The 136,540-nt window shown below is 36.6% G+C and overlaps 2 protein-coding genes and 1 pseudogene across 5 annotated transcripts; 1 reads left to right on the plus strand and 2 right to left on the minus strand.

Annotated features, from left to right (window-relative positions):
• Window positions 1-3,216: 3,216 nt before the first annotated feature.
• Window positions 3,217-81,528, minus strand: Nck1 (NCK adaptor protein 1). 4 transcript variants are annotated; one of them, XM_076867418.2, is made up of 5 exons: window positions 81,388-81,528; window positions 32,125-32,251; window positions 19,719-19,962; window positions 5,884-6,596; window positions 3,217-3,860 (listed from the first exon to the last, which is right to left on the minus strand). In XM_076867418.2, the coding sequence occupies exons 3-5, from the start codon at window positions 19,942-19,944 to the stop codon at window positions 3,666-3,668; spliced, it is 1,134 nt and encodes a 377-aa protein (XP_076723533.1). In that variant the 5' UTR covers window positions 19,945-19,962; window positions 32,125-32,251; window positions 81,388-81,528; the 3' UTR covers window positions 3,217-3,665. The 4 variants fall into 4 exon arrangements, with proteins under 4 accessions (XP_076723533.1, XP_076723531.1, XP_076723532.1 ...); XM_076867416.1 differs by lacking the exon at window positions 32,125-32,251; XM_076867417.1 differs by lacking the exons at window positions 32,125-32,251; window positions 81,388-81,528 and adding an exon at window positions 81,059-81,362.
• A 3,544-nt stretch (window positions 81,529-85,072) lies between these two features.
• Slc35g2 (solute carrier family 35 member G2) lies at window positions 85,073-86,311 on the minus strand. Its single transcript, XM_076868780.1, has one exon. It carries the CDS (start codon window positions 86,309-86,311, stop codon window positions 85,073-85,075), a length of 1,239 nt encoding a protein of 412 aa, XP_076724895.1.
• A 10,400-nt stretch (window positions 86,312-96,711) lies between these two features.
• On the plus strand, window positions 96,712-103,360 carry LOC143407944 (phosphatidylinositol N-acetylglucosaminyltransferase subunit P pseudogene; annotated as a pseudogene).
• Window positions 103,361-136,540: the final 33,180 nt, after the last annotated feature.

Raw genomic sequence — 136,540 nt, forward strand, 5'->3', positions numbered from 1 at the left:
CTTCAAGAAACAGAAAAAATGAAGAGTAACAGTAACTGAATTTGGAAATTGAACTAGATAGGTAGGGACAGGGGCTTTATTATTTGAATTTTTTTCACCATTCACATTAGTAAAAAAAAAAAGAATAAGGGGGGGGTCTGGAGTTATGGCTCAATGGTAGAGCACTTGCCTAATGTGTGAGGCACTGCGTTTGATTCTCAGCACCACATAAAAATAAAGGTCCAACAACACATAAAATATGTTAAAAAATAATAAGGGGACCACCTGTACTGGGTTTCAGCTGATTGCTATTAGGGGAATTGAATTACAGTACTGCCAGCTTCTCATTTTAAAGAAGAAAATGTTGAATTTTATGCCGAAACCCTCCACTTAAAAAAAAGTGCTATTTTCTTTTTTTTCCTTAGAGATGGGATTTTAGTATGTTGCCCATGGTTGCCTCACAGGATCTCTTGCCTCAGCCTCCCAAGTAGCTGAGGCTACAGGTTTGCACCACTCTCCCAGGCTTCATTCTTTTTTATATATACCTTTATTGTTATGTGCTAAGTGAGGATCAAAACTAATGCTCCACACATGCAAGGAAAGCACTGTAGCACTGAGCTAGACCCGCAGCCCCTCATTAATTCTTTCAAGCACTGTATGGTCAACTAGTACTCCTATAAGGCCACTATGTTTGGTTAAAACCTGAACAAGGCACTCTGTCAAGACAAGGGGGTAAAATTCTGAATTTCTTTATAGGAAGGGGCTTTTTCTCCTGCTGGGAGAAAAGGGTGCCTCTTCCTACTTTTCACAAAGGAACTACATAGACAGTGGCAATCTTGCTTCTTTGTTACCTTTGGATAACATGACAGAGCATTACAGCTAGAAATAATTCATATGACATTTATCTATAAGGATGACCTTATTCTAACAACCCAGGTCGTTCAACTGCTAGGCCTTTTTATCCTTCTGGTAATGGCAATAGATTTGCATTCACCCTTCCTGAGAAACAGTCTTTAATACCACTAGGTACATGTGTGAACATATATATCCAGCTGACTCCTAAGGACCTACAAACAAATAAGGGTTACAGCAGCAATAGCCATTCTTCTTATTACTAAGCTCCTTCCTCGATTTTGGAGAAGTTATTTGTAGAAGTGGGTTGACAGGGCTACATGTGTTAGGTACATTTAAATTTGATAACTAATCACCTCCTATATGATAGAAAACTTCACTACTTTTCCTAGGACATTCCTCCTAGTCTAAAAGTAGCGCAGAGCAGTATTTTCTGATACCACCAGTCTGGGGATGAGGAAACTTGGTTCCTAACACAAATCCTATTATTACCTAGCTATGAAGCTGTTTTGTAAGGTTGTTCCAATTCCTAAAAAAATTGCTTCAAGTAAAATTTACTCTTATAAAAAGTCATTGTCGTAAGATTAACAATGAAGTTCAAAGTACTTCCCAGTAAAACTTCTATCCCATAATGAGCACACAATAGCTATTACTGGCATGTTACCTGGGAACTCTACATGGCATGGGAACATGTACCTTGCTTCCAGGGCTAAACCACTTCTAGCTACTTCCTCAAAATCATGCTCTATTAATATCAGTTAAGTGGGGGATTTGCTATAAATAGTTGATATTTGTTCATACAAATTGCTCCTTTTAAAATTAAGCATTCATCTTCATTTTTCATAATGAAGAGTTGGTAGAATAAGAGAAAGCATCATTAAATGTTAAAAAGGATGTTTACTACCTAGTCATTCTACTCTCTTAAATTGTTTTCCTCAATTTATATTCATGTGATTTTTACAGCCAAAAAAGCATAACTTTTATTTCCGTTAAACTTATCTAATAATTAATTTAATAAAGCACTGAGAAAGATAATAAAATATGAACTAAAAGATTTTAAGAACAGATATACACCATTGTCTTAATTATATTTGCTGACTTCTGTTGCTTAGTGGGAAAAGCCAGGGCTGCCACCCAGTGGCAACATCAGTCTTTAAATGATTTTAAGATTTAATTTTTTTAAAAATATACATTTCACAACTTAAATTTTACTATCAATAACTCTGATGTATTATCTGTTTAAAATAGCAGAAAATGGAAATATTCATATACTTAGGTAATATAGGAGAAATTTTTGAAAATATGACTTTTTAATGTTTCCCAGTTATGTGCTTTTAATAAGTATTTTGAATTAAAAAAATGATGGTTACTTTGCTTAGTAAATTTTCAGCATAATGGTCACCACAAAATACAATGGTTGTTTCCCGTGGCCTACAGCAGTGGATTCAATACTTTACAGAAGGGCTGGGGTTGTGGCTCAGTGATAGTGCCCTTGCCTAGCATGCACGAGTCACTGGGTTCGATTCTCAGCACCACATACAAATATATAAAATAAAGGTTCGTCAACAACTAAAAAATATTAAAAAACAAAAACAAAAAAACTTTACAGAAGCCTGTCATCCATTCACCTAAACTACAACTTGTTAAACAAAAATAAGACTTTAAAAATAATGTAATTTTACCTAACCATAAGCACATTCCATTCCCCCCCCCTCAGGTTTATATCAAATTTAGTGTCTCAGTCAATAAAACCCAAAGCTGAAAAGAGGAGGTGCTGGGAGCAGCTTAGTAGTATAGCACTTGCCAACATGTATAGAAGGCCCTGGATTTGATTCCAAGCATGGAATTGGGGTGAGATGGGGTGGACATTGAAAGAAGGAAATAAAAATAGGAAATACTGTCTCTTACAATGTATGTTTGAAGAGGAAGAAAACCAAAATGCCCTACATATCTTATTGTCTCCTATTTCCCCAAAACTTGTTCATAATTTATTTCACACAGGCATCAATATAACATGTTCTAATACAAGATGCTTTGGTAAAGTAACACTAGGAAAAAGAAAGTAACACAGAGCAGCCATTTATATTTTTAAAAGCTCAGTATCTCAGAGACTGCTTTGTTCTCGAGTAACAAGAAAAAAAAAAACAAAGAAAATTCTTAAGAATCGAGTGATTTTTTTGTTTCAACAGTTGTAATTAAAAATTATGTTAAGATGTTTCTAACCCATGCCCCATCTGTTTCATAGTACAGTGAAGATAATGAATGAACTTTTAAAAATAACAGCATACACAACATACTTGGTATTTACAATGGCTTATGACAAATACATACCTGAAAATAATTTCTAATTTTCCATTTATTATTGCTATTTAGTCACAGAAAAGATTAACACTCTCCAAGAAATTTATTTGAGCATATGCCATATATAGATATAATTTTATATGAAGAGAAACCATGGCAGAACTAATGGGGTGCCTTTACAAGGAAATCAGTAATGGGAATAAAGAAATTCTTCCATATAAAGACTTCTGATCTGTATTACTCCTTTTTTTTCCTCCAAAATATAAAACCTTAATATTAGAAGCAAAGAGAAAAACAGCAAAGAAGGAAACAGTAAAATAGAAGACCAAGGATAAGAACTGTTCTATGCAGATGCATTGCATACGTAGTATATAATGTATGGGCTGAGTTATAATAAAAATACTTATGTATTATAGTCAATTCTGAGAGTTAGAAACAGCAATTTCCAATCAAGCATGATTGGACTGACACTTCCTCAGTCTTCAATTACATGATGAATTAAAGCTGTAGAGCAGTCATTTTGATCAGCAATATCATGATAAATGCTTGACAAGATATAATTTTTCTCCTTGTTCACTTGTAAAAATTGGTGCCTTTTTGTAATGTTCTACAAGTTCTTCCATGGTGCTGAATTTACGCTGCCCAATGCAGTAGACAGTCTCTTTTAGTTGGACTTTAAAATGCTTGTTTTTCCCCTGTGCTTTTAGTGATACTGAGAAATCATTTGGCTAAAAGAGAAAAAACAAATAATAGTCAACATTTTGAAAGCCATATATTTGCATTTTCATATTAAACTAATAAACTGCTAAACTCCAAGTGCTTAATAAGTACAAGGCACTATGCAAAATTTTACATTATTTCTTTTACCTCTTAAAACAAACTCTTTTTACAGATGAGAAAAATGAGGCAGAAAAGCCAACTTGCCCAATATCACCCATTTAGGTAACAAAAAAGGACACAAAACCATGCAATCAAGAGTTTCTGAACATCTTGGTGTCCACAGCATAACAACTACAGTAAATCTTTTAGTTTAATATCTGAGGCACAATATCTGTCTTCTCTCCAGGCAGTCTACTGAAGAAATACAGGAGAAAAATCTCATACATCCACCCCATCTCCTTTCGATTTGTAGCTAATAGTAGGTGACGAAGAGGTAATACTCTGAAGTCTCAAAAATAAAAGAAACAAAGTGAGAATCAGTCTAAAGTCTAATGGAAGGTCACAAACTCAAAAGCCTACAAGGGCCAAAAAAGTAATGTAAACAGGTGTCAAAAGTGGATGGACAGAGAGAATGACAGTGTACAGGCCAATCTAAAGCAGACACTTGTCATCTGTGATTGTTGTCCTGTAGAACAATATTCAATGTTGGCAGGTCTCAACATCTTAAAAGAAAATTTTGAAGTCTGGATTCTTATACAAAATATACCTATTCAAGACCTCTACCTTAAAAATTATATTGCTCAAAATAATGGTATATTTTGCCTTATATCTAGCTCTACCCATAATAAAATACATAGTATTCGATACTCAAGTTCATTCTTTTTTAATTAGTGGGTTTTTTGTTGTTAGGTTTAAATACAAAAGCAAACACCAACCAACCAAACAATCTTCTGAAAAATCTATAAACATTGGAAGCCTCTTTTCATTCCCAAAGTTTCAAACAGTGGGCCAGACCAGACATCTGGCCACTACTCTTACTATCAACCACCTGATCTTCTGAAGGGTTAGGTACAAGCCCCATCTCCCGGAACTTCCCCTAAGGAAGTTCAAATAATTTTCTTTTCTCTTTCAACCTTTTGTATAAATATACCTTCATTTTTGTATAAATTATGCTCACCAAAGTCAATACTAATCATGACTTGCTAAGTGGAAGAATAGTGCTATCAATTACCAAAGGAAAAGAGGTAATTTTTAAGGAAAATTAGTGTCATCAAATTTTAATATGTAAGACAATACCAAAAGAGACCAAATAACTATATTCTTCCTCAATTTTTATGGTTTTATAGTTTTATCATTTTACTAGTACTGTAATATAATTTACTTTTTATTGCAAATGTATTTCTAACAGTGTTAAAATAGAATTTTTTTGCTTTTGTTTTACTGTACTAGAAATTGAACCCAGTACCTCAAACATGGTAAGAAACTGCTTTACCAATCTTTTAACTTTGAAACAGGCCTTCCTTCCTAAGTTGCTCAGGCTGGCCTCAAACTTTTGATCCTCCTGCCTCAGTCTCTCCCCAAGCCATTGAGATTATAGGTGTGTGCCGCCTCATCCAGTACTAAAATAGATTTATAAAGTATATAATAAAAGTGTATTTTAATTTTCAAATAACCAATATGAAGAAACTTAAATATCAATTTTTTAAACTTAGGGAATTTCTATGTTTTAAAGACTACAGTGATTATTTTCTAATACATTGCATCTGATAGCAATTTAAGAAATATTTTCCTGGTATTATCTACTGCATTATTCTACTTTAAATGAAGATGTCAAATGTTTAATTTTCTTCCTTTTTCTGTTTAATGCAACAGAACACATTCCAGGAACACCAAATCAACACAACTGAACAGGCCAAATAAATTCAGTATAATATCACTGCTACAGCTATGTTTTATTCAAGATACATATAGTTAGAAAAAACAGCAACTTTACCTTCAGAACATTTATGCTTAGGTTCCAGCATACAAATTCTATTTATTTATTTTAATACCCACAGCTCTGTTTCCATTTACCTTTGAAAATCAACTTACCGAAGATTCACTATCACGAATGAGGAAATCCCCTTCATGCCCTCTTTCATTTAATGCCATTTCTGCTTGATGCCTGGTGACTTTGCCATAATACCAAGGATTGCCAGCAAACTTTCCAGTGAGTGAAGGCCTAATGTAATCACACTGTGGAGGTGATGGCTCCAAACCTGAGGTTAATGGATTATTCTGCATAATGGTAACATAGTTTTTTGGTACCAGACCAACCATTCCATTGATCTTCCTGCATTTCCACCATTCTGGGTCATTTTCTGGTTTTTCAATAACATCCATTACATCACCTTTCTCAAAATTAAGTTCTTCATCATTGGATGAGCTGAATGGGTAAAGAGCCTGTACCACATGCAACACTTGCCCACTATTTAAGTTATTGACAACTGCTGCTAATTTCTCTGACAGAGAACCCACATGGTCACCCAAGGGACTGTCACCTTCTTCAGTTACATAGTTTGAAGGGAACCATCCAATTTGTCCATTGTAGCTACCCCGCCACCACCCATCACTGCATTTCTCCATGACGATCACCTTCGTCCCTTTTATCAATGATAATTCATCCTCTCTCTCAGCCATGTAGTTAAATTTCACATAGGCAGGCATATTGAGGTCATAGAGACGTTCCCCTGGGTCAACAAAGCTATCATCAGCAGGAGATGCAGAATCTGGAACACTAGGTTTTCTTTTCACTTTTCCAATGCCTGTTTAAAAAAAGAGAAGGTAATAAGAATGTAAGTGACTAGCAAAAACACCAATTTATTCATTATTTAAAAAGAATCCTAAATTCTATGTAGTTTTTTTTTTTTTTTTTGTTTTGTTTTTTAGTTTTAAGCCTTTACATGCAGATAACAAATGTCTGTGTAGTATAAACATCTTTTTGGAAATGAGATAAAAATTCTCCTTTCCTGGCACCAAAACAGGCTGGCAGACCAATGGTACGGAATAGAAGACACAGAGACAAATCCACAAAATTACAACTACCTTATATTAGACAAAGGTGCTAAAAGCATGCAATGAAGAAAGGATAGCATCTTCAACAAATGGTGCTGGGAGAACTGGAAATCCATATGCAACAAAATGATTGAATCCCTTTCTCTCACCATGCCCAAAAATCAACTCAAAATGGATCAAGGAGCTAGGAATCAAACCAAAGACTCTGCGTCTAATAGAAGATAGTTGGCCCTAAACTTCATCACGTGGGGGCAGGCCCCAAATTTCTTAATAAGACATCTATAGCACAAGAATCAACGAATGGGATGAATTCAACTAAAAAGTTTTTTCTCAGCAAAAGAAATAGTATGTGAGGTGAACAGGGAGCCTACATCCTGGGAACAAATCTTTACCCCTCAAACATCAGATAGAGCTTTAATCTCTAGAGTATACAAAGAACTCAAAAAGTTAAACAACAAAAAACCCAATCAACAAATGGGCCAAGGACCTGAACAGACACTTCTCAGAAGACGATATACAATCAATCAACAAATACATGAAAAAAATGCTCACCAACTCTAGCAATCAGAGAAATGCAAATTAAAACTACTCTAAGATACCATCTTACTCCAATAAGAATGGCAGCCATTATGAAGTCAAACAATAACAAGTGCTGGCGAGGTAGCTGGAAAAAAGGTACACTCATACATTGCTGGTGGGACTGCAAATTGATGCAGCCAATTTGGAAAGCAGTATGGAGATTCCTTGGAAAGCTGGGAATGGAACCACCATTTGATCCAGCTATTTCCCTTCTCGGATATACCCAAAGACCTAAAAAGAGCATACTACAGGGACACAGCCACATCAATGTTTATAGCAGCACAATTCACAATAGCTAGACTGTGGAACCAACCTAGATGCCCTTCAATAGATGAATGGGTAAAAAAAAAAATGTGGCATTTATACACAATGGAATATTACTCAGCACTAAAAAACAACAAGATCATGGCATTTGCAGGGAAATGGATGGCATTAGAGCAGATTATGCTAGGTGAAGTTAGCCAATCCCTAAAAAACAAATGCCGAATATCTTCTCTGATATAAGGGGGGTGACTCAAAATGGGATAGGGAGAAAGAGCATGAGAAGAAGACTACCACTAAATAGGGAAGAGAGGTGGGAGGGAAAAGGAGGGAAAAGGAGGGAAAAGGAGGGAGAAGGGGAATTGCAAGGAAGATGGAAGGAGACCCTCATCATTATACAGAATACATGTATGATGTTGTGAGGAGAAAAAAAAAAAAAAGTGTGTCACATTAGATTGGGTAGAGAGAAGTGATGGGAGGGGAGGGGAGGGGAAGGGAGGATAGGAAGAGCGGCAGAATAAAATAGACATTATTATTGCTGTATATATACAGGTGACTGTATGACCAATGTGATTCTGCAACCTGTACAATCAGAAAAATGAGAAATTATACCCCATTTGATTCAAATGTATGAATTGTCAAGATCATCGTACTGTCATGTGTAGCTAATAATAAATAAAAATTGTGATGCAAAAAAAAAAAGAGAGCTCATGTATAATGACATAATTTGGTGTGAACATACTTTATATACGGAGTTACGAAAAATAGTGCTGTGAATGGATAATTACGAATGTAATGCACTCCACTATTATCATGTAATAAATAAATAAATAAATAGATTCTCCTTTCCTAATCACAGATTTAATCTCAGCTATGTGACGGTTTACCTTTTCATCTTGGTTCCTGTCAAAGACCTGGAAGTAACTACATAATTATAAAGTTGTCATACATTAATAGACTTCCTCTTAAATGTTAATATACATTACTTTTTCTCACAGCTATAATCTAAGCATAAAAAAAGGCTTCACCAAACTCATACTAATCTCATTAACCTGGATTTTATAATTAGCTGTATAGACACAAAAGAAAAACTTAAATTAGAACTTAATATGCAATATAAAATTGTAGTGACGTCTGAGTGGGTAATCTTCTCATTTGCTTTTTTAGTTCCCAGAACCAGCAAACTGTATCTCATATTTATTTTAAAATGATGTATTATTTACTTTTTTGTCTCCCTCCACCCATTCACATGTAACCTCCACAAGGGCAGGGAATTTTGGTTACAGACATAATTCCAGGGACCTTATTAAATGCTCAAAACTAGCAGATATTTATTTATTTTTGAGAGAGAGAGAGAATTTATTTATTTATTTTTAAGTTTTCGGCAGACACAACATCTTTGTTTGTATGTGGTGCTGAGGATCGAACCCGGGCCGCATGCATGCCAGGCGAGCGCGCTACCGCTTGAGCCATATCCCCAGCCCAAAACAAGTAGATATTTAAACTCCTAAAATTCCTTCCTACTGTCTCTACCCTCACTCATTTTCTTCAGCCAACTCCCTAAACGTTGGTCCTTTTGAGTTCAAAATACAACCATTCCTCTTTTGAAATTCTTTGGCATCCTTGTTTCCGTCTTATTAAATTTTGTTAAGTCTACAAACAGAATCTTCTACTCCAAAATAAAGTCACTTCTGCTCACAAACTCTTGAGAATCTGATTCTTTATATCTGCCAGTGCTATCAAAATTACCCAATTAAAACATTATGAAAATTGTGCCACCACCTTACTGCCAAATCTGAATCTTTTAGAGTCCCCAGTCTTCTCAGTATCTTCATGCAGCAACCAAGATCATAGACCTCTCTCTCCAGTATGTTTTCTTTCTCTGAACTTTCCTCTGAGTATCCTGTTCTCTCTTCTGACTACTTACATATTCTTTTTTTTATTTTTAAAGGAAAAGCATTATTTTTTTCTTAACCTTTATTTTTTTAATTTATTTTTATATGGTGCTGAGGAGCAAACCCAGTGCCTCACACGTGCTGGCCAAATGCTCTACCACTGAGCTACAACCCCAGCCCCTACTTAAATATTCTTGTATAGCCTGTGTGGGATCCTCTAAACCTTGCTATTATGATGTACTTGTGTGTTTTCCTTTATATGAAAGTGAAATTCTTGAGGACAGAAAACTAAATCTTATTCCCTTGTATCTCCAATGCTTGGTAGTACCCACGTTAGTAGTAGGAACAAAGTGAATGTTTACTGAATAAGTAGGTGAATGATTGTTCCTGGGTTAAAAGTATTTTCCAAAATGACATGCCTGGCTTCCCCTCTATTTCAAGGAAATTATATACTTTCATTTTAACTTCTATGTAGAAGATGCTCAGATCTATTTGCAGCTCTAAGCTCTTTCTGGAATTCAAGCACCAGAATTCCAATTGTCATTAGATAGCTACAGATTATATTAGCATCTCAAACCCAGTACTGTGTCCACATAAAAATAATCTCTTTTATACTCATAAATCAGTTTTCTCTCCTCTAGTTTTCTGACTTTTGGTTAACAGTTTCATCATTCTTAAAAATTTCTACATCAGAAGTAATTATCACAGTAGGGAACTCCAGGGCTCCCACTAAATACTATCAGAATTAACTTTTGCAAAACCCTGAAACTTATTTAAAAAATGTATAAAAACTAGGGCAAGGATTAGTGAAGAAAGCTAATGCTGTGTGCTGTGGGTCATATTAAAATGCCTGCCTACCATTCCCCACACTCCAAGTCAGTATAAGGCTGTAAGGGCACCAACCTGCACTCCCAATGCCTGAGGGAGTGACACAAATTTTTAAACAATTGTAATTGTGGGTTTCAACTTGTCTGGCAGTTCCCGGAAGAACTGGCACAATGGTTTGCCTTGGGTTTGCCTTACTGGAGCATTCCCAGGGTTAGGGTGTCTTCCTGGGTGGCTTTTAACTAAATCATTGCATTGATTCAGCAGCCTGCAGCAAGGAACAACAATTGAAACAAGGAATAGACAGATCACAGAAAGCCTGAAAAGGAAGATGATGGGAAAAAATATACATAGAATAATAAGGGATTTTTTAAAGCTCTTGTAAATACTAGATGTTATGGTTTGGATGTGAGGTGTCCCCCAAAAGCTCACATGTGAGACAATGTAAGAAAGTTCAGAGAAGAAATAATTGGGTTATGACAGCCTTAACCCAATCATTGAATTAATCACTTGATGACTGAAGGAAGGTGAGGCGTGGCTAGGGGGAGGTGGGGCACTGGGGGTGTGGCTTAGAGGAGGTGGGGGCACTGGGGGTGTAGCTTTGGGTGCAGTTATATCTGGCAAGTGGAGATCTCTCTCTGCTTTCTGATGGAACTACTTCCCTTCACCACACTCTTCTACCATGATGTTCAGTCCCACCTTGAGCCCTGAGGAATGGAGCCAGCTGACTATTGTCTGAGACCTCTGAAACAATGAGCCCCCAGAATATTAAGAAAATTCCATGTATAATGGCATTTAGAATAAAATAAAATAGAAATAAATTTAGCCTAAGAAGTATAAATTTACACAATTATAAAATACTGCTGAAAGAAATCAAAGAAAACTAAATAAATAGACATCCTGATGCTAAATTTCAGATTTGGCAAGGGACTTTAAGTAGCCAAAACAATCTTGAAAATGGAAAAGGTGGAAGACTCATCAGTTTTGTGCTCAACTTACAACAAAGCCAAAATAATCAAAATAGTGTTGTGTTAAGATAAAGGCAGACAGATGAACAAAACCAAATTTTGAAATTCCTGAAACTCATCAGCTATGGACGAGTAGTTTTTGTCAAGGGCACTAAGACCATTTGATAAGGAGAAAGAATAATCTTTTCAATGAATAGTCCTGGGGAAAATCCATATACAAAAGAATGACACTGGACTCCACATCATATATAAAAATAAACTCAAAATGGACCAATGACCCAAATTTTTTATAGCTAAAACTATAAACTCTTAGAATAACATACATGAGTACATCTTTATGATTTTGGATTTAGCAATGGATTCTTAAGTTATTGACACCAAAAGCACAAGGAACTCTCCCTCTCAAAAGAAAGAAAAATTATTTTCTTCATTGAAAATTAAAAACATTTATGCACAAGGATACTTTCAAGAAAATGAAGCCAGATGTTGTGGGGCATGCCTTTAATCCCAGTTACTCAGAAGGCTGAGGCAGGAGGATGGCAAGTTTGATGCCAGCCTTAGCAACTTAGCAAGACCCTGTCTCAAAAAATAAAAGGTCTGGGTGGGCAGGCCATTGATAGAGTGCACCTGAGTTCAATCCCTAGTATTGCAAAAAACACAACCTACAAAAATAGGTTGTATATTATAATTCTGATTAACAGTCTAGAGCATAAAAAGAGCTCTTAGAAGCCAAAGATAAAAACAATTAGAAAAGGATACACAAATAAATATTTTTCCAAAGAAAATATACAAATAGTCAACAAGCACAAAAAAGTTGCTGAACAGCATCAATCATTAGAAAAATGCAAATCAAAGCCATGCAATAACTTCATACCCACTAGGATGGCTATAAACAAACAGATAAGAAAGAGAAGTGTTGGAAAGGATATAGAGAGACTGGAACCCTCTCACAGTGCTGGGTAGATGTAAAATGATATTACAGGAGACAATTTCACAGTTCCTCAAAAAGTTAAACAATTACCATATATTCCAGCAATTCCTTCCCCAGGAATATACCATCAAAGAACTGAAAATAGATATGCAAACAAATACTTACATATGAATATTCACAGCATCATTAATCATAATAACCAAAACATGAGAACAACCTGAATTTTTAAAGAGTACAATTCAGTGATATTGAAGAACTTTAACAATATTATATTGTCCAACAGATAAGTAGAAAAACAAAATGTGACATCGATCCATAAAATGGAATATTATTCAGCAATAAAAGGGATGAAGTAGTGACACATGGATTAACATGGATTAACGTTGAAAGTATTATGTTAAATGAAAGGCACGAGATCATATATTGTATGGTTCCATTTGTATAAAATATCTGGAACAGGTAAATTCAGAGAGACAGAAGGCAGATTAGTGGTTCCCAGGGGCTAAAAGAGAGAAGGGAAGTGGAGAGTGACCGTTTAACAGGTACAGGGTTTCCTTCTTCAATGTTGTTTTGGAATTCGAAATGAAAGGTTGTTGATGTTTGTACTCGATATCAATGAATTGCATATTTTAAAATGGTTAATTTTATGTTACATGAATTTTACCTCTTCTCTTTTTAACCCTTGTACTCTAATACTAAGTTACATCCCCATTGCCCACCCCTACCAAAATTTTTTAGGTGTCTTAAAGCAAATCCTTAAGAGTTTTCTTATCATATCTCCTTAGTACCAACACTGTTTCCATTACTGTCATTCTAGTTCAGGCCTATTATGTAGTACATGACCTTCAATACCCTTTAAATGACAGAAATTTCCTTCCTAATCTCTCCCTAATTCAACCCATCATGCATCCACATCAACCAGTCTAATCATTCTATAAATACAGTTACAATCACACTAATACCACTGCTCAAAAGTCAACAGTAGGGCTACAGATGTAGCTCAGTGGCAGAGTCCTTGCCTAGCAAGTGTGAGGCCCTGGGTTCTATCCCCAGCACTCTAAGTAAATAAGAGAAATACTCTGCCTAGAGTCTACTGCCCTCTCTGTAGAGTGTTCTCAACCTTCCTTTCCAGTTCTATGGTACACACTATTTTCAAAAAGCATAAATGTTGAATCAGCCTTTGAGTTTTAATTCCAGCTCTACTACTTAATTAATTATGGGATCCTGAGCATGTCATTCCACTTTTTCTGAGCTTAGAAATATAGAAAATGCCACTTATCACATAAGTGTTGAGAGTTGAATAAAATAACACTCAATAACTGTATAGTAAATACAGCAAATGTTAAATAAAAGCATATTTCTAATAATGCTCTTCACTAAATCTTAATGAAAATGGGCTGGCTTTAAATTCCCTAAAATGTTTCCACTCTTCATGACTTAGTTTACCCTGTTTGCTAGTTTCTTTCCTAAAACCTCATTAAACTCCAGTTTCCCAACTCATAGTCATTCAAAAGCATCATATCAAATAATAACTTATTAATATTCTTGCTCCGTGTTTCTCAATATCCTTCATTTTCCATGCCTACTCCCAATGACATGTGTTAAGCTCTCCTTTTCAAATATCCTAGCATCCTGTATTTCTGAGGCACCTGCATTAGAGACATTGGTCTTTTAAGTCCATCTACTAGAGCAAAAGCTTTCCAGGAAGAGTGTTGTATGCCTGGTTGATCTTTTGCGTTTCTTATACCATCAGTGTCTGCACACAGCAGACACTCATACTACATGTTTGTTAAATGGAATATGGGTATACAAATATTTTTCTGAAAATGAAGACTAGTATAGAAATGATTTTTAATTCTGAGAGAGATAATGTCTAAAATGAATTATATATGATTAAGAAAGGAATGAAGAATTTTTGGACAAATCCAACAACTACAATGTTAAGTGAGAAAACATCAGGAAGAGCCTATTTTACTCTTAGAGGCCAGAAATATTTCAAAGAAGAACATAAACTTAGAATATTTGTTTTCTATACAGCACAAAACCCTTTGTGATGTCTTCAACCTCAGACCCATTTCTCCCTGACAAAGACACTACAACTAATGTGCCACAGGAAGCTATCAACCTCCTCAGGGTTACTTAAAACCCATGCTCTTTGAAGGGTCTGGGGCTTGTACTTGATGTTTTTCTGCCTAAAACACTGCCCATCCTCATTCTTCAAGAAGTAGTCTAGATTATCTACTCACTGAAGATTTCTCTCTCCCCCTGCAAAACAGTTCACATATTATTCCTTTGTGCCATTACTATTCTTTGTATTTTAACTGGAAGACCCCCTATCTACTATTATTTGCTTCCTTGAGGTCAAACATTTAATCACCTTTCTATCCTCTATCCTCTGTGTCTGATACATATTAAATGTTCTTTAAATGTTTATCATGTGAATAACTGAACAAATGCAAGCATACTGGTAAGCAATTTTTGAGAAGGGTCTGTGTATCAGTCTTTGTTTCCATTGCTAGAAAATGATGCAGCTTCCAATCTCTCATCATCAAAGTATTTCACAAAGCTGTATAAACAAAATGTGTTAGCATCTCTCAGCTTCTCAATTATGTTATAATCAGCAACAATTAGATCTTTTCACAACAGGTCTTCCTTCAATCAATATATTCTCTTTTCTAAATCCTTCCCTGTCTTGTTTGTTCAGGCTACTGTAACAAAAATATACCATAAATTGGGTAACTTATAAACAAGTGAGATTTACTTCTCACAGTTCTAGAAGCCAAAAGTCCAAATTCAAGGCACTGACAAACTATATCTAGTGAGAGCCTGTTCCTCATGGATCGTACGTACCTTCCTTTAAATGGCAGAAGGAGCAAACAAGGTCCATTGGGCCTCTTTGATAAGGTCATTAATACCATTCATGGCAACTATGCCCTGATGACCTTGTCACCACCATTTAACACTATTACATTGATGATATAAATTTCTGAATATACAGCCTGGATATTTTCAGCTTTGCTTTTTGAAAAAAATATTGTTAGTACAGCCTCCAATCTTTTCCTCACTATTACCTACTAGTCTTACTTCTCTATTTCTATAGCAATGTTTCTTAACCATAACAATGCATTATAAGTTCCTCAAAAGTTTGTAAGAACCTGGATAAGCACTGTGAACGCTTCACCTTATGTAATAGCCATTCCTATTCTGAGGCAAATCTTTGTACCAATAACTCTTCCCCATGTACCTGGTTTCTAAATCCTTGATATACTGGATGCCAGTATTTGGTAGTATCACAGTTTCTCAATAGCATTGTTAAAGTGTATCTATCCAAGTGGATAAACTACATCATGCTTTAATTAGCTAGCACACATAAAAGGGAACCATTGCATCCCTTCACCTGAGTATCTCTATCATGGACTATGATGAAATTTTAGCACTTAACATTACCACAACAGCTCTTACTAAGTCTTTACTCATGTAAACTGCTACCAGGCTAGGGCCTCACCAATCTTAGTTTCTTGTAATACTTACTGTTCCAGCATCAGGTCTTTCTTGCTTGAAGCATGTCATTTTTTTCTACATCTAAGTCTCTGAGTAAATGTTCAACAGAATGGGTCCACAGAAAGTATCACTTATGCTTTTTCAAATTCCTCAGTAAACTATTGCATGTTCTTATTTTGCTACTTCTTTAAGAACAATTTCACCCTCATGGATTTCCCCTGATTCCTATGATACACATAAGACCACTTAAATTGTTTACCAAAACTGTAAGACTTTTAGAGTTAGAAGGGACTTTCCAGGATCATCTAGTCTTGCCTAACTCTATTTACAAAGAACAGGAAATCAGAAAAGTTTAGTTACATACCCTAGGCTAGTAAGTAGTTTATCTGGGGACAGAACTAAGGAATTCTAAATACAAGTATGTGATACTCTTTCCATTACAGGCTTTCTGGTATTTTTACTTATTATCTAAATGAAATAAACTATTGTTTATTATTATTTGTTTTATCTAAAACAATGTTCAATTTTTGTTTTAACGAGTATTCTGGTTACCACCCAAAGAGAGAGCACATATCCTGTTTCCTTTACTTACTTAAGTCCGTTCAGGGAATAGGTGAATGGATAACCTATCTCTACTCTGAAAAGCTGGCAAAATAAGCAGAAATTTTAAAGTGCCACAGGGATTGAGGAAAGGAATATTTTGGCTACAAATCTTAGATTCTGGCCCTGGGACTATAAATACATTTAAGAGTAACAATTAACTTCCTAAGACTCAGACACGAGAATAATTTTATCATTTTATTAATAAGATATAAATACTAAATCACTGTATCACAATAATTTTTATACCATTTCTGATTGATTTATGGTCAACATTACTTATGACCACACCTACATATAGAATCCATTGTATTGGTAATAAATAACAACTATCATCTACCTCCCTATCAGAAAATAAGCTGTGTAAGAGTTAATGTTAGTTTTTCACTCTATGATTTTTGCCTGCTTTGGGTAGACGTGCATAAATGTTTTCATAAATAAGTCCTCTGAAAAGAAAACTAGTCCCAAACCTGGAAATGTACAGATCTAAAAAAAAATGTAATAATTCTCCAAAAAGTAAATAGAAACTATGAGACATTCCACAAAAATACCTCATGTCCTAGCCACCAAAGCTAACAAAAGAAATAAATGAATCCTCATATTAAAATTATAACATTCTTTTTCAACAAAGTGCTTACTCCTCTTTGTTTTGCCCTTTTCCCTGGAATCTCTCGTCAGGTTACCCTTTGTTTCCTTAGATTCCTTGTGCATAAGAGACTTCTACAATAATAACTCCTCTGTTCATTTTTTAGAAATACCAAGCAAATAGTCAAGGAGATCAAATAAGTTCACTCCTTAGAATCATAAAAAGATTATCAGCAGACATACAGACTAGACTTTTTAAGTTAGTACTAGTATTTTACTAATGCTTTTACTAAATATTACTTTACACAGTTTCTACAAAATCTAGAAGTAGCAAAACACTATCATGTTAATTAATTCAAAGGATGAGGATACAGGAATTTGTTCACTCAATTGCTTTTTCTAATGTTTTTAGTATGTTTACAATTGATTTATTTCACTTCAAATGTCTGTGCTAAGTTGAAAATTACTGAATTAGAATTAACTGCATCAAATCTAAAACATTGGATGTCCTTTTCCTATTTGTTAAATTTTCAGACCAAAACGTTTTAAAATTATTTTATTTAGCAAGTCAAAACTAATTCTTGATATAGTACCATCATTTAGCTTACATTACATAAACAACACTAAGTACTAACTTATATAAACCCAAGTTCTTTCCATAGTCTCCCTTAAATTCACAAAAGTGAAAAATCTAAATCAAAAACAACAAAATTACAGATTAAAAAAAAAAGAATAACTTACTGAAAAAATCTTTAAAGGCGTTTAACCAATCCATCTGAATAAAAATTCTGTGTTCTCTTTTATAAGTTTGTTAACACAGCTCAGGATAATTCTCAGTCAGCTTCCTGGTCTGTTCTGCAACACTGAAACTTCCCACACCCAATCCATGTGACCTGGCTGACACCCAAGCAATAGAAAGTTTTTCTGAGGCTTCTCTCTTTCCAAAATCCTCCCCCAACCCCAAAGTAGAAAAGAAGCTATAAAGCAAGTAAATCATCATGGCAAAAAATGTGAGCTTATTATTTACAATTATTTTGGAAGAAGAAACATTATAGCACACATATATTTTTTTAATAATTAAAAATATATTCACACGTTTATCCTTTTGTTTCCTCCTTTTTCTTAACTCCCAAACATTTTAACTAACTAGTTACACTAGTATCTATACTAGTATAATCACTGTGAAACAAGTTAATTATAAGGGACATTTAAGTTACCAAAAAGGGGTGCAGGGCTGCGGTTTAGCTAAGTGGTAGGGCACTTGTCTAGCATGCATGAGGTCATGGGGTTTGATCATCCCTAGTACCCACCCCACAAAAAAAAAAAGCCAAAAGGGGTGCAGAAACTCTTGAAAAAAAGGAGAAGGCAGACAGATGCAAAACAAGATTCATATCCTTATACAGGCTAACTACAGATCACTAATGTAAAGCCATGTTTCTGAACACCCTGGAATATAGGTAGCAATAACTATAATATTATAATAAAGTTAACAACAATTTCTTAAAATAGAGATAAGTCTTTGGCTCAGAGACTGACATTATACTTAATGGAATTCTAACTTTCAATTGTACTATATTTTAGCTTTTGCTGTACAATAGTTAAAAACATTAAACATTTGTCTTATATTGCTGATAGTTAAAAGACCTAGAATAACAATACTGTTGAATAAGAAATAAAAACTAATATAAAGCAGTGAGTCAAAATAATTTTACATATTTGGGGACTGGGGTTGTGGCTCAGAGATAGAGCACTCGCTTACCATGCGTGAGGCACTGGGTTCAATCCTCCAGTACCACATAAAAATAAAATAAAGATACTGTGTCCATCTAACTAAAAATAAATATTTAAAAATTAATAATAATAATATTGTGTATTTGTCAATCATGCTACAATGATCCCAAACTATCTTTTACAAGGAGGAATTTTTCTTTTCTTCTAGAACAGTTAAGCAACAGCATTTCTGCACGAATAACAAAATTAATTTCTATCCCTCCCAATTCCTTCCTGTCAGCTAAGAAGAATTTAATTAAGAACATTAAAAAAAAAAAAAAAGCCAGTCTTCAACCGTACATATTTCCTTCCTATCAGCTTAGCCAAGTCCAGCATGAAGTAGCTACTGCTGCCTCTGAGCCTCACCAAAAGCCAGTAAAATCAACAAACTTAGAGGAAGAATAGAGGGGGTAAAAAGGGAATCAAAATAGGAAGGATATCAGCCTTTTAGATGCTAATGTACAGTAATGATCCACAAATGTTTTAAAATAAAATGTTTTGTCTTTTAAAGTGAAGTTCAAAATGTCAAGTCATTAGATATTACAATTTAGTAAAGTACCATTTAAAATAAATTGCCTTGATTCCCAAGAAGACTATACTGTGTTGTACTTACTTTTCCCTGCCTCAATTAGAGGCAGAATTTGCCTCTAAGTCTAAACTCCAACAGGATACTCTGAATCAAGGAGCTATAAGGTCAGAGTTAATTCTGTTCTTTAGTACCACTTGACCTCTGAACTTGGACCTGGATTTATAGAAACTACTAACTTTTATGACTGTCACAAGTCTCCTAGCTTGAACACCTGCTATAAAACCAAACTTATCTAATGATTAACTGAAATTCCAGTCCTGGCCTTTTCAAGTCAATTTTTCCCACTAGTGTCAATTTTGTACAGTGAACCAAGTTCCAGAATCCATTTAAAAGGAATTTGTTTTTCTTTCAATACAAAAGCAACTTACCTAAAGTATCCTTTAGGTTTTTTACAATAGATGCTTTCCGAGCACTGTTTTTTCTTTCCACATAATTAGAAGGCACAAAACCTGTTTTATTCATGGAATTTCGAACTCTCCACCAGGATTTAGAATCATCCAGAAGCCATAATCTCTCATTCTTCTTGATGTCCAACTCTTGTTCTTGCTGGGCCACATAATCAAATTTGGCTACTACTACCACTTCTTCTGCCATCTTTTAGCAGCTTTAGCACTGTAAACAGAAAATATTTTTATATGAAATTCAAATAGTGGTAGTCTACATGCTTTTTCAAAAAAGACATCAAGATTACTGAAATCAAGGATATTGAAAGGCTAAAAGTAAAACTACAGAAAAAAATACAACAGGTAAATAATAATTTTAAAAAACTTGTGGTGTTATATTAACAGTGATGTTAAATTAAGGCAAAAACCATTACTAGCAATGAAGTTCACCAAACAAATGACAAAAAGTTCTATTCATATAAATAAGATCAAAACTTTTATATACCAAATAGCAGAAACCTGAGCAGTGTTTTTCTTTCCACATAGTTTGAAGGCACAAAACCAAAATAAATACACTGAAAGAACCATAAGGAGAAACTGACAAATCTATAATTACAGAGGGTAATTTTTAATATTTACCTCAGTAATGAAACAATCTAAGAGACAAAAACATTAAGGAACTGATATCACAATAGTAAGTTTGATCTAATAGACATATACTTCTAAACAGAAGAACAGAAATGGAACATACCACAAAAATAGATCAAATGCCAGGCCATAAAGCATGTTTCACCAGGCACAGTGGCACACGCCTATAATCCCAGCAGCTCGGGAGGCTGAGGCAGCAGAATTGAGAGTTCAAAACTAGCCTCAGCAAATGAGAGATACTAAGCAACTCAATGAGACCCTGACTCTAAATAAAATACAAAATAGGGCTGGGGATGTGGCTCATTGGTCAGGTGCCCCTGAATTCAATCCCTGGTACCTCCAAAAAAAAAAAAAAAAGTCTCAAAAATTCTCATGTAAATGGTATCCCCTTCATCCATATTCTCTGGCGACCATAAAAAAAAAAAAAAAAAAAAAGACAACTTTTTAAGAAACATGTTTGGAAACGACTAAAAACGCATGAATTTAAAAGGGAATCATACAGGGTTTGGAAAGTACTTAGAAGTAAATGATAATGAAGACTATAGTCCTACTTTGTTGATTCAGCAAAAGGACTATATAGAGGGAGATTTTAAAATAGTAAAAGAAGAAGAGCTAAACATAGGGCTGAGGAGTATAGAGTGTAGTTCAATGGTAAGAGCCTACATTTAGTATGCTTGAGGCCTTAGGTTCGATCCTCACCACCAAAAAAGAAAAAAGGAGCTAAAAATTTAAATTAATGAACTGAGCACTTATCTTAAGCAGTTGGAAAAATAAAATCTAAAGAAAAATAGGAAGGAAATAATACAAATAAGAGCAGAATTGCAGAATTTAATGAAACAGATAATAAAGATATACTAGAAAGTCCCAATAAATTGAAAATGTAGTTCTTTATCAAAACTAATATTTGAAAACATTTCTGAGGCAAAACTGATCAATTAAAAAAAGTACACCCAAATACCAGGAATAAAAAAGGAATCACAATTATAGATGCTGAAAACATTCAAAAGATCCAGCACTACTATAAGCAATTCAAATCTGAAATCAAGTGAAACACAAATTTATAGAAAAATAAAAAGAAATAATACTAAATCAGTCATTAAGCAATCTTCCCACAATGCAAATGCTAGGTGATTTTTTAACATTTACCTCAGTAATAAAACAATCTAAGAGACAAAAACATTAAGGAACTGATATCACAATAGTAAGTTTGATCTAATAGACATATACTTCTAAAATAAAAACAGATATGGAACATACCATAGGGAAGTTCTAGGAACAAATCTTTCCAATTTATATAAACTATTTAAGAACAAAGAAAAATAATTACAAGTCAATTTCACTCCTGAAACCAGATCAGATCTTTGCTTTCTTCAGAGATTTATTTGTGGGGGCGGGGGGGGGGGTGGAGGGGGGGAGCGGTAGTGCTTAAATTGAACCTAGGGTCTACACTTGCTAGGCAAGCAATCTACCACCAACCTGCATCCCCAGCTTGAGAGATCTTACATAAACAGCTACCAATTACCTAGCAAGCAAATAAATTCAGCTTTTTATTTGGATATTGACCAGTAATCTCTTTTCAACAACCTTTGAAGCAAGTTTTTTTTTTAATATCCTTAGAAAAATGCATTTTGATCCAGAATTAAAATGGCAAACAAAGATTCAAAATGAGTCACACATTGTTTACTCTTAAGCATGTAAAAAACTAATGCATAAAAAGAAAAAAATATGATTTGATACTGAAGAAACAATGATGGGGGCTGGAGTTGTCACTCAATGGTAGAGTGGTTACCTAGCATATGTGAGGCTGAGTTCAAGCCCCAGCACCATATAATATTTGGAGGGATTATACAAAAATTTTAAAAAAGAGGTATTATCTCTACAACTAAATAAACAAATAAAAAGAAACTATGATGAGCAGAGAAATCAGGAAAAAAATTATTTGTATTACTGCAACTTGATTTTGAAGTAATTTCAAACTGAAGATTTTCAACCAAGTAATTTTCAATTACCGGTACACTAAGGGAAAAAGTTACAACAATAAGCAATAGGCTATCTGAGAAAATGAAAAGCTAGAAGCAGAGATTTTTTTTTTTTTTTTTCAAAAATACCTGGCAGCAACTCTGTGCCCCATCACCACCCATTTAATCCATTGGCTTAATGAAATTCAATTCTAGGTCCCAAGAGAATCTATTTTGAAACCTGACAAACTGATATGAAAATTTATCAAGAAAAGTAAACATGTAAAACTGGCCACAAATGTTCTGGAAAAAATAAGAACTGGTATGCTAACATTACAGGTTATGTACCCAGCATTTCACAATGTCTCTTTTCCAAAATACCCTTCTACCAGCACCTCTTCTGTCATTAGCTTAGTCATGCAAGTTGAGAGGTTGATTCTACTTATAAAAGTAACTCTATAAACTAATCCAAGCCCCACCTGAATATTAGAATCACTTCCTGAACTTATCACAGGACACCTACTGGGAAGTAGAGCCGGAGTTGCTAAAATAGGCACTGAAAGCTGCCCCCTGAACCTCCAGTTACTTGAGCTAATAAATTTCTTTACTAAGATAACTTTAATTGGATTTTCTGTTATCCTCAGTAAAGGCAGTTACCCTATCAGATATCAAAATGTGCTTTAAAAAGAAAAATGGAAGTCCCAAAAAAACAAAAGCCAAATGTTGTCTTTGATATGAGAATGCAGAAGCATAATGGCAACTGAGTGGGGGAGGGGGGAAGCATGGGAGGATCTGAGGAACTTAGATAGGGCAAAGGGGAGGGAGGGGAAAGGAGGGGGCAAAGGGGTAAGAATGATGGTGGAATGAGTTAGACATCATTACCCTAAGACATGAATGGCGTGAAAATATTATGTGTACAAATCAGTGTCTTGAAAAATTGTGCTCTCTGTGTAATATGAAATGAATTGCATTCTTCCATCATGTATAATAAATCAGAATAAATTTTTAAAAATAAAATATTTTTTAAAATGAAGTAACTTAAAATAAGATGATACTAGTACAGAAACAAATAGACCAACAGAATATTCATTGAGGTCTACAAAATACACACACAGGTGGCTTTAGAAGCCCTCTTCTCTAATATACAAGTTTTGAGTTCTTATTTAGGCTTTTTAAAAGTACAGTACTTCAAAGTAGGTGATGTATAATCTGAATATAGAAAAAGACATCGGTGTATAATCCCTCCAAATATTTAAATGTCTCTCCTAGACCAAATTCAAAGCAAGTAACTTTTTACAGTGATTTCCTCTGGTAAGTTGTTTCAAATCAATCAATCTAGTTTTCACAAAAACAATTCTCTAATTTTAAAACAATTTTTTTGTTGTTTATATCATACATAAAGTTTTGACAAGAAGCACCTTTGAAGAAACTTTACATTTGAATCCCGGTGAGCAGATTCAATTTAATTGGGGAGAATCAAAATATGCCAATGTTATCAACTTATTATGCTTCACAATAGAAATGGATAGAGTTAATCAGGCAAGTCAGTTAAGAAATTTCTACTCTGTACATGCAAACATGAGAATTTTATATATGATAGGTGGCAATTCACCGAGAAAATTAAGTTATTCGCTAACTGATACTAAGACAACTGGTTATCTATTTGGGAAGAACTTTCCTACCTCATAAAACAAACACAAACACACACACACACACACACACACACACACACACACACACGACAGAGGACTTTCACTTCCGGGAAATGAAATTGTGACACAGTGGTAAACTCCCTAGGTTATATTTTTACCCGACTTGAGATGAAGGTCAGTAAAATAGACACATAAATTGGCATATACAAAATAATAGCAACCTGTGCTCTCCAAATAATGGGTCAAAAAAGAGATATCCTGGCAAGACAGAAATCTTTTAGACAATAATTGCTCTGACTCCAGACAAACAAAACAGAGAAAATGTGGCCCCCACCCACACCAGCAAAGTCCACGTAGGAAACCTAGACTTCCAACTTTTCAGAGGCTGTAATGAAAAACTTCAACCTCCTTTTTGCCTACCAGACAAAATCAGCAGATATCAAAGACTTCAATATATTCAACCAAAGGATCTATTTAATGTTTATAGAATCCTCTACCCCAAAATAGCACTTTATCAAGTGTCCAACAAATAAATACCAAGAGAAACCATAGCTTGGGCCATAAAATAAAACCCCACAAAATTTAGATGAATTGAAATCACACAGTGTGTTCTCCAAGCACAATGGAATCAAACTAGAAATCAGTATTACAAAGTGCTACGGGTTGGACCCTAGTATCCCCAGGATTCATGGGCTGGCGACTTAGTCCCTAATGTGACAGTGTTGGGGTGATGAAACCTTTTAGGACGCAGGGCCTTATGGTGGGTGATTAGATCATTAGTGGTACTGCCCTTGGAAGATACTAATGTAATTCTCACTGGAATGTGATTAGCTCAAGCAAAGATGGGTTGTTATAAGAGGAGTGAGACTGGCCCCTGAATCCCTCTGGCTTCATGTCTTGCTATGTGGTCTCTCCCTCTTGCAGACACCTGTTATGGTGTCATTTGCCACAAGGTGACACAGTCAACAGGACCAGAGTACAAACTGACAGGACCATCAATCTCGAAATTTTAGCTTCCTAAACGATAAGCTAAACCAATCTCTTTATATAAAAGTACCAACCCTCAGGTATTTGTTTTAGTAACAACAACAACAACAACAAACAGACTAATATACAAAGATAACTAATACACAAAGATAATCACTTGGAAGTAAAAAACAAACTTCTAAAATATTCATGGGTCAAAAAGAAATTCTTCAGGGAAGTCAAATATTAAACAGAAATTAATGAAAACAAAAATACAATCTAGAGACATTTGTAGGACACAGCTAAAATGGAGCTAGGAGGGAATTTTGTGGCACTAAAGGCAAACACAAAGAAGAACATCCTCAAATCAGTAATCTCACCTGTTTATACCTCAAGAACCTAGAAAAACATGAGAAAAATAAATTTAAAGCAAACAAAAGGAAGAAAATGATTAAGAGCAGAAATCAATAAAATCAAAACAAAAAAATTCAAAAACCAATGAAACAAACTGGTTCTTTAAAAAGATCAATAAATTGACAAACTTATCAAGAAATTAAAAAAGCAAATAACTACCTAAAAATCAAATAGGTGATATCACTATGGACCCCAGGATAATAAGGATGCATAATAAAATACTACAAACAACTTTACACAAATTTGACAACTTAAGAAAATGACAAATTCCTCAAAAACACAAATTACCATTACACATCCAATATGAATTAATTATTGAAATAGTTCTATAACTGTTAAGAAAATTAATTTTAAAACTCCTCCCCCAAAGAAATTCCCAGGTCCAGATAGTTTTACCAAAGAATGCTACCAAATATTTAAAGAATTATCACAAATTCTACATAGTCTCTTCTAAAAAATGAGGAAGACACTTTCTAGTTCATCTTGAAGGTTAGTATTACCCAGATGTCTAAAGTAAATAAAGACAGTATAAATAAGAAAACCACCAATCAATATCCTTCAGGAATCTAGATTCAAAAATCCTTGATAAAATATTAGCAAAGGGAATTCAGCAGTACATAGAGAGATTTGACATTCCATGACCAAGTTGGTTTTTTTTCAGGTTTAATATTTTAAAATTGATAAATTTACAACATTAACAAGATAATATAGAAAAACATCATATGAGCACATTAACTGGTACCAAAATACTGACAAAATTCAACACCCACTCATGATAAAAGCTCTCAGAAAAATATGGGGCTGGGGATGTGGCTCAAGTGGTAGCGTGCTCGCCTAGCATTCGTGAGGCACCGGGTTCAATTCTCAGCACCACATAAAAATAAAGATATTGTGGTTCCACCTAAAACTAAGATAAAATAAAATTTAAAAATAAGATAATTTTCTTGATTTGATAAATGGCATGTACAAAAAAGGGTACAGCAAATATCATACTTAACAAATACTTTTTCCTAATAATATCAGAAAAAAAGGTAAAAATGTCCACTCCCATCACTCTTACTCAAAAAAGAGATTTTTGAAGTTTTAGTTGGTTCAGTAAGGCAAGTAAAGGAAATAAAGGGCACCTAGATCAGAAAGGAAGAGATAAAACTATGCTTATTTGCAGACGATATGACTGATAACACAGAAGCGTCTAAGAAATCTAATTTTTAGAAACCCACATTCAACTCCTAATACTGTTCAAAATTATTAAATGGAGGCAACTAAGACAGAGGTAGCTCTAAAGCCCTGGGAAACTATGCAAGTAAAAAGAAATCTAACAAGAATTAAAAAAAAAAATGAAACTTAAGCTCAGCCAACCACAGGTAGCCAACTGGGCTGGGCTATCCAACCTTTAAATTCCCACTGGGATGGTCCAAATAAGGCTAACTACAAAAACCTTAAACAAATTTTTAAAATTTCTTTGGAGTCAGGTCTCACTAAGTTGCCAAATTTGGCCTCAACCTCCTTCGCACAAGAGATCCTCCTGCCTTAACCTTCAGAGTAGCTGGAACTAAAAGCATATGCCATCGTGCCTGGCTAACCTATCTGTTCACCTGTTTTAATTATGGTATTAGAGATTTAACCCAGGACACTCTACAACTGAATTACACCCCCATCTTTTTTTTGTTTTTATTTTTAGACAGGATATTGCTAAATTGCAGAGGCTGACATCAACCTTTCAATCCTTCTGCCTCAGACTACAGAGTTACTGGGATTCTAGGGATTTACTGGGATTACAGGTGTGAACACCATGCCTAGCTTAACCCAATAATTTAATGTGTGATTTCAGCAAGGTCACAGGACACAAGAGCAACCTGCAAAAATCAAATGAAGTTCTATGTACTAACAATAAACATCAAAATTAAAATACTATTTAAATCACTCACAATTTTTTAAAAAGGTAAATTAATGAAAATTTGTATGTTGGAAATATAGAATGATAATGAAGACATCAAAGAAGAGCTAAAAAGAGCTAAATAAAAGTGTTTATAGACTGGAAGACTAAACATATAAACACACACACCCCTTACGCAGTTTAATGAACTTCTTAACAAAATCCCTGCAAAAATTCTGTATAAACAGATAATATTCTATATTCTATAATATTAATTCTGTTAATATTCTATAAATTAAATGGAAAGGCAAAATATTTAGAATAGCTAAAATAATTTTTTAAAGAAAAATTAAAGTGAGAATTGAGATCCCAAGTAGCTACAGTAATCAAGATTATGTTATATAGGCAAAAAGGATGAATGTGCAGATCAATAGAACAGAGAACCCAGAAGTAAAACCACAAACAATAAGCCTAACTAAATTTTGACAAAGGTTCACAAGTAATTCAATGGAGAAACACTGGTTGCTAAAGCAATTAAGCAACAGGACAAAAGATAAAAAGTAAACTACCTGGACCTAATCTTAGATCTTATACAAACACTAACTCAAAATGGATCATAAGCCAAGCTTGTGGCTTATGTCTATAATTCCAGCTACTTCAGAGACTGAGGCAGGAAGACTGCACATGAGATGCCAGCCTGGATAACTTAGTGAAGTCCTGTATCAAAAATAAAATTTTAAAAAGAGGGCAAGGACAGATAGAATGTAGCTCAGTGGCAGAGTGCTTGGCTATATGAGGCAAGGCCCTGATATTTCAATCCCCAGTTGGTGGGCGGGGAGGATCACAGTCTTAAATGTAAAACTATGAAAATTTTAGAAAACGATGAGGGAAAATCTTCAAGATTTAGAGCTAAACAAAGACTTTCACCCAAAGCAATACTCATAAAAGGAAAAACTCAACCACAGAGAAAAAATTTTTTAATTAGAAAAAGAGCAAATAGGGGCTGGGGATGTGGCTCAAGCGGTAGCGTGCTCGCCTGGCATGCGTGCGGCCCGGGTTCGATCCTCAGCACCACATACAAACAAAGATGTTGTGTCTGCCGAAAACTAAAAAAAAATAAATGTCACAATTCTCTCTCTCTCAAAAAAAAAAAAGAAAGAAAAAAGAAAAAGAGCAAATAAATGATACAATCACTGAAAAAGATGTACAGATAGCACAAGCATACAAAAAATAGTAAGAAAATGCAAATTAAAACCACATTGAGATACCACTACATAAACATATCCGAATGGCTAAAATAAAAGATATTAAATGTTGACAAAGATATGCTGTATCTGAATCACATGTTAAAAAAGTAAAATGGTACGGGTAATCTAAAAGATAGTTTAGAAGTTTCTCATAAAATTAAATATGCAGGTGGCTGGAGTGTGGCTCAGCAGTAAAGGGCTTGCCTCCCACATGTGAGGCACTAGCTTCGATCTTCAGCACCACATAAAAGTAAATAAACAAAATAAAGATACTGCATCCATGTATACCTAAAAAATATTTTTTTAAAAAATTAAACATGCAATTACCATATAATGCAACATTTGTACTCCTGTGTACCAAAGAAATGAAGACAAAAACAAAAACTTTTACATGAATGTTTATAGCAACTTTATGTGTATTAACAAAAAACTAGAAATCATCCAGATGTCCTTCAACAGATGACTGATTAAAAACAAACTATAGTACATCTGTAACCAAAAATGAACAAGACTAATATACAAAACAATCTAGATGAACTGATGGGGAATTATGCTGAAGGAAAAAAGCCAATCCCAATGATTACTTACTATAGGTTTTGTTTATATAGCATTCCTGAAATGACAAAACTGTAGGAAGAGTTGAATAGATTAATGATTGCCAGGGTTAGAGAATAGGGGAAGGAGGGCAGTGGGTATAGCTATTCTATTAGTTAGCTTTCTGATACTCTAACAAAAATCTGAGATAATCAACTTAAAGATAGAAAAGTTTTACTTCTGCTCATAGTTTTGAAGGTATCAGTACATGATCAGTTAGGCCCCAGTGCTTTAAGCCTATAGAGGTACAACATGGAGGAGTATAAAGAGTAAAACTGCTCCCCTCATGGTAAGGAAGCAAAAAGAATGAGGAAGAAGGGTTGGGGTCCACAATCCTCTTCAAAGGCATATTCCCAATGACTCAAAGACTGTAAATCCTACCCATTAAAGGCTCCAGCACCTCCCAATAATGCCACTATATTAAGCGACCAAGCCCTTAATATAAAGACCTTTGAGGGACAACAATGCACAGTGAATCTCAGTGACCTGGGTGTGATGGTAATCCCAGTGGCTTGGGAGGCTGAGGGAGGAGGACTATAAATTCAAAGCCAGCCTCATCAAAAGCAAGGCACTAAGCAACTCAGTGAGACCCTGTCTCTAAATAAAATACAAAATAGGGCTGGGGATGTGGCTCAGTGATTGAGTGCCTCTGAGTTCAATCCCTGGTACCAAAAGCAAGCAAGCAAACAAACAAGAATGAGATAAGACAGCTTACACTGTGAGGACAGCAACTGTACTGGGTCCTGTCTCAAGCATGCTCTGGAACAAAGCAGAATGATCGAAGAACGTTTATGCTATTTTAACAGCCTTTTTTTTTCCTTTTGGTCTCTTTTGGCTAAGCTAGTTCAATTTATATAAATTAAATATGAAGTGATCTACTATACTTTGATCCAGCCCAGACTGGTTGTCCATTAATATTCTATATTCTCCTACTAAAGCTTCAGGCCCCTTTTTCCAACTGCACTGATGATTATTTGCAGTTAGATGCTTTCAGGAACTGAAAGTATATCTGTCTGTCTCTGCATCCATGTACCTAGCACGTAAACCCAGGGGCCCCAAATACCACTATCCAATTCCTACTTGCCATCAAGGGTTGGATTTCACCTACAAAAAAAACCTGAACTACTATCTTGATCCCTACTGACTCCCTACCCTGCTCTAATTATACCAACATCATGGACTTCAGACTTGATCTCAATCCCAAATTACAGAACTCACAACCATCCTGCCTGCCTTTTCTTACTTGGACTTATTTTCTGACCTCAATTTGTTTTTCATATTCACCTTAAATCATCCCTAACTGGACTTATGCACAATCATATTTTGGCCTTTTCTGATCTGGTTATCAGAAGAATAGAAGCCAAATTCAAAATAAAAAACTAAATTATTTCACGATGTCACTACAAAAAACAAAAAAATTAATGTTCTGGAGATCTTCATAAATTATACCATTCCCTATGACTGCACAGGAATCATCAGATTAAGTTGAAAAATACCTATTGGTTTAAATCAAAGGTCTGCATCCCCTCACAAAGGCTGCCAAAAATATGGCAACCTTAACAAGAATATTTATTGAATGTCCATAATCCAAACATTTCCTAACACTTCCTCACAATAATCCTGTAAAGCTTTATCATCATTTCAGAAAGTATGATTCAGAGGTGAAGTTAAATGGCTTTTCCAACTTGGAAAACAACTGGTGGAAACTGCAAGTTAAATGTGTGTACTTTTAACTTTCCCATGTACTTTGACTTACCCTTCTACCTCTCAAAGAAAAGTAGTTCACAGAGAAACCTAAACTAAATTAGTGATCCCAAAACTTTTGGTCTCAAAAATCCCTTCACAAGACTTAAAAATTATTAAAGACCCCCCAAAAGCTTTTGTGTTTATGAGTTATTATTAGAAATTAAAGTTGAAAAAATTAATGATTTTTATAAAATATATTTAATCCAACACATTTTAACATTTTTATAAAAGCATTATATTTTCCAAAACAAAATCATTAGTGAAAAGGACATTTAAAAGTTTTGTAATCTTTTTAATGTCTAACTTCAGAGAAAACAGAAAGGGTTTCCCATTTATGCATTTAATGTTCAATGTGCTGCAATATGTTGTTTCGGTTTAAGTAAATGAAGAAAACTTGGTCCTATACAGAAAATGTAATCGAAAAAATGAGTCCCCCAAATACATGTAGAAAAAAAAACTATAAAACTGATAAAACTTGAAAACTTCACTATTACTCTCAGTAATCAAACTAAAGACAAAAAAGCAGAGACACAGAAGTTCTAAACAACATCCTCAACCATTTGACTATTTTTATATAGCACTGTATTCAAACAAAAGCAAAATATATTTTCAAGTACACATGGAATGTTCACAAAATCATATTCTAGACCAAAAAACACATTTTAATAAATTTCAAGGGATTAACACACAGCATAATTACTTTCTTTTACCATTACAGAATTAAACCAGAAGTTAATCAAAAGCTACGAAAATCTCCTAGCATTTGGAAATTAAACGTAACTTCTAAATAATTAATGATTCAAAGAGGAAAATAGAAAATACTTTGTACACATAAAAATCCTGTTAGAGGCAGCTACAGCAAAAGAAAAATTATTGCATTAAAATGTGATAAATGTTAGAAAAGAAGGTTCTGTATCAATAGTATAAACATCTGCCTTAAGTCTAGTAAAAGAAGGGCATATTAAATCTGAGGAAAGGACATCATAAAGATGAAAAATCAGAGACACTGAAAACAGATTACAGAAAAATCAAGGAAAACAAAAGATATTCTTTGAAAAAAATCAAGAAAATTAAGAACCCTCTAGCAAGAATGATCAAGATGACAAATTACTAATATCTGAAAGACAAGATATAATTACAGACCTAAAGATATAAAAATAACAAAATTATACTATGAAAAACTTTTATAAATTCAACAACTCACATAAAACAGGAAATTTTCTTACAAGACACATACTACCAAACCTCACTCAAGATCAAATGTACACAGATGGATACAGTGATACACACCTGTAATCCGGCTTCTTAGGAGACAGAGGCAGGAGGATCCTAATTTCCAGGCCAGCCTGGGCAACTTCACAATAACTTGTCTCAAAATAACAAGCAGCTCAGTGGTAGAGCACTCTGAGGTCAATCTCTAGTACCATAAAAATAAAATACATAACCTAAATAATCTATGTACAATAAAAACTCTCAACAAACTAGATAAAGAAATTATTTAACCAGATAAATATAACATACAAAAAAACTTACAGCTAATATCAAATATAATGATGAAAGAATGAGTGCATTCCCACTACAATCAGAAATAAGATGTCAGCTCTATTCCTATTTAATTTTCATACCAGAAGTCATAATCACTGTGATAAAGGCAGAAAAAAGAAATTAAAAAATACAAATTGGAAAAAAAAATTAAGCTAACTTTATTCACAGATGACATAACTGTCTAGGTAGAAAACTCCAGGGAATCTACTAATGTTTTTAAAACTAACAAATAAGTTTAACTACATGGCAGGATACAAGTCAAAAATTTGTTTCTAAGTACCATTTATAATAGCACTGAAAAATCAAATATTTAAGGATATAGCTAACAAAATATGTAAAGAAAAAGGACTACATAAAGGGAATGACAGAAAATTTGTGCTCATGGATCAAGACATTCAATTTGAGGAAGAATCCAGAAGAAATATCTGTAAAAATCAACAACTCTTAAAATTTATATAGAAAAGCAAAGGAACTATAATTATTAACATAATTTAAAAATAGAAGAACACTGAAGCTCTCATCACCTGATCTCAATTAACTATACTACATTAGAGACAGTAGCTTCTGGCTAGATTCAGAGATCAATGAGAAGTAACAGAGTCTAAACACAGGACCCCCAGTATGACCAGTTGATTTTTGACTATGATACAATGACATTTAAATGGTCAATAGTCCTTTCAATAAATGGTGCTGGAACAATTGGCTATCCATATTTCCAAAAAAGTGATCCTGGACATAAAACTCTTATTTTATACAAAATTTTAACTCAAAACAGTAACAGACTTAAAAGGTTAAGGGAAAAAAAAAAAAAATGTTGTGCTCTATAAAAACCTGAAACTTTTGGGCCGGGACTGTGGCTCAGCAGTACAGCGCTCGCCTAGCAAGTGTGAAGCCCTGGCTTCGATCCTCAGCACCACATAAAAATAAACAAAGTAAAGGTATTTATTGTGTACAACTAAAAAAATGTAAAACTTTGCCCTGAGACACTGATAAGATAAGTCATAGAATGGGAGAAAATTTTTGCAAGTCATAAATTTGATGTAGAACTTATATTCAGAATATATAAAGAATTCTCAAAAGTTGCCAATAAGAAAATAAGCAACCCAACTTAAAAATGAGCAAAGTAACAAGATACTTCACCAAAGAAGATATACTGATAGCAAATGAGCACATGAAAAGATTCTCAACACAATTACTAATTACAGAAATGCAAATTTTAAACCACAAAATGATAACCACTACATAGCAACTAAATATCTTACAGAATAGATGAGGAGACAAAAAGAATAAAAGGAATTGACAGTACCAGGTGCCAAAGGGGATGCTTAACAATGGGAACTGATGGTGGGAATGCAAAATAATTCAGCACTATGGATATTTACCCAAGTGAGATAAAACACCTATGTTCACACAAAAACCTGTACTGAATGTTTTAACAGTTCTAGTCACAAGCACCAAAAGGGGAAACAACCCAATGCCCTTTAACGGGTAATGGACAAACCAGTTATGGATTTCTCCACAAAATGGACTACTATATAACAGGGATGAATCACAAATGTATCACGCTAAATGAAAAAGCCAGATTCAAAGGCTACATATAACATTTTAGAAAAGGCAAAAGCTGCACAGACAGACTAATGATTATCATAACTAATGGTGTGCAGCGGGATTGATTACCAAACACAAAGAATTTTTTTTTTTAAAGAGAGAATAGTAGAACTGTTCTGTATTTAGATTGTGGTAGGGAATACATGAGTTCTAAATGTATTAAACCTTATTCACACCAAAAAGTGTGAATTTTTATACTATGTCAATTAAACAAAAACATGCATTGGTCTTTTAGTTTAATGGGCCTGTTCTGATCCATGCATAATATTATATCATTGTTTAATATATATTCACTGAGTTTGCAGGTCTTTCAAATGTTGACAATTACCACTGAATTTCATGCAGCCTCTAGAACCTCCAGAGTGAAAAAAGAAAATTAACATACCTAGTATTATGAAAATAATTTTGGTTTTCAGACCCTTTAAAAGGTTCGCTTTAGAAAACCTTAGAAAACTACTAATCTAAATATATGAATAATACAAAACCGAAGACTTTTAAAAACATGTTCTTTCTCAAAGCTATGTATTAATAATACTAAGTCTGTCAAATAATTTAATCAATCATATTATATATGATTTATAAATGCTGAGGAAAGATACTGTTTGCTATCGTATATAGGTCATGATAGATAAACCTTTTTGGCATAACAGTTTTTATTTTCCGAGGAAAAGGCAAGGAATCAACTAGTAGGAAAATTTCTAGAGGGAAATCTGTCATGCTGCTACAAATGCAATTTTAGAATCTGCTGTACTTTAACACATGTCTTGACAATTTCCTGTTTCTGTTAAGAATCAGCTAAGTAACAATACCCAAGTGACTAAGTCCGGAAGTTTGGTTGGGTTACAAATCTCTCAGTAAACAATAAAGGGAGGAAAAAACCAAATAACTAACTTAGATATGTTATAAGTAAAGCAGAAAGACAATTCATAATAAGATGATTCTTATTCTGTTCAAATTTTAAGCCCCAATATCTTGTAAAGTAATTTTTACTATTAACCATTCATAACTAATAAAGCAAATTCCAACCATTACGAAAAAAAATCACAGGTCAGTTAGAAATGAAAGCAACTTAAAATCGATGTTTTTAAGATACGGGTCAAATAAAATGCCACCTTATTTTATTTACTTTGGGAAATAACATTTTGAAAACATCTCCAAGAGAAGGCAAAAAATTATGACAAACACAAAAGTACTGTGCATATTAAAATTCATTCACTTATTCATTCAACAAATGTTTACTGAATAGTTATTATACACTTGAGGAGACTGAGCTAAGGAATGAGAATAAAGAAAGGTATATCAAGCCAAAAATCTTCTTACTCTCAAAACAAATAAAAATCTCAACTATAATCTTATTTCTTCAACAAACTTATTAATGTCTTATATATAAAAGGCATTACTCCCTATATGATTACTTTGCCAGGCATCACAAAATTTTACTTATTATCCTCTCTGAATTACCATCAAGATCACATTAAAAACATATCACCATTTTATAACAAAGAGAATATTACATTTTATATTACAATTTTTTTTAAGACAGAGAGAGGAGAGAGAGGAGAGAGGGAGAGAGAGAGAGGGAATTTTAATATTTATTTATTTATTTTTTAGTTTTCGGCGGACACAACATCTTTGTACGTGGTGCTGAGGATCAAACCCAGGCCTCACGCATGCCAGGCGAGCGCGCTACCGCTTGAGCCACATCCCCAACCCTTTATATTACAATTTTTAAAAGCCATTATATTACTACCAAAAAAAGCAAATAATCTTGTTAATATATGATGAGCAGACAGGTATAAACCACCAACTTTGAAAAAGACTAACACTTTGAAGAATGTCATAATTAACACATGAGCACATTAACTGTGCTAACCTTTACTGTACTATAGCAATTAGATATAAATGAGCTCATAATTGACTATACTCATATTTTTTAATATTTATTTTTTAGGTGTAGATGGACACAACACAATGCCTTTATTTCTATGTGGTGCTGAGGATTGAACCCAGGTCCCACCCATGCTAAGCAAGCGCTCTACCGCTGAGCCACAATCCCAGCCCCCGTATTTTTCATTTTGTTAATTGTGGTGACATAAATGTTATGGACTGAATCTTCCCTCCTTTCACATTAAGGCATTTGAATACAGGATCTTTAAGAGGTAACGCTAAAGCTTTTTCATTGCTGTAACTAAAGGACTTCACAAGAACAATGTTAGGGCAGAAACAGTTTATTTGGGGGCTCATTATTTCAAAGGTCTTAGTCCATAAGTGGCTGGCTCCTTTCCTCGAGGCTCAAGGTGAGGCTGGACATCATGGTGGAAGATTGTGGCAGAGGGAACCAGCTCACATGATAAGAAAACAGACAGAAAGACTCCCCTTGCCAGATACAAATATATACTCTAAAGCTATGCCCCAATTCCCATCTCCTCCAGACACACTCCAGTGCTTCCACTCAGTTAATCCTTATCAGGGGATCAATTCACTGACTGGGTTAAGACTCTCTTAACCCACTCATTTCTCCTCTGAACCTTCTTATATTTTCCAAACATAAGATTTGGGGGGACACCTCATATTCAAACCACTGCACTAAGGTAAAACAAGGTCATAAGTGGGCTCTAATCCATCGTGACTAGTGTTCTTTTAAGACATCAAGACACCAAAAGACACAGGGAGAAGAGAGCCATCTAAAAGACCAGAAGAGGAAAATAAGCCAAAACCCAGAAGAGGAGGAGGCTCTCAGAAGAAACCAACCCTGATGACACACCTTGCTCTCAGATTTCTAAGACTCCCTAAACTGAAAATTTCAAAAGAAAATTTGTATTGTTTAAGTCACCCAGTCTGTGGTACTTCATTAATAGCAACCCTGACAAATCAATAATATACATGAAAATTACCATATGAACTATTTTTTGAACCAATTAAAGAAAAAGGTTTTTGTAGTTGAGATGGATAGAATGTCTTTTTTTAATTTTTATGTGGTGCTAAGTACCTCACACATCCTAGGCAAGTGCTTCGCTTTGAGCTACAGCCCCAGCCCCTTGAACCACTTTTATTTATTTATTTATTTTAGTTGTAGATGGACACAATACCTTAATTTTATTTGTTTATTTTTATGTGGTGTCAGAGATCAAACCCAGTGCCTCACGCATTCGAGGCAAGCACTGAATCACAACCCCGCTCCCCCTTGAACCACTTTTAAGTGTATAGTTCCATGGAATTAAACACATGCATGCTGTCATGCAACCATTTCCACCATCCTCAGAATGATTTTTATCTTGCAAAGCTCAATCTTTGTAACTATTAGAGGGTAACTTTTTTATATACAGTCAAACTAACAATCAGGTGTGAAAAAAGAATGAAATCATTTTTAAAACATGCCTTTTCAAAAATTTAATTCCAACGTATGTTTACTCAGGGAACAACTAGAGGTGACCTAATGAAGAAAAGCGGAGAGAATTTCCAAGATGCGAGTAAAAGGAAATCTAGCTATGAGGCAGACCTAGAAGAAATAGGTCAAATCGGAGTAGGATTCCAGAAAAAAAAAAAAAGTGAATAAATCATGTGACAAAAATAAACATGTGGAAAACTGTAGAAATGTAAATTTACAGAACTGCTGAAAGAAAGATATAAGACAGCTCTAAGTTCAAAGAAAGCGAAAAAAATTTTTACAATGAGAATTTCATAAGTTTTAAGAAAAATTAGATTACAAAAGGAAAGAAATTTAATCACAGGAGGTAGATCAGCTGTATAACACATGGTCACAGTAATGAAAACATCAAATCTGGACATGTTATTTCATGAAGACAATAGGGCTAAGAAAAGTATTTTTTTTAATGAATATCTTCATTTATCTTAAGAGAAAGTCAGAAAATGTGTAAACTTAATGAAAATATAATATAGACAATATTACTAAAACTAGTCTAGACATATTCAATTTGCTTTCTCACGAAATACTTCGTTTTTAGTCACTGTTTTGCCAGTAGCTATGATTCAGGGCACGTCACATCAACCTCCCTGACACTCTTATTTCCTTATCTGCAAAATTAAATATCAAAAGCCTTTTTATCTTTTATTTTTAGTTTAGTTTCTGATAACTGTTTTTCCCATAGCTTTACTGAGGTAAAACTAAAGTTCAATAAAATGCACATATTCGAAGTATCTAATTTGATCAGTTTCAACATGTATGTAACCAATACAATCAATATAAAAAGCATTTCCATTAGTTTTTAACTTGAAATCATGCAGTCTATGTTTCCTTCATGACTTATTAGAAATCAATCACCTTAAGCACTTTTCTTGTGCTTTCTTTCTTGACCTCAGAAAAGCAAATAAAAAGCACTTCGAAATAATTGATTATAAAAGCTTAAAATATCAGGATCTCTGGGATGAAAGAGTACTCAGATGAACATTTAGAACTTAAAGTACTTATATCAGAAAGAAGCTAGAATAACCATCAAATTATTTTCAAATTTAGTAGTAGGAAGAAAAAAATAAGAGTAGGAAAAGAAATATATAAAATAAAGAATAATATATAAAATAAAGAATAATACAGGTAAAATTTGATAAAAATCAAACAAGTCTAATCCAGAAAAAAAAGAACACAAAAAAATTTTTATCAGTGGAAAGGGAGCTATCAAAATAATCCTGCAGATGCTAAAAATATATTAATTGTATGCCAACATGTGTAACAGCTTACATAACATGGTCTATTAGAGAAGGATCTGTGTACTGCTGAGAAAGTATATTCAGTCAGTGATAGATGAAATATTCTATGTCTGTTAAGTCTAAATTACTGAAGTTTTTGTTTGAAAGATCTATCCAGTAGTGAGAGAGGTGAGTTAAAGTCACCCAGTATTATTGTGTTGTGGTCTATCTGGTAACTGAAGTTGAGAAGGGTTTGTTTGCTATACATACATGCTTCATTGTTTAGAGCATCAATGATTGTTATATGACTTAGATGTTTAATTCCCTTAAACAGTATGAAATGTCCTTCTTTGTCCCTTCTGATTAACTTTGGCTTGAAGTCCACTTTATCTAAGGATAGAAATTCCTGCTTGTTTACATGATGCAAGTGAATGATATATTTTTTCTTATCCTTTCAACTTCAGTCTGTAGATGTCTTTGTCTATGAAGTGAATCTCTTGGAAACAGCATGTTGTTGGGTCTTGTTTTTTAATCCAATCTTCCAAGTCTAAGTCTTTTAATTGATGAGTTTAAGCCATTAATGTTCAAAATTTTTGAATGATTTGTGTTCCCGGTAATTTTGGCTTATTAATTTGACTTAGTTTCTCCTTTAATTGACTGTTCCTTTAGTGTAGTTCCTCCCTTCACTGGTTTTCACTTATTTTTTTCATTTCATCTTTTTTTGGGGGAGGAAACCTGGGGATTGAACTCAGGGGCACGCGACCACTGAGCCATATCCAAAGCCCTATTTTGTGCTGGTTTTGTTTTGTTTTGTTTTTGTTTGTTTGTTTTTTAAAGAGACAGGTAGCACCTGACTAAATTACTAAGGCTGGCTTTGAACTCAGATCCTCCTGCCTCCGCCTCTGGAGCTGCTGGGATTACAGGTATGCCCCACCACACCCAGCCTTTCATTTCCTCTTCATGGAATGCTTTGTTTAGAATATTCTGAAGTGCAGGCTTTCTGGTTGCAAATACTTTCAATTTTTATTTATCATGGAAGGTTTTTATTTCATCTTCAAATCTGAAGCTTAACTTTGCTGGATATAGGATTCTTGGTTGGCATCCATTTTCTTTCAGAGCTTAATATATGTTATTCCAGGACCACCTAGCTTTGAGGATCTGTTTAGAAATCAGCGTAGATCTGTACTAGTTTCCCCCTATATGTTATATGATTTTTTTTTCCCCTCAAGGCTTTAAAATTCTATCCTTATTCTGTATGCTAGGCACTTTAATTATAATGTGCCTTGATGTGGGTCTGTGGTAGTTTTACATATTTAGGGTCCTATAAGCCTTTTAGATTTGATTTTCCACTTCATTCTTTAGATTTGGGGAATTTTCTGATATTATTTCATTAAAGAGATTGTGCATCCTTTGGTTCATCTGCCATGCCTTCATCTATCCCAATGAATCTTTAAATTTGGGTCTTTTCCCGTTATCCTGTAATTCTTAGAAGTTCTTTTCATGATTACTTAACATTTTTCTCTCTGTGGTCAACTCTATTTTCAGGATTATATATTTTGTCTGCATTGCCTGAGGTCTGTCTTCCAAATGGTCTAGTCTGTTGGTGATGCTTTCTATTGAATTTTTAATTTGGTTTATTGTTTCCTTCATTCAAGGATCTGTTGAGGTTGTTTCTGTTTTCAGAATCTCTCTTTACTGAAGTGATCTTTTGCTACCTGTATTTGCTCTTATATTGTCCTTTACTTCACAGATCAGTTTAACTATGAACATTCTAAACCTCTTCTCTGACATTTCTTCCACTGTGGTATCCATGGATTCTGCTACTAGAGTATCCTGAGAAATTTGTTCCCTTGCTTTTTCATGACGTGTGTCTACCCATGTAACACAGTGGGCCTAAGTCAGCAGTTTCTACTCTGTGGATTATAGTGTCCCTGAAGGTTTCCAGCATCTGCTTAGGTGGACTCAAATAATAATAACCAATGCAAATAGCTTACAGCATTAAATCAAATACTTCCTACTAAGACATCTGCAATGTTAATTATCATAATAAGCAGAAATGATATGATCAGTTATTGCCTATAATAAAAACAGCAAGTTTGCAAAAGCATTTACATTTTCAAATGGTGGACTGGGAGACAACAGAAGTGACACAGGATGTGATGATTATGAGGGAGGAGAGAAGACAGAAGAAAAAGATTAAAGGAAGAGTGAGAAAACAATAGACATTGGCTGTTGGCAGAAAAAAAGAATCAAGGGAAACAAGAGAAAAATATATAGATAAAGCAAAAATTTTTTAAAATTTAAAAACAAAATTACAAAACTAAAATTACTAACCAAACATCCTACTTCACACACAAAAAAACTAATTCATGTAAAATAACTGACTTCAAAAACACTAGAGAAGGAAAAAAAATACAAAGGAGACTTTATAAAATGTCCATTACCAATAAGGTCACAATTAAACCATGAAAAAGAATTTTAAAAAGAAAAAAAAAATCTTGATGAAAAGTTAAGAATTCTTTCTGTAGGGAGTTCAAAATATTGTCAGCTTCTCGTCTCAGCAGGTTTAGGTGGGTTCTCCTGGATTGCTAGAGTGAGAGTGTTAATTTCATAGGCGGAGTTCTTGGAGGTAAGATTTAGGCTTAAGAAGGCTCCAGGCTCTTTGATGAATGCTAACTGGTCTGGAGATTTTAAATTAGTGTACCTCCAGCACCCAGTACTTGCTGGTCCACACTGAACGACTGTACCTTAAGGATCTCCTCTGGTTCCCACTCATGTGGTGGGGTACGCACCCAATTCTTAGTCTCCTACATCACCTGCAGACCCCACGATTCCGGTCTTGGGTTCAGTCTCCAATCAATCTCTCTGGCCCAGCCCTTCCAAGTTCCCAGTTAGATGCATCTCTCACAGCTGGTCCTGTAACAGTTGATAGGAGGGAGAGGGGTAGAGCTGGGTGGGTTTCCACAATGAGTTGTCCCCTGTGTAAACCTCTCATGTCTGATTTTTCTCTTGTCACTTAAGCACACTCTATGTCATGTAGAGTGTGTTTACTGGGCCTGCATTTTGGGCAGCCCCTCAGCTGCTGTCCTCCCACAAGCAGCTGCAAAATTCCTTCATCCTCTGCACGCTACCTAGAGAGATGGCAGCTTCCTTCCCTGCACACGGATATTGTGCAGTGTTTGTTTCAGGTTTACTGGCCAATGTCCTTGATCTCTAAATGCTCTGTACCCAGACACACCTTGGGCCTCCCAAAAACCAGAGTTCCTTTAATTCCCTTATCCCTCCACTACGTTCACGAAGGGACCTCTCTGGCTGGAGTTTCCGGTCAGGCTTGGCAACAGCTGTGCCAATTATATCCAACCTCCTGTGTCCCCAATCTGCTTTGAATGTCCAGTTTTAAATTCAAGTCTCCATGCTTTTTTTTTTTTTTGTTCACCCACCTTGCTGAGAAGATGCCTGTTGGTTTTCTTGGCTTCATTCCACGGAGCAGCCCAGAACACAACCTCCTCTATTCCACCATCTTGAAAACCCCCAACCTTTTTATTTTGAGCACCAAATTATATCCTAAATTTTCCCTTAAATTTTCTAAATAAATTCAATTTTGTTATCTCTTAAAAGTGTCACTCCAAGTTGTATATATCTCCAAACACAATTAATAGAACAAAACTATCATTTTCAAGCTTTATGCTACTAATAAGGTTTATAGGGAAGAGGGATAGGAAGGAAAAGGAGCGGTCAGGGGATTAGCAAGGACAGTGGAATGTGATGGACATCATTAAACAAGGTATATGTATGAAGACTTGAATTGGGTGTCAATATACTTCATATAAAGAGATATGAAAAATTGTGGTATATATGTATATTAAGAATTGTAATGCAAAAAAAAACTAAGTACATGTATAAAGGCATAAATTGGCATGAATATACTTTATATACAGAGGTACGAAAAATTGTGCTATATATGTGTAATAAGAATTGTAATGCATTCCACTGTTGTTGTGTATTTAAAAACAATAAAATCAATTAAAAAAATAACCTGTAAAAAAAAATAAGGTTTAAATTATGTCAACTCTTTTAGCAACCAAATTCTCCTGATATACACAAATTTTTTGGTTACCTGAAGTTCCAGGCATATTTAACTTGTTATTAATCATAACTAGTGTTTTTCTTTCTAATTAATGTCATTAATTCTAATTTCCCCTCATGTCTTCCATATGCTTATGTATTATTCAAAAATGTTTCAGGGCTTTACCAGTTAGATCTATTAAAGTTTATCATGGGTTGGGGACACCTCTAAGTGGTAGAACTTATGCTTACAATGAACAAGGACCAGGGTTTACTCCCCAGCACCAGCACACACACACAAAAAAATGTTTATCATGCACCCCATTATCCTTTTGGCCTATACATGCCACCAGACCTATTAGAGTTACAGAGAACCAGTATGCTGTTAGAGATGCCCTGGGGTGCCACAAGAAATCAAAAAAAAAGTCCTTCCTGCACAAGAGAACAAAGTAAAGTAAGAACTACTAGGGCATATTTCTTTAAATAACTCAATAGGAGACAGTAAAACCTAGGCCACTTTGGGGAAATGTATGCATCCCACAGTACTCAGCCAATGAGGAACCAAGGTCCTCTATATGACCTTGCACTCCAAGGAAGGGAATAAAATGCTGATTCTAACTGCACTGGGGTGTGCCTACTTCCCCCAGACACCTGATCTTGCAAGATTGCCTTTTTGCTATACCCTTTTTCTCTTAGTCTATTCTCTGGGTTTGGACAGGTGAGTGTGTTTCTTACCTATAGTAATAATCCATTCACCTTTCCCAGAGACATTCTGTTTTTATGTTCTGTAACTGGATCATCAATCCAATTATGTGAATTAAGTCACCCACACATCTCAAATCATGCCCGTTACCTTCTTAAAAATAAAAATGAGCTACATGGTTATTTTTAAAAATAAACATGAGCTAAATGAATCAAAGTACCTCACTACTATATTAACTATAACAAGCTTACTTAAAGTAGTCTCTTCTATGTGACCTCCCTATTTCTGGTCTCACCCTTTCCTAGTTATATTATAAGAAAGGTGTGTGTGTGGGGGAATCTGATATGTGAATTCTTTTTTAAGCACTTGCTAACTGACTTGAAAGTTAAAGAAAAGGTCTCAAACATAATGTGAGCTACAACAAACGTACCATTCTTAGGTTCCACAAAATCAAGGAGGAAGAGCTAAAGGCTGTTCTAACTCTAATGGAGCTTAAAAAGTCATTAAAGGGGGACTGGGGTTGTAGCTCAGTGGTAAATCACTTGCCTTGCATGCGTGAGCACTGGGCTCGAATCTCAGCACCACATAAAAATAAATAAAGATATTGTGTCCATCTACAATTAAAAAAAAATCTTTTTAAAAAAAAGTCATAAAAGGACTGGAAAAATGGCAACAAAAGAAGCAACAAAAATCTGTCTCTCTACCCAGAAAACTATTGTACTAACATAATCTGTCTAATTTAACTATTTTGGAACTCTGGATCTGGAGTCTTATTCCAAGACAAATTCCAGGAGAAGGCTTGGAAATAAACTGTTAATTTTAGCTCTCAGTTGGGCAGTGACTGACTTGACTACCCCATTCCCCAACACCCAGGAAGCTATGCATGTGTTCCACAGTTTGTGGAAGGCTAGGGTGGGCAATAAAGATCTTGTCCTCCAAATATCTGGAATCTGTGTTCAGATAAAATGGATTGCTGCTTCTCCTCACTGACACAGAGGCAGGCAGTCATTGTTTCACATCCTCCAAATTGTTGTAAGCCCTTCCCTTTTGGGCTAAAGGATTTAAGAAGCCAGTACCTTTTATTTTTCCTTCCTCCTTCATTTTCCTGTTTTTCCCCTTTGGGAGTTAAGATACCAGGAAATTCAAAAGCAACTGCATAATTAAGAAATTTAGAAAGTCACCATGATTGCCCAGGAAAATTGCAAGCCCAGAAAAGACACAAAAAGATCTTTGAGTTTATACATACCTCTGACTGATTCCCAGCACAGAGATCACCTATAAAAACAAAAAATTTAAAAAGCAAGAAAGGAGGGAGGGATGAAGAGAAAGAGGAAGACAGATAGAAAGTTAGGCAAGCAAATAATAAAAGAGCAAACCTGAAGAGGGAGAATCTGATTCCTAGAGTTACCACATTAGATTCAAATGTACAGTTTTAAAGCACAAAAGATATCAAGAAACAAGAAAAAAAAATAGGCCAACAGAAACCTTTCCAGAGAAGGACAAGAAGATGGATCTACTTATTTACTAGACAAAAACCTTAAAAAATCTGTCTTAAAGGTGTTCAAAGATCTAAAGGGAGACATGGAGAAAGTAAAAAAAAAAAAAAATGAACAAAATAGAAATATTAGTAAGGAAATAAATATTGAAAAGGAAACTCTGGAACCAAAATATAGCAAAAGAAAAATTCACTGGAGGGATTCAATGGAAGATCTGAGCAGAATAAAGAACCAGCACATGTGAAACAAGAACAATTTAAATTATCAAAACTGAGGAACAGAAAGAAAAGAAACTGAGAAAAGTGAACAAAGGCAATGGGATCTGTATGGGAGAACCAACATATGCATGTGAGAATGCCAAAAGGAAAAAAGTAGCAAAGAGATTATTTGATAAAACTTCTCAGATTTATCAATGACAGGAATATATACACATCTTAATAATAAGTTCAAGGAACTCCGATGAACTTAAGAGAGATTCACACCAGAGGCATTATGTCAAAAGCAGAGAAAATCTTGAAGAGGCAACTTATCACATACAAGGGATCCTCAACAAGACTGTCGGCAGATAATCAGGCCAGAATGTAGTATACTGATAAATTTAAAATGCTGAGGGGAAGAAAGGGGAGGAAAAAACTCTCTGCTAATAATCCTGCATCTGGCATAATTTCTTCAACAATGAGGGAGAAAGTAGATTTTCCAAAATAAACAAAAGCTGATAAAACTTATTGCCGTTAGACCTGCTCTGCAAGAAATACTAATGGGATCTAACTAAAATGCTTTTGCATAGCAAAGAAAACAATTAAAAATGAAAAGGCAATCCATAGGATTGATAAGGGATTAATGTCTTAAAAACAAAAAACATAAGGAATTCAAACAATTACAGCAAGAAAAGCACCTGATCAAAAAATGGGCAAGCATTTGAGCAGACATTTCCCAAAAGAAGACATATTTTCAAATGGCCAATGGGTACATGGAAAAAAATGCTCAGCATCACTAATCATCATAGAAATACAAATTAAAATCACAATGAGATATCATTGCACATTTGTTAGAATACTTTTTATAAAAATAAATGTGTTGGCAAGGATGCAGAGAAAATGTACTCTTTGTACATTTTTGGTGGGAATTTAAATTAGCACAGCCACTAGAGAAAATGTTTTCCAACATGCAACAGGGTCTTGCTAAATTGTCCAGGCCGACCCAAGTTGCTGGGATTTTAGGCACACACCACCTAACTCCTAAATATTCTTCAAGATTCAACTCATATTTGTCATCTTTACATCATTTCCCCAGATATCTCTGAGCAAAGTTAGTCACTCCCTTCTCTGTGATTCTAACTTTTGTCTCTCTCTTACTGTCCTAATCCACCTCATTCTGCTACAACAGAATACTTGAGACTGGGTAATGAATAAAGAACAGAAATTTCCTCACTGATCTAGGAGCTGTTAAGTCCAAGATCAAGACACTACCATCTGGTGAGGGCCTTCTTTATTGTGCTATCACATTGAGGGGAGGGATGAGACTACTCCCACAATAATGCCTTATGTAATCCATTCATGAGGGTGGTGGCACCTTAACCCAAACAACTAACCTTAAGCTCCACCTCCCAACACTCCTAATTGGGGATCAAGTGTTCAACACATTAACTTTGGGGGAAATACATTCAAAGCATAGCATTTACTATAGTTTTTCCACTGGATGTAAATTTCTCTTGTACTGTTCTTAAAATTTCTACACTTATGCATTAGTTATCTACCTCTGAATCTGTTCTCTTCTCCCTAAGTAGCAGAACTACCCACTTTTGGGTAAAGCAGATAGCAACCACAATGTGGACAATCCCTGACTTAACAATGGTTTACTTAAAACTATGCAAAAACTAATACATACACAATAAAAATTGTACTCAAACTTTGAATTCTGATTTCTTTCCAGGGTGGAAATATGCAATCTAATACTTTTCTGATGCTGGGCAATGGCAGTGAACCACAGATCTCAGTCAACCATTACTGTAAACCATGTTTTCAAAAGTAAACAACCAATATTTCATAGTGTACTTCTGTGTTGCAGAACAATGATATTCAGTAGGTTAGGTATATTAAAATGCATGTTCAGCTTACAATCTTTTTGAATTTTCAATGGGTATATCAGAATATAACCCCATCTGTTTAAAAAAAAAATTTATCTGCATGCTTTTTTGGAGTCAGATATCACCATAAAAGAAGCAGTCAGTTGCAGTTAGTATCCTTTCACAGGTGGGGTAATCTATCCCCGTCTCTGGTTTTACTAATTGTCCCTAACTCTGATCTCCAGTTTCACGTGTGACTCTTTCAGCACCCACGATCTTGCAGGAAATAAATTCAGAACACCCAAAACCTTATTTCCATATCTAAATCCTAGAATTATGGCTTCAATTCTACTTACAAGCTGAGCTTCTAATCATCCACTAACTACCACTACTATTGATAAAGGTACCTCATTTGTGAGTAAGGCTTTATGTTTTAAAACTTTATTTTACTTATCATTGTTTTAATTTAGAGTAGGAATGCATTACCCATTCTAATATTTTTAAAAGTATTTCCTGATTAGGGGCTGGGATGAAACTCAATCCCTGACACCAACCACAAAAAAAAAAAAAAAAAGTGATTCAATATCAATTATTAAACTATAAAGGTCTCTGCAGATATTGCTGAATGTGTATGACAGTAATGAGGCTGTGTAGAATATATACTTTTGTAAGCAAACCATTTTACTATTATAAAGAACTACATGCTTTTTTGTCCTCAGAGTCATATTTATCATTAACTATTTCTTTACTACTGTACATTTTTTTATTTGGGGTATCTCCAAATGGTAAGCACTTAATTATATTTTCAAGTATTGGACTACCAGGAACATCATACTACTAAGAAACAATATTTCTTTTTTTAGTTTTCGGCGGACACAACATATTTGTTTGTATGTGGTGCTGAGGATCGAACCCAGGTCGTACAAATGCCAGGCAAGCGCGCTACCGCATGAGCCACATCCCCAGCCCAAGAAACAATATTTCTGAAGAAAACAAATTATAAAATGTTTGGTCTAAGATGTTGTCTCTCTTGTTTATCAGTGGGTCACCAGTTCCTACCATATATTAAGCACAAGGATCTAGAGACTGAAACTGAAGCCACATAAACAGACAGTACTCAATAATCAATTCATGAAAAAGCAGGAAAGGAGAAGCAAAGAAAAAGCATAGTGAGAGGCTGGGATTGTGGCTCAGTGGTAGAGTACTTGCCTAGCACATGTGAGGCCCTGGGTTCAATCCTCAGCACCACTTTGAAAACAGAATAAACAAAATATATTAAAAAAAAAAAAAAAAGAAAGAAAGAAAGAAAAAGAAAAAGCATAGTGGAAACAAACAAAACAAAAAGTCAAAAATAAGTCTAGTTATGTCATTATTAAAATAGATATAAACCAAAATTTCTAACAGGTTACAAATTATGTAAAAAATAAAACACAAAATTCAACTAAAGCTGCTTATATCAATCAACTAAAACATTAACAGAAAAAAAAGTTAATAATAAATGAAAAACTATTTTGGTAAATACTGTCACAAAAAATGGTGGTATGTAACTTCAAATAAAACAATTTTAAGGCCACATTATAGGTATGGAGAGAGATGTTTTATGTTTTATATATAAAATAATAATAAACCCCAAAGCCAAAACCTTATACATACCTCTCAAAATAAGTCAAAAAGAGAATTCCAAGGGGAAAAAAAAACTTCAACCTCCAATTTACTTATATTAGAAACTGATAGATCAGAAAGTCAATATATCAGAAACGATTCAGAAGACTTGACCTGCAAAATTAATAAATTTGACCTAATGGTTACATAAAGAACGCTCCATTACACACAAAAAATAATAATATAACTACTCTCAAGAACTTGATCATTCATTAAGATCATAATGGAAACACAAAAAACTTCAAGAAACTTTTATGTAAAACGACATCTGGAGTGACAGAGATGGCGGCGGGTAGGGAGGGAGCACCGCTGTGACCTGCGCTGCTGCACCAGCAGTGAGTTCAGAAGGGCTGGATGCTGTCTTGTCAGGATATTCAGCGAAGTTGGGCTACATGGAAACCTAAGGCAAGAGTTTGAGCATTTGAGGGCATGGATGTGGCTCAGACGAGAGAACCCGAGCCACCCGTGCGCTGAGGTACTGGCCCACTGAACAGCAACCCGCTGCAGCTGGAGGTGATTGAGCACTGCAGAAACCTGCCAGCATAAAGAAAGGGATCTTCGGATCCGGAGAAGATCTGCCAACCGCGCCTCCAGATCTGCCAACCGCGCCTCCAGATCTGCCAACCACACCTCCAGATCTGCCAACCGCACGGGAGATCTGAAGTTGGGACTTAGTGGAGAAACAGCCCAGGTCCACCCTCCTCACCAGTCACCCCAGGAGGAAACCAGAGGCCACAATATTGGAGAACCGACCTCATCAGCTTTCGGCAGATCGGATCGCACTACAGCGAGTTTGGTGACAGATCAGGTGTGTGACCCCCCCCAGATGCCCCCTCCAGACAGCTGGGATAACTCAAAGAATCGATCCCCAGCAAACCTCCAACTCCCCCTCCCACCAGCAGCAAAAACCAAAACCTTTCTAGCCAGCCCTGGGCGGGGGGGGGGGAGATCGCGTGGCTAACAGAAGGAATTAGACAGAAAAGGTCAATAGTTTCCAACACCCCCTCTCGCTCTCCACAGCCATGAGGACTGGGTGAATAACAAAGAAAGCAGGGCATCCAGGAAACTGCATGCCCAGAGTGTAGCTAGAACTGTGGAGAAGTGCCCCAGTAAGTGGGGCCTGGCGGGCAGAAGAAACAAAGGAACTAGAGACCAGGAGCAACCATAAGCTACCGGGATTAGAGAGACACCTGGCTGGGGAGGGAGAGCCACCTCACAAGGATTGCTTCCTACATCCCTAGGGCAGAGACTTAGCCTGGAAAGTACAGCGCCACCTACTGGAAGAGAAGAAAATAGACTTGTAAGAGTGCATTTTTTTTCTTTTTCTTTTTTTTTTCCCCTTTCCTTTCCCCTACCTTTCCTCCCAAGTATTACCACTTCTACTACATGTAATTTACTAAATGCAAATAGGTGAATGTTTCCAGGCTATCTATAGTGCTCCTAAGTACTTAGCTACCCCAAAATACTCCTGTCTATTCTCCTGTTAATATCCCCCTTCATTAGAAGTATCCTCCAAAGTAGCTAAGATATACTAACCCACATATCATCACATCTTTCGACCTAAACATAAAGTACTAAGACCAAACCTCAGTTCTCTATACACCATCAGATTCTGTATGCCTTTTATGAAACTAATGAATTTACTTTAAATTACAATTAAACCCAACATCTCTAGACACTGTCTCCCATCACAAAGGAGAGATCTCGGAGCTATACAAAACCAAAACAAATTTATAGGAGAAAATAATAACACGGCAGTCACACAGAGCTGGAAAGAAACACGAGCATCATGAAAAAACAAGGAAGAAAAGGAACACAAACAATGCAGGACAGCTTAACTTTACAGGAGATACTAGACACAGCAGAGATGGTCAGATAAAGATTTCAAGACATACTTGATTCAGTTGGTATGGAGTCTTAAAGAGGACATTAGACAGCAAATGCAAACAATGAAAGATAACCTCAACAATGAATTACATAAACAAATCCAAAAAAGGGAACCATTCACCAACAAGACATAACAATCATCAACATATATGCCCCAAACAATGGTGCTGCTGTGTTCATAAAACAAACTCTCCTCAAGTTCAAGAGACAAATAGACCACAACACAATAATTATGAGTAACTTTAACACACCTCTCTCACCATTGGACAGATCTTCCAAACAAAAGTTGAATAAAAAAACTATACGGGGCTGGGGATGTGGCTCAAGTGGTAGCCGCTCGCCTGGCATGCGTGTGGCCTGGGTTCGATCCTCAGCACCACATACAAACAAAGATGTTGTGTCCGCCGATAACTAAAAAATAAATATTAAAAAATTCTCTCTCTCTCTCTCTCTCTTTAAAAAAAAAACTATAGAACTCAATAACACAACTAATAACCTAGACTTAACTGACATATATAGAATATATCAACCATCATCAAGTGGATATACTTTTTTCTCAGCAGCACATGGATCCTTCTCAAAAACAGACCATATATTATGCCACAGGGCAACTCTTAGCAATTATAAAGGAGTGGAGATAATACCATGCATCTTATCCAATCATACCAAAGGATAATGGAATGAAACTGGAAATCAACAATAAAAGAAGGAATAAAAAAACTCCTATGTCACTTGGAGAATGAACAATATGTTACTGAATGAACAATGGGTTACAGAAGACATCAAGGAGGAAATTAAAAAATTCTTAGAGATAAATGAAAACACAGACACAACACATCAGAATCTATGGGACACTATGAAAAGCAGTACTAAGAGGAAAATTCATTGCTTGGAGTTCATTCCTCAAAAAAAGAAAAAAAACAACAAATAAATGATCTCACACTTCATCTCAAAGCCCTAGAAAAAGAAGAGCAAAACAGCAGTAAATGCAGTAGAAGGCAAGAAATAATTAAAATCAGAGCTGAAATCAATGAAATCGAAATAAAAAGAAATAATTGAAAAAATTGACAAAACTAAAAGTTGATTCTTTGAAAAAATAAATGAGATCAACAGACCCTTAGCCATGCTAACGAAGAGAAAACTCAAATTACTAGCATACGGGATGAAAAAGGCAATATCACAACAGACACTACAGAAATAAAGATAATTAGAAATTATTTTGAAACCTTATACTCCAATAAAATAGAAGATAGTGAACGCATCGATAAATTTCTTAATTCATATGATCTGTCCAGATTGAGTCTGGAAGATATACACAATTTACAATCCTACCAGCTGGGTAAAGTGTTTCTTTTTCTGTATGTCTTCTCCAGTATTTATTATTTGTATTTTGGTGACTGCTATTCTGACCAGTGTGGAGATGAAATCTCAGTTTTCCCTAATTGCTAATTGGATGCTTTTTCCATGTATTTGTTGACCATTTGTATTTTTTTTTTGAGAAGTCTGTTTTAATACATATGCCCATTTACCCCTCACACTTCGGATAGAGCTCTAATCTCTAGAGCATATAAAGAACTGAAAAAGTTAAAAACAAAAAAATAAATAACCCAATCAACAAATGGGCCAAGGACCTGAACAGACACTTCTCAGAGGAGGATACACAATCAATCAACAAATACATGAAAAAATGCTCACCAACTCTAGCAATCAGAGAAATGCAAATTAAACTACTCTAAGATACCATCTCACTCCAGTAAGAATAGCAGTCATTATGAAGTCAAACAATAACAAGTGCTGGCGAGAATGCTGGAAAAAAGGTACACTCATACATTGCTGGTGGGACTGCAAATTGGTGCAGTCAATTTGGAAAGCAGTATGGAGATTCCTTGGAAAGCTGGGAATGGAACCACCATTTGATCCAGCTATTCCCCTTCTGAGACTATACCCAAGAGACCTAAAAACAGCATACCACAGGGACCAGCCACATCAATGTTTACAGCAGCAAAATTCACAACAGCTAGACTGTGGAACCAACCTAGATGCCCCTTCAATAGATGAATGGATAAAAAAAAAAATGTGGAATTTATACACAATGGAATATTACACAGCACTAAAAAATAACAAGATCATGGCATTTGCAGGGAAATGGATGGCATTAGAGCAGATTATGCTAAGTGAAGTTAGCCAATCCCTAAAAATCAAATGCCAAATGTCTTCTCTGATATAAGGGGAGGTGACTCAAAATAGAGTGGGGAGGAAGAGCATGAAAAGATGATTACCACTAAATAGGGAAAAGAGGTGGGAGGGAATTGGAGAAGGGGAATTGCACGGAAGACGGAAGGAGACCCTCATCGTTATACAAAATACATGTATGTTTGTTAAGGTCTGTAAACAAGTCAGGATGGCACCTGGTATTTTGCCAAGAAATGTTGGAGTCTGTAAACAAGTCTGCATGGTGCCTGACAAAATGCCAGAGGGAGTGGTTTATGAAGTAACAAAAGCCAGCCATTAAGTGTGGAGATTCCTTATTGGTTGACTGCTGTGTCTATTTTATGCTAATTAGATAAGCTGTGTAAAATGTATAAATACCACTCCTGTCCTACAATAAAGGGCTCTCACTCCTGCTGTATCAAGGTACACAAGTCATTCGTCACCCCCCCCCCCCCCCCCCCCGGTCATTTTGCTGCAGCCAGACTGCGGCAGATGGTGGCCCGTACGGGGAGCCCCAGGACACTCGGGGTAAGTGATGAAAAAAAGCTGCCCGTCCATAGATAGGACGGGAACAATCTGCTCGTCCCTAGGCAGATAGGGCGAGAGGAAAAATGGCCATTTCGAGAAAATGGAGAAGATTGATGCAATATGTTTGTGTCTTGTTTTGTCTTGAAATGTTGTATTGTCTTTGTGATGAAAATATGGAAGGGGTGAGAAGTAAATTACTAAGGGAAAGAGGCACCCCAGTGGAACCAAGAATAATTAGGGCATGTGTTGATAAAAGCCCAGGAACTCTATAGTCAGAAAGAAAAAGAAAGTTCAGAAGAAGAAGGATTATCAGGAAAAAAGTTGCAACAAAAGGCTATTACTGAATACTTTTCGATACCGGAGGGTATGTGAATCGACAAGGCGGCTGCCACCTGCCCAAGCCCATCATGGCACAGCAAGAATTTTCCAAGTGGCAGTTGCGGGCTCTTCCCCGTCTCCCTGCCCGGGGGAGCGGATTGCCACTGTGAGCCCAAATCTAGACCTGACCTGGAGGCACAGTCTCGCAGGCTTTTGCTCCCTGTGCCTGGAAGTAGTTTGAGTCTGGGACTCTCCCCAGGGCCACCTGGGGCTGCCCAGGATGCTACAGCTGGCAGAAGACGCTACTGGCATCCCTGAAATTTGATCATTTCCAAGGCCAGTAACTACAATGGGTCTCCCATACCTGGAGGCTGATGAGTAATGAGTACTATTAAGGCTTATTTCAAATGTAAAAAAAAACTTGAAATAATGTACTAAATTGTTTAGAAGGTTGTTTTCTTAGTGGAATGCTACAGGATTTTCTTTAGCCATCCGGAGTTCCTGCCTTCGTCCCAGTGCCAGTGCCGATGAAAACAAAGGTGGAAGAATTTGCAGTGTTGCTGAAAACCGGACAAGACTTCGGCTGAGAACCGGACGAAACTTCAGATCAAGCTAGCTGCCTGCAGAACTTACATGGACTGTGATTTACCTGGACTGTGAGTTAATCTATTGAGACACTGCTTTATCTGGACTGAGACAACAAACTGTAATCTACAACAAACTGTAACTCGGTATCTTTGGTATCTTTGCTAATGGTGTCATTGCTGGTATAATTTTTCCAAGGGCTTCTTGCATGGAGCCATCAATTGGCTTAATATTGTAACATTTTGTATCCTCCCTTTCTGTTTCTAGCAGTTTATGGTGTTTCTGTAAAAAACACTATGGTCCCTATTTAAATTAAACAAAAGGGGGAAATGTTAAGGTCTGTAAACAAGTCAGGATGGCACCTGGTATTTTGCCAAGAAATGTTAGAGTCTGTAAACAAGTCTGCATGGTGCCTGGCAAAGTGCCAGAGGGAGTGGTTTATGAAGTAACAAAAGCCAGCCATTAAGTGTGGAGATTCCTTATTGGTTGACTGTTGTATTTATTTTATGCTAATTAGATAAGCTGTGTAAAATGTATAAATACCAGTCCTGTCCTATAATAAAGGGCTCTCACTCCTGCTGTATCAAGGTACACAAGTCATTCGTCACCCCCCGGTTATTTTGCTGCAGCCAGACTGCGGCATATGTTGATGTGAGGGGGAAGAAGAAAAAAAAAGAGAGAAATGTGTCACTTTAGACTGGGTAGAGAGAGGGGAGGGAAGGAGGGAATAGGAAGGGCAGAAGAATAAAATAGACACTAGTATTGCTGTATATATTATAACCAATATGATTCTGCAACCTGTACACTTGGAAAAATGAGAATTCATACCCCATTTGATTCAAATGTATGATATGTCAAGATCATTGTATTGTCATGAGCAATAAAAAAACCCCGACATTCTATGATTATAATATAGTGTTTAAAGAATAAAACATTTTTAAAATATTTGGAAACTTAAAAGTGGACATCTAATCAGGAAGTTAAAAAGAAAATTCTAAGGGAAATTATAAAAATAAGAACTGAACCAGGTGTGATGGCACATGCTTGTAATCTCAGCTACTCAGGAGGCTATCTATGACAGAATGACTACAAGACCCCCGACTCAACATTTTTAAGAAGAGCTGGGGATATAGCTCAAAGGTACAGCATTTGTCTAGTATGCATAAATCCCTTAGTTCAATCCCAAGTACAAAAAAAAAGTAAAGTTCAGCTAAAATTATGGCCTTACTAATGTATGTCAACAAACAATAAGATGAATTGAGATAGGTACATCACAGGCAAGTTACTGGCTATGATATTCAACCACCCAATCCAAAGCACACCCCCAAACTATCATCTTTAACTCGAACATCAAGCCAATATTCCTCCTGCCATAAATCATCCCAGGGCCAGATACCAAACAACTAGGAACCACCCCTACAGGCTAAAACCTACCAGAAGTATTCAAACAATCCAATCCTAAATTTGCTCAAGTTTGCCTAACCTGCTCACCCATTTCTTCCCACAGAAACCAAATGAAGACCAGGCATGATGGTGAATACTTGTACTCCTGCTACTTGGGAGGCTGAGGCAAAAGGATCACAAGTTTGAGGCCAACCTCAGAACTTAACAAGACCCTATATCAAAATATGAAATATAAAGGGCTGGAGATGTAGCTCAGTGGTAGAGGACCTTCAGGTTCAACTCCCAGTAGGTAAGGTAAGGTAAGGTAAGGCAAGGCAAGGCAAGGCAAGGCAAGGCAAGGCAAGGCAAGGCAAAGCAAGGCAAGGCAAATCAATGGGTTCTGGCCCATTCCTTCCTCCTCACTCCTGACTCCAGATCGTCATTGATGCTTCTCAGTGTAGCTTGCCTCCTGTTTCTAGACACAGGGCATAAGAAATTCTTCATGATATTCTTTTTGGTATCTGCCTGTCTCACTATACTTTGCTTTAGGACAATAGGGAAATAAAGGGCAGAAATCAATGAAGTAGAGAATAAAAACACACACGTGTGTATACATATATGTTTATGTATGTATGTGTGTATATACACATATACCATACATGTATATCATACATATATATTTATGTGTATATAAATATACATATATATCTCCCCCGTAGGGAAGTTTCTGAAACTAAATCACCAAAAGTACAAGCCAGAAAGGAAAAGATACATAAATAAATTAAATCCTCTGCTTTAAAATCAACTTTGAGATGTAATTCACATACAATTCACTCATTTTAAGTATAGAGTTTAATGACTTTTGACAAATGTAAACAATCATATAAACCACACAATCAAGATCTAAAACACTTCCATCACCCAAAAACGTTTCCTAGTGTCCCTTTACAGTCAATTCTTTCCCCCATGGAAAGCACTGATGGGCTTTCTGTCATTAGTTTGCCTTTTCTTGAATCCATATAAATGGAATCAAATAAATTGGCTATGTTAAAATTTAATAAATCTGTCCATCAGATTCTGTCATCAGAAACATCAACTTATTTTTTTTAGTGTTATAATAAAAAGTCTAAAGAAACAAAATTCTAATATTCGTATCAAAACAGAATGCAAATAGCAACTGGTCAGATATAGAACTGATCAGGTAAGCATGATGATGTTGGGACTCTTGCATTGTATGGAATTTATACTCACTCTAGAAAGAGGTTGCCTTCCCTGAGTGTCTCTCAGCACTTACAGCATCTCAACAGCTTCAAAACATTTGCTTTACCTTTACATCATCTCAAATCAAAAGATCTATTAAATGATAAAGGATAAACAACATCCAGCATTTGACCATGGTCTCCAAAGGTCCTACCACATATTACAACACCTAGAAACTGCCAGACTAACCAAATGAGTGATGCATTAAGAACTCAAATAAAAAGTTGTCTTGCTGGTCTTTAAGATATCTGTACTGAACCAACAGATGGGGTGTTATATCCTGATACCTAGAATGCACAAGTCCAGAAACCAAGAGTAAAAGTTGGATCGACTTTTTTCACTATCTCCAGTATGGAATGTCAGTTTCCTATTTACACAATTTAGAAATCTGTTTTACTAGAGTCCTAAGGGGAATGCTTCTACTGGAAGCCATGGAGGCTATCTAGTAAAGGAATTCACTGAACATAAAGCTACAAAAACTACCTATCACTTGGTCACACTTGGGCTCCTCATGCTGATGGACTAGCAGGTAAGAAAAGAATAAATATATTAGCAGTAATAACTAACCTTGATTATCATTAGGCACTGCTGTACACAATGAGAGCAGCAGCAATCTTGTCTGGAACTTAGTACTATGGTAAATAGGAAATTGCAGCAACCATGGTCCAAAAAGAGCAAGGAAACCAAGGGCTCAACTCTCTCAAGGAGGAAAGTCTAGGAGTAATAAACAATCAAGACAGCTCAACTGGGGGCTGGGGATGTGGCTCAATTCCTGCAGTAGATAATGTTAGGTGCAGAACAGTCTGAACTATGTTATCTGCAGGGCAGGCTGAACAAATGTTAGCTGCAGGATGGTCCACGCACTCAAACCCCCCTCTGTCTGGTCCTTTATCACCTGTTTGCGTCAAAGCTGAACATTCAACCCCGACTCAAGGCTGAACACTCAATCCCCCTTGTGCCAACAAGGCAGCTTGCAGACCCAGAGGCCCCGTTAGATTTGGGCTATAAAAATTCCCTCCTAATGGGCCCCTCTCTCTCTTGCTCTCTCTGTTGCTCTTGCTCTTGTTCTTTCTTCTCCCTCCCCCCCCCCTCAGGCCCCATTAGATTTGGGCTATAAAAACTCCCTCCTAATGGGCCCCTCTCTCTCTTGCTCTCTTGCTCTGTCTCTCTCTTGCTCTCTCTGTTGCTCTTGCTCTTGTTCTTTCTTTTCTCTCTCTCTCTCTCTCTCTCTCTCTCTCTCTCTCTCTCTCTCTCTTCTCTTCTGTTGCACTGCTGCAGTAAAGATCTCTTGGTCGCTCCGAGTGTTGTGGTCACTTTCCTTTCAGATAATCCCTGGCTTACACCACTAATCCTTAAATTTCTAAGAGACTGCAACTTGCAATTAGAGACACAGTAATGGATTACAATCAATGCAAGGTCCAAACCAATCTGAGCAGAGAAGGTAGATTTTATCAAAAATCTCTTGTATGTCATCTTTGCACACTCTTTTGATTCTAGCTGTATTATTCCTATGGCTGTGCAATGAATTACCACAAATTCAGTGACTTAAAATAACATAAATTTCTCTTACAGTTCAGAAATCTGAAACAGATCTTAATAGAGTTACATCAAAGCTTGCATTCCTGGGGAGAACCCATTCTTCTATTCCAGTTCCTAGAAGCTGCTCACATTGCTTGGCTACTGGCCACATCGTCAAAACCTGTGCTTCCATAACCACATCTCTTTTTTTGATTAACATTCCTGACTCTCTCTCTCTCTTTTTTGGGGGGATGAAGGGAGGAGGAACTGGGGATCAAACCCAGGGCCTCATGAATACTAGACAAGCACTCTACACTGAGCTATATACCCAGTCCCCTAATTCTCTCTGTTATAAAGACTCATGATTATATTGGGTCTACTCAGATAATCCAGGACCAAAAGCACAGGCAAAAAGAAAATAGGTAAACTGAATTTAAGGAAAATTAAAATTTTTTGTGCAAAGGATACTATTAATAGAATGAAAAGGCAACCCAGAGGAAGGAGAAAATATTTTGGAGTCATATCTGGTAAGGGACTGATATTCAAAACATATAAAGAACACTTATAAAACAACAACAACAAAAATCCAACTCAAAAATGAGCAAAGGCAAAAAAAAAAAAAATACATTGGAGACATTCTTCAACAAATGGTAGTGAGAAAACTGGATAATCACATATAGTACATTAAAGTAGATCACTATCTCTCACCCTGTACAAAAACAACTAAAAACATATCAAAGACTTTAATACAAGACCTAAAACTTGGAAATTATTAGAGGAAAAAGAGGCAACAATTTCCTAAAAGCTCAGGAAATAGAAGAATTGACAAGTGGGATTACATCAAATTAAAAAGCTTCTGCAGAGCAAAGGAAACAATCAACAGAGTAAAGAGACAAGCTACAGAATAGAAGAAAATCTTTTGTCAGGTATTGAAAGGACTAATATCTAGAAGACCTCAAGAAAATGAACCAAAGTAGTAACCCAATCAACAGATGGGCAAATAAACTAAACAAACACTTCTCAAAAGAAGTATAAAGGGCCAATAAATATAAGAAAAAATAACATATTAAGCCAGAGAAATACAAATCAAAACTTCATTGAGATTCCATATCACCCCAGTCAGAATGTCTATTCAAAACACAAAACAGCCAGCATGGTAGCACATGCTTATAAACCCAGCTACTTGGGAGCCTGAAGCAGCAAGATTGCAATTTCAAGACCAGCCTGGGAAACTTAGCAAGACTCCATCTCAAAATAAAAATAAAAAAGGCTGCGAGTGGATGTAGCTCAATACAGAGCACTCAATACAGAGCTCAATACAGAGCATATAATGGCTAATATACAGGAGGCTCTGGATATTCAATCCCTAATACCACCCCCCACAAACACACACATATGAAAAAATAAATAAGAAAGAAAGAAAGAACGAATGAAAAGAAAAAAATGCTGGCAAGGATGCAGAGTAAAAGGAATCCTTATATGCTCACTGTAGGTGGACACGTAAATAAGTACAGCCACTATGAAAAACGGTATAGAGGTTCCTCAAAAAACTAAAAATAGATCTACCATAGGATTCAGTTATACCATTCCTGGGTACATAACCAAAGGAAATGAAGTCAGCACATACAAGCAACACCTGAAACCCATGTTTATTGCAGCACTATTCACAATAGCCAAGATATGGAATCAATCAGATAAAAATTATATGATATACACAGTGGAGTATTATTCAGCCATAACAAGAATGGAATCATGTCATCTACAGGAAATGGATGGCACTGGATAGTACCATGTTAAGTGAAAATAGCCAGATGCAGAAAAATAAGTATCATGTTTTCTCTCGTGTAAGAAAACTAAAAAAAAAAAAAAGATGACCTGAAGATAAAAATAAACTATTAGAGAAGGGAAAGGGGATCAGGAAAAGAGGAGGGCAAGAAGTTAGTGGGGAAAATGCAATCAAAGTACAAAGTTTGCACGTATGGAAACGTCACAGTGAAAACAACTAATATGACTGAATAACTATAAAAATAATTTTAAAAAGAAACAGACTAAAAAACAGCTTTGCCTCTACAAAGAGAAAATGAACCTTTTTGCAAACATTGGCTGGCTATAGGTCAGCAGACAAGCATCAAGTCCCTAGGCAAGAATTTTCCAAAGTTTCAAAAAATTCATGCATGATGATGATGATGATGATAATAATAATAATAATTATTTTTATTATTATTTATTATTATTATTATTAATACCAGGCATGGTAGTGCACACCTGAAATCCCAGAGATTTGGAAGGCTGAGGCAAGAGGATCCCAACTTTAAGGCCAGCCTAGGCAATCTGGCAAGACCTGGTCTCAAAATTTTTAAAATTTTAACAAAGTGATGGTGATAAAACTCAGTGGTAAAGCACCCCTGATTATAAAAGAGAGAAAGGGAGAGATAAAGAAAGATTAAATATCCCCCATCCCACCCACCCCCCAAAAATAGACAAAGGACTTGAATAGACATTTTCCAAAGAAGGTACACAGCACATTTAAAAGATGTTCAACATCACTAACCATTAGTAATGGAAATCAAAGACAAAATAAGACATTACTAGCTTGTATTTACTGAAATGGCTATTATCAAAAAACAAAAAATAAGTTTTGGTAAAGATGTGGAGAATGTAAGATGGTGAAGCCCCTGTGAAAAACACTATGGCAGTTCATTTAAAAATCTGAAATAGGGGGCTGGGATTGTGGCTTCAGCGGTAGAGCGCTCGCCTGGCACAGGCAGGACCCAGGTTCGATCCTCAGCACCACATAAAAATAAAGGCATTGTGTTGTGCCATCTACACCTAAAAAATTAAATAAATATATTTTTTTTTAAAGTCTGAAATAGAATGATCCAGCACTTTCACTTCTGGGTATATACTCAAAAGAAATAAAACTGAGGACTCAAATATTTTACATTGATGTTTGTGACAGTATTGTTCACAATAGTCAAAAGGTAGAAGCAAGCAAAGTGTCATCAACAGTTGAACAGGTAAACAAAATGTGTATATGGAGTCACTGGAATACTGTCAGCCTTAAAAAGGAAGGAAATTTTGATACAGGGTACATACAATATGGATAAACCTTAAAGATGCTACGTTAAGTGAAACAAGTACTCATAAAAAGTCAAATACTATAGGAGTCCATTTATATGCAGTTTCTGGAGTGGTCAAAGTCAAAGATGGAAAGTAGCATGGTGGTTGCCAGAGGCTGGGGGATGGGAGACAGAAATTAGTGTTTGTGTGTACAGACTTTTGTTTGCAAAAATTTGAGTAGTACAAATAGAGGTAGTGATGTTTGTACAATGTGAATATGCCTAAAAATGGTTAAAAGGTAAAATTTATGTTATGTATATTTTGCCATAAAAATATGGCAGAATAAAAATTTTAAAATAATAAAAAAAAACATGAACATGTTCATAGTAGTATTCATTATAGCCAAATGCAAAAGGGAAAACAACTCAAATGCCCATTGTCTGATAAATGGGTAAATAAAACATGGTATATTCATAAGATGGATTATTATTTAGTAATAAAAAAGAGTAAAGAATTGATAAATCATATAACATGGATAAACCTTAAAAACATTAGGCTAAGTGAAAAAAAAGTCACCAAGCACCAAATACTATATGACTTCATTTATTTGAGCAAATCTATAAGGAGAGAAAGTAGATTAGTGGTTGCATATGACTTGTACGTACAACTAACAAGCAAAGGGTTTCCTTTGAGGATAATAAAAATGTTCTAAAATTGTGATGATTAAACAACTCTATAAATACACTAAAAGTCAATGAAATGTATACTTTAAATGAATGAATTATATCCTATGTGATTTATATCTTAATCTTTTTTAAGCCAACAAGACTAATGACTAAATGAAGTCATAAAATGAAGCACAGGGATGAATAAAAGTATAAGAGAACAGAAACATTACAATTTGAATTCTTGCTCTACCAATTATTATCTGTGTGACATTGAGCAATTATTTAACCTTTCTGTACTACTTCTATAATACCTACCTACAAGGCTGTTTTGGAATAAAACAAAATAGTATATAAAATACTTGTATAGCGCCTGCTACACAGTTATCCTCCACTGCATTATCTTTCTATCTAAGGCTAAAAATCGCACCACCAATTTTACAGAAACAAAAATTCAGACAGTTGTATTTGGATACTGTTTGATTTTATTAAATTATGCTTCCATTTTTAAAAAAACATTTATCTTTTAGTTGTAGTTGAACACAAGAATTTGTGTTACATCTGTTCCAGGTAGTAAATAATCTAGTTATCAATTATATGGTACTAGAAAAGCAAGTTTCATTTATGAATTTACTGCAAGTTGATACCTAAGGCGAAGGGAAAGATAAACTTTAAATGATTCTTTTCACAAATTTTTTTCAACTCCCTTTTCTCCTCCCTTCCTTCATTTTTAAAAAATATTTATTTTTTAGTTGTAGTTGGCCACAATGCCTTCATTTTATTTATTTATTTTTATGAGGTGCTGAGGATCAAACCCAGGGCCGCACATGTGCAAGGCGAGCACTCTACTCTTGAGCCACAACCCCAGCCCCCTTCCTTCATTTTTAAACTATTCTTTCCTCACTTACATGTCTTTTTTACTTTATCCTTTATTCCTAACTACTTATTCTTATTTTTTCCCCCATTTCATGTTAAGACAGAAAAGAACATGATTATTCAAGCTATAGGACAGTTCAAACTCTGCCCAGGTAACTCATCAATGTTCCCAAAATAGAAAGATGAACATACTAACAGTGGCACACATCTGTAATCCCAAGCTTGGCAGGAGGATCACAAGTTCCAGCCCAGCCTCAGCAACTTAGCAAGTCCCTGTGTCAAAATAAAAAATAAAAAGGGCTGGGGATGTGACTCGGTGGTAAAGTACCCCTGGGCTAAATCTCTAGTACCTAAAAAAAAAAAAAAAAAGATGAGAATGCAAATGGATGTTAATGGCTCTCTTGTTTATCAGAGATAAAGTCATATAATATCTATAGGCTGGCAATGGAATCTTTCAGTATACTATCCACGGCCAAGTTTTACTACTGAAAAAAAAAAGAATGAAAGGAAGGAAGGTAAGGGGCTTTAAGAATGTTAGTAACATTTTATTAAATTATGCTTCCATTTTTAAAAAATATTTATCTTTTAGTTGTAGTTGAACACAAGAATTTACAGGAGCTGGGGGTTGTGGCTCAGTGGCAGAGCACTTGCCTAGCATGTGTGAAGCATGTGTGAAGCACGGGGTTCAATTCTCATCACCACATATAAATAAATGAACAAAATAAAGTCCATTGATGTCTTAAAAAATATATATTAAAAAAAAGAATTTATGGGCTGGGGTTGTGGCTCAGTGGTAGAGTGCTCGCCTAGCATGCATGAGGCACGGTTCGATCCTCAGCACCACATAAAAACAAAATAATGTGTCCACCTAAAACTAAATAATGTGTCCACCTAAAACTAAAGATACATAAATACTTTTTAAAAAAAAACATTTACAATTTACTCTGAACATTTACAATTTACTCTGAAACTATTTTAAAGGGCAATGCATTTCTAAGAGACATATGCATTATAAATGATTCTAAAACAAAATTATGTGTTGTGACTACGAAGCATAAACAGATACACTACCATTGTACTGCTAGAATTTTGTACACTTTCAGATCGGAAAATTCCAATTAATAATATTTCCAAGTAAATCATTAAATATTATTTCAATAGAAGCTTTTTATTTATTTTTATTTACTGGAACATTCTACAAAGAATTCTGTAGCCCTGTCCTCCTTATCCACAGGGTGGTTTGTTCCAAGACTCCCAGTGAATGCCAGAAACATGGAGAGTAGCAAACCCTACATCTTTTCTTATACATACATACATAAAGTTTAACTTAAAATAAGGCACAGTAAGAGGATAACAATAGTGACAAAACAATTACAACATTATACTGAAAAGTTACAAAAATGTGGTCTCTTTCAAAATATCTTTTTTTTTTTAACTTTTGTTTTGTTTATTTATTTTTATGTGGTGCTGAGGATTGAACCCAGCGCCTCACACATGCAAGGCAAGCACTCTATCGCTGAGCCATAACCCTAGCCCCAAAATATCTTATTGTACTGTACTTACTTTTCTTATGATGTCAGATGACATCGTCCTACACAAAGAGATAAAGTAAAATCAATGACATAGGTATTCTGATATAGCATTAGGCTACTACTGACCTGACATACATCAGAAGGAAGACCATGAAGCCAGGATAATGTCTGTTGATCACAAGTAACTTGATACCTGGGAAAGGCAAAGCCATGGATGGCAAAAACATGGATGGGGGTAGGAAAGTACTACTGTGTTTCTCTTTTTTAAAGAGTTGCCACAACAAACCCAAAAATCTTTTCTTCCTCTGCAAACTCTTTAACCTTGAAGCCTAACTGTGTTGCACTACAAAAATGTTTACTGGACACACAGTGCACAGAGTATGTATGCTAAGTACTTTTACTAGAATGTTATTAATCTCCACAGCAACATATGAAGTAACTATTCATATTCTACTTTATAAGTGAAAACTGTACTATTTAACATTCTCACCATACTATACTTTTTTATAGATAGAACACCACCCAAGGCACCCTGTAACCTCAAACTACTTCATGAAAGATTAACATTTCAGAACCTTTACAGGCATATCACAAGGAATAGCCAAGTCAAGTGTCTCTCTTTCTTGAAACAATATGCTTGCTTTTATTAAGCCTACATTAAATTGATTTTCTTACCTTTCCACTTACTCCTGGTTTCAATTTTTGATTACTCTTTTCCCTCCTCCCGAGTTATTTCCTCTTCTCAATACATATCCTCTGTCTCAAAAGCTTGCCCATGTTTAAGGCTTTCTCATATTACCTTTGACTGGTTGACTCCCAAATCTGTAATTCTGACTGTGTTCTCTCATCCAAGTCATTGTTCAACATTTCTACTTGTATGCTATCTTATCACCTCAAACTAAACAAGCATCAGTTGCAGCTCATCATTATTCTCATTTCCAAATTCTAGTTCTTCTAATTTTATCAATCTATAAATTACAAATTACTATTTTCTCACCCAGACTCCCTCTAAAGTCAACACATCAGTCAACACATCCTTCCTTTGAAATGTCTCTCACCCATCCTTTTCTGTTCCATTGAAACTGTCACCACTAAAATCCAACCTTTAAGCAATTCACCTAACTTACCCTGAGAGCCCTTGATTGTAATTCTCTCTCTCCAATCTCTCTACTTCAGTGTGTTCTACATAAAATTCATTCATTCCTACACCATAATCACTGAATTACCAGTGCATGCTAAGCACTGGCTAGGTGCTGCCAGGAATCAACAGTGAGCAAGACAGACATCCTTTTCTACCAAAGGACATATTTAAGAAAATTAAGTTTTTCAAATAAAATAATGATAGATTGTGATATATGCCATGAGAGAAACACCTTAATATTATAAAGGACAGAGAAGAGAAAGGCTTCTTTAGTTAGGACTATTAGTTAAAGACAGAATTTAAGCTGACATTTTAGGATTGGAAGAGAAAACAATCATGAACATATTTAGAATGTTCCAAGCAAAAAAAACTGCAAAGCACATGTATTCTAGGAGGAAAAAGCTTTTTTTTGTTATGGAAAATGACCTAGTTGAATGTGGCTAGAAAATATTAAGGGAGAAAGGTGGTATAATGTAAGAAGGATAAAACAAAGGCAGAGGCCAATTTTATTCTACATGTATTAAGAAGTCACTAGAGGGTTTTAAGCAAGAAAATTACAACTCAATATACACTGAGACAGAGACTGTTGATGCTCATTAATGCCTGTGCTCTTTTCTTTATTATTATACTATTATATTTCTTTTCCCAGTCCTCCTGCAGTTAAATAGGATCATGTAACTAGCTATTACCAGTACAATGTAGGTGAATGATATATGCCACTTGCAGCCTGTACCCTAAAGTCTTCCTTCATACACACTTACCGTCTGAAACAAATCTCAAAATTATATTATATAATTATGGTGGTAAAATAAAGAGAAAGAGAAGCCTTAGACCCTAGGCGACTGCAAGGAGCTAAGGTGTCCCCAAGACACACAATGGACTAAGATGTTTAAAAGTAATATCAAACTTACAATGTGTTAAGCCATTAACCTCTATTTCTTATTAGAGTTGTTAGCATACCATATATCATATTTAATATATCTTAAAAACATTTCTCTAGCTGTTGTGTTCAGAAGGAGATAAGAGTGGGAAGGAAAAAAATAAGGCTCAAGAATAAAAACAAACTTTAAAATGGGCGAAAGACTTAAACATTTCTCCACATATACACAAATGACCAATAAGTATATGAAATGATGGTTATCATCACGAGTTATTTGGAAAATATAAATCAAACCTACAAAGAAATATTACCTCACATTTATTTGGATGGTTACGGGGGGGGGGGGGGGGCGCGGCAGAACAACAAGAGCTGATAAGGATGTGGTAAAATCTGAATTTACTTCTTTTTTTTTTAATGTACTGAGGATTAAACCTAGAGTTGCTTTGCCACTGAGCTAAATCCCCAGTGATTTTTTTGTTTTGTTTTGTTTTTTTGGAGACAGGGTCTCACTGAGTTGCTGAGTATCTTGCTCAATTGCTGATATTGGACTCCTATTTCCAATTCTCCTACCATAGCCTCCCAAGTCACTGGGATTATAGGCATGCACCATCATATCCAGTGAAATTAGAACTTTTGTGCACTTTTGATGGTAATGTAAATTGTACAGCAGTTGTGGAAAATGGTATCACAATTTCTTCAAATAATTTAAAAAAGAATTACTATATGATCTAGCAAATCTACTTCTGGTATATATCCGAAAGAACTAAAAGCAGGGACTTGGAATAGATATTTAGATATTTGCACACCCACATTCATAGCAACATCATACATAACAGCTCAAATGTGGAAGCAATCCAAGTGTCCATTGATGGATGAATGCCATCTATACATACAATGGAATTTTATTTTGAGATTTAAAGAAGGAAGAAATTTTGATACATGGTACAATGGATCAATCTAGAGGACATTAGCTGAGATAAGCCAGTCACAAAAAGACAAATACTATATAATTATGTTTATATGAGGTACTTAGAGTAAGTAAAAATCACAGAAAAACCAAGCAGAATAGTAAGTGGCTGCAAGGGCTAAAAGAGAGAAACAGCTGTTTAATGGGTACAAAGTTCCCATTTTGCAAGATGCAAAAGTTTTGGTGACTGATTTCCCAACATGTGAATGTGATTAGCAGGGCTAAACTATACATTTAAAAAGGGTTAACATGGTAAATTTTGTGCTATATGTAGTTTACCACAATTTTCTAAAAAAAAATCAGTTAAGAGGCCAACAATCCAAATGATGATGGCAGCTTAAACTTGAATGGTATGTTGATGCAGACAGAGAAGAAATCAAGATGCATTTGGAGGCATTAAAAAAAAATAAATTACTGCTGGACTAAAAAATCAAGGGCTAGAGTAAGAAAAATAAAGGTATCACGTACAACATCTTGCTTTTAGCAAATGAATGGATGGAAACACCATTTAATGAAATGGGGAAGAATAAGGAATGAACAAATATGTCCAGGTGGGGTTAAGGAGAAGACTCAAGCACAGTTTAAGAATGAGGAAATCAAATTTGTTTTGGCTATTTTAAGTTCAAGATGCCCAGGGAGATATCCAAATGGCAACATCAAGGAAACAACTCAATATATGTGACAAATTTTATTTTCTAAGGATGGTTTCCATCTTCACTGCCATACTAAAAGTTCTTCCTACTATGTGATGTAGACCCCACCTCTCAATGGGGAGAAAGTCACCATCCCTTTCCTTGGCTGTGGCAACAAAAGGTATATTAGAGCTTCTGCCTATTCTTGAAGCCCAGTTACCACGCTATAATGAAGCCCAAGCAGATGAGATCTAACCCATAACCAAGCAATTCCCAGGCAACTGTTAACACCAACCTAATAACAATGAAAGCCATCTTGAAAGTGAATCACTACTGCTAGCAACAGAGCTAACCCAAATGATATAACATGGAACTGAGAAAAGCCATCTCCATCTAAGCCCTACCCAATCTGCAGACCCAAAAGTTAAAATATATATACATATATATATTGTTGTTTCAACCACTCAGTTGGGGCCGAGGATGTAACTCAATGGCAGAGCACTTGCCTAGCATGGAAGAGACTCTGGTTCATTCCCAGCACCATAACAACAACAAAATCTCAGTTATAAAGTAGTTTTTAAACAGAAGTAAGATAACTGATATACGACTCTGAGCTCAGTGCACAGATACCTAGAGACATAAATCTGATAATTGGTTACTCATCAATACCATTTTAAAAATCATTAGAATGAACAATATCACCTAAGGGAGTGCATGAGAAAGAATTCCCAAATGAAGCACTAAAACCAATATAAAAAATTAAGCAAATAAAAGACATCATCAATTCAACTATCAACTGCAAATTTCTTATGTATTCTATTAATTTCATTGTCATAAAACTTTACAGAGGAGCTGTGGATGTGGCTTAAGGGTAAAGTGTTTGTCTAGCATGTAAGAGGCCCTTGGTTTGATCCCCAACACAACAAAAACAAGACACTTCATTAGAACATTCTGATATGCTCAAATCTGGGCTCTCTTTAATTTGTGATAATTTAATATTCAGGGAATTCTCCTGTCACAGTCAGGTCACTACCTACTGATACACAACTGTGCAATACACATTCTTTTCATCAGCACATGTGACATTCTCCAGGATACGCCATATGTTATGCCATTAAATAAGTTCTAGCAAATTAAAAAAAAAAAGAAAAAGAAACTATAGCTGGTATCTTCTGTAACCACAAAGGTATAAAAGCAGAAATCAACTTTAGAAGTTGTACAAATACATGAATGTTAGACAACATCCTCTTGAATAAGCAATGGGTTATCAGGAAATCAAAAGGGAAATTTAAAAGTTTCTTGAAACAAATGAAAAAGAAAAGTACAACACGCCAAAACCTATGGGATTCAGAAAAAGAACAGTACTAAGAGAAATTTATAGTAATAAGTACCTATATCAAAAAGTAGATTTCAAGTCAGGTGTTGAGGTACACATCTGTAATGTCAGGTACCTGGGAAGTTAAGGAAGGAGGATCACAAGTTCAGGGCCAGGCTGGGCAACTTAGTAAGACCCTGTCTTGAAATGAAAAAAAAAATGGAGGGGGAGCTTTGGCTGAAGGTCAATGGTAGAGCACCCCTGGGTTCAATCCCCAGTGCCAAAAAACCCTACCACATTAACATTCAAATAACTTAATGATGCAATACAAGGAACTAGAAAAGAACAAATCAAACCCAAAACTAGAAGAAAATTAGTAAGCAAAGATATAAGTAGAATTAAAGTCTAAAAACAAATTTTAATCAATGAAATTGATTATTTATTTAAAAAAAACCCTTTAATTGTATTAAACAAGGGGAAAACAGGAGAAGGTAGACCCAAATGAATAAAATCAGAGATGAAAAACCAGACATTAAAACTGATACTACAGAAATAATACTATAAAACCTAGAAAATAAATGGAATAAATTTCTGGACACATAACCTACCAAAGTTGAACCATTAGCACATGGATAAGCTGAATAGACTAACAATAAAATTCTCCCAAAAAACAAAAACCCAAGACCAGATGGTGCCACTACTTTTAGAGAACTATGCCAATTTTTCTCAAACTAATCTAAAGTATTGAAAGGGTGGGAAACTTTTCAAACTTATTAACTGCCAGCACTACCCTATATCAAAACCAGACATGGACACACACACACAAGAGGAAATTATAGTCCAAAATCTCTGATGAAATGGTTTGGGGGTGGAAATGTAAGTAGTAGATCACTTGCCTAGCATATGCAAGACCCTAAGTTCAATCAACAGTGCCAAAAAAAAAAAAAAAAGTTTGACAGTTCTGGGAAAATCAAATATCCATATTCAGAAGAAAGAAATTAGATCCCTCTTACTATATACAATAATTAACTCAAAATGAATCAAAAGACTTAAATAAATATAAGCCAGAACTTATTAACTACTAGAAAATATAGGGGAATCCTTCTAGACATCAATCTAAGCAAAGATTGTGTTAGCCAAAAGCACAGGTAACAAAAACAAAACCTGATACACAGTCTACATCAAACTAAAAAGCTTCTACGCTAGATTCAGTGGTGCACACCTATAACCCCAGCGACTTAGGAGGCTGAGACAGGAGGATCACAAATTTGAGGGCAGCCTGAGCAACTTAGCAAGCCCCCGTCTCAAAAATAAAAAGGTCTAGAAATGTAGTTCAGTGGCAGACAGCCCCTGGGTTTAATCCTCAGTCAGTACTGTTTAAAAAAAAAAAAAAAAAAACTAAAACAAAAACAAAAAACCTTCTGTACAGTAAAGGAAAACAAGTGAAATGAAAAGCTACAGAATGGGAGAAATATTAGCAGACTATTTGTCTGACATTAATTTACATAATGTACAAGGAACACAAGCAAAAAAAAAAAAAAAAAAAAGAGAGCCTTTAACAATGGGTGAATGAACTAAACACCTGAATACATATTTCTCAAAAGAAGATTTATAAATGCTCAACAAATATATGAAAAAACACTCAACATCACTAATCACCAGGGAAATGCAAATCAAAACCTCAGGATATCTTATCCCAGTTAGAGTGACTAGTAACAAGAAGATTTTTAAAAGCCAGATGTGGTGGTACATACCTGTAAGCCAGCTACTTGGGAGGCCGAGGCAGAAGGATAGCAAATTCATGGCCAACCTGGGCAACTTAGCAAGACTGTCTCAAAATTAAAAGGGTTAGGGATGTAGCTCACTAGTAGAGTGCTTGCTTAGCACGCAAGGCCCTGGCTTCAGTCCTTAACACCTACCAAATAAATAAATGAGTTTTTAAAATAATATTAAATGTTGATGAGGATACAGAGATAGGGGTCTCATACACTGTTGGCAGGAATGAAAAATAAGTTCAGCCACTGTGGAGAACAAAATGGAGTTTTCTCCATAAAACTAGAAATAGAACTATCACATGATCCAGCAACCCGACTATTGGGTATATATCCAAAGCAATTGAAATCAGTATGTTGAAAAGACTTCTGTACTCACATGTTTACTACAGCAACACACACAAGAGCAAAGACATGGATTCAACCTAGATGTTCACTGACAGATGAAAGGATAAAATAAAGTATGTATGTACACATAATGGAATTTTATTCAGCCATTTAAAGAAAAATGAAATTCTGTCATTTGCAGCAACATAGATGGAACTGGAAGACATTATGTTAAGTGAAATAAGTCAGCACAGAAAGACAAATATCATGTTTTCACTTATATGTGGAATCTAAAAATGTTCATCTCACAGAAGTATATAATCTTAGAATAGTGGTTACCAAAGTCATAGAAGAGTATTGGGTGGGAATAGGAGGGAGACAGAGGGTGGTTAATAGGTACAGAGGTACAGTTGGATAGGAGAAATGACTTCTACAGCTCAGTAGGATAGCTATGGTTGATAAATAATTGAATACTTCAAAGTAACTATGAGGGACCATTGCTCCCAACACAAAAAAAATGATATATAGTTGAGGTGATAATATGCCAATTACTCTGATTTGATCATTAAACATTGTACATAAGTATTCAAATGTCACACTGTACTCCATAAATATATGCAATTACTATGTGTTGATTAAAATTAAAAATATATTCTTAAGAGGACTGGGGTTGTCCCTCAGCACTAAAGTGTTCATCTAAAATGTGCAAAGCCCTGGGTTCAATCCTCAGCACCACATATAAAATAAATAAAAGTATTATGTCCAACTACAACTATGAAATAAATGAATATTTAAAATTATATCTGAACTAGATCCCAACCCTACATATTTCTTTTTTATTTTAATTTTGAGGCAGTGTCTCACTAAATTGCCTTGGCTGGCCTCAAGTAGGCAATCCTCCTGCCTCGGTTTGAGTAGCCAGGATTACAGGAGTGCACAACTACACGCAGCAAAATAAGAAAAAAATTTAAATAAACTTTTCATTAAATAAGTATCCCATCTCTTTGATGATGTAGTAATATCCTACCAACTCTTACTCATAATTTTCATGACATACCCAAGACTAAATTAAATAGCTTCAGGAAATTCTAAGTTTATAAACTTCAGTTTCTTTGTAGGAAGAAAAGTAGCAATCTAGAAACAGCTTTATTTGAAAACAGAAACTGTCTAACAAGCACAAAGTGGGCAAAACTTTTTTATATAAACAATCAGATAGTACATATTTTAAACTTTCTGTGGTGCCACACAGTCTGTCACATATTCTTCTTTAACAATCCTTTAAAACATTTTTTTTTTTTAAGCAACAAAGTTTCAGAAGCTAAATGACAGGTGGGCAATTGGTAACTAAATTATTTAGAAAATTTCAAAAAGGTGAAACCTAAACTAAGAATGGAAAACCCAATTTATGCCCTAAAATTCTCAAAAGATTCAGGAACTGGCAGAACACAGTGCTCTCTCCCCACAATCATGGGGGGTTGGTACCAGGGATTTAATTCAGGGGCACTCGACCACTGAGCCACAACCCCAGCCCATTTTTGTATTTTATTTAGAGACAGGGTCTCACTGAGTTACCTTAGCACCTAGCTTATGCTGAAACTGGTTTTGAACTCGAGATCCTCCTGCCTCAGCCTCCTAAACTGCTAGGATTACAGGTGTGTACCACCTCACCAGCTAAAAATGGAAGAGGGAGCCAAATATTTGAAGACTGGGTAAAAGCAGTCTGAGAAGCAGTTGAATACTTGAGTTTCTCAAAGCTACCTGTTATCTACCCTACCCTCACTAAGAAGTCTATTGGTTTATTCTCTGAAAAATGTTTCCATTTCTTGTTTAAGAATCCCAGAAGTAAATCTGGCACAGTGGCACATGCCTGTAATCCCAGCAGTTTGGGAGGCTGAGGCAAAACAGCGAGTTCAAAGCCAGTCTCAGCAATAGCAAGACACTAAGTAATAGGGAGACCCTATCTTTAAATAAAAATACAAAAAAGGGCTAAGGATATGGTTCAGTGGTTGAGTGCCCCTGAGTTTAATCCCAGGTACCCAACTCCAAGGGGAAAAAAAAAAAAAAAAAGAATCCGAGAAGAAGAGGTCATCAGATACATTTGATGTCTGTGTACCTTATCAAATATGGGGGAAAGAGAAATACACTCCCTAACTCCAAACATACCAAATACACCAAATCACACACACACACACACACACACACACACACACATACCCGAGAGTCAATCTTCAGTCCTAAGGTAAATTTAAGTTTTCCTACATGTGCATGGCCCAAAAGGAAATAACTCTCACACAACAGGTTTTTTTCTCCAAAAAACTGCTCATTTTAGAATATCATGCCATGAAGTTCAAAGTCAGTAAATTCCAATTAGTAGGCTTTTTAGTTACTAATCACCCAAGAGTTATTCACAAAATAACTCTTATTATTATTTAGTTATTCTAAAGCCTTAGACGTAAGAAAGACAAAAGGAAATGAAAGAAAAAAAATTTACAAGGAACAGTCTGCAAGGAGGTAAAAAAAATTTTTTTTGGGGGGGGGTGTTTGTTTATTTTCTTTAATAAGCTGTTTAAGTCATGTGTAGTAGCTCAGGCCTATAATCCCAGCAACTCAGGAGGCTGAGGCAGAAAGATCTCAAGTTTGAGGCCAGTGTGGGCAACTTAGTGAAACCCTGTCTCAAAATGAAAAATAAAAATGGCTGGGTGTGTTGTAATCACAGTGATTTGGGAGGGTGAGGCAGCAGGATGCAAAGTTTGAGGCCAGCCTGGGTAATTTAACAAAATTTAAAGAAGAATGAAAAATAAAAATAAAAATGGTCTAAGGATGTAGCTCAGTGGTAGAGAGCCCCTGGGCTCTATCTCCAGTAACACCAAAAGTAAATAGTCACTTATAGCCTCTGAAATCAGAGAAGATACTGCATCCATGAAAAAGCACAGTATGTTATACTGAAAGGAATTTTTCAGAGAACAAAAAAAAAAAAAAAAGAGAGATCTTGGGAAATCAAAATCTTGACAGCAAAAATAAAAAATTCAACAGAACATTTAGAAAATAAAGGCCATCTTTCAAACAGCCAAAACTGGGAGATAAAAAAGAGAAGAAAAAAGAAAATTAGAAAACTGGTCTAAGAGATGCAAATAAATGACAAATTTCAGAAAAAGAAACAAAAGCAGAATCACTGTTACAATCCTGTCTTCCCCCAAATTCTTATGTTGCAACTTTAACCCCAACTGTGACTGTATGGGGAGACAGAGCTTTTGAGCAGAATAACTAATACTAAATGAGCTCAAGGAGAAGAACCTTAAACCAGATTTCTACCCACAGAAAAACCAAGGAGAGACTTCAACAGAAACTAATCCTGATTACACCTTGGACTTCTAGCCTCCAAAACTGTGAAAAAATAAATAACTGTCAATGAAATAATTCAAAAAAAAATTTTGCCAGAACTAAAGAACACAATTTCACAGATTTAGAAGAGACAATAAACATCCAAGAAAACACATTAAATATAGATGTACACCAGTTATACTCTATTTGTGTATAATGTGTCAAAATGCATTCTACTGTCCTGTATAACTAATTAGAAGAAACTTAAAAAATAGGTGTATACCAAGTCACAACCTCATGAAATTTCAGAATACAAGAAATACAAAATTCCAGAAAGGAAAAAGAAATTTATGATCAAGAATCAGAATGTCTTAAGAATTCCCAAATGGATGATGAGTTAGAAAAGAATGAAGTAATGCCTTCAGAATTCTCAAGGAAAATTATTTTCAACCCAGAATTTGTTATCCAACCAAATCAAGAAATACAAAACAACAACGATTTCAGTGATATAAGATCTGACTCTTTCACAGGAATTTACTGCTACTGCTTGATATATTCTACCAATGGAGAGCTAAACAAAAAAAGACAAGAATAAATTTTATGGTAATTGGAAAAATTCCAGAAAGCTCCAATGCATCAACCATAAAGGGCGGTTCAAGTAGGTTCAAAAACTGTTGGATAAGGACATAAGAAGAGCTCAATTCTATTCCCAAGTATACATACCCAAAAGAAATAAAGCCTCAGTGGTAGAGGGCTTGCTTGCGGATTACGCAGGAAGCCCTGAGAACAGGAGGATGGAAAGAAGTATGTCCACTAAAAAACTTGTAAACGAACATTCGTATGCAACAAACCAAATATCCATCACTGGTATACATTTTTTAATTACAGTATATTTATCCAACAGAATACTATCATCAGTGAAAAAGAACTACTGTTGCACCCAACATCATGGTTGAAGGTCATAAACACCATGCTGAGCAAAAACAGCCAACCACAAGAGTGTGTGTGTATGGTTCTACTTATATTAAGTTCAAGCAAAAATAATTTAAAGTGATAAAAGTCAGAAGAGTGATTATCTCTGAGGGGAAGATAAGGAATACTGATTAGGAAAGGATAGGACGTAGAGACCAGATACACTCTATGTCTTGATCTGGACCATGGGTTATATGATTATCTACAAATAGGAAAATTCATTGAGGTATACATTTAAATAAGTTTACATGTAATAAAAAAATTAAATTTTTCAATTGAATACAATAGGAATATATTTTTTTTAAAAAGGAAAAATGTTTAAAGCCTTATACCAAAGATCTTTATTTCAGAACTAGTTAAAATAGCAAAACATACATACACACACGCATACACACACCCACATACGCACACGCAGAAATAAAATTCAATAAATTAATGTCATGCCAACCCTGGATTTTTCTGGCATAAAAGCAAAATTGTTATTTGGCATCTTCCTGTTTCTAGCAACCAAACTTAATACCAATTAACCAAAGAGAACCATCTGGCCAAAGGGAAAAGTATGTTCACTGGCTCCAAGGCAAAAAAGAGCTTGGCTAGTCAAGGCCCTAAAAGAAAAGGGAAAATGGCTAGAGAAACAACCTAGAAATCAGCAAAAGCTGTATCATGAGAGGCCTTATAGGGCTTTCCCTAAGGACATGGAAAGGAAATGAAAACAAACACAGAAAGCAAAAGTAACTGACTAGAAAGCTCAGCATGGAGTTTATGACCTTCAGCCATGATGTTGGGTGCAGATCTTTTTCAATGATAATAGTATTCTGTTGGATGAATATATTGTAATTTATTTATAGGGCAGCAAGTCAAGTTATTGGGATGGGGGTGGGTTGTACAAGAAATATTCTAAATGTTTCCAATTTTTTCCCTTATTCAATAACAGAACTGGGATGTAATTCTATGACAGAGAACTTGTCTAGCATACATAAGACCCTGAGTTTGATACCAAGCACAGCCAAAAAAAAATAGTAGTACCTGGAAGTGATCAAGCCTTATTATTATTATTTTTAAATGTTTTCTCCTCACAGGATTGAGCCACACCCCAGTCCTTTTTAAAATTTTTTATTTTGAACTATGTCTCACTACATTGCGCAGGCTGGCCTGGAATTTTCCATCTTCCCATCTTGGTAGCCCATGTCACTAGGATCACAGGCTTGTGCCACTACACCAAGCTGATCGACCATTTTCAAGGAATATTTTCCAATATCCTAGTAAACTAATGTCTTTGCATTACAGCTAAAATACTTAAAAAGTGCAGAGCATATTGATTTGGGGAATGTTTGCTGAAATCTTAGGAAGAAAAGGCTCTTTTTTCAAAAATGTTCTTGAAAAGCACAGTTCTTTGAAAAATTTCCATATATTCTGTTTGGTTTACTCAATTGGTCTTTCTAAACAAAAGCAGAAATCCTTCATACCATACTCAAATCCAGTTTGCCAATCCGTTAAGTATAACTTAGAAAAAATGAACAAGAAAATTGGTATTTCAACTGTTTATTTTAGGTGGTAATTTATTTAAACAAAAACAAATCATTAGTGGTTGGAGTTATGGCTCAGTGGTAGAGCACTTGCCTGGCATGTGTGAGGCCCTGGGTTCAATTCCTCAGCATCAAATATAAATAAATTAATTAATTAAATAAAGGTCCACTGACAACTAAAAAAAATGTTTTTAATCATTATTAACAACCAAAAACTAAGTGAAAAACAACTTGTTTCAGACCAAAAGAGGAAACATTCACTCCTAAGAGATTTTGCCCAGAAGTTTTCTATTCGGTTTTACACCATTCAACTCTTGCTACTTAGATGTAAGAAAAATACCAAGACAACTCTCACTGCCTCTATTAACAGAAACTTTGAAGTTAAAAGAGGGGGAAATATGAGGAAAAAATACATAAAAGCTAACTCCCCAAAATGGAACATGACTTTTAGAATGTTTTGCTCAACAAACAGATGTACTTATGGTCCCTGACAGATGAACAAGATGACAAAAAGTAGCAAAATGTGAAGAGTGCTTTTCTAATGCTAGTATTACCTAGTTCTACCTAGATCTACCTAGATAATTTTTAATTGTGTGATAAACCCTCCAGGTTTTCTCCAAACCTGCAATATTCCAAACCTTCTGTATTACCTTTGAGGACCCCGATTCATTCTCTTTACCAAGAAATTCAAATAAAAAAACTAAATTTCAGGGCTGGGGCATAGCTCAGTTGGTAGAGCACTTGCCTCACTCGCATGCACAAAGCCCTGGGTTCAATCCCCAGCACCACACACACACACACAAAAGAGAGATTTCATCCCCTTTTTAGTGGATCACAGGACTCAACTACAGAGATGACGGTATTATTTTTGCTGATGCTCTAATGCTGTTAACACAGATAACAAGCATAGAAAAAGACTGTAATACAGATATAGCCAAGTGCATTGGCCCTCACCAGTAATCCCAGTGAGTGACTCAGGAGGCTAAGACAGGAGGATCACAAGTTCAAGGCTAGCCTCAGGAATGCAAAGCCCTAAGTAACTTATTGAGACCTTGTCTTAAAAATAAAAAGGGATGGGGATGTAGCTCAGCGGTAAAGACCACCAGGTTCAATCTCTAGTAACCTCCCAAAAATATATATGTATACATACACGTATATAAATAATAAAGAAAAAAGTTGTATGTAGATTTGAAAACATTGGTTGTAATAATTTATAATGAATTCACAATGCAAGTCATGAAGGTTCCCCTGCCGTAAAACACAAAATAATGTGAAGTAAACAATACAAAACATTACAAAAGATTAGTAGTACAGTTTTATAAATACACCAAACTTGAATAAAGAGATTAAGTTTATACTCATAGCAAGATGTATGAATTTTAGTGCAGTTATTCTATATGGATTTCAATTTCCCTATCTATAAAACAAAAAGTTGGTTTCTAACATTCCTGCAATAATGTTCTATAATGCTATCATACAAGTAGACATAAAATCATGATTAAAAAAAAAAGAATTATGAGTTCAAAGAAAAGCAACATCACAAGAAACACTTGGAAGGCTATACTGAAATATCAAAAATGTAACTTCAACAAAATTTTATTTCATTTGAAACCTGGATAATTTAAGGGGAAATTTTTATTTTTAAAGAATAGGCAGCCTATGCATCAATATTCAAAGTTTCAAAAGATATGAGAAATACAAAGAGCAAATGAGAATGATTACTTTAGTTAGAATGGACAGTTCCTACAGAGAAATGGTACTGGCGTTAGAAAAGTAGGTCTTGAACAGATAGTTAGAAGGCTATGAATTCTGAACTGTGCTCTGTAGATAATAGAAAGATATCACTGATTTCTCAACAGTGAGGGATGTGTTCAAAGCATTGTTTTTTAAGATCTAGCAGCAGTCATGACATAGTTGAGAAGCCAGACAGAAAATCCAGTTAAAGTTGGTACGCAATTCAGAGACAAAAATTAAAATTGGGCAAAAATTTTGTTGAAGAAAAGTATATCTTTCTTTTTAAAATTTTCAGTGCTGGGGACTGAGTCTTGTACTTGCTATCTAGGTGTTCTACCATTAACCTACATATCCCACCCAAACATATAAAGAAAATGAAAAAGAAAAAGCAAAGTGAATAGTAAGTTATGTGGCTAGACATGAAACCAAGGTGTGTGTCTGGATAACTAAAAGCATACTGTTATACAATGTCACTAAAACAATCAGCATATGGAATGTTTTGAGGGAAAAAAGGTAGTCAGTATTTGGAGATAAACTGTAACTAAGTCAACTTTGATACAGGTTAAAGTAAGGATCTTTCAGAACCAATTGCTGCCTTAATTTATCTTTAAATGCCATATTCAGCCTGTCAGTTGTCTTCCTAAAACAGCACGAAGTACTTAAGAAAAAAATTGTCAATGTTCAATTATTTCAAGAATTCTCTTCAATTTTACTTATCAACTAAATAATCATTTGATTTTCTAATTTTGCTGAAGAACACTCTGGCATGTTTCCAATATTATCAAGGTAACTAAATTTATTAAGTTTTTCTCACAAGAGTTCTGTTTACAAAAATAATCACATCAAATCTTCCTAAACTTTGGAAAGAAAGCTCTCAGGGCTGAGGTTGTGGCTCAGTGGCAGAGCACTTGCCTAGCATGTGTGAGGCACTGAGTCCGATTCTCAGCACCACATATAAATAAATAAGGTCCATTGATAATTAAAAATAAAAATAAAAAAGCTCTCAAATGTATTTAAAAAAAAAGAAAAACAGCAGCATAAAGAACCAAAACATGACAGTATATTTCCAATTTACAGGAACCTGAAAATACTTAGAAAAATAAGGCAAATATTTTAAAAATTAATATGAGAATACAGGCAGAACAGACTTTAATACTCAGCAAATTATGTTTATTGATACTAAGCCAAATTCTCCAGATCCCAACTTTCCCAAAGAAAATTAATTTCACCACAAATGAAATGAATGTAGTATTTATTAATCAACCAATGCACTGCTGAGTTACTATCAGGATGTGAACTGAGCATTTTTAACAATTACCAAAAAACTTTCTTCTTGGGTTATTTCCCCACTTACTTTGTGACCTCACTGAAAGCTGAGACTTTAGATACAATGATTTCCAGGTGTTTAAGAAATCGTTATGGTTGGTTTGTCGTAAAGCCATCAAAGTAAAATTTAAAAAAAAAAATAAAGACCTCTTGCAACACTCCCTCTTTTTAGCCAGACATTGGGCTTCATTGCTCCCCTCCCATCATGAGGTTAGTTCTCTGAACCTCACCTCATTCTTTCCTAACTCTTAAGGATTCTTACCTAATGTAATGGGTAGAATTATTTTCAGATGATTTCAGTTCACGAGTTCGACATTAACGGAGCGCCTACCTTATGGTTCTCAGTTTTAAACAAAACCCAGCCTCCCCAGCTTCAAACGGCGAATTAACTTGTATGAAAACACATATAAGAGAGCACAAAACCAACCTATCGTAAAAAAATGTTTTTTTTTTTAAACCGGACATGCCACAACTCATGTCAAAAGCTCAAAGCCCAAGCAACTCGCGTACAAAGCTAAAGGAGGTCCTCCCCGTGAAAGTTAACACCCAGATTTCCACCAGAACCGGGATAACGGCCGGGGGCGCGAGGGGGAGGGGCGGCGGGCGCGCCCCGCGGACGTCCACCGCGCACGGGGCACCGCTGGCTCCCCGGCTCGGGGCTGGAGGTGAGAGCTCCCTTCCTTCCCCACCGCGTCCCTACCTTCCCGGCCTCGGGTTACGCCACAGCTGGCAGCCAGACTTTTTCAGGAGGAACACCGAGGCAGCGCACCGCGCGCTCGACCTTCCAGCCTCGCAGGGGCGGCGTTCCGGGAGCAGGAGGGAGGCCGCGGGGTCGCCCCGAACCGCGGCGCAGACGCCCAGCCTCCGCCGAGCGGCCTCCCCGCCCCCTCCGGCTCCGCTCCGCGCCGGCAGACGGCGCCCCCGGGGCTAACTCTGCCGGGGAAGAGGAAGCGACACGGCGAGAACAGGCTGTGTGGACCGACGGGGGACGGAAGAGACTGTGTGTGCTCGCCGGCAAGGCCCTCTCACCTTCCCTCTGCCGAGCCCACCAGGCTCCAGTCACTTGAGGAGGGCACAGAGACAACGCCACGGCCGCCGGGATGGCCGTTACGGCACGAGGCCTGCGCTCCGCCGCCGCGTAGCTCTCTGGAGAGGGGCGGGCCGCGCGGCGAGAGGGCGGGGCCGCGCAGGCAGGAAACCATTTCCCGGCCCAATCTGATGCGCTCAGTATACCCTTTCCCCGTCCCCGACGCGACAGCGGTTTGCGCCGCTCCGGGATTGGGCGAGCCTACCTGTCAATCAAGTGCTGTGCTGATTGTTGAGGGAGCTGAGGCTGCGCTATGGTAAAGACAGCGGTTGAGGAGCCCTGGGCCTGGTGGTGTCTAGCGGTTTGCCTCCCCGACCCCACTGGCTCTGACCTTAATGCTCCAGCTTAGCGCTGCTGCAGAAACTCCACAGCAAAACCCGACTGCGTCCGGTTCGGAGTTCAGCCCTAACTGCCTTGGTGGTTACCTCCTGATTTGTGCACCTGAACAGGATCCTCCCAGCTGAAGATTCGTAGCGGGAGGGAGCGACAAAGAAAAACAAACTCCTGGAAATGGAAAACTAGAGGGGGGGAAAAATGTAAGACTTATGCTTAATTTGAGCCACAACTAAAATAAACTGAGTCTAAGGGTCCTCAAAGCGCCCTTGTGCGTGTTTTCTACTCTCAGCTTAACAACCCCGTTAAAAGGACTGTTACCCTCGGATCTTGATCTGCCCATTCTTAACAGCCTGGCTCCAGCCACCTGCTGAGGCATCAGTAAATTGCCCCCGCCCCCCATGGACACACACACACTCCACTACTACAATCCCATCACCTCTACCACCAAAAAAAAAAAAAAAAAAAAAAAAAACCCTGCCTCATTCCTTCCTAAAGATCTTTGTGATTTAGTTTAGGTGTGGCTGTTCAGGGAAGCCTGCAGGGTTAAGAACCTTTCTAGGAACAGGTATTGCCCCATCTGAACTGAGGCCCTTCCTAGATTGTAAACTCCATTAAGTCAGGAACAATGTCAGTACACTTGTCCCCAGTGCTCAATTCATGACACGTGGTCAATATTTTTGTTGAAGGCATTAATATATTTTCTTTTCTTTTTGATCTTGGACCTGACTATAAGTCTCAAAAGTTCACAGTTTTTTGTGTTTAAAACTATTTACTTGAGTGCTAATGGATATATGTGGTTCAACTTGCCTTATGTAGGATCACAAGGAAAAGCACAGATTAACTATGGCCCCTACCTAGTCTCAAATTCGCTAAGACAAGTAGACTATAAAAATGGAAAGCAACTGCTGTCTGTCTACATTCCATTATTAGTGTCCAAATTGAATAATGCCTGTGAATTTTGGATTTAAGGGTTTAAAGTTGAGGGTTATCATATCTACAAAGAAAAACAAACTCCTGGAAATGGAAAACTAGAGGGGGGGAAAAATGTAAGACTTATGCTTAATTTGAGCCACAACTAAAATAAACTGAGTCTAAGGGTCCTCAAAGCGCCCTTGTGCGTGTTTTCTACTCTCAGCTTAACCCCGTTAAAAGGACTGAATTGTATCCCTGCAAAATTCATATGCTGAAGCCCTAACCCCCAATATGACTGTATTTGGAGGTAAACTGTATTTGGCGATAGACCTTTAGAAGATATGTAAGGTTAGGGCGGGGCATAATGGCATTGGCCTGTAATTTCAGCGGCTCAGTAGGCTGAAGCAGGAGCATAGGGAGTTCAAAGCCAGCCTAGCAACTCAGCCAGGCCCTAAGCAATTCAAGGAGACCTGTCTCTAAATAAAAATACAAAATAGGGCTGAAGATGTGGCTCAGTAGCCAGATGCTCTTGAGTTCAATCCCTGGTACAAAAAAAAAGGAGGGGAAGCCAGGGGTATAGGGATGTGGCTCAGTGATTAAGTGCCTCCAGGTTCCATCTCTAGTACAAAAAAAAACAGTAAGGTTAAATAAGGTCATAAGGATGAGAACCTAATCATATAGGATTAGAGATTTTCGTCTTTAAAAATAATAAAAATAGAACCGGACATGTTCCCCACCATGTGAGAACACAGAGAGAAAACAGTCTTCTGAAGCCTGGAAGAAAGCCCTCACCCAAAATCAACCATGATCTTGGACTTTCAAGCCTCCTTAACTGTGAGAAAATAAAATTCCTATCATTTAAGCCATCCAGCCTGTGATATTTTGTTATGGCAGCCCAAATTAACACATGGTTTTCTTGATACACTTTATGAAGTTTATGGGTTGAGATACTATTATAAATTTTGAAGAAACCATTGTCCAGAAGTTAAAACTAGTTCTCCAAAATAGTGAACATAGCAGAACGTGAGTCAATTTCAATTCTAGTCACAGATTCAGCAAGTGATGGAAGCAGAAGGTATGAATACAAAAAACAAGAAATAAAATACAATACTTGACTTCACACTAATTAACCCAAAAAAATGTGTAAATCATAAATTTAGGTTTTATTTTGGAAGAGAATCTGTATTTTGAAGGAGCCAATGATCTAAGTAGACCCTTTACAAGATTTTGATCCAGATCTGTTGGCTATTATATGCCATCTATTTAAGCAATAAAAGATGTTTGGGGCTATGTATGGGGTGGAGTCTCAGTGTAGAGTGTTTGCCTAGCTTGCACAAGGGCGTGGTTTTGATCCTCAGCACCATAAAAAGAAAAGAAAAGAAGCAGCTCCAAATGAGCCAGAGGCTCAAGGCCAGTCACCAGGACTTGGTGAGATCCTAACAAAATAAAATATTTTGTTTTAAAAAACACTAGAGGCTGGGCACACTTATATACCTGCCATGAAATCATGCACAAGGGCAGCTTTCAAAGATAGCTGAGGATAAACAGATCCTGCTCCAATGTTAGGTTTCCCACCATCAGGCACATGAATCATGTAAAGCTGGCAGGAATTCAGCCTTATCCCTATACCCCTTTCCCATGCATTGTCTAATATGGCTATAACAAGGGGAGGACCAATTTCCTGTTCTAACATTGGACCCATGTCATTGAAAACCAGCTCCTTTCCTTTGTTCTCTCATTCTTGCTTAAACTCAAACTTTACCCACCTCTGTCATCTCTAGTTTTCTAATGCAAGTAAATGACAAAATAGCACTTAGTTCAACATTTGACCCCATAGTATTCTTTTCACAAATGAAGATTTTGAACATTGAAGGGTTTTGTTGAATATTTGTAAAACATTGGATGTGAGCATTTTTCAAATTTTGGAGCTTGTGGGGCCACAGAAGTTTCACCTGAAAAAGTCACTTCTTGGGGCTGGGGTTATAGCTCAGTGGTAGAGCACTTGCCTTGCACATGTGAGGCACTGGGTTCAATCCTCAGCACCACATAAAAATAAATAAAGATATTGTGTCCATCTTAAAAATAATCTTTAAAAAAAAGTCACTTCTTTGAGTTTTGTGACCTTTGCAGTAGAAATTAACACTTCACAATCACCTGTGTTAATAAATGTAAAGACACCAAGTTCTTGACATATTTTGCATATTTAATATCTATATTTGAATATATTACACTATAATAACTTTTCTACATCTGTCTATATTTATTATATATTATATAGCACTCTGAATTATATAACATAAAGACATTTATAGGTAAACATTAAAATTGGCAGTGTACATATTAATAACTGAGCATTAACAAAATAACAATAACCAGGTATTATTTAATGGGAGAGTCTAGTATTTCCTGATAATCTTGCCTTTTTAAATTTCTCCAATAAAGCTTATAGCCAGCAAGGACAAATACACTAATCATAATGATCACCCCTCCAAAGACATCATAGACACTAGGAAATATGTGTAACACTAGAAGCTGTAGGACCATAGCTACCACAATCTCCAGATGCTGTACTGTGCTGACCAAAGCTGGATGGAATTTGTCCAAGGCATAATAAACTCCTAAAAATGCCACAGTAGAACAGATGCATATAGCAATGAGATAACTCCATGTTTCTCCATCTAATGGAATGATGGGTTCTTGAAGAACAAACATAGTAGACACTCCCCAGATTGTCCCAGTCCAACCAAAGGTAAACAGTGCAGTCCACATGCTGATCTTCTCCCTGATGGATCTGTATACTATCATAGAAAGAGCAGTGGTCAGTCCAGCCATCACAGTCATAGTGTACCCAAAAGCTTCTTTCCAGGCATTTAACAAAGAATTGTCTTCATCAACAATGTTGGGAATCATGACAAGGCAAACACCTAAGATGCTGCAAACAACCGTTGCCATGTCAACATAAGCCATTTTCTCATCTACAAGTAAAAATGCCAAAATGGCACTGAACACTGTGGTTGTGGCTCGCCACATAGTGGTGCCATTGCTGGGAGGAACTATTGAAAATGATGTATAAGCACAGGTAATAGAAATAACATTGCATACACCATAAAAGAAGAGTCGTAATCTGTATCCACTGGGTCCAAAGGGAGGTTCCTGGTAGTAACACACAACTAACACAGATAAGACTTGCATGACAGAACGAATAAAAATCAGTTCTAAAGATGGAACTTTAGAACGGTCAGAAACAAGCCTAGTGATAAGGGCTACACATCCATGAGCCAAAGCAGATCCAAACAACACTATCCACATTTTTCGGGATTGAAAAATATTTTTTTCTGCAAAGCTCTGGAATTGTCCGATCTCATTAGTCATTGGATCCTCTGTTGGTTGAGGCTGAGTATCCATGGTTCCAAAGAAAGTTCTTCCTTTTCTTTTCATTTCACTCAGCAAACCTTTCTTTGGATTTTCTTCCATAAAATTTCCATAGTCTTCATTGATTTCTTCATATCCATCTTCCCCAGGCTGGGGATAATGAGAAGTATATTTCACCATCACTGTGTTGGGATGTATTTTCACCCGTTTTTTAACTGGATACTTTTTGGATGGAGAAGTATCCATTTTTTCAGATAATCAATTCTATTAAAAATAAAAGAGACAAATGTCATATACATTTCATTGAAAAAAGAATTTCTGTTATAATAATATGCACCACTTCAATGTCAAAAAGAGATTATAACAGGAGTCTATAAAAAAATATAGGACAAGATGATCTGGAAATATGCTTATCACATGTATGGAGCACAATGGAATCTTCTACCCTTTTTTTACTCCCATCTTAGATTTGTCCCAATTTCTCATCCTGCTTATTCTTGTCTGATCCAGCTTTATTTCTCAGCTTTACAGGACATAATATTTTTTCCATTCTTTCATTCCTACCCATTTCTCTACTCATCCCAAAACACAGAGAAATCAATAACAACTTAAATCAAACTTTTCTTTTTCATTGTGACCATTTGTCTATGTTATAAATTATAAGTAGATGAGTCCAAAGTCCTTTGTGTAATCAATTTGGTATAATGCCGGAATCCACCTTATATTACCAATTATAGTGATTTTACTCTATATTTGTCATATTCTTTCAAATATAAAAATATACTGAAATTAAAAAATGAGTTTAGTAGCATATGAATTGTTGGTGAGAATAAAAAATGTACAACTTTTCTGAGAAGTAGTTGAGTAACATATATTGAGATCCTGTATTAAGCAATATCCCTGCAACATATATTGAGATCCTGTATTAAGCAATATCACCATGAAAAGGTGATTACAAGATGCTTTTTACATTCTGAATAAAAAGAGAAGGGAAGGAAATAGAAAAGAACGGGTTGTGATGATGTGTACCTATAATCCCAGCTACTTGGAGGCTGAAGCAGGAGGATTGCAAGTTCAAAGTCAGCCTGGAAACTTAGTGAGATCCTGTCTCAAAAAAAAAAAAAAAAACTTTTAAAATGGGTGGGGCTGTAGATGCCCTGGGTTCAAACATAATTACCACCAAAAAAAAAAGTAAGAAAACTTATTTATATTTCCTTATATAACAAAATTATGGCTGACTATAAACAAAATAAACTAATAGTGGTTGGGGTGGTACAGGGAAGAAGAATAGAAGAAAACCTTTTTGTAGCATACTTTTACATATTTTTATTTTTGAATCATGATATTATTAAAAAAATTAAATTAAAAACTAGGGGCTGGGATTGTGGCTCAGCGGTAGAGCGCTCACCTAGCACGGGCAGGACCCAGGTTCAATCCTCAGCATGACATAAAAAAATAAATAAATAAAGGCATTGTGTTGTGTCCATCTAAACCTAAAAAAATAAATACTTAAAAAAAAACTAATGTAAAATTTCATCTGTTACTTAAGGAAAAAAGAGCATACAAAAAGTGTGAGGAGGTATATGCAGGATCATTATAGCTAACAAAGATAACCCTTATACAATGGAATATTATGCTATGGATCCATTAAAAATGACAATGTGGATCTTTACTGACATGGAAAGATGTCTATGAAATGTTGTTGAATAAGAAAAATATTAAGCTTCATTTTGTTAAATAAGGAGTAAAGAAATAATGCATATAAAAAACAAGCCACAGTGCCAGCATACAATAAACTCTCAATAAGTATTAGCAATAAATTTGATTTCTTTCATCTATAATTATCTTATGAAACATTATGTGTTTTTACACTGGGTGATTCTTTCTTTTAGACCAGTATTTGCTCATTCAGTTATCTTTCTTTCCTTCCTTTCTTCCTTTGAAAAATTTCCTAATTCCTTTCCAGTGACTCCTTTTTTTCCCACTAAAAAATAGAAAATGAAAGAGAAGAAAAAGAAATTTTTTTTTTTGTCCTCCCTGGTTCCTTGCCCAAACTCATCAGTTTCAGGATCGTAAGCCATGGCCCAGAAATCAAATCTAATTCTGTTCTTTGACACCATCTGGAGAGCCAACTGTTCTATTCTATTTACTCTTTTTTTTTTTTTTTTTTAAGGGATTGCCTTTGGCTGGAAAGTCATGGGAAAAAAAACACCATCCATTCCCCCAAGTCCTTCAGTTTCTTAGCATGGACCTATCCCTTGCAGCCCTTCCAATATGCCCCTATCAGACTAATCTGATTATTCTTTATTTCCAGCTTCTAGAACATTCCACCTCAAATCATGGTTTCAGCTTTAATAACCTCAAATTGAATTAATAGCTTTGTTCTCCCAAGTAGATTTTCCTTTCCTATTTTCTCATTTATATTTGTGATGTCACCATTCTTTTAGACCCTCAAACTAGAAATCAAAGGATACTCTAAATTATCATTTCTGCCATTACACTCCCATTTGGTCATCAATATTACTGTTTTTGTCTTTGAAATATTCCTCAGATTTTGCCTTTTCCTCCAACTCCATTTTACTTTTATGATTCTGGGTCAAGTTATTGTCCATTCCTATCTAAAATAACTGCAACCACATCCCATTACAGTTGGATATGAAAGAAACCACTGAAAAGCTTATGTGCTGGAGACATGTCCAATGTAGCAATCAATATTAATAGGTGAACTGATTAAATTATGATGGTCGTAATCTCATCAGTGGATTGATCCATTTGATGGATTATTAATTTGAATGGTCTAATAGGTGGTAACTGTAGGCAGGTGGGGCAATGCTGAAGGAAGCAGGTCACTAGGTGTATGCCCTTGGGATTATATCCTGTCCCTAGATCTTTGCTCATTCTCCTTCTCAGCTGCTATGAGCTCAGCAGCTTTCTTCCACCATGCCCTTCCTCATTTCAGACCCAGAGCATGGGAAAAAAAAAAAAAAAAAAAAAAAAAAAACGCCATGAATCAAGCTGATCATGAAGTGAATCTCTGAAACTGTGGGCTGAAATAAACTTTTCCTCCTCTGCGTTGTTCTTATTAGGTATTTTAGTCACAGTGATGAAAAGTGGACTAACATAGAAATTGATATTGAAAGTGGGATCATTGCTGTGGCTAACCTGACCATTTGGTTCAGAAGCCTTTGGAACTGATTTATGGAAGGAGTTTGGAAAAATTCAGAGACACAGGCTGGAAAAACCTTAGAATCTTGTAAGCAAAGCTTAATGAGCAATTCTGGTGAGAGCTCAGAAGACCACAATATATATAGGAATGTGAACCGTAAAGACTGTGCTCATGAGGTTTCAAAAGGGAATGAAGACTCTATTGGGAATAGGACTAGAGGCCACATATGTTACTTTCTGGCAAATAACTCATCTACATTTTGCCCATGTCTTGAGACTTTGTATGTGAGGCTAAAATTAAAGGTGATGAACTTGTTAATCTGGTAGAGGAAATTTCAAGGCAGCACAGCATTCAGGAACTGGCATTGATATTGTTGGTGGTTTGTTATCAGGTTTACTATGAGAATAACCAGCAGAAAGCAGAGAAGAGTTTTAAAACTTGCAGTTTGGCCATAAAGGCATGTGAAAAACTGGATACAAGGAAGGTGTGGTTGTTGAAGAAAGTACCTCCACTAAAAAGAAGCCAAGTACCTTCCACAAAGAAAATAGAAAATATGCCTTGAGGGAATCTCAGCAATCAGCAAGATCACACCCACAGCAGGCTCAAGGGTAAAACCTCTTTCTCTGATAAAAGATCGTGGATGGGGTCACCTGCTCACACAGTGGTGAAAAGAAAGTTGTCTCCCCAGGATTAATTTTACTGCATTCAGCTGCCCAGACACTCAGATGCCACTGCATCCATGGTCCAAAAAGACCTGGCCACTGCTTTATCTGGTAGTATATCTTGTTGGTTCTGCAGGAATGCAGGATGCTAGAGGTTTAGATTTACAAAGGAAGACGTGGGAGGCCAAGCAAAATGTTTCAAGGTCTAAATCTCTGTGAGGGCAATGCATGAAACTGTGAGAATTAAGCCAAAACTGTAGTGAAGACCCCCAAGGATTAAGAGATGACAGTAATGTGGAACATCTGCAAAGAAAAGCTGTTGGCTGCAGAGAGAGCTAGCCTAAGAGGAAGGCCATCTGGGCTGCATCTGGGCCTTACCAACAAGGCCATAAAGGTGGAACAGCCCAAGCCCTTTGGAGTTCACATCTCATCACAATGTACACAGGATGCCAAACATGGAATTACAAAATCTAATGTTTACTTGGCTGAGTTTTGGTCTTGCGCTGGTTCCATACCTTCTTTTTAAGCACTTATTCCTTCCTTTTGGAATGGGAATTCTTATTCTTTGCCACTATATATTGGATGCATGTAACTGGCTTTTGATTTTTTTAGGGTCTCCCAGCCAAGAGTTTGCTTTGAGTCTTTTTTTTTTTTTTTTTTTTAAGAGAGAGCGAGGGAGAGAGTGAGAGAGAATTTTTTAATATTAATTTTTTAGTTTTTTTTTTCTTTTGGCAGACACAACATCTTTGTTTGTATGTGGTGCTGAGGATCCAACCCGGGCCGCATGCATGCCAGGCGAGCGTGCTATTGCTTGAGCCACATCCCCAGCCCTGCTTTGAGTCTTGAAGGAGACTTTGGATAAGTCTAAGGACTTTGGAGGCAATGCTGGAACTGTTAACACTATGGGGACTCTTGGAGATGGACTGAATGCATTTTGTACTGTGAGATAAACATGAGATTTTAGGGGTCTGGGGCAAAATATTATGGTTTGGATATGAAGTGTTCCCTCAAAAGCTCATGTGTCAGAAATATGATATCCAATGTAACAATGTTCAGAGATGAAATGATTAGATTATGAGAGCTTTAGCCTCATAATGGATCAATCCATTTGATTATCTATTTGATGAATTAATAATTTAAATGGACTACTGGGTAGTAACTATAGGCAGGTGGGATGAGGCTGAAGGAAGCAGGTCACTGGGAGTGTATCTTTGGGGATTATTTCTTATCCTGGGTCAAGTTGCTCCTTCTGTTTCCTGGCTGCCATGAATTGGGCAGCTCTCCTTTACCACACAGTTCCACCATAATGTTCTTGCCTCATCTTTGGTCCAGAGCAATGGAGTGGCCAATCGTAGGTTGAATCTCAAAAACCATGAGCCCAAAATAAACCTTTCCTTCTCTAAGTTGTTCTCATTAAGTATTTTGGTCACAATAATTAAAAAAATAACTCAAAGACATCCTAACTACCCTCTTTGAATCCCAATCTTTCTCTAAAACCCATCTGTATTTTTCCACTGTCACATTACTCTGTTTTTAAAAGATTCAAACGAAACAAAAACTTTCCTCAAGGCTTTCCCATTCAAGAACCTAGAGTTCGTTATAGACCTACTCTCTGCCTTATCAAATTTCAACTCTTCTGCCTCTATCTCAATGCTCTGCTTAATATAGCACCTATCAATAATTAGTTCCTTAACACAAACACTTTGCTCTGAGCAATTAGTCCAGCAATCCCTGACCTCATTCTATACGTGCACATATAATTTCCTAACCCTTTATTCTCACTGACTCCCTTTTGCTCAAACTTTTTAAACACTGCTCATCTTTTAAGATCCAATACAAATTCTATCTTTAGAAACAAGCTTTTCCTGACTTCTCCAGCCATTTGTTTCCTCTCCTCCTCCTCCCTCTTTTCTTCCTCCTCCTCCTTTTTTTTTTTTTTTTTTTTTTTTTAGGTATAGTTGAACACAATGCCTTTATTTTATTTATTTATTTATTTGTGGTGTTGAAGATCAAACCCAGGGCCTCGAACATGCTAGGTGAGTGCTCTACCACTGAGCTCCAACCCCAGCCCCCTCCTCCTCCTTCTTCATGTTTAAACATCTGCAGTAGTTCATCCCATCTAATTTTCATAATCTAATAATTTTGTTATCTACTTGATTCAACTCAGTGTAATTTTGTTTCCAGTTACTACAACCAAATATGCTATGTCACATTTCCCTTCCTTGATGGACAAAAATGATCTTCATCCTATCTTAGTTAGATTCCATAACTTTCCATTCACTGTTCATTGTTGAAGTTTTATTTTATATCCATTCAAAGCTTTCCCTTTCCAACTGCAAGTCAGATCTATAGGTCCAGGAACATGAAGAAGGAGGAGCTGTGGTTGCTATTTCATTCCTCCTAGTTCCTCCCTTTGAAGGCCATAGAAAGGAGACAGATTTCTCTCAAAAGCTTCTGTCTCATTCTTCTAGGCTCTATCTCCCCTAGTGTACTGGCACAGGGAGGAAGGAAAAGGAAAGAGACATATGTCTCATAAGTTGGCTGCTGTCATATAATGAATTTTTGATCTGTAAACGTGGCTAGACTGAACTACAGTCCCCAGTTATTTAAGCAGACACAAATCTAGGGCTGAAGTTGCTCAGAATTAAAGCCCTTGCCTAGCGCTTACAAAAAAACAAAACGACACTAATCTAAATAATATTGTGAAGGGATTTTGCAGATGTGATACAAGTCCCCTATCAGTTAACTTTATGAAAAATAGACTAAAGTGAGAATAGGCCTGACTTAATTAGGTCAGTCCTTTAAAAGAGAGCTAGTCCTTTCTTAAATTCAGAGATTTCAAAATATTTGAGTTCTAACCTGCTCATGATATATCTTTTCTTACTGCTTGTGGACAACAGACTTCAGCCATGCTTATGGGTTTCCAACTTGCTTCCTGCCTTATAGAGAATTGAACCCAGGGCCTCCAGCATGCCCAGCATCAACTAGCTCTTAATCTCCCCTCCCTGCCCACCTGCCTGCCACAGACTTCAGACTTACTTATCCAGGCCCACAAGAGCATATGCCAATTCCTTATAATGAATCTCCTGCTGGTTCTGCATCTCAGATTGAGCCCTGACCTGGATACTTATTGGAATTCTCCCTCAGCTCATGTCTTTATTGAGATATCCTCTAGGTTGCAAGTATGCAAATGCAGTTTATCTCATGTAAATTCTCTAGGCTCTCCTCAATGCACACATCCCCCTTATGAGAAAACCGTATTCTGAGGCTTATAGTCCACAGATTTTTGTTGTTTGGCCTCCTTGCCTGTTCAGAAGCTCTCCTGGGAAGAAACTAACAGTACTTTCTTGGCCCCAGGAAACTCACCTCTCCTTGCCACTCTAAAAAGTTGATAAGGATCACTTATCACTGGACTCCTCTCCTACATTCTCTGTGCTCAGGAAAGCAAAGGACAATTAAAATGTGCTATCTAGGCAGATTTCCAAGTGGGGAATGAGAAGGCACACCCAACAGTTACAAATAATGATCTGGTGACCTTTCCCGACACGGAAAAAGCATATTCTTCTTAGAACAAAGCCCCATGACTGTTAATATGATCCCTGTGACCAGATGAACCTTCCGAAGAATCAGTAATCTTGTATCTAGTATCTCCCATATTATATGTTTGGGTTTAAAAATATAGATAGATAGATAAATAGATAGATATTTTTAGTTGTCAATGGACTTTTGTATTTACTTGTTTGTTTATTTATTTATATGTGGTGCTGAGAATCACACCCAGTATCTCACACATGCTAAGCAAGTACTCTATTACTGAGCCACAATCCCAGCCCCATGTTTTTTGTTGTTTTTTTTTTTTTTTAATGTTTGACATATTTAGATAGAGAGGAGGGGAGGGTGTATGTCCCCTCTCATTGAAAGTAGACAGGCATTCATGACCTGTTTCAGGCAACACAGTATGGTAAAAGTGGCACACTGAGTCTTAGTCCCAGAACTGTGCCTTCCTGGCTGGAATACTCCTGCATGTAGCCCTGAGCTGCCAGATAAGCAGTCTGACTGCTGTGAGGAAGCTCAAACTCACCCATGTAGAGAAACCACATGAAGAGGTTTTGAGACAAAGAAAGAAATGCCCGGTCAGCCCCACTTGCTACAGCCCCCTGCTATTCCAGCCACCTACCTGTATGCAAGTATATGAGACGCCCAGAGTCAGAATCACTCACTCACACCCTTTCCAAATCCCTGATCAGAAGAAATCATGACAGATAATCAAGTACCTGCAATAGATAACTAAAACATTCACTTCCCTCACAGAGTTTTGTTTTATGTTTTTCTTTACTGGGATTTGAACCCAGGGCCTCAGGGCCTCACACATGCTAGACTAGTGCTCTACCATTTGAGCTATATTGCCAGCCTTCTCCCCAATATATTAAAGAATAGGAAGGAAGGTGGATATTCTCCAGTGATAGTTAAAATTGGAAGATCTCTTAGGAAGTATCATCTGGCCCAAACTGATTGGCTTTGGAAAGTGGAATATTTTGTCCTTCTGTTGTGGGATTCTAGATGTGATTTCTGAAGCAAGAGGAAAGTCATATTCAACATCCTCTTAGGCATTCCTTAGTTTCTTTGTTAGTCTAGTAGCACATATTAAACTGTCATTTGTATTGCATAATTTTTGTATAATTTCTCTCAGTAAATACAACAGATTCCAGCATTTCTCAATGATGCTAATATTATATTGTGTCCCACTGATGCAAAAGTCACCTAAACTAAAGAGATAGATATGAATCTTCATCAGTCTCTCAAATATTCATCTAATTCCAGAATTTCATAAATAAGTTCTTGAAGAGAACCTAGAATCCTGATGGGCTCTTATATTTTGCACATCTTTGAGTCTTTCAACTCAATTAATAAAATCAATTGAGGTACATATGCTCAGCACCATGATAGGTGCTAGAAATATGAAAATAAATAAAAGAGATAGTCTTTGTCCTCATAGATCTTACAGAGTAGGGGAAATGAAATGTAAATTTAAATTTAGTATTTTAAGAAGTAAATAAAGAAAGCCAGGGAAGTACAGGAAGCTGTTGGAGCATAGACAAGAACTGTTTTCTAGATAGAAAAGGCACCTGAATTAGAACCTTCAGCATATGTTACAAGCACTCAGCTAAAAAGAAGGAGCCAGAAAGGTAAACAACTTGAGAATGAGAAATGTTAGATTTTAGTTCTGACTCTGCTCCCAACAAGAGTATAAATAATAATTATATCTATTTTAAGAGAGTTTGGGATGATAACTTGTAGGATCTTTTGACTCAACTCTTCATAATTTGTCTGTCTCTTTTTTTTTTTTGCAGTGCTAGGGATTGAACCCGGGGCCTCACACATGCTAGGCAAGTGCTCTACCAATAAGGTGTATTTCCAGCCCACAGTTTGTCTTTTAAAAGAGTATTTTGATACCTCTCCCTCCCATACAACTGTGTAGTTGAGTGACCATAACTTTATGAGTACCTGCTTAAAGTACTCGGACCAATGTGCCACCTTCCTCACAGGGTTCCTCTAATAGGGGTTTACACAGGGAGGACCCTCCAAGGCATAGGGGTCCATTTGGGCTATACAGATCAACTCAGCCATGTAGAGATAACATGAAATAGAACCAAAGGAGCAGCATGCCTAGGTACAAATGTATCAACCTGAAATGCTAGAAACAAATGGATTAAAAGGGTAAATTGTTTGGCATCCACTTGAACAATGGGCTTAATTCAGTATGGAAAGCCTAAAACCAATAATTTTGTCCACTATCTTGGTTTGAATCCTTAGGACAATCCTCTTGTAATGCCGGCAGTAGATGGGATCGAATAAGTGTGGGGGGTATATATGGAGGAGGGAAAGAGGGAGGTAGGGAGGTAGAGAAAGAGTTGAGGAGGGTTTTCAAGATAGTGGAATAGAGAAGGTCACTTTCCTGGCTGCTCCATAGCATGAAACCTAGAAAGCAGATAGGCAGCTTCTCAGCAAGGTGGGTGAACAAAAAAAAAGGGGGGAGGGGGCATTCTTTACTGGAATTTAATATTTGATATTCAAAGCAGGGGACTCAGGAGACTAGATATAATAAAATAAGAAATAAATCCCCAGAGCCACAGCTGCTGCCACAGTTGGAGGTACCAGCCAGAGTGGTCTATCTGTGAGCAAAGTGGAGGGATAAGCCCTGAGGTGTGTCTGGGTATGGAGAGTTTAGCAATCAAAGACACTGCCCCACTAAACTGAAAGAAACTGCCCAACTAAACTTTTCCTTGTGCCAGAAAGAAGCCAAATCTATCTCGACTGCATGTGAAGGACAGAAGAAGAAACCATTTTGCAGCTGAAGCTGATTTCTGGCAAATCTGAGTTTGGTTCAAAATACAAGCCTGGGAAACCCACACTGCACAACATGGAATGTACCTAAGGAGAAAATCAAATGTGGAGAGAGACTTACACAGGAGATAATAGGTCAAGGAAATGCACCTGGCTCTCTCTCTCCCCCTCCAAACCATCTGCTTACAGGACTGGCTGAGAAAGACTCACCTGGCTGGGATTTCAAAAGAGTAGGGGTGAGAGATATTGATTTTGGAGACTAAACCAGAGACCAGGAAATATGGGGTCCACAGGTGATGTAGTGACTAAGAATTGGCTCCTCCACCACATGGAAGACAGGGGAGATCTTTGGGATACAGTCCTCCACTGTCGACTGGCAACAGGTGGGCCCTAGAGATGTGCTGATTTAAAATCTCCAGACCCAGTGGCATTCAGTGAAGAACATAGAGCCTACCAAAGCCTAAACCCTGACTATGGGAATTCTGCCTATGGGATTACCTCTGTCACTCCAGCAACATCATCCTGAGGTGAGTAAGCATCACACTCCAGACGACCCACCTAAAACTGCTGAGAAGGGAAGCTGAGAATATTTTGAACTCCAACAGAAACAACTCCGTAACTTTTCATCAAGATCTTTTTTTTTTTTCCTTTTCTATGTTCCATTGTGATCTTATGGTTCATGGACATTCATACATTCATATTTGGTACTGTTTCTCATTTCTAGAATTTTTAATTATTTTTTTCATTTGTTCTAATTAGTTATACATGAGAGTAGAATGCATTTGAGGGGAGGGTACCAGGGATTGAACTCAGTGGCACTATACCACTGAGCCACTTCCCCAGCCCTACTTTGTATTTTATTTAGAGACATGGTCTCACTGAATTGCTTACCTCCTTGCTTTTGCTGAGGCTGGCTTTGAACTCACAATCCATGCCTGACCAGACTGAATTTTTGATGTAAGTTATTTTTCATTGATTAGTTTTTTTGAGGACTAGGAAGTTCAATTATTATATTTCATTTTCTTTTCATTCTTTTATTTTTAATTTTTTAAATGTGTGTGTCTCTCTATATATATACATATATATATACATGTATATAAATATGTATATGTATATATTCTCTCACTTCTCTGTTTCCCTTCTTTCTCTCTTGTCTTCTGCTCATAGCCAATCTCTATTATTCTTACATTCACTCTTCCTTTAATTTTTTACTTCTATCTTACTCCTCTCCTTGATAATCATCACATCCTATAGCACTTCTGTTCTTTCCCTGTCCACCATTTGAAATTGTGAACACTTTTTGAAAATTTACTGTGTTTATGGTAAGGGAATAAAAATAATTTTCCAATAATAATATTGAATGTAAATTACTTAATCTCATCAATCAAAGATATAGACTGGCAGATTGGATTAAAAAGCAGAACCCAACAATATGCTATCTCCAAGAGGCTCACCTCATAGGCAAAGACATCAACAGACTGAAGGTAAAAGGATGGGGAAAACATATCATTCATATGAATCTCCTAAACAAGCAGAGGTTTCTGTATTCATATCAGATAAAGTGGACTTTAAGCCAAAGTTAATCAGAAGGGACAAAGAAGGCCATTTCATACTGCTTAAGTGAATTATACATCAGGAAGACATAACAATTGTAAATATTTATGCCCCAAACAATGAAGCATCTACATATATTAAAACAAACCCTTCTTAATTTCAAGAATCAAATAGACCACAACATAATAATACTGGGTGACTTTAACACACCTCTCTCACCACTGATAGATTCTCCAAACAAAAACTAAATAGAGAAGCTATAGAACTTTAAAAAATACAATTAATAATTTATATTTCACAGACATATATAGAACATTTCATCCATCAATGACTGAATACCCTTTCTTCTCAGCAGCACATGGATCCTTCTATAAAATAGACCATAGTTAGGCCACAAAGCAGCTCTTAGTAAATCCAATAAATAGAGATAATACTTTGTATTCTATCAGATCATAATGGAATGAAATTAGAAATCAACAATAAAATAAAAGATACAAGCTACCACAACACGTGGAGACTAAATAATATGCTATTGAATGACCAATGGATAGCAGAATAAATCAGGAATGAGATTAAAAAAATACTTAGAGGTGAATAAGAATAGCAACACAACATATCAAAATATCTGGGACACTAAAAGTCAGTGCTGAGGAAAGTTCATTGCATTGAGCTCATTCATTAAAAGAATAGAAAGTCAACAGTTAATCCAGGTGCGGAGGCGCATACCTATAATCCCAGCAGCTCAGGGGGCTGAGACACAAGGATCGGAAGTTCAAAGCCAGCCTCAGCAAAAGGGAGATCCTAAGCTAGGGATATGGCTCAGTGGTTGAGTGCCCCTGAGTTCAATCTCCGGTATCAAAAAAAAAAAAAAAAAAAAAAAAAAAAAAATTCAACAATTAAATAACCTAACATGACATCTAAATCCCTAGAAAAAGAACAAAGCAACAACAAAAGCAGTAGAAGACAGGAAATAATTAAAATCAGAGCTGAAATTGAAACAAAAAATCCAAAAACTGAAGAAACAAAGAATTGGTTCTTTGAAAAAATAAATAAAATCGATAAACCCTTACCCAAGCTAATGAACAGAAATAGAAAACTCAAATTTCTAAAATTCATGATGAAAAGGGAAATATCACAATGGACACTACTGAAGAAACTATTTTGAAAATTTGTACTCCCATAAAATGAAGACATCAAAAAAATTTCTAGAGACATATGACATATCTAAATTCTATCATGAGGACATAGAAAATTTAAACGTATCTGTTTCAAATAATGAAATTAAAAATGCCATCAAAAGCCCACCAATAAAGAAAAGCCCATGACCAGACATATTCTCAGCCAAGTTCTACCAGACTTTCAAAGAAGAACTAACACCAATCCTCCTCAAATTATTCCATGAAATAAAAAAGAAGGGAACCCTTCCAAACTCTTTCTATGATGCTAGTATCACCCTGATACCAAAACCAAAGACACATCAAGGAAAGAATACTTCAGACCAAATCCCTGATGAACATAGATGCAAAAATTCTTAATAAAGTCCTGACAAATTGCATACAAAAACATATTAAAAAGATAATGCACCAGGATCAAGTGGAGTTCATCCCAGGGATGCAATTTGGTTTCAACATATGGAAATCAATAATTCATCATAATTCATCATCAATAGACTTAAAAACAAGAATCACATGATTATCTCAATAGATGCAGAAAAGGCATTTGACAAAATACAGTATCCATTCAAGTTCAATGAAAAACTAGGAATAGTAGAAACGTACCTCAACATTGTAAAAGCTATATATGCTAAACCCATGGCTAACATCATTCTAAATGTAGAAAAAATGAAAGCATTCCCTCTAAAAACTGTAACAAGACAACGATGTCCTCTTTCACCACTTCTATTCAACATCATCCTTGAAACTCTACAGAGGAATTAGAAGAAAGAAATTAAGTGGATACAAATAGGAAAAAAAGAAGTCAAACTATCACTGTTTGCTGATATCATGATTCTATATTTGGAAGATCCAAAAACTCCACCAGAAAACTTATAGAACTAAATGAATTCAACAAAGTATCAGGATATAAAATCAACATCCATAAAGCAAATGCATTCCTATGTATCCAGTGATGAATCCACTGAAAGAGAAATTAGGAAAATTACCCCATTCACAATGGCCTCAAAAAAAAAAAAAAAAAAAAAAAAACCACCTTTGGAAATCAATCTAACAAAAGAGGTAAAAGAACTCTAGAATGAAAACAGAACACTAAATTAAGAAATTGAAGAAGAACTTAAAAGATAGAAAGATCTCCCATGTTCTTAACAGGCAGATTCAATACTATCAAAATGGCTATACTACCGAAAGTGCTATACAGATTTAATGCAATTCCTATTAAGGTTCCAATGGCGTTCTTCATGGAAATAGAAAAGGCAGTCAAGAAATTCATTTGAAAAAATAAGAGGCCCAGAATAGCCAAAGCAATCCTCAGTTGGAAAAGTGACGCAGAAGGCATTACAATACCAAACCTTAAGTTATACTATAGAGCTATATAACAAAAACAGCATGGTATTGGCACCAAAATAGTCATGAAGACCAATGGCACAGAATAGGAGACACAAGGATAAACCCACATAAATACAGTTATCTCATACTAGACAAAGGTGCCAAAAACATACATTGGATAAAAGATAGCCTCTTCATCAAATGGTGCTGGGAAAACTGAAAATCCATATGTAGCAAAATGAAATTAAACTCCTATCTCTCAACCTACACAAAATTCAAAGTGGACTAAGGACCTAGGCATTAGACCAGAAATCCTGTGCCTACTGGAAGAAAAAGTAGACCCAAATCTCTATCATGTCAGCTCAGGAACTAAATTCCCCAACAAGACTCCTAAAGCACAAGAAGCAAAATCAAGAATCAATAAATGTGATGAAATCAAACTAAAAATCTTCTTCATAGCAAAGGAAACAATCAAAAACACAAAGAGAGCCTACATAATAGGAGAAAATCTTTGCCACATACACCTTAGATAGAGCATTAATCTCCAGGATATACAAGGAACTCAAAAAAAACATCAATAACCCAGTCAATAAATGGGCAAATGAAATGAACAGACACTTCACAGAAGAAGTCTGATTGGTCAAGAAATACATGAAAAAATGTTCAACATCTCTAGCAATTAGAGAAATGCAAATTAAAGCTACACTGAGATTTCATCTCACTATAGTCAGAATGGCAATTATCAAGAATACAAGTAACAACAAATGTTGGCAAGGATGTGGGGGAAAAAGGCACACTCATACATTGCTGGTAGGACTGAAAATTGGTGCAACCACTCTGGAAAGCAAAGCAGAGTCCTCAGAAAACTTGGAATGGAACCACCATTTGACTCAGTTACCCTACTCTTCAGTATATACCAACAAGGACTTAAAATCAGCATACTACACGATTACTACATTGATGCAGTGACATCAATGCTCATAGCAATTCAATTCACAGTAGCTAAGCTATGGAACCAATCTAGCTGCCCTTCAACAGATGACTAAATAAACAAAATGTGGTACATATACACAATGGAATATTACTCAGCCATAAAGAAAAACAAAATTATGGCATTTGCTGATAAATGGATGAAACTGGAGAAGTGAAATAAACCAAGACCAAAAAACAAAGACGAGATGTTCTGATATATGGATGCTTACACACAATAGTGGGGTGGGTAGATTAGAAATTCATTGGATTAGACAAAGGGGAATGAAGGGAAGGGAGGAGAGATGGGAATAGAAAAGACAGTAGAATGAATCAGATATAACTTTCCTATGTTCATATATGAATTCACAACTAGTGAAACTCCAAATCATGTACATCCACAATAATGGGAAATTATATTCATGTATATATGTCAAAATACACTCTACTGTCATATATAACTAAAAAGAACAAATAAAAAAATTAAGAAAAAGAAATAGGCAAGGAGAAAGAGATTGATATATTCTGAGGAATGGGCTCATAAAATTTTGGAAAGTGGGCTGGGGTGGTGGCTCAGTGGTAGAGTGCTTGCCTTGCATGCATGGGCCCTGGGTTTGGTCCCAGCACAACATAGAAATAAAGATATTGTGTCCATCAACAAATAAAAATTTTTTAAAAAATTTGGAAAGTGGAAAGTTCAAAATTTCCATATTAGGTATCAGGATAGAGAGCTAGAGAAAAACCAGTGTTGCAGTTCTGTTTCAAAAACTGTTGCAGAATTCCCTCTTGCTGGGGAGGTTATGTATGTATGTATGTATGTATGCCCTGTTTTGGTTGGTTGGTTGGTTGGTTTTGTTGTTTCCAGTACCGGGGATTAAACCCAGGTCTTTGAACATGTTAAAAAAGCACTCTACAACTGAGCTACATCCCAGCCCAGTCTTTTGTTTTATTTAGGTTTTCAACTGATGGATGGTGCCTGCCCACCTTATAGCTGACAATCGATAAACCATCAATTTTATTTTTCCTGCTTCTTTTTTTCCCCCACATTTTATTTATTTATTTATTTAAAGAGAGAGAGAGACAGAGAGAATTTTTTTTTTTTTAAAGAATCTTCAGGCTCTGATCTTTTTTTTTTTTTTTTTAAGAGAGAGTGAGAGAGGGAGAGACAGAGAAAATTTTAATATTTATTTTTTAGTATTCGGCGGACACAACATCTCTGTTTGTATGTGGTGCTGAGGATCAAACCCGGGCCGCACGCATGGCAGGCGAGTGCGCTACCACTTGAGCCACATCCCCAGCCCCGAGAGAGAATTTTTAATATTTATTTTTTAGTTTTCGGGAGACACAACATCTTTGTTTGTATGTGGTGCTGAGGATCGAACACGGGCCACACGCATGCCAGGCGAGCGCGCTACCGCTTGAGCCACATCCCCAGCCCCTTCCCCACATTTTTAAATTGGTGGATTACAGTTGTACACATTGATGAGATCTGTCATTATATATTCATACATGTACACAATGTAACAATATAATTTGACTAATATAACTTCTCTGAATTTCCCTCCTCCCTCTAACCTCCCACCCCTTGGTCCCTTTCCTCTACTGATCTCCCTTTGATTTTTAGAAGATCCAGCCCCATCACTGGGCTTTTATTCCTGAATGTTGGCTAAACTCATTAGGCTTAACCTACTGGCATCAAAATATTGGGCAGTCGAGTTACCTGTTTACCTCCTTATTACTATAGGAATGGGATATGTGTTCTTATTTGGAATTAACATGATGAGTACTTCTCCACTCAACTCCATTCATACAATCACAGATAACTATGCTAAAAATCAACAGCAGAAGAAATACCAAGCAGAGGCCTTCCCAGCATTAAGAGAGAGTCCTAGGGACTGGGGTTGTGGCTCAGTGGTTGAGCACTTGCCTCACATGCATTAGCCCCTGGGTTCTATCCTCAGCACCACATATAAACAAATAAAATAAAGGTATTGAGTCCATCTACAACTGAAAAAAAATTTAAAAAAAAAAAGAGAGAGTCCCATTAGTAAACTAAATGTTCTTTCTTGCAGCCAGAGAACTTTACACCAAAAACTGAGTTGCATGTCAAGATGCTAATATCAAGCATGATGTTTTGACAGAATAATTTTGACCACAATTATCTATTTTCTCTTATTATTGCTCAATATTGAAATGAAAAAAATTGAAAGTTGTTCTTCCCAAGTAAATTTTAATGAATATTGTAAATGTTTTTAAATATTCATCATTAAAAGAATAAATAAAATACAGCATTAAAAATAAATAAATAAAATTGAAGCATCTGCAATCAATTATGAAGCACACTGGTGATCCACATCCTTCATCATCTCCAGGCTGAATTTCAGTTGCTAGTTCCCTGCTGCCCAGTGCACACCTCACAGTTTGGCCCAGTCAAGTGAATCCCAGCACCAGAAATCCACAGTGGCTCTGCATCAGGGCTTCCCAGTATTCCAGCATCTGGGCTTGCTTAGAACAAGCATCTGATTCGGGAGTGGTTTACCATCATCATATTTCTAAATAAGAAAAAGACATTTTGCTTATTCCTACTACAAAAGCAATATATAATTATTATAAAAAATCATAAATATGAGAAAGCAAAGAATATAAAGATCACTCATAATCCCTACCTCTTGGAGAAAACTACTGACCCTTTTAGGGATTTGTTTTTCAAAATTGATATGGAACAAGGTATACTATTTCATAACTTTTTATTTATACACATTTTTCTATGTCATTAAATATTTTATAATATTGTTTGTGTGTGTGTGTGTGTGTGTGTGTGTGTGTGTGTGTATGTGTATTGTGCCAGGATTAAACCCAGGACCTTGCATATGCTAGGTAAGTCCTTACCACTGAACTATATCCCCAGCTCTATGCTATCCCTTTTAAAGGCTGGCTAATATGGATGTAACAATGAGCTCTGAACCCAACAGACCACTCATTAACTTCATCCTTTTGAAAGGTGAAAGGCAAATGGGATGACCAACTATGGCCACTCCCTTATTCAAGGGAAGACCACAACTATAGGAAAAGCCACATATGTGAAAGTGAATGGATAGTGATTTCTCAGTTTTTCCTTTGAATGTGAATATTTTTTTTTATGATCAGGAGAACATTTCCATTTTAAAATAGAAGAAATCTAGAATATTCATGTTTGCCTCTATGTTCTCCAGACAGAGAACAATGGGAAAAAATAGCTGTAACCAAAAGTGAACTAAAGTATCTTCATTCATATTTTATGTGTTTATTTAGGATCAATACACTGTTTGGTTTGGGAAGGATTTAAGGCAACCATTCAATTAAAGGAAAAATGAAACCACAAGAAATATCAAGCACAGATGCTCCCAGTCACCTGGGATGTGGATTGGTAGTACTGACTATGGGTCTAATTATAATAGTTAAGGTTATTTAGAACTTTTTCTGTGCCAGGCATGTGCTAAGAACTTTATTTTCTCATTTAAAGGTCAAAACAGGGGTCAGGGTTAGTGACTCAGTGGTAAAGTAATTGCCTAGCATGTGTGAAGCAGTGGGTTCATAAATAAATAAAGGTCCATCAACAACTAAAAAAAAATAAAAATAATTAAAGGTCAAAACAACTCTGTGGAGTGTACAGTTATAATCTGCCTCCCACCCCTCACCTCCAGCCAGTTCTGGAGATTGAACCCAGGGTCATGCAAATGCAAGACAAGGATTCTACCACTGAGCTACATCCCCAGCCCTGTAATCACCTATTTTTATTTATTTTTTATTTATTTTTTAGTTGTGGATGGACATGATACCTTTATTTATTTTTATGTGGTGCTGAGGATCAAACACAGTGCCTCACATGTGCTAGGCAAGTGCTCTACCACTGAGCTACACCCCCAGCCCTTTAATCACCTGTTTTAAGGGCAAGGAAATAGGTTTTGAGAGGTTTAGTGACTTGGCAGTGGGAGACATCCAGTTGATGGCAGAGCCAATGTTCAGATCAACCTTATTTTAAAGCCTGGGCTCTTCTATACCATACTGAAAAGTAGCCATCCATGGTGGGCAGAATAACGCCCACACCCAACCAACATGTCTACCTTCACATTCCCAGAACTTGTGACTATGTTGCCTTGTGTGGCAAAGGGAATTGAGGTAGCAGATGAAATGAAGGCTGCTAAACTAATTGACCTTAAAACAGGGAGACTATCCTGGATGATCTGGTTTGACCCAGTATAATCATAAGGGTCCTTAAAAGTGAAAGATAGAAAAGTCAGAGCACAACAGAAGCCAGGGTAGAGGGATACAACCTGAAGACTCAGCCTGCCACTGCCAGCGCTGAAGGTAGAAGGGAGCTGTGAGCCAAGGGCTGAAGGCAGCTGCTAGAAACTGGAAAAGGGGAGAAAATGGATTCTTCCCTAGAGCTGGCTGACACCTGGGTTTTGGCCCAGTGATACCCATGTTGGACTTCTGACCTACAGAGCTACAGGATACATTTATGCTGTTTCAATTCACCATGTTTGTGGTAATTATATATCATCATTCTGTCAATGTCTGAAAACCAGACAGAAGAGCTGCAGTGTAGTACAGGTTTAGACAAAACAACTGCCTGCAGGTAAACCCATGATTTCCTTATTTTATTTTTTATTTATTTTATTTTATTTTATTTTGGTGCTGGGGATTGAATCCAGTGCCTTGCACATACTAGGAAAGCACTTTACCACTGGTCTACACCCCCAGTCCTGAATTTTCTTATTTTCTGAAGTATCTATAAATAGGATCACAAAGATGTGGGTCAAGTGACATAGACAAGATGATTTTAGCCTGCAGGGAAATAAATGATTTGCTGGCTTGCTAGTCCCCTGTGACCTTGTGAAACTTCTGAGGTTTTGGTTTTTATTGTTTGCAGTCCTGGGAATTCAATCCAGGGCCTTATGTATGTTAGCCAAGTGCTCTCCCACTGAGCTATACCCCTATGCCTAAAACATTTGTTTTTAAAAATTACATCCTCAAGTATCATCTAGGAAAAAAGTGAATTGTAAAATATGTTTCAATACCTGAATGAACTGGCTTGCTGGATGTAGTTATTGAAGAAAGAACTTTGGTTGGATGTCACTAAATTTGAATTTTGCCTCTATCATTTCTGTTTGTGCATACATGACATAATATTTGTTTTCTATTTTTTTTTTTTTTTTGTATGTGGTTCTGGGGATTGAACCCAGAGCCTCACACATACCAGAAAGCACTTTAAAACTGAGTTACATAATTTTTCTAAACTTCTTTTTTTTTTTTTAAAGAGAGAGAGAGAATTTTAATATTAATTTTTTAGTTTTCAGCGGGCACAACATCTTTGTTTGTATGTGGTGGTGAGGATCAAACCCAGGCCACATGCATGCCAGGCAAGTGCGCTACTGCTTGAGCCACATCCCCAGCCCCAAAACTTCAATTTCTTAATTTGTAGGATAGGCTGAAATTACTATGTTAAAATATGGTCAATAAATATTTAATGATATGATGGTCAAGAGCACTGATCAATGCCTAGCACAGAGTAGGTGCTCAACAAATACTAACATTATTCCTTTCCATTAGTTAAATACTGTGCAGACTTTGTCACTAGCATTGAAGAAATGCTGATTTTTCTCTCAGTTCTCTTTCTATAACAAGAAGCTTGCATACAGTTCATAAAATGCTACCAATAATTTAGATTAGAAATAAAGAATAAAATAATGTGGGCCTGGGGTTGTGGCTCAGTGGTAGAGTGCTCGCCTAGCACATGTGAGGCACTGGGTTCAATTCTCAGCACCACATAAAAATAAATAAAGGCATTGTGTCCATCTACAACTAAAAAAAATTTTTTAAAGAATAAAATCATGCATTCTAGAAAGTATGCATGGAGGTCAAACTGGAAATGTCCTAATCCAGATTTTCCAGTGATTTTAGTAACTTTTGGTTCCTTATATTCTATCTCTGATCCAAAAGGCTAAAGGATTTTTGTTACAACTAAACTTCATCAGATACACTGGCATACCATGTAACATTTAAAAATGAAACTCATCAATCAATAAACCTCTCCTACTTCTTAACAATACTATTTTAATATAAATATTAATAAAGCATTCATACTTTGAAAGAGAGAGAGAGAGAGAGAGAGAGAGAGAGAGAGAATGAGAATGGATCTTTTTTTGTAGATGGACACAACACAATGTCTTTATTTTTATGTGGTGCTGAGAATCGAACCCGGGTCTCGCCAGTCCTAGGCAAGTGCTCTACTGCTAAGCCACAATTCCAGCCCCATACTTTGAAATTTATGAAAGAATATTGATTCATATATAATGCCTGTCTAATGAATCAGACTGACCACAATACCACTGATCTTTTTTTTTTTTTTTTTTTTTTCAGGTACCATACACTCAACCACTGAGCCACATCCCTAGCCCTTTCTTGTATTTTATCTAGAGACAGGGTCTCCCTGAGTTGCTTAGTACCTCACCATTGCTGAGGCTGCCTTCGAACTTTCAAACCTCCTGCCTCACCTACTGAGCCACTGGGATTACAGTATGCACCACAGCACCCAACTCCAGTGATCCTTAATAGTTTTAGAGTTAATTATTGAGTATTTTCTTGATAGGATAGTGTATAACAGTAATTCATAGTAAACAATTTGCCTATATTTTGTTTTGATGTAGTTATTGTTTTGGAAAAAATAGTCTATATTATATCAAGAACTCTAGAACGATGGTTGGGGTTGTAGCTCAGTGGTAGAGTGCTTGTCTAGCACATGTGACACTCTGAGTTCAATCCTCAGCATCACATAAAGATAAATAAATAAAATAAAGGTATTGTATCCATTAAAAAAATAAAGTGTAGTAAAATTTTAAAAAAAATAAAAAGAAAATTAGAATGGATTTTTTTAAAGAATCAGCCAGGTTTGGTTGGTAACCAAACTTTGGTAACATAGGATTTCCTTAAAGATGAATGGATGGCATTTTGAGCTCAGAATACTGAAACAAAACACATCAACTGTGACAAATTAGGATGTAGGGTCACCATTTGAGAGTCTGAATAATTCCTCCAAGCAATCTTTATTTATATACATATATATATATATATATATATATATATATATATATATATATATATATATTTTTTTTATATTTTAGTTGTAGATGGACACATTATGTTTATTTTATTTTTAGGTGATGCTAAGGATCGAACCCAATGCCAGATGCATGCTAGGTGAATGCTCTACCACTGAGCTATAGCCCTCCAAGCAATCTTTTAGTAGGGAACCTTTTAAAACTTATGTGATTATTTATATAATTCTCTGGAAATGCAGTTGTCAAGAAAAATTTATTTTCTTATAACTCTCTTGCACATCCTATCCACCTCCCAATCACTTCTACTCAAATCTTCATGTAGGTCCATCTAGCCTAGGGGGAAGAGGGAAGGAACAGGGAGCAAGCACTGAAACTTACTCAGACCTCTGTTTTTTCACATGCTCCTTCTGAGAAGACTGAGAACCACAAGGAAGTCAAGAACTATCACAGTATGATTCCACTTCTTCCCACAACCAGGCTAAGCAGGATTTATAAGAATATCTTGAGACTTCTGGGTTGTACAAGGCCCAAGATGGCTCCTTTAATCAGTCATGTCCACTCTTCAACAGATTCAGGTATAGGATCTGTAAGTATATCTTTAGGCCTATCTAAAGGGAATAGGCCAAATCATAGCCCCCTTTGTAGCCTGTGTGTTAAAGAAGCCAACAGAAATTTCACTTGTATTTGTGGCACACAAAGCACATTTAATAATCATTGATTGAGCAAAAATACTCAGTCATGAACTGCAGCAATCCACCTCTGCTTCTTGAACTTTGTTCCATTCTGCTATCAGCTATCAGAGGCTGTCTGCTCATTCTCCTATTTCCATGCTGTCCTCACCTCTGTTATTGTCCTGACAGTGTTAGCTTTGCCACTTCACTGCAATTCTGTGCTGGGGACACTGTTTCAGATCCCTAAGGAACCACTCTTCAGTCTGCAGAGGCCTGCCCTAGACTCTATACTGGTCCCATGCTGACTCAACCTGGTCAGAAAGGTCCAGCCATGATTCAAGAGAATTAGCAACTGTGCAAAGTTTTAAGAGAATTCTCACTTTGAGATACATCACTGTGTCAGTCAACTTTTTGTTGCTATGACCAAAATACCTGACAAGGACAACTGAGAGGAGGAAAAGTTTATTTTAGCTCAGTTTTAGAGGTTCAGTCCATGATGGGCTGACTCTGGGCCCAAGGTGAGTCAGGAAATCATGGCAGAAGGGTGTGGCAGAGGACCATGTCTTCATTTATGGCTGGCCAGGAAGCAGAGAGAGAAAGGGGAAGGGGCCCAAGGAAAAATGAACACTTCCAGGGCACGCCCTCAGTGAACCATCTCCTCCAGGTACAGCCCACCTGCCTACAGTTACCACCCAGATAGTCCATTCAAACTAGGCTGGGCTGACTAGGTTGTAGTTCTCATAATCCAATGATTTCACCTTTAACCAATCCTGGATTAACTCAGGAGTTTTTGAGGGACACCTCATAAAGGATAACAATAATTTAAGAATTTTCAATCTGAAAACAGGCTTTGAACCCCATTACTCATACCTCCTTGTCATGTGAAGCAGATCCCAAACCACTAAGCAAGGAAGAAAAAAGGAAATAGAAATGGAATTGGATCAAATGACTTGAGTAAGGTTGGATGAAAGGTTGGGTATATCTGGAATATTAAAGATAAGTTATTAGTTTGTACTACTTTTTTCTATTTTCAAAATGTTTTTGTGGCTAGAGTTAGGCATTCTTGGAATAACACTTAATAGCAATAAATGTAAGCATATTTGAAGTACTTTTATGAAATATGGAAAGTGTCTATTTCAAAATACTTCAAGGTAAGTCTTCTGATTATTTACCAGAAATATCATGACAGTTTATTAAGTCCCATATTAAGAAATGATTGCTTGGCCTGGTGCAGTGGTGCATGCTTGTAATCCCAGCAGCTCAGGAAGCTGAGGCAGGAGAATTGCCAAGTTCAAAGCCAGCCTCAGCAAAAGCAAAGTGTTAAGCAACTCAGTGATACCTTGTCTCTAAGCAAAATACAAGATAGGTCTTGCAATGTGGCTCAGTGGCTGAGTGCCCCTGAGTTCAATTCCGGGTAGCCCTCAAAAAAACCTCAAAAGTATCTGCTTAATTACTTAGTACTTTATTTATAATAGCCAGAAGTGATTATATTACACATTTTAGATTTTTCAGAGTGAAAAAGATATAATTTTAGACTGGATTTTAAATTGGCTATAAACTAGGGGTTTTCCCACACATCCGGGGATTGAACCCGGGTACTTAACTGCTTAGCAACAGCCCCTGCCCTTTTATTTCTTACTTGAGGACAGGGTCTTGCTAAATTGCGGAGGCTAATCTTGAACTTTCAGTCCTCCTGCCTCAGCCTCCTGAATAGGTGGGATTAAAGGCACCTTGCCCAGCAAATTCTGACCTTTATATAAACATTATTGACAATAGAAAACTGATATTTGGTTCTAAAATTGGGCAGGATATTAGACCAGGAGTGGTAGCCTATGCCTGTAGTCCCAGTTGGAGACCAGCCTGGGCAGCATAGCAAGACTCTGTCTTTTTGAAAAAGTAGTGGGAAAGGGCTTTGGATGTAGCTCAGTGGATGAACACTTGCTTAGCATGCATGAAGTCCTAGATTTGATTCCTAGCACTGAAAAATAAAAATTAGTGGAATATGAAGTCTTTTACTTTATCCATGAGCTTCCTGTTCTTGAGAAAAAATTACTGGGTCAGAAATGATAAGCTTGTTGCATTTTGCAATCTGGCTTTGGCTTTCTGACCCTGATAGTCCAGTTTTTAGACAGGATGCAGCTCTGTATTACTGAAGCAATTGCTAACTTTTGTTTCCATAGCCACTGACAGACCTCCTGACCTTGATAATCATCTTGCAAATATATTTTCTTGCTTAGAAGAAGTGGGGAAGGAACATGAATGAATTAATCCAAATCCATCAACACTGTACCTTGCTGGTGACAGGTCTGTGGTGACATCCTCTATGAGGATAGCTCCCTGCAGGGCTTAACAGATGTACAACAATACCAGAACTAGATGACAGCTCACTTGATCTAGGTTAGAAAAAAATTCAGGGCACACAAGGCTGAAGAAGTTTTTCACATTCAGCTAAAATCAACTTAAACAAGGGTCATCTGGGTGAGAGAGAGCACTTATTCTGGACTGAAAAACAGAAGCTTCCCCCAGAGGGTGTGGGTCAAGGATGTTTTGAGGGAGTTAAGCTAGCTTTATGCTGAGGGTGTCACCAGCTGAGTTGGGGACAAAGGCTGCATATTAGTTGAACTAGGAAAAGTGATACTGGACTCCAGAGTGGAGGACACTGGGAGGAGCAAGTAGTATATGGTCTAAGGGGCTAAGAAGAGTTGGGCTGAGCTGAGCTATAGGAGAATGGGTCTACCTGGGTTATAGGAGGGGGAAAAAATATCATACCTAAGGGACTTGGAGATGAGATGAAGTAAGGAGAGAGGCCCAATGGGATTGAGCAAGGAGAAGAAGTGAGACGAGATGCACCAAATAGGAGGGCTAGCCCAGGTTTGAGCTAGAGACTCAGGTGGCAGTTCTAGAGCAGTAAGTTAGGGAAGGGACAGCCAGGAGCTGCCTATCAACTGTGCAGGAGCTACAAAGAGTCAACAGCTAGCTCTATAAGGAAAAAGATTCAAAAAAAGAAAAAAGAAAAGAAAAGAAGAACAGAAGCTATTGAAAAGGAGAGGTAGAAATGAATTATCAATCTGGTTAGAGCTAAGCTAGATATTCAGTTTCCCACCATCCTGAAAGCAACTTAACCTGCTCATTGAGATACAAAGCCTGGATCCTCAGTACTCAGTGGTTAGTGACTTCAGTAGACCATAAACCTTGTATTACCAGGAAAGGAAAAGGTTAAAAAGGACTTATGTGGCAGTTTTCAAACAACTCGGTTGATTTGGCTTGTGTAAAGGTGATGATGCCCGATTTGGAACAGAGCAATTTATGTTGTGATGCTTTAAAATCCATCCTGGCACACTGCTGAATGTGTCAGCTGGCAGCTAAGAACTTGCTGGAATGCAAGTTTTTAACCATTTATAATTGACATTTCCCCTTCCAGAAAAGAGGTTTTCTAATTTCTTAAGTAGTAGGTTTACCAATTTGCATGAAATATGCCATTCTCAATGAACACATACTTATAATATATCACTTTCCTACTATCTTTAAAATAAAGTTGTTTTTTAAAAGCAGAATCAGTTTGCAGTCAATCAGCACCTTCAAATTCAGCTATGCTGGGTGAATCTGTTCAGGGTGAGAAGAAACCATCACTAGAAAGGGGAGAGGCAGGAAAAAATATGCCTTTTTCTATTTTCATGGTCTTTTTTGAATGTATGTAATCAATTTGGTTAGATACTAATTAAATGTAAAAGAAATTGTTGGGCTGTTTCAATATGCTTGTTAAAGTTGTACTTCTTGGTTGTTTATCATTTACCTCCTATGAGAGAGCATCAAACAGCCCAGCTGAGTTCAAAGATTTCCAACCCTCCACAACCCCTGAACAAAGAAGGAACACCCCAGGATCAACAGAATCTGTTCTAAAATCCCTCAAACACTACATATTCCACCTGCTCACATCTACCCTGTTCTTGCTGCTGTTTATCTATATGAAAGTCAAGCCTGAAATCCTCCTTGGGGGGTCAAGATTTATGGAAATGCCCAATGAATTAATTCAAAATTTTACAAATTTAGTTTGGTTTGGTCGTAACTGATTCTTCACACATATCACTAAAATTACAACTCAGTCACCTCTTGCCATATGCCATATTTCATTAAAAATCACTTAGGAGGGACTGGGATTTTAGCTCAGTGGTAGAGCGCTTGCCTAGCATGTGTGAGGCACTAAATTCGATTCTCAGCACTGCATATAAATAAGTAAAAATAAAGGTCCATTGACAACTAAAAAATATTTTTAAAAAAATTATTTAGGATAGGCCATTAAGAAATGGTTATCAGATCCCCTCTTCTTTCAGAACAAAACAAAAGTCAATTTTTGAATGAAATGATAATATTTGGTTGGTTAACTAATATACCTAGATTTATTAAAATTACTCCACTCCTTTAATGTCTATAGGACAATACACATATACACACAGATGTAGTACATGGTCTAAGAGGACTAATAAGTTTTTGTTTGTGTGTGTTTGTGTGTGTGTGTGTGTGTGTGTGTGTGTGTGTGTAAATGCTACTGCAAAGTTGAAAGAGACTTTACCAGGTTCTTTCATTTTTAAGGACATTGTATATAAAGGACAAGGGTAATGTCATCAAAAGTTAACTTTGCTAGCAACATGTATCAAAATTTTAAATGTGTGAACTCTTTGACCCAGTCATTCCACTTCCAGGAACAGCTTCTAAGGAGGTTATTGTAAAGTACAGGAAGGGTACATGAAAGTCTATTCATCATGGTTTCCTTTACACGTGAGAAATTAGAAATAACCTAATTATCTATCAATGGGGGAGCAGTTAAATAAAGCCATCAATGTAATTTTATATAGATATCCAAAAGGATAATACATGAATAAGTATATATTTACATAAGAAACTTTTGATGGAATATTGATGAATAAAACAAAAGGTATAAAAGAGTGGTCATGGTATGGTTTTATTTATATAAAACAATTTGTGTGTATACTTCTGGAAGTATATGCATTATTCAGTATTTTCTTCTTTTTATTTTTTTCTATATAAAGCATGTATTTACTTTTTCTACATATAAGCATATTTAAAGTCAGGAAAAAAAACTATTTTCACCAAAGGAAAAAAATAAATCACTACACTGGATTCTAGTCAGAATAGAATAGTCACCCAGGAAGCCAACTGTGGCTCTTGTATTTCTGTGCCTTCTGTGGGAAAGAAAACTGTGGATAAACAGACCATGTTACAAGAGAAAATTTGAATGAATGGAACCCAAACCAAAACAGAGGTGAAAGACTTCACAAACTAAAGAGGTTGCCTTTATTGTTGTGTTTGAAAGACTTCAATGTGTGTATGTATGTTACTATATTTTCATGACTAACCAAAATATAATGTAGATTCCAAATGGCAGCAAAGAATATAATATAATTACCATTGGCTTTTCTTACATAAGTTACCACCCCATAAATCTTCATGTTAATGTGGAAAAATATGACCTGAACAGATGGACTTCATGCTGTTCTCAAAAACATGCACAGATTTCTAATCTTCCGGACCAGGAAATGAAGTCAGCACTATAGCAGTAGACACCATCACCCGACTTCAAGAATTTCAATTTAAGAAGATGATAACAAAAGCAACATTTCCCTCTTTAGAAACAGAGTACAGTGATATGTTTATATCTTAATGGAATGTGCCCTTGATATAATAAACCATAGTAGAACATTTGTCACACATGAATCCTAATTGTCTGGTTCCTGAACCTTACCAATTTTGAGAATCCTCTCAATGTGGTTCTTGGCAGTGTTTGGCTGCCTCTACCCTTGATCCTCTAGGCTTCTAAGGAAAGACACATCACTGCCTGGTTAAACCTTCATCTCATCAGCCCAAGGCCTCTTATCCATGAGAATCTTCACAGAAGAAATTTCATAAATAGATGCCCTTTGGGCTTGAAGACCCCATAATGGACTCTCTACTGAGTAATTAACTGCTTCGAGATTTGAATACCTGCTCCACAACTTTCTAATTGTTTAATTTAAGACTATGAGAAGGCTGGTGGGGACAGTCAGAGTGAATCTGAGAAGGAATTGGGACCAAGGAGGTGGCCGGTAGGTCAGGAGAGAGTTACATAAAGGGAAGATGAACAAAAAAATATATTGAGCATAATGGGAGCCAGATTCTTACCATCAGAAAGGGAAGTTACGGGGCTGGGGTAGTGGCTCAGTGGTAGAGCACTTGCCTAGCATGTGTGAGGCACTGTGTTTGATTCTCAGTACTACATATAAAGAAATTAATTAAATAAAGGTCTATCAACAACTAAAAAAAATTTAAAAAAAGAAAAGGAAGTTACAAGGCAATTCATTTGCAATTTGAGACTATCAACTACTTAGCACCCAACAAAGCAATTTTCAGCAAACTCCCACTCATGCTCATAACCTTCCTGGTGACCTACTTAGAGAAGGTTCTCACTAGATGACATGTTCCTTCTCTGAGCTCTGAAACACTTTTTTTTTTTTTTTTTTTTTTTTTGAGCTCTGTTACTGTCCTTGACATACTCTATCTCTAGGTATTGTGTATATAATAGTAACCCCTGATAGACTGTTACCATTCCAAGAACAGGGATTATATCTGTCTCATTTCTTAGTATCTCCAGGTCTTAGCTCAATACTAGACCCAATAAATGCTGACCTACTTTGAAGAACATCACCCTCCTATATGGAGACTTCCCGTTTTGAATCTAATTAATTTTTCTGCAGAGGTTTGGTTGTTACAATTCTGCAGCCCAAATCCATTGTGCATCTCCTAACTCTAAATTAAAGGAATCCAAGAATTAACAAAGTATCATGAGAATCCGGCTGTTGTCCATCATCATCCTCAACAGATTCATTCATCTTGGACATCCTCACCCCTGCTTACAACAGAGGCTCAGCCAGAATTACAGAGAAACCAGAGTTCCTTTTTTAAGAAAACATTTTTAGTTGTAGATAGACACAATATATTTATTTATTTATTTATTTTTATGTGGTGCTGAGGACTGAACCCAGTGCCTCACCTGTGTGAGGCAAGCACTCTACCACTGAGCCCCAGCCCCAGCCCCAAGAAACCAGTTTTAAAAAATGGAAAAATAAGATCACCAAACATTTCTTCTTTCCTTCATCAAGTTCTTTAAAAGTCCAGCAAAGATGCTGATACTTTGGTGTCTTAAAGAGAAATACAAAATAAGAAAATTTATATAGTCAAAAAACAAATAGGACTGGGGATGTGGCTCAAGCGGTAACATGCTCGCCTGGCATACGTGGGGTGCTGGGTTCAATCCTCAGCACCATATAAAAAAATAAAATAAAGATGTGTGTCCACTGAAAACTGAAAAATAAATATTAAAAAAATTATCTCTCTCTCTTCTCTCTAAAAAAAATAAATACACTTTAGTAAAGATGTGGCTTGTGGTTGAGTTCATATATAGTTATACATGTGAAATAGTATTAAATTTTTTTTGCACATAAAGTTTTATACTACATATGCATAGTGATCACACATACAGCAGTGTATGTGTGATCACTATGTATATGTGTGTATGTGTGCATGTGTGACTACAGCGATGATTTTAAGGGAAGTTACAGTAAACAATTTAACATGCTATGTAAGTGCTCAAAACTTAAAATGTGTGTGTATACGCATTCATACATACATATAACATTTAAAAGCCAAATTAAGTTTTGGTCCGGAAAAAGAAAAAAGCTCTGTGATCTCAGCTCATCTCTGCCATTTCCCTACCAAGTAGAGGGTATTTCTGAGGTACAGACCAGAAAGTAAATGGATGAAACCTGAAGAAGGAGAGGGACTGAAGTGGTTATCATTCTCCTTCCCACATTCAATGGCCAGGAGACAGTAGTATCAAGGCAATAACTTTGCTACTTGGAGAATCTACTGCTAAGAGGTCAATGGCAGAAAGGAAAAAAAAAAGTAGTGTTGGGAAAGGAGATACTGCCTGATTTTATAGCCAAGATATGCAGGAAATTAAACAAAAAGGAAGATAAAGCTGTGGTCCACAACAACCTGGAACAGCAATTTACCAGTGTTTAAGTTCTAAGGTACAAGATGGTCTGAGGCAAGAAAAGAGTAAGAGCTCTGTCCTTGTGATCACATCACTTCCTATCACCAATACACATTTTAAAAATGTTCAGGAAAAAAGTGCTCAGTTAGAATGATTAGTGCTATCACCTTTTCCCTCATCAACAAATTTGAATTCCAAAGTGGAAAATTATATTTCTATTCATGTTGCCAGGAAACCCAGACTTTAAAAAAATTATATATATATATATATATATATATATATATATATATATATATATATATATATATATATATATTAGTAGCTGATGAACCTTTGTTTTGCTTGTTTATTTATTTATATGTGGTGCTTAGAATCAAACCCAGTGCCTCACACATGCCAGGCAAGAGCTTTACCACAACCACAACCCTAGCACAGACATTTTTAGCACCTAATATTGGGGAGGAATTAATCCTCATTGTTATAACCACAAACCATTAGATTGTTAGATGTTATGGTGTGGCTATGAGGTATCCCTCGATTGCTCCTGTGTTAATGTTAATAGTCAAAGGTGAAGTGATTAGATCATGAGGGATGAAACCTAATCAGTCCATTCCAATTTGAATGGACTGACTGGGTGCTAACTGTAGGCAGGGCAAGTGATCGGGGCATGGGTCATGCCCTTAATTTTCCCTGCAGCTCCTTCCCCTTTCTATCTCTGCTTCCTGGCCACAAGGAGGTGAGCAGCTTTCCTCTGCTCCATCCTTTGGTCACAATGTTCTGCCTCATCTTGGGACAAGAGCAATGGAGTTGGCTACCTGAAACCTCTGAAGTCATAAGACCCAAATAAACTTTTTGTCCTCTAAATTGTTTTTGTCAGGTGTTTTGGTCACAGTGAGAAAAGCTAACACTAATACAATAACTACAGAGATGAGTTGAGAGATCTGAAGGTAAATATCAATGGTAAGCTAAAAGATAGTGAAAAATCCAGCCAATCATTTGCATAATAACTTGCATAACTTTATAAGTTCCAATTTAAATGACATTTGATTATTGAATATAATTGTGTCTGTATATATTGTCATGACTTTACTAAATCTATTGCTTTGAAAAGACTCAAAATTATGTTAAGACATTTTACGAATTCATGATTTTGGGTGTGAGGGTATAACTCAGTGGTTGAATGACTAGCAGGGCTGAGGTCCTGGGTTCAACCCCCAGCATGGCAGAAAGGCAAAAACAAATACATAATGTATGATCTGTTCATTGGCTAACCTCCCTGCCACTCTTAAGTTTGTGTTCCCCTCCCCTGTAAATTTATATGTTAAAACCTAATCCCTAATGTGAAAGCATTTGGAAGGGGGAACTGATCTGGTCTCAAGGGTAGAGCTCTCACCTTTTCTATCTCCCAAGGATGCAGCAAAAGGACGACATCTATGAACTAGGAATCAGATCCTCACAAGATACCTAATATGCTGCTGTCTTAATCTTGGACTTCTTAGCCTCCAGAACTATGAGAACTAAATTTCTGTTGGTATAAACCAGCCATTATAGCAGCCTGAATGAACTAAAACACTCCCCAAGTCTTATTTTCTCATGTGAATGAATCCACTAACTCCCCCTTTTAATAGCTAAAACAGAAGTACCAGCCACATTAATTAAATGAAATCAGTGTGATTGTTGGGCTCTCTTCAGTTGGGATCTTCCACTTGATACTAGCCGCTCCTGACAAGCTGTCGGACAGGTCTACTAACACAAACGGATAAAGCCTATTAGAGACTGTTCAGAAACAAAACTGGTGACTAGATAAATACAATATGATTACCCTGAATAGGTAATCACAAAAGAAAAAACATACATGACATGTAAACACCTAGAAAGACACAAATTTCTGTAAAAGACACAGACATAAGAAATTAAAGAAAAATGAGTTATCTGTTTTGCTTCTTGGATGAGAGAAATGAAAAGGGCTGATTATTTCTAACACAAATAAGCAAAGTAGCTAGAAAATCATGTACTATTGGTTGCAAAACAAATTGTTACAAAATTCTTGGGAAATTAACGTACAAAAAATGTAAAATGGGGCCTGGGGTTGTGGCTCAGAGGAAAAGCGCTCACCTAGCATGCGTGAGGCACTGGGTTCAATCCTCAGCACCACATAAAAGCTAAATAAAGGTATTATGTCCACTTACAACTAAAGGATAATTTTTTAAAAAAATGTAAAATATGCATACTCCTTAATTCATTATTTTCATATACTAATTCATCATAAGGGCTGGGGCGATAGCTCAGTGGCAGAGGGCTTACCTAGTATGTGTGAGGCACTGAGTTCCATCCTTAACATCATATAAACATAAAATAAAGGCATGCTGTTCATCTACAACTATAAAATTTTAAAAAATAATTCATCAAAGGAAAAACATCATTGGATGAAGTATACTGAAAGAATGTTCAAGACATTAATGTTTTTATTAACCAAAAGCCACTTATAATCTAAATGTGCATGAGTGGGGTTAACATTCCAGTGAACTGACATATCTTATGTGAGAAATAACAGAAAAAGTATGTATCAAGATCCTATATATGATATATTAAATTTAAAATGCACATTATCACATATCTAAAGTGAAAATGTATTTTATAGTTGAAAACATCTTAGATTCAATGAAATGTATGATTATTTATGAATTTAATAATCTGGAAGTATTTACTCCAAATAAATATTTGTAGTGGTTACCTACTGAGACTGTCTCACTAGGGCATTTTTAATTTCTACTCTGGTGTTTTTTTCATTCCTTATAATTAGCTATATTTTTAAACATATCCCATAAAAACAATAATATTATTCCTATTTAGCTATTCTAAAATAGTTTTAAACCCCAGGAAAAAAATATAACATGGTTCATCAATACCTAAATAACCATTCTTTAGTGTGAAGGGGTGGTATTTTGATTCATAATGGATACCAAAAATAATGTTTTCTTTTTAAGACATTTGACCAAACTTATGTATACACATTCTTATGGGTAGGTGGCTCCTTTTTCAGAACATCAGTGACATAAATTCCAATGTGGCTAAATAGTGGACTTAACCACATTTTCTTTCAGCTACGAAAGAAAGAAAGAAAGAAAGAAAAGAATAGCTCTTGTCTGCCAGGTGCAGTGGCTTATGCCTGTAATCCCAGTGACTGGGGAGACTAAGGCAGGAGGATCAAAGTTTGAGGCCAGCTTGGGAAATCTTGCAAGAACCTGGGGACTTGGGGATGTAATTCAATGGTAGAGCACCCTGCAATTCCCAGTGCAGAAAAATAAAAAGCTCTTTATGAAAAAGGATGCGTACTAATAATTTTAAAATACTATAGGCTAACCAGCACTTTAAGTAAAAATACTTTCATTAATTAAAAATTAAATTTCATTTAATTAAAAATTAAATACATCACACTAAAGGATTCAAACTAAGTAACATATATATTCCTCATACAAGTTGTAACTATGAATATATGGGCTAAAAATAAGTACTTCTTAGGAAGGAATCTCTAATCGAGTTATATCTAGCAATGAACTAAGTCTAACTAAAAAGGGAAAAGAAGGAATAAATCTAGAGTTTAAAATGTAATCTGTTTTACAAAACCTTAAAATATGGTAGATTAGTTTTTATTATAGAGGATACAACACAGATACGTGTTCATATATAACTAATTAGAACAAATTTAAAAATAAAAAAGCCAAAAAAGACAGATACATGAGCCTCAAATTCCAAAGAAAATATAGATATTTAGTATGTAAAAGGCAAAATATTCCATATAGCATAAAATACCTAAATATAAAGTTATTTTTTTTTAAATGAGAAATATTACAAGTGTAATATAATCCTTACTATAAAGAGCTCTTATAAAGTAAAAAGTATATAAGCACACCAATAGAAACATAAAGATATGAGTTAGTAAGTCACAAAATAAAAAGTAGATATGACTAGTTGGGTGCAGTGGTATATGCCTGTAATCCCAGCTACTGGGGTGGCTGAGGCAGGAGGATCCCAAATTCAGGTTCAACCTGGGCAATTTAGCAAGTTTTTGTCTTTAAATAAAAAAAGAGCAGGGGATATAACTCAATAGTAAAGGGCCCCTGGATTTAATCCCCAGTGCTAAAAGAGAAAGAAACATGGCCAAAAAGATGTATGAATGGATGTTCATTTTCTGTCTGGCCAGTTGAGAAACACTTTTAGAAGACTGATAAACCCTAATTTTGGTGAGAATATGCTGCAGTCTGGCTGGGCACAAATAACCGAGCCGCCACGAAGCACTTGTAGGTTCAAACAGTAACTCTTTACTGCCGAACTCCACCAGCACTCCACACACACTCCCAGGGAACCCTTTCACCCTCCACCGGGGCTCCAAGAAAAATAATACAAAAGAGAAAAAAATAAGGAATTGAACAAATTAATATATCAAAAAAGAAAAAAGTACCTCCCTTTGAAACATTAATTTCACATCTAGAAATATAACCAAACAAGTGCACAATAATTTGTTCAAAGATGTTATTTACACAAAAATACTACCTAAATGTCCATCAACACATGAAGGCATACAGAAAATGGGTATATATGTGTTGCAATAAGCGATATATGAATAAAACTTGAGACATCATGCTAAGTGAAATAAGCCAGTCACAGATGGACAACTACACATGACCCCACTTACATGAAATATCTAAAAATAGCCAAATTCATAGAGAAGAGTAGAATGGTGATTACCAGGCACTGGGAAGCAGGGAGAAATGGAGAGTTAATAATCAATAGCCAGGAAATCTCAGTTAGTCAAATAAATAAACTCAAGAGAGTCACTGAACAAACACTGCACCTACAGTCAACAATAATGTACTATACACTTAAAATTTCAAGGGGGTAGAACCTTAATAAAAAATTTGAAAGACATGGTATTTGCAGAATTGACTATATACAAAAAGTAGACATAAATGTTCATGATTATAGAAATACGTAAATATGTTCTATTCACATAGTGAAATGCAATCTGTTTAGCAAATTAGTTTTATGATAACTAGTTTATGCAATATTATGCAATCCTTTAACTAGTTATCATAAAACTAGTTTGTTATAAGGATCACATAATATTGCAAATTAATTTTATGATAATTAGTTTATTACAGGAATGCATAATATTTCAATATGTGGATAGAACATATTTATTTAGGTAATCCAATAATCATGAACGTTCGTATCTAATTTTTTGCTATTCTGATCAATTCTACAAATATCATAATTTTCAAAAAAGTTTTTTATGGTGGTAAGAACATTCAGCATGGTTCTACCCCCTTGAAATTTTAAATGTACAAAGTAATATGATAAATTATACAGTGAAAATTTAACAGGAAACTGATCCTGTTAAATACATGTGTGCTCATCTAAAAGAAAATCTGTCCTCAATGTTCTTTTTCTGGTTTTATGCATTTCTCCATTACCTAAATTTCTCCATATGAGCATGATTTTTTGACAAAAAATATATATATCAATGCTTTAAAAAAATACAAATGTAATCTTTAAGAAATTCACAAATGGGCTGGGGTTGTAGTGCAGTGGTAGAGCATTTGCCTAGCATGTGAGGCACTGGGTTCAATTCTCAGCACCACATATAAATAAATAAAACAAAGATCCATTGATGACTAAAAAATATTTTTTAAAAATATTTTTTAAAAAAGAACTTCACAAACCATATACCACCAATGTATTTGAAGCCACAAGCATTATATATATTAGCAATTTTCTTCATATTATAAATTTCCTTAAGATTATTATGTAGATATTGTTCTTCATATTAAAATCAACATTATTTCTTCTTGCCTAAGCTCCCTTTGATATTTTTTTGTATTAATTTTTTTAATATTTATTTTTTAGGATACAATACCTTTATTTTATTTATTTATTTTTATATGGTGCTGAGGATTGAACCCAGAGCCTCGCACACACTAGGCAAACCCTCTACAGCTGAGCCCACAACCCCAGCCCCACTCATCATACTAGGAATTGGACCCAGGGTTTTTCTACCACTGAGTTATGTCCCCAGCCCTTTTAATTTTATTTTAAAAAGACGTTTCATTAAGTTGACTAGGCTGGCCTCAAATTTGGGATCCTCCTTCCTCCATCTCCCAATTTGCTGGGATTAGAAAAGTGAACTATCACCACCATGTCCAGCTTTATTTGCTTATCTCTCTCTCTCTCTTTTCCTTCCTTGCTCCCTTCTTTCAATGGTACTGAGGATTGAACACAGAGCCTTGCATCCTAAGCAGGTGCCCTACCATTGAGCCCCTCTAGACTAGCTTTGCTCTGGAATTTTAATGTGTATATATACTTAATTGCTCATCTAAATACCAAGCACTTGAACCCACAGGTTTTATGCCTTTTGAACAGATGATTATGAAAAATTAATGGTACTGCAGAATCCAGAAACACTAGAGGTGTCAAACAACAAAGATGGAGTTGGGCACAGTGGTGCATGCTTGTAATCCCAGTGGCTCAGAAGGCTGAGGCAGGAGGATCGCGAGTTCAAAGCCAGCCTCAGCAATTTAGTAAGACAGAGTTTCAACTCAGTCCTGTCTCTAAATAAAGTTCAAAAAAGGGGTGGGGGTGTGGCTCAGCCCCTGTGTTTAATACCTGGTAGCAAAAACAAAGATGGATTACAAAAAGTTCTGGAAAATGTGTGACTTGTGGTCCGTGATAGCTTTGAAGAGGGAAGTGTGTTATATTTGTGAGCATGTACACATATACACATATGTATATATGGGGGGGGGGGTTGCGTTTATGCTCCCCTTGTATACTTTCCCCTAGGTAATCAAACTTGCTATGTACATGCTTTATATGAGCCTCTAAGGTTAGCCTCATCTGCCTTCAATGTTATCTTCAGGAAATGAGTATCAACCCCTCTGCAAAAGGTTTCAGTGCCTGGCTGGCTCCAGTCTATCTAGGATATGGACTATTTTGGGTGAATGTGCAGATTAGAAGACAAGGCAAGCTGCGGCTCAGGAAGTCAGTCGAAGAGGTCGCTTGAGGCACTTCAGCACCACGGACACGGGCAACCCTGGTCAAAGTCCTTTCAGTAGAAACTGGGGGCAGAGCTCGGGAGCCGCCCCCGCTTCCCCCGCCGGGACCCCACGCTCCCCAGCCCTGTCCACCCGGTGCAGTACTATTTCCTGGTCCTTTCCCACTGACTCTTTCCGTCTCGCCCCACTGCGAGCCAGGAAAGCTTGGACCTAGATGCAGGTCCGCATAGCGCCCCCTTCTCCCGACGCGAGTTCCTTCCTGCCGGCTGGTGGGACCCTTGCTTCTCTAATCTCCTTTCAAATGCAGCCAAATGGGTGCACACGGCGTAAGAGTTTACACCCGGAGGACCGTCAGGAAGGATTCCTGTTTTCCTCCCCGTGGCTAGATGAGGCTGAGCGGACTTGCCCTGGGCCTCCGTCTCCACTCTCGGCCATAGCTGGGCCTTTGCTCTTGTCTCTCTTTGGGGAAAGGTTTCTTCTACAAATTATTTATCTCGAAAATCTCAACCCACCTACAGTGGCGTTCAAGAGTTATGAACATGAGATAAGAGAGTAATGTAATGGCAAATACAAATTCTTGGCCGTGTTCCCAAAACCATTCATTTTTTTTTTTTTTTTTTCCTAAATTGTGTTTGAAATTGATCCCGTGACGCCACAGGGACTCACCCTTGTTTGGGTAGGTTCCTGGGGGAAAGGAAAGCAATAGTGCCTCATCTTTACCATGGCGCCTGGGGGAGGGCCCAACACCTGCGACGGTGGCAGGAAATGGGGACCAGGAGATGGAGCCAATTCTGCTGGTACCCACTCGGTGTTCCGGTTCTCCAGGAGAGCAACCCAGAGAGCCAGGGCTGCGGGACCCCACGCAGGCGTGGTACAGAGACCCCGCAAAGATTTACAAAGGGGGCGGGGCGCTTCGCCCCCAGACCAGCCTTTACCCCTCCAAAAAAGAGCTCTGCCTCTTAGCTGTCAGGGGTAAAGGCGAGTTGTGAGGTTCGGGGTCCGTGCCCAGTCCCTCGTGGTGGGGCTGCCCAGCAGACAGGGCAAAGGTCCCAGTCAGTTCGCTGCTGCTGACGGGCTGCAGGAGCCCGATTACCTGCTTATCGCGGCGAGGAAGGTGCGTCCTGAGCTCTAGCCCGGTCTGCCGGGTGCGGCTTGCCTGGTGCAGCCTCGGAGCCACTGAGATTGCAGCGCACTTGCCAGGGAAAACCGCGGCTGGGGCTTCCAGGAGGCGCAAGGAGGAGAGGGGCGCCGCCGGCACGGACACTGCGCCTGCGCTCTCCAGTGCCCCCACCCCCCACCCTGGCCTTTGCGGGATTCGAAGACCGCGGGGGGCGCCCGGGATTGGTGCCTAGACTCTGGGGGACTTTTACTTGTGCGGTGGAGAGTCTAGGGCGCATAAACAACAACACCTTGGGAGGGAGTGGGTTTGGAGCAAGCCTGTCAGCAGGGGCGACGTGGTCTAGAAGAGCCCAGGAGGCAGTCTTCGTTCATTTCCATCCAACAGTTTGCGTTTTAAAGAACGACTCCTTGATATTTAAAAATGTGTCCAGCAACGGTAAATAGTACCCCTGAAAGATCTTCCAGCATCCCTGAGTAGAGCAAATTCCTCAAGTCAGGTCTATATATCCCAGTAACAGGCCAAATGAATACAGCCTAGTGGAAACAGACCTGGTCATCGAAGCAATGGATTAGATGCGTCAAAGGGATAGGCAGGAAGGCCATAATTGTAGGCCAGACAGACAGGACAAGGCCTGAACAACCATGCTAGCTGTGGGGGAAAAAAACAAATAGCTCCTGCTGATTTTTCCTCTGTCCTTTCAGATCTATTCTCCACCCTTGCTCTGTGACTCAGGACTCACCTTTATGGTCCACATCTACTGTCTTCTGATTTTCAGTGGGTTTTGGAAATTGGGAGGCACTTGCAGGAGATCAAAAGGCAGGATATTATTCAGGTCAGTCCCTTCACCACCAGTGGGCCACTCTGTTAGCAGTGCTATGTTGTTCATCTGAAGGACAGTACTTCAGTCCTGTGATCTCTCCTAGAGTCCTCTCCTTCAGGACTGGGGCTGGTAATGGCTCCCAGAGGTTTCCTTTCATTCTGTCCACCACCACCACTACTCCACTACTACTTCTCCTCATCCTCCTTTTTTTTTTTTTTTTTTTTTTTTCCCTGGACCTGGGGATTGAACCTCTGGGTTGCATCCCCAACCCTTTTTATTTTCTATTTTGAGATATAGTCTCATTGAATTGCCCAGACTAGCATCAAACTTGCAATCTTCCTTCCTCTGCCTCCACAGTTGCAGGGATTACACGCATGCACCCATGAACTTGTCCTGTCCATACTTTTTAAAATAGTTCCTTTATTAAACTTTCCTCAACTATTTCATGTTTTTTTTTTTTTAAGATGTCTTCTAGAACCATCTTGACAGTTTCTTTGGCTCTAAGCAGCCATCATGTTAGGTGGTTTTCCACTGCCTCCCCTAACTCAAGGGTGCCAAAGACAGTGAACAGACCAAGAATAGAATTCAGACCACTTGTAAACCAATGTGTTTACAAAAGGGCTGGAGATCCTCTGAGTATGGAGCATAAGAGAATTCTGTATGCCTCTTGATGTCAGGAGACACCTAGATCATTAAGGAGCAAGTTCTGTGCTCTTCTAACTGCAGCTGGGTCACTTTTGAATGAGCTAATAGTCTTAGGACACTTAAGAGAGTCTGGGGGAAGGGGCGGGGCTTACCTTATAATAAATGTGCTTTAGGAGAAGCTGTTGAGTGAGGCAATTATTGATTGAGAGTCTTCAGCTGTTTCTGTAGAAAATCTAAATAATGTTCCCAAACAGGAAAAAGTAGGCAATAACATGAGTAATGATCATTGGTTAAGTTGTCCTTAGCACTGGGACACAAGCATATCAACTTGCTCTGAATCCAGGCCCTGTTTATTTCTCAAGCTTGTAAAAATAAGCAAACAAACTTGGTTTGACTAGTTGAAGTATTCCCCCACCCTTTAAAAAAAAAAAAAAAAAAAAAACGGGCTAGGCTGGGGTTGTGGCCCAGCAGCAGAGCGCTCACCTCGCACATGCACATGCGAGACCTTGGGTTTGATCCTCAGCATCACATAAAAATAAATAAATAAAATAAAGCTATAAAATTTTTTTTAAGAGAGAGGAATTTTTAATATTTATTTTTTAGTTTTCAGCAGACACAACATCTTTGTTTGTATGTGGTGCTGAGGATGGAACCCAGGCCGCACGCATGCCAGGCGAGCGCGCTACTGCTTGAGCCACATCCATCCCCAGCCCCTAAATTTTTTTTTTTAAAGGGCAATATCTTGGTTAAAAAAAAAAAAAAGTACCCAAAGGAACCCCCAGCCTTGGCTGTTTACAAATAGTTATTGTCCAAGCAAATATGCTATTTGTTCTGAATATAAATGAGTCCAGAACTGAACATTCAACATAAGTTTCTAGACTTCCACCCTTTCTAAGAGGAAGGATCATTTACTGTTCAGACAGGCATTAATTGTGCTGATCTAGTAAGGAATTAGGAAGTAAAAGGAACCTCAGAAGGTGAGACTGATCTGCAAGACTCAGCTAGATTTTAAGTTTCTTTTAGAGGAAGAAAGGAGAAGAGGAAGAGAGCAAGAAGCATTATGAGGATGTGAAAGAGAAAAAAGACGGTACAAACTGACTTTATGAAAAAGATTTCTGGGAGTTTCAAGAGAGTAACACTAGGGATTAGCACAACTGCCATTCTGAGTGACACTTAGATACTAGCTCAATGGTCAAGTGCTTGCCTAGCATGTGTGAGGCACTGGTTTCGATTCTCAGCACCACATAAAAATAAAGGTATTGTGTCCATCTACAACTAAAAAGTATATATTTAAAAATTAAGTAAATGATAGGGATGGGTAGAAGAGCACTTGCCTAGCATATGTGAGGTACTAGGTTTGATTCTCAGCACAGTGTATAAATAAAGGTCCATTGACAACTAAAAATATTTTAAAAAATAAGTTAATAGATGGAATTCTTTTGTGCTCTAATACTAAGGACTTTTTCATGTCAAAAACTCAAACTACAACAGAGTTAAGAAAAGGAATGTATTTGGCTTAATAACTGAAAAATCCGTGGATGGGTAACAGGGTACAAACAATTTCATTGAAGCAGAGTCTCTCTTTTCCTGTTTGTTCACTTCAAAGAGTTTGTCCTCCTATAGAGATGTCCATCGCCCTCCTCAGCTTTCCTGTGTTCAACTTAACACATCTTCATAGCTAACCATTCCAGGAGAAACAAGCATTCATTTCTCAGGAGTTCCAATAAAATCTTGGGATTGGGTCTCATTGGCAAATTCTGAATCATAAGACCCCACCTTAGTCTAGAGACCAAGAGTGAGGGGAAGCATCATTCTACACAAGAAAAGCAAGGTTATATTTCCAGAAGAAACATATAGCAATGGTCAGATGAAAAAAAGGAAATGCCCACTATAGATGCCTTCCCAAAATTTTTCAGTTAAGATTTATATTGCTTTAATATTTTTTTGATCCTCCTGTCTCAGTCTCCTGAGTACCTGGGATTCCAGGCATGCTCCACCATGCCCTGTCAAACTATTGTTTCTTTTGAAATGATATCATGTTGACATGAGCAGCACAACCATTGAAATGTTCTTTAAACCTAAAAAATAAGGCAAAATGTGTTGCTGTTTCCATACAAAGAGAAACCAGAAGACATCTTTAAATATATTTCAGTCTGCATTTCCACATACTCAGAGCTTATTATTTAAGTAAGAAGGCCCCTTTTCTGATTTCAGCAAACAAACTCACATCCCTCAAAGCCCTGGATATGTTTCCAGAATTCCTGGTTACTATTGTGGAAATATTTGTTTCCTCCATCAATACCACCAACTTTTCTATCACAAATACAAAACTCTGTACTCACAGCACTCCAGGCTAACCAACCAAGAATTGGTTTGTACACCCATATGGGAAGGCAGACAGTGATACCCCATTTCAGGACTATTCATACTCTCTTTTATCAGCCTCAAATACCTGGCACAAGGATAGATATGGTGGCAGAGCTTGTAATCCCAGTGGCTCCGGGGGGCTGAGGCAACAGGATTTTGAGTTCAAAGATAGCCTCAGCAACTTAGCAAGGCCTTTAGCAACTTAGAGAGACTATCTCAAAATGAAAAACAAAAAGGGCTGGGGATGTGTCTCAGTGGTTAGGTGCCCTGGATTCAATCCCCAGAATAAACAACAACAACAACAACAACAAAGGCACAAAACTACAAACTTCGAAATGAGAAGGAAATTTTCTTTTACAAAATTCAAGGTCAAGTACTTGCTTTAGTCTTCAAGTTACTTTCACCAACAATAAGCACAATTATCTATTTTCCACCAATTAATTTTTTTTCCATCACTACTTACCACTCTACCATACCGCTGCTCAAAACACCCACGTACTATGCTTCAGATTCCTTACTAAAAAGAGGATAACAACCTATAGTCATGCACCCATGGTGACATTTTGGCCAATAATAGACTGCATATACAATGGTATATAACACATAGCCTAGGTGTGTAGCGGGTTATATCATCTAGCTTTGTGTAAGCACACTGTGTGATAGTCACACAATCACAAAATTGATTAATGATTCATTTCTAAAACATAATCCCTATCATTAAGTAGCACAAGACTGTTCTACACAGCCATTATGAGAATTAAAGGAATTAATAGATGTGGTTGACCTTGGGTTGTTGCTCAGTGGTAGAGTGCTTGCCTAGCATGCTTGAGGCACTGGGTTCCATCCCTGGTACCACATAAACAAATAAAATAAAAGGTATTGTGTCCATCTACAACTAAAAAAAATTATAGGTGGGGACAATTTCTAAAAAGCATGTCAGTAGAGAGTAGGTATTACTTCAGCTTCAGAACTACAAGAAAATGTGAATCCAGTGTTGATGAACATTTTATGTAATTTATATAAACTTCTGATTATTAAAATCACAAGTGTATTTGTGATTTAAAAAAACCTTAACAAACTAGGAACAGGTGAAAACGATCCCAATGTAATATAGGCCATATATGAAAAATTGCAGCAAATACAATTTGGTAAAAGATTGAAAACCTTTCCTCAGGAACAAAAGAAGGATGGCTGTGTTTGCCATTTCTATTCAGTATAGTACTAGAAGTCCTAAACGGAGCAATTAAATACGAAGAAATGCAAACACCTAACTTGAAAGAAGAAGTGAAGTTATCTTTATTTATAAACAACATGCCCTTGAATGTATAAAACCCTGAATATGCTGGGTGAAGTGGTACATACCTGTAATCCCAGCAGCTCAGAAGGCTGAGACAGGAGGATCGTGAGTTCAAAGCCAGCCTTAACAACAGTGCTAAGCAACTCAGTGAGACCCTGCCTCTAAATAAAATAGAAAAATGGGCTTGGGATATAGCTCAGTGGTCAAGTGCCCCTGAGTTCAATCCCCAGTACCAAAAAAAAAAAAAAAAACCTAAATATCCAAATATCCACAAATCAAGAACTAATAAAGGAATTCAAAACCAAGGAAAAAATTTACTTTCATTTTCATACAATAATGATGAACAATAAGGAAAGAAAAATAAGAAAACAATTCCATTTACAATAACATCACAAAGAATAAAATATTTAGAGGTAAATTTAATTAAGGAACAAAAGACTTGTAAACCAACAACTATAAAATATTACTGAATGAAATTAAAGACAAATAGAAAGACACTCCATGTTCATGGATCGTAAGACAATGTTATTAAGATGTCAGTACAAATTAAAGGGATTTACAGATTTAATACAATCCTATCAAATTCCAAAAACATTTTGAAGAAATAGAAAAATCCATCCTAAAATTCATATGGAACTTTAAGGGGCCTTGAATAGGCAAAACAATCTTGAAGACATAGAAGAACACAATTGGAATTCTCTTCCTGATTTAAAAACCCAACACAAAGCTACAATAGTTAAAATAACATGGAACACCATATAGGTCAATAAAATAGAATAGAGAATCTAGAAATAAACTCTTACAAATATGGTCAAATGATTTTCAAGAATGGTGCTAAAATCTTTCAATGGGGAAAGAATAGTCCTTTCAACAAATGGTATTGGGAAAACCAGATATCCACATGCAAAAAAAAAAAAAAAAAAATTTAATCTGGACCCTGACCTTATATACCATATGTAAGAATTAACTTAAAATGATCAAAGACCTGCATGTAAGAGCTAAAATCATTAAAGACATGACTGTAAAAGCTAGAACTATAAAACGGGTAGAAGAAAACTTGGGGAAGGCTGGGGCTGGGGCTGGGGCTTAGCAGTAGCGCACTCACTTGGAGGGGGTTATAGCTCAATGGTAGAGTGCTTGCCTGGCATGTGTGAGGCATTGGGCTCGATTCTCAGCACAAAATAAAGGTTTATCAACAACTTTTATATATAAGAAAACTTGGGGAAATGCTTAATTACATTGGATTTGGCAATGATTTATTAGATAGAACTCAAAAGCCCACACACAGCAGGAGAAAATATAGACCAATTGGACTTCATCAAAATTAAATGTGTGGATTAAAAGACCATGTCAAGGGCTGAGGCTGTAGCTCAGTGGCAGAGTGCTTGCCTAGCATGTTTGAGGCACTGGATTCGATCCTTAACCTCACATAAAAATAAACAAAATGAAAGCATACTGTCTATCTACAACTACAAAAAAAATTTTAAAAAAAGACCATGTCAAGCGGGTACAGTGGCACATACCTATAATCCCAGTGGCTCAGGAGGCTGAGCCAGGAGGATCACAAGTTCAAAGCCAGCCTGAGCAACTGCAAAGCTGCTAAGCAACTCAGTGAGACCCTGTCTCTAAATAAAATACAAAATAGGGCTGGGGATATATGTGGCTCAGTGGTCAAGTGCCCCTGAGTTCAATCCCTGTTTCCCCCTCAACACCCCCAAAAAAGATCATGTCAATGCCAGGCACAGTGGCACACATTGTAATCCCAATGACTGTGGAGGTTGAAGCAGGAGGATCACAAGTTCAGGGATAGCTTTATTAATTTAGCAAGATTCTGTCTCAGAATAAAAAGTAAAAAGGGCCAGGGCTGTGGCTCAGTGATACAGTGCTTGCCTAGCACACGTGAGGCATGGGTTCGATCCCCAGCACCACATTAAAAAAAACCCAAATACTAAATAGGGGCTGGGTTTGTGGCTCAGTGGTAGAGCGCTTGCGTAGCACATGCAAGGCCCTGGGTTCGATCCTCAGCACCACATTAAAAAAATAAGTAAACAAAAATAAAGATATTGTGTACAACTAAAAAATAAATATAAAAAAATAATTAATAAAGGTATTGTGTCCATCTACAACTTAAATTTTTTTTTAATGGGGGGGCTGGGCTGGGGATATAGCTCAGTTGGTAGAGTGCTTGTCTCCACACATAGGTCCCTGAGTTCAATCCCCAGCACCCCAAAACAGGGGGAGGCTTTGTAGCTCAGTGGTAGAGTACTCCTGGGTTCAAGCCCCAGTACTGCAAGGGGAGAAAAAAAAAGACAATATTAACAAAGTGGAAACACAAACCACAGAATGGGAGAAAATATTTGCAAATTGTGTATCTGAGGGGCTGGGGATGTGGCTCAAGTGGTAGCGCGCTCACCTGGCATGCGTGCGGCCCGGGTTCGATCCTCAGCACCACATACAAACAAAGATGTTGTGCCCGCCGAAAACTAAAAAATAAATATTAAAAAAAAAATCGTGTATCTGATAATGATATCAGATACTTCAAGTACTCCTGCAACTCCAAAACAAAAATAACAAAAAACCCAGATTAAAAATAGGCAAAAGATTTGAATAGGCTTTTCCCATTATGTAAAAATGTAGATGTGTAACCGATGTGATTCTGCAATCTGTATTTGGGGTAAAAAAGGGAGTCCATAATCCACTTGAATCTAATGTATGAAATATGATATGTCAAGAGATTTGTAATATTTTGCACAACCAATTAAAAAAAAGAGAAAAAAAATAAAGATGGATAAAATTTTTGTACATTCAAAGGAGAGTCACTCAGTAAACTTGGTGGAAATTGAAGTCTCACCTTTGTAGAACCTTCATCAGTGAAGTAGCTGAGAAGTTTCCCAAACAGACATCATTATTTTGTAGTTGGCTTTTGCCTATTTTTTCAGTATCATTTAAAATTGTGGAAGAAAAAAATCGTATGGATTTTTCCATCTTCAACATGTTTAAATGCACACTTTGGTAGTGTTAAGTGCAACCACATTCTTGGGCCACCAATCTCCATAACTCTGTCTTGTAAAACTGAATTCTGTCTATTTTTAATACATCACAACAAGTATTTCATAAGAATGAAGAAAATCAAATAGGCCTCGGTAATTTGTGACAATATAATAATGTATGAAAAGCAAAAGTCATTCATGAGGTAAATGTGATTGAGGGTAATATTTTAAAAAATGAGAACCCCTGCCCTGTTTAAAAAAAAAAATAGGCTTTTCCCTAAAGAAGACACACAAATGGTCAATAAACACATGAAAAGATGTTCAGCATCACTAACCATTTTGCGATGCAAATTGAAACCACAATGAGCTGCCACTTCATACCCATTAGGAATGTTATCATTAAAACATAAAATAAGAAGGGTTATCAAGGATATGTATAAACTGAACCCTTGAGTATTACTGGTGAGCATGTAAAATTGTGCAACCAATGCAGGAAAAGGTGTAGTGAGTCCTTAAAAGATTAAGAATTACCATAGAATTACCATACTTTCCAAAAATTCTACTTCTGAGTACACACCCAAAAGAAAAAAAAAGTCAGGGACTCAAACAGATATTTGTACACCCATATTTGTAGCATTATTTGCAATGGTCAAAATGTGGAAGTGGGCTGGGGTTGTAGCTTAGCGGTAGAGTGCTTGCCTAGCATGTGCGAGGCCCTGGGTTTGATCCTCAGCACCATATAAAAATAAGTAAATAATTTGGGGCTAGGGATATAGCTCAGTTGGTAGGGCGCTTACCTTGCATTCACGAGGCCCTGGGTTCAATCTCCAGTACCACAAAAAAAAAAAAAAAAAAAAAATGTGGAAGTAACCCAAGTGTTCACTGATAGATGAATGGATAAACAAAATGTGGTATATACATACAATGAAATATGACTCAACCTTAAAAAGGAATAAAATTCTGACACATGCTGTTGAACATGCATGAATCCTAAGGACCTTATGCTAACTGGAATAAGCCAATAGCGGAAGGAAAGTTATCGAATGATTCCATCTATACAGGATACCTAAGAGCCGCAGTCAAATCCATAGAGACAAAAAGTAGAATAATAGTATCAGGGCTGAGGGTGGGGAATGAGAACTCAGTATAGTAGGTTAGTGAGTGTAAGGTTTCAGTTGGGGAAGATGAAACAGTTCTGGACATAGGTAGTAGTGATTGTTGCATAAAAGTATGTTTTATCTCTTATTATTTATTTATTTGGTACCAGGGATTGAACCCAGGGGCACTTAACCACTGAGCCACATCCCCAGCCCTTTTTTATATTTTATTAGAGAAAGAGTCTCACTGAGTTGCTTAAGGCCTCACTAAGTTGCTAAGGCTGACTCTGAACTTGCCTCAGCCTCCTGGGTCAGGCTGGTATCACAGGCATGCACCACCACACCTGGCTTTCTTTTTATTTTTGATAAGGAAAATGTGAAACACACACACACACACACACATACACAAAAATGGAGTTCTACTCAGCCATAAAAAGAATGAAATTATAGCATTTGCTGATAAATGAATGGAACTGGAGAACATTATGCTAAGTGAAAAAAGCCAGACTCAGAAAGTCAAGGGTTAAATGTTTTCTCTCACATGAGGAAGCTAGAAAGAAAAAAGGAATTAAAAAAGGCATCTCATAAAGATAGAAGGGAGATCAGTATAGTAGAACCAGGGTTCAAGGGGGAAGAAGGAGGGGAGGGAAGAGGTAGTATTAGGATTGAAATAGAGAAAACTATATTATCTGCATTTATGAATATATTTCAATAAACTCCACTATTATGTATAACTATAATGCACTAAAAAATGTGACTATATTTAATGCCTGAGGAACCATGCACTTAAAATAGTTAAAATGGCTGGGGACAGTGGCACACACCAATAAAATATAAAAAGGGCTGGGGATGTGGCTCAGCAGTTAAGTGCCCCTAGGTTCAATACCTGGTATAAAAAAAAAAAAAAAAAGTTATAATGGAGCTAGGGGTCTAGCTTAGCTCTAGAGCAGGTACTTAGCATATGAGAAGCCTGGGGTTCAATCCCTAAAACCAAAAAAGAAAGAGAATAGAGTGTTAATTTTTATGTTGTGTATATTTGACAACAATATAAAATATTGACTTAAAATGCAAATGCATGAACATGCTGTCAAACACATTCACCACCCACAAAACAGAGCACTCCCAGGGAAAAACACAAGCTTACCAAAAGAATTCTTTTAATCACATGAGCAATCATCAATAGGGAGAGGAGCCAAGCAGATTTTCTCTTGGCACTACTTGGTTCTCACTGGCACTAGTCAGGAGCCCCCTGACATCTGGGTGGGACACCAGGAGGATTTCCAGCCCGGGTAATCTGCCTGAAGCTTTTGGCTACAAGGCCACTTTGCTACCACCATGCTGTCCTTCTAGCCAAACCTAGCAGCATCTTCTACTTTCTGGATTTCTCACGGTGTGTGCAGTAAGTTTCATATCCCTGCCATACGGTTCTGGAGTTAAGAGAGTCAGGAGGGTCAGCTGGGCCCTCACTTTGCTTGCCTGTGCAACGCTCCTCTTCCCTCTTCTTTCCCATCCTTGTGTTGGTGCAGAACAACCCCATGAGGCTTTCCCCACCCATATTTCCAAATAGGCAGTGGAATCAAGCCCACTCTACTTACAGCTTTCTCGGCAGTTCTATTCACTGGGATTTCTGCGGGAAAGGTTAAAGTCACAAGACCCTACCTACTTATTCCCACTGTCTTTTCCTCTTTTAACTCAAAAAAACCCTGAATTTTGACATTTTTTTTTAATTAATTCCTCTTTTTTTTTTTTTAAGAGTCCTAATCCCACCCCACTTCCCCCAGTCATTGGTAGATACTTTGAGCTGATTATAGAGAAGTTCATATGAATAGAAATGCAAATAAGAGCATGTTGAGAGCTGGGGTTGTGGCTCAGCGGTAGAACACTTGCCTAGCACGTGCGAGGCCCTGGGTTCGATCCTCAGCACCACATAAAAATAAATAAATAAAGGTATTGTGTCTAGCTACAACTAATATATATATATATATATATATATATATATATATATATATATATATATATAATTTTTTAAAAAGAGCATGTTGATATATTCTTTTAAACTAAGTGAAATAAATTGA

The sequence above is a fragment of the Callospermophilus lateralis genome, chromosome 10 (genome assembly GCF_048772815.1).
Source record: "Callospermophilus lateralis isolate mCalLat2 chromosome 10, mCalLat2.hap1, whole genome shotgun sequence".
In the NCBI taxonomy this organism is placed as follows: Eukaryota; Metazoa; Chordata; class Mammalia; order Rodentia; family Sciuridae; genus Callospermophilus; species Callospermophilus lateralis.

Excerpts from the sequence above, each read along its gene's own strand:
- Nck1 (XM_076867416.1), bottom strand. The coding sequence starts at position 19,944 with ATGGCAGAAGAAGTGGTAGTAGTAGCCAAATTTGATTATGTGGCCCAG. Across the intron at positions 6,597-19,718 it reads AAACCTAAAGGATACTTTAG|GCATTGGAAAAGTGAAAAGA; the intron begins GTAAGTTGCTTT and ends TTTTTTAAACAG. Across the intron at positions 3,861-5,883 it reads TTCGTGATAGTGAATCTTCG|CCAAATGATTTCTCAGTATC; the intron begins GTAAGTTGATTT and ends TTTCTCTTTTAG.
- Slc35g2 (XM_076868780.1), bottom strand. The coding sequence starts at position 86,311 with ATGGATACTTCTCCATCCAAAAAGTATCCAGTTAAAAAACGGGTGAAA.